Source organism: Mirounga leonina, unplaced genomic scaffold (genome assembly GCF_011800145.1).
Source record: "Mirounga leonina isolate KUSES-001 unplaced genomic scaffold, KU_Mleo_1.0 Mir_93, whole genome shotgun sequence".
Classification (NCBI taxonomy): domain Eukaryota; kingdom Metazoa; phylum Chordata; class Mammalia; order Carnivora; family Phocidae; genus Mirounga; species Mirounga leonina.
In genome coordinates, this window is record NW_023270854.1 from 46,767,070 (window position 1) to 46,882,775 (window position 115,706).

A 115,706-nucleotide genomic window follows, 5' to 3' on the forward strand; every position below is an offset into this window, starting at 1 on the left:
CTTCAGAGTATAGGGATAGAGGGTACATACCTCAATATCATAAAAGCCATCTATGAAAAACCTACAGCAAATATCATTCTCAATGGGGAAAATCTGAGAGCTTTCCCCCTAAGGTCAGGAACGCGGCAAGGATGTCCACTATCACCACTGCTATTCAACATAGTATTAGAAGTCCTAGCCACAGCAATCAGACAACAAAAAGAAATAAAAGGCATCCAAATTGGCAAAGAAGAAGTCAAACTCTCACTCTTTGCAGATGATATGATACTTTATGTGGAAAACCCCAAAGACTCCACCCCAAAACTGCTAGAACTCATACAGGAATTCAGTAAAGTGGCAGGATATAAAATCAATGCACAGAATTCAGTGGCATTCCTATACACCAACAACAAGACAGAAGAAAGAGAAATTAAGGAGTCGATCTCATTTACAATTGCACCCAAAACCGTAAGATACCTAGGAATAAATCTAACCAAAGAGGCAAAGGATCTGTACTCAGAAAACTATAAAATACTCATGAAAGAAATTGAGGAAGACACAAAGAAATGGAAAAGCGTTCCATGCTCATGGATTGGAAGAACAAATATTGTGAAGATGTTAATGCTACCTAGAGCAATCTACACATTCAATGCAATCCCCATCAAAATACCATCCACTTTTTTCAAAGAAATGGAACAAATAATCCTAAAATTTGTATGGAACCAGAAAAGACCCCGCATAGTCAGAGGAATGTTGAAAAAGAAAAGCAAAGCTGGCGGCATCACAATTCCAGACTTCCAGTTCTATTACAAAGCTGTCATCATCAAGACAGTATGGTACTGGCACAAAAACAGGCACATAGATCAATGGAACAGAATAGAGAGCCCAGAAATGGACCCTCAACTCTATGGTCAACTCATCTTTGACAAAGCAGGAAAGACAGTCTCTTCAACAAATGGTGTTGGGAAAATTGGATAGCCACATGCAGAAGAATGAAACTGGACCATTTCCTTACACCACACACAAAAATAGACTCAAAATGGTTGAAAGACCTCAATGTGAGACAGGAGTCCATCAAATTCCTAAAGGAGAACACAGGCAGCAACCTCTTCCACCTCAGCCGCAGCAACTTCTTCCTAGAAACATCCCCAAAGACAAGGGAAGCAAAGGCAAAAATGAACTATTGGGACTTCATCAAGATAAAAAGCTTCTGCACAGCAAAGGAAAGAGTCAACAAAACCAAAAGACAACCGACGGAATGGGAGAAGATATTTACAAATGACATAACAGATAAAGGGCTAGTATCCAAAATCTATAAAGAACTTATCAAACTCAACACCCAAAGAACAAAGAATCCAATCAAGAAATGGGCAGAAGACATGAACACACATTTCTCCAAAGAAGACATCCAAACGGCCAACAGACACATGAAAAAGTGCTCAACATCACTCGGCATCAGGGAAATATAAATCAAAACCTCAATGAGATACCACCTCACACCAGTCAGAATGGCTAAAATTAACAAGTCAGGAAACAACAGATGTTGGCGGGGATGCGGAGAAAGGGGAACCCTCCTACACTGTTGGTGGGAATGCAAGCTGGTGCAGCCACTCTGGAAAACAGTATGGAGGTTCCTCAAAAAGTTGAAAATAGAGCTACCATATGATCCAGCAATTGCACTACTGGGTATTTACCCCAAAGATACAAAAGTAGGGATCCGAAAAGGTACGTGCACCCCGATGTTTATAGCAGCAATGTCCACAATAGCCAAACTGTGGAAAGAGCCAAGATGTCCATCGACAGATGACTGGATAAAGAAGATGTGGTATATATATACAATGGAATATTATGCAGCCATCAAAAGGAATGAGATCTTGCCATTTGCAATGACGTGGATGGAACTGGAGGGTATACGCTGAGCGAAATAAGTCAAACAGAGAAAGACATGTATCATATGACCTCACTGATATGAAGAATTCTTAATCTCAGGAAACAAACTGAGGGTTGCTGGAGTCGGGGGTGGGGTGGGAGGGATGGGGTGACTGGGTGATAGACACTGGGGAGGGTATGTGCTCTGGTAAGCGCTGTGAATTGTGCAAGACTGTTGAATCTCAGATCTGTACCTCTGAAACAAATAATGCAATATATGTTAAGAAAAAAAAAAAAGAAGGTAGCAGGAGGGGAAAAATAAGGTGGGGAAATCGGAGGGGTAGACGAACCATGAGAGATGATGGACTCTGAAAAACAAACTGAGGGTTCTAGAGGGGAGGGTGGTGGGAGGATGGGTTAGCCTGTTGATGGGTATTGAGGAGGGCACGTTCTACATGGAGCACTGGGTGTTATGCACAAACAATGAATCATAGAATACTACATCTAAAACTAATGATGTAATGTATGGGGATTAACATAACAATAAAAAAATTAAAAAAAAAAAAAAAGAAAGAACCCAAGAAATTCCTTCCGGAAGTCTTTAAACTCATATTTTAATGGTCTCCATACATTCCTCTTCTTTCTACTTCTCCCTCTATCCTCTTGTTCTCTCTACACTGTGTTGGCATTTCACTGGCAAGAAGGGGTCCCTCGGTACCTGTACTTGCATGTAAGTGGCCTGCTCTAACACAAGTTCAGGTTTACAAAGTAGGCCAGGTCACATTTACGCCTGCCCCCTCGAGCCCCCAAACCCAAAGTACTTCCTCCTGAGAGTTTCATGCCAAAGCCTAGATTTATGAGAACACGTCTGCGCTAATAGTGTATTCATTCAACCACCAACTACTGACCTGCTAAGAGCCAGACACTGCCCTTGGGGGACACAGTCTGACCCTGACCTGATTCATTCCTCAAGCCAAGCTTTTCCCTTTCAATTCCCTTTCAGTTATTAATCTTCTTCTGAAGTAATTATACTCTTCATGGCTTTATTTTCCCATTGTCCCATTCCCTCCACTCTTTTGTTCAAAGTTTTTAAATTTCATCAGTCCCCTCAATTCTTTTGAGGACTGGAAAGGGTATAAATACACACAAAAATAAAACGAAGCATTTATAAATTCTGGAAGGGCTACAGAGATCTCACTCGGGCATAACATTCAAAATACGTAACAACGAGGGCAGCACGGCTTTCTGAATTCTTAGAACACGCCATGCATTTTCCCACCTCATAGTCCCTGTACCTGTTGGTCCCTCTAAATGGAACACATTTTCCCACCCTCTTCATGGGGCTGATTTCTTCTCAACCCCCAGATGCTGTATCAATAACACATCCTTAGAAAAGCTTCTCCATCTACCGAACCTAGAGAAGCTTGCCTTCATCAATCACTTTAACAAAATCCTGCTTATTCTCTCCAAGATACAACCACAATCCATAATTATTGTGTATATTTATTCACTGGTTGCAGTCTCCCCATAGAATGTCACCTCCATGTAGGCAGAGCCCTTTCTTGCCTTGTTCAGATTTGTATTCCCAGTCTCCTCTGTGCCTGGCACATACATGTCAATAATATTTGTTCAATACAGGAGTGGATGAATATCACACACAAGTGTGTGTACACACACATCCCCAGGTAGCAGTTCTTGCCTTCGTTGATAAGAATCTACATTAAGAATCATCCAGGGGTGCCTGGGTGGCTCAGTCGGTGAAGCATCTGACTCTTGATTTTGGCTCAGGTCGTGATCTCAGGGTCATGGGATCGAGCCCTGCATCACGCTCCGTGCTCAGTGGGGAGTCGGCTTGAGGATTCTCTCTCCCTCTCCCTCTCCCTCTGCTCCTCCCCAACCCTGCACTTGCTCCCTCTCTCTCTTTCCCTCTCTCAAATAAATAAATAAACCTTTTAAAAATATCATCCACAAAAGTTCTACCAACTCCAGTTGAGCTTCCAGGTGCTGAGATGGTCAATGAGGACAACAAGCCAATCTGAAAGTAACACTCGAGACCTTATTCATTCACTGCAACAGTGAAGGCAAGAGGCAAAGATGCCAGCATCCCAGTGTTCTGTTTTTCCCCCATGAAACAGCACCAGGCAGGGGTCAGATGACAGGAGAAGTATCCCACTACCCAAACAAAAGGCTCCTGCCTTTTTATGAGCCCAGAGGATTGAGGGTAAGGAGGAGAGAGCGGGAGTAGAAAAATACCCAGTCAGCATGGGGAAAAGGGCCTCAGCCAGAGCAGCCCATAAGTCTCAGGGCAGGCACCTGGGAAGTACCAGGTACCTCCACTGGAGGCCTCGGATTCAAGGCTCCTGGGCTGGGAATGCAGAGACGCGTACGAGCATGGCTGGTCCAGGGGGACCTGAACCCTTGGTTCTAACTCCCTGCAGAAAAGTGCAACGTACTCACTGTGTACAGGTCCGGTGTGGGGAGGGCAGCTTCCACCAGGAGGCCTGCCAGTCAAAGCCTTCTAATTATCTGCAGATGGGCCTACAAGATGACACACGGGATTTTGACCTAGTAAAGGACTCTCATCCCCTCTTCTTTAAAAGCCCTTTCAGTGATGCAGTGCACTCTGCATAGGCAGTTCTGCTCACAGCTGATCCCAATCCTTTGTGATGCAACATTACACATCCCCTTCTATTTGTCTTCAGTGAAGATGGAGAGCCACCGGTTGCAAACATCTCTGTCATGATTCTGAAAGCCGCCGGCCTCATCTTCCTTGTGGTTGGTCGAGCAGTTCTAAATGTAATTTATTTCAGCTCCAATCCTCCTAAGCTAGAGTGACAATCATTGTACGTAATAGCCAGAGAGAACAACACCCAGAACCGAGGCAGGCAAGTGATCAAAGAAAATGGAGGCTGCAGGTGACACCAAGTGTATGGGAGGTACGAAGAGTTACATGGCGCTCAGAGAGAGGGAACGAAGATTTTATTACTGTTAGAAAGAGTAACCTCAATATTTTTATATTTTTACTCAGATAAAAGACTACTAAGTTAACCTAAAAGATAATGAAAGAAAACGAAAGAAAAAAAAAAACTTCAACTAGTTTATGGCACTCTTACTAAGAGATTTTCCTAATGGGGTCTCCCACCATTTTCTAATTTTTCTGGTTCATTAAAAACATTCAGGATCACATTAAAGATACATTAAGTGATCAGTTGTCACCATGAAATAGGAAAGCCACCTGGAAACAGAGAAGACAACAGGAAAATTTGAAAGTCTGAAATTTTTGTACTCTTCACATCACTATGCAAACGACCTTGATTAGAATCTTGGCCACCGATGTCTTCTGGTGCACACAAATCCTCAGCAATATTTAGTCTCCGCAGAGCAAATCCCAGGACATGGGGAACTGGGCCTTTCATTTCACAATCCCACCCCATCCTTCCCCTGACGCAGCCCCTCAGCCCTCACTAGTGGTGAAGGAATCATCCAACCACCAGGCTCTGTGCAAAAGGGATCCAAGGCTCACGGTATCCATGTATCCATTGTTCCCAAACTCCCAGAGTCTCACCTGCATTAGTCAATCCTTACTTTATGCCCTTCTGATACGTTCTTCATACTTAAAGATGCCTCAGGGCGCCTGGGTGGCTCAGTCGTTAAGCATCTGCCTTCGGCTCAGGTCATGATCCCAGGGTCCTGGGATCAAGCCCTGCATAGGGCTCCCTGCTCTGCAGGAAACCTGCTTCTCCCTCTCCCACTCCCCCTGCTTGTGTTCCCTCTCTAGCTGTGTCTCTTTCTGCCAAATAAATAAAATCTTTAAATAAATAAATAAATATGCCTCAAGGTGGGTGATCCCTAAATATTTGTTCAGCCAAGAGCAATCCTCATTCTATTTCGAGACTACACTTTGAGTTGCCAGATTGCGAAGTCTCAAGAACAGAGAGCCTAGAACTACCCCGGGGGCCTCATACAGTGCCCTTCATCCTCACTCTCCCACACACAGATAACTCACACACTGAATAGTCAGTAAGTACAGCTGACTGATTAAGAGACTGGTTATCTGATTTAAAGTTAAATGACTGCAATGGACTGCATATTTGTGTGTCCCCCTTCCCGCAATTCCATATGTTAAGTCCTAACCCCCAAGATGATGGTATGAGGATGAGCTGAATAGGATGAGTGTCTTTATAAGAGAGGACCCAGAGAGATCGCTCACCTCTCCTACCATGTGAGGACACAGCGAAAAAACATGAACTAGAAGTGGGTCTTCACCAGACACTGAACCTGCCCACACCTTGACCTTGGATTTCCCAGCCTCCAGAACTGTGAGAAATAAATTTCTGTTGTTTATAAGTGACCCAATCTATACTACTTTGTTATGGCAGCCCAAAAGACAAACAGTTACTGTATTAGCCTCCCAGGGCTGCCATAGCAAAGTACCATAAACTGGGTGGCTGAGAACAACAGAAATGTCTTGTCTCGATTCTGGAAGCTAAAAGACTGAAATCAAGGTGTTGGCAGGGCCCTGCTTCCTCTGAAATCTGTAGAGGAAGGAACCTTTCTTGTCTCTTGTAGCTTCTTGGTCTTGGCCGCTGTTATCAGATACCTCTACTTTGAAATTTAACACATCAGGGCCACACCTGCCTTCCAAAGGCAGGTTGTTGAAATTCAGGTATTTTTTTTGTCAAACAGCACTTCTATCCAGGTGTTGCTCCAATGGGAAAATTCTATGATGGTGTTGTCCTTTGAAAGTTTCTTCAAAAATCATCTATGGAGTATCCGTGACATGCTGCTACAGGGAAGACAGACACGAGCAGGAAACTGTGGCCCCACCCTCAGAGAGCTCAAGATCTAGCTAATAAGGACACCAGACATGAAGATAAATGGCTCCAAGATAATGAATGGAATTAGCAAGATGGTGCACTGTTTGGCTGCAACTCTGAGGAAGGAATAGTTAGTAGATGGGTATGAGCATGAACTCTGCAGCTGGAGTCCCTGGCCATACCACGTAGTAGCATTCTGATCTTAAACAAATCACTTAACCTCTCTGTGCTTCAGTTTTCTCATCTGTAAAATGAGCACACTAAGAGTAGCCCCTTCATAAGTGGTTATGAGGATGAAGAATTCAGTACATGTAAGGTGCTTTAGAACAGTGCCAAGCATCAGTAAGTGTTATATAAGTGTGTGTTAAACTAATACCTTGCACTGAGCAGGGGAGTAAGTCCCCTGATCACTAGGCTGTTCTCCCTGCTCACCCTTCTGCCTCTTTATTTGTATCATTTCTGTACACAGTATATGCAGTAAATGGCATAACTTGAAAGTAGTGGAGAATTCTTTTTCCCACTTCTCACAGTTAAGCTCTGCATAAATAATCTCATTAAAACCCATATTTCTCTCTAGCTAATGTTCATTTATTAATTTCACATGTGTTTTCTGAGCATCTAGGATGGGAAAACCACTAAGAAAATACAGTAACATTGAAAAAATGGCAGGACACATGAGATTCAATGAGTTGGCTTTCCCCAGGGCATTTTCCACCCTGTTGGCATGAGGGATCTAATCAACGCCCTGCTAGCTCATGCAAAAAGCTCTTTTTTTTTTATGAAGCAGAAAAAAGTCTCACTGCCTCTGAGCAGATAGAGCCTTGCCCAGGCTGGATTTCAGCCCCCACATGTCCCTTGGCCAGAAGCCCATGTATACAGTCAATTCCACTGACTAAGACCACTGAGGCACCATTTAATGAAACTTTTTCCTCACTAGGCAAATGGTTCCAGAATGGAATGGAATGGTTACTTTTTTTGGAATGCTAAAAAGTTGTTTAGTGTTTGATAGACAAATTCAAGTTCATAAAGAGTTTCCTTGAATTTAATAAAGATGCTAAAAATGTTCTTTGCATTTTTTAAAATATTTACAGTTTCTTTTTTCCAAAGTTCTGTACATAACAATAAATATGTAGAAACAACCCCATCATCTGTCTGCATCAGAAATCCTCACTGGTGGGCTCACCATTTACAAGAAAGACATCATTCAGCACAACCTGTCACAGAGACTCTCATACCAGCTGGGGCTTCTAACTTGAAGAACCATTACTAGATCTCTTTTATCAAGACTGTTAATCACCCAGAGGCCTTTATCTACCAACTAGCAATTACCTATGAAATCAGTGAATGCAGTCACTGGCTTTAGTGAAGTGTGACCAACTGCCCCTACTGCTGGTGCTGATGTCTATGTCCTATGCTGACATCAACCATTAAAGGTACAGGTGTAGTAAAGAAAAGAAATAAACCTCCCCCCCATGGCTAGTCACTGTGAAAAACGTGCATCAGGCAACCGAATTGAGGGTTAAGGATTCATCCTGCTAACGTCAAAGGCATCACTAACAAGATTCTCAGCCTCATCTACCTCATGATGTGCCTCTGCCCAGGTCTCCAGGAGTAGGTTCCACCTCCTTCACCAGACAAAGGGTGGTAACCACCTCCCCGCAAAGGCTTTCTGTCAGATTTTCATTTCACAATGACCGATGAGATTGAAAGCCCAGCACTCTCTTCTTCTGGGGGCTTTCTTACATTTCCATTGTACATTTTTCCTTCTTGCATGCTGTCCCACATTCCAATCTTCTGTCTCCTTTTTTTGTTCTTTGAACTGTCTTAGTTTTTCCTTATACTTTTCACCCTGTGCCTTTAATTCCTCTTGCATTTTCAAACAAGCAGCTGCTACAGCCTCTTGTCCTTTAATGACATCAGGTTCCACAGCCATCCAGCTGCCTCTGCCTCAAGGCCCTCAGCTGGGTGGAAAGCTTCTGAAACACCACACAGAGAAGGATGCAGCTGAACACCTTCAGCGGGTGATGTGCCAGCCATAGGGACTAGCAGGGGGCTCACTGTGACCTGCAGGAAGTGCAACCCCTCGGTCTCCAAGGCTGGCTGTGTGGACAGCTGTTCCTCGTCCAATTCCATGGCTGCCCTCCCCCCAAAATAACTCTTTAATTGCCATAAAAATGTGTCCCTGTGTAAACAAATAATATCTAAATTAGTTATCAACACAGTACCAAAACAATTTAACATTGTTATCCTAGAAGAGTCACTTTGCCTGTGGATAATTTAGCATGCCAAATATGTTCAGTATATAATGCACTGTACACTTCATTATCAAAATAATATTTTAGGGGTGCCTGGATGGCTCGCTCAGTTAAGTGTCTGATTCTTGATTTTGGCTCAGGTCATGATCTCAGGGTCCTGAGATTGAGCCCTGTGTAGGGCTCCATGCTCAGTGAGGAGTCTGCTTGGGATTCTCCCTCCCTCTCCCTTTGCTCCTCCCACCACTCATTCACATTCTCTCTCCAAATAAATAAGATCTTAAAAAATTAAAAAAAGGGCGCCTGGGTGGCTCAGTCGTTAAGCATCTGCCTTCAGGTCAGGTCATGATCCCAGGGTTCTGGGATCGAATCCCACGTCAGGATCCCTGCTCAGCAGGAAGCCTGCGTCTCCCTCTCCCACTCCCCCACTTGTGTTCCTGCTCTCGCTATCTCTGTCTCTGTGAAATAAATAAATAAAATCTTAAAAAAAAAAAAAAAAAGAATTTTTTACTCAAAAATTTTAAATGACTATTGTGGAAAATCATTGTTGTAGTTCACCACTTTAGAAATCTTACCTAACAATTTTTTCATACCATGAAAAAACACATTTACTGAGCACTATGTGCCACAATATATGCTGAGTGCTTTTTATCCTCCCAATACATGTGTGAGATAGACACTATTATTAATTCTGTTTTATATATGCGGAAACTGAGATTATGCAATTTTCCAAGGTCAAAGAGCTTTAGAGTTAAAATTCAAACTTGGGTCTACATGATTGTAGAGCCAGAGTTAGTCACCTCTAAATGAGAGTAATTTGAAGATATATACAATAAGATGATATCCTATTTTCCCTCATAGGAGTTTCTCTGGTCTTTTAAGAAAATTAGGCCATAAAAACACTAGTAATCTACAGAAAGATCATGTCTGGATCATTTTTGCATCCTCAGCATCAAACATGATGCCTGGCATGTAAGACCCACTTAATAAGTGTTTGTGATGAATGAATGAGTTAAAAAAAAAAAAAAGAAAGAAATTAAAGGCATACAGATTGGAAATGAAAAAATAAAACACATGTAATTCTGTATGTAGAAAATACTGAAGAGTCTACAAAAGAACTACAGCAAGGTCATAGGATACAAGACCTATATGCAAAAATCAATTGCATCTCCAGTGTAGATGTGTGTGCATATATAAATTAGTAGATATTCATATATTTCCTAGCTCTGCCCACTGAAAGGGTCTAAAAGCAATGATACACTAGTAACAATGAGCATTTACCTGATACCCACATCTTGGTTTCCAAATACCACACCCATAATAAATAAACAATAATAATAATAATAAATAAATAAACAATGCTCCTTGAAAGACCAGTTGGTTCCAAGTCAGGAGCAAAAAAAATTAAAAATGGCCCTGGAACATGTTATAGTACCAGAAAGCAAGGATGCACTCAAAAAGAAGATGTAAGGATGTCAACAAAAATGGCAGAGGAGAGAGCTTCAAGGATCTGTTCCTCCACTAAAGCAACAATTAATTTCACAAAAAAAGCTGTCAAAATGAACATTTTCAGAACTCTGCAATCTATTCAAAAACCTACAACAACTTATAATCAGTGAGCTTAAAGATAAGTTGGTTGAAAATATCTAGCCTGAGAATAAGAAAGAAAAAAGAATGAACAAAAATAAAAAAGCTCAAAGCACCTGTAGGACCTTGACCTATGGACCAATATACACATTATGGGAGTCTCACAGAAGAACGAGAAAGAGGCAGAAAGGATACTGGAAGAAATAATGGTTGAAACGTCCCAAATCTGATTAAAGACATGAATCTACACATCCAAGAAACTTAACAAACTCCAAGAAGGACAAACTCAAAGAGATCCACACCAAGACACATTACAATGAAACTGTCAAAAGACAAAGAGAAAATCTTGAAAACAGAAAAAGAGAAGCAATTTATCACATACAAGGGATCCTCAATAAGATTAACAGCCTATTTTTCATCAGAAACCATGGAAGCCAGAAGGCATTGAGATGATATATTTAAAATGTTGAAAGGAAAAAACTGCCGTCTAGAATGCCATACCTGGTAAAATTATCCTTCAAAAATGAGGGAGAAATTAGGACATTCCCAAATAAACAAAAGCTGAAGGAGTTTGTTGCTGGTAGACCTGCCCTATTGAAGGCTAAAAGGCTAGAGATGCTAAAGGAGTCCTTTAGCTGAGATGAAAGGATACTAGACAATAACTAAAAGCCATACAAAGAAATAAAAAACACCAGTATAGTTAACTACATAAATAAATACAAAAGCCAGAATTATTGGATTTTTGGTTTTTCCCATATGATTTACAAAACAAATGCACAGAACAATAATTATATATTTATGTCAATGGGCAACAGTGTGTAAAGATCTAATTTGTGACAATAACATCATAAAGAGGGGGGACAGACCTGTATAGAAGCAGAGTTTTAGATGCTACTGAAGCTAATCTGATATCAACTCAAACTGGACTGTTACAAACTTAGGGTGTTAATTCTAATCCCCAGAGTAACCACTATGAAAATAATTTTAAAATATATAGAAAAGTAAATGAGGAGGAAATGAAAATCGTTCATTAGAAAAAGAAATTGGGGGTGCCTAGGTGGCTCAGTCGTTAAGTGTCTGCCTTTGGCTCAGGTCATGATCTCAGGGCCCTGGGATCAAGCCCCGCATCAGGCTCCCTGCTCAGCGGAAAGCCTGCTTCTCCCCCTCTTACTCCCCTTGCTTGTGTTCCTTCTCTTGCTGTGTCTCTGTCAAATAAATAAATAAAATCTTTAAAAAAAGAAAAAGAAATTAAACACAAAAGAAGGTAGTAACAGAGGAATTGAGGAACCAAAAAATATAAGACATATAGAAAACAAATAGCAAAATAGCAGAAATAAGGTCCTCCTTATAGTAATCACTTTAAATGTAAATGGATTAGACTTAGCAACGGAAAGGCAAAAATTTGCAGAATGGATTTAAAAAAAAAAAAAAGCCACAATGCAGATCTACAAAAGATTCACTTTAGATCCAAAGACACAAATAAATTGAAAATTGAAGGACAAAAAAAGATATTCTATGCAAATGATAATCCAGAGAGATGGGGTGGTTATACTAATATCAGACAAAATAAACTTTAAGTCAAAAATTGTTACAAAAGATAAAGACACACATGACACATTGATAGAAGGGCCAATCCTTCAAGAAGATATAACAGTGTAAATATATCTATACCAAACAAAAAAAGCCTCAAATATACATGAAGCAAAAATTGACAGAACTGAAGGGACAAATAGTTCCATAACATTAATTGGAGACATCAGTACTCCATTTCAATAATTGGTAGTTTCTCAAAAACTTAAACATAAATTTACTATGTGATCCAGCAATTCCACCCCTAGGAATCAACCCAAGAAAACTGAAAACTTATGTCCACACAAAGATTTGTTTGTGAATGTTCATAGCAGCATTACTTATAGTAGCCAAAACCTAAAAACAGTCCAAATGTCCATGATTTGGATATAGAAAATGAGGTATAGCTATACAATGGCATACTATTTTCTGCAATAAAAAGAAGCAAACTACTAAATCATACAGCAATATTAACAACCTCAAGGGCGCCTGGGTGGCTCAGTTGGTTAAGCGACTGCCTTCGGCTCAGGTCATGGTCCCGGAGTCCTGGGATCGAGTCCCACATCGGGCTCCTGGCTCAGCGGGGAGCCTGCTTCTCCCTCTGACCCTCTCCCCTCTCATGCTGTTTCTCTCTCTCAAATAAATAAATAAATAAAATCTTAAAAAAAAAAAAAAAAAAAAAAAACCAACCTCAAAATTATTATGCCTAGTGAAAGAAGTCAGACACAAAAGGGGCGCTCAGGTGGCTCAGTCAGTTAAGCATTCAACTCTTGATTTCGGCTCAGGTCTTGGTCTCAGGGTCGTGAGATCAAGCCCCGTGTCCAGCTCCTCGCTGGGTGTGGAGTCAGCTTAAGACTCTCTACCTCTCCCTCTGCCCCTACCACCCTCCTCCCCCTCTTAAAAAAAAGTTAGACACAAAAGACCGCATATTGTATAATTCCATTTATATGAAATTTACAGAAATGAAAAATTTTTAGAGACAGAAATCATAGTAGTGGAAATAGATGCAGAAATTGAGTGTGTAGACACAGAGAAAATTTGGAGCTGATGGAAATGTTCTAAAACTAGATTCTAGTGATAGTTGTACAACTCTATAAATTTATTTTAAAATATTTAAGTCACACCTACAATGGACGCATGTTATAGTATTTAAATTATGCCTCAATAAAACTGTTAAAAATGACTCACATACTTCAAACTAGTTTTGGTAAAAAAAAAAAAAAAAAATGGGGCGCCTGGGTGGCTCAGTTGGTTAAGTGACTGCCTTCAGCTCAGGTCATGATCCCAGGGTCCTGGGATCGAGTCCCGTATCAGGCTCCCTGCTCCGCGGGGAGCCTGCTTCTCCCTCTCCCACTCCCCCTGCTTGTGTTCCCTCTCTCGCTGTGTCTCTCTCTGTCAAATAAATAAATAAAATCTTTAAAAAAAAAAAATGAAGAAAATGTGTAGTTTTCACATTCATATATGCATTAAAGAGGTAAAATGAACACAGCTAACTTTCTGTAATGGGTTAAGTAAGTATAGTTTTCTCATAAGTGAGGGGCTGAAATTAATAACCTTTTGTCTTTCTCTTTCCTTATACTATTTACTTCTTTTTCTCAGGTTAAATTATCCATGTTCTCAATGGCATAGGTAATTCAGAGCATGAAGTAAAATCCTGCCATTCAAGGACTGAACATCCCCATTTCCAATTATTCACCTTCCACAACCCTGAAGATCCATGAGCTCCAGTAATCTGTGATTTGTTGAAGCAAAAATTTAAATTGCTGACATTCTGGTGTGTGGAACCATGTTCCTTTGCTGGTGAGTGAACATGGCTCTCCAAAGGAAAACATTTATGTTTGTCTTTGAATGATTCGCACATAAACTTTCATTGCTAAACTTCAGCTAATGTTCACACGGAACTATGGGGAAAATCATTTTTAAAAAGGATCATTCAGGGCGCCTGGGTGGCTCAGTTGGTTAAGCGACTGCCTTCAGCTCGGGTCGTGATCCTGGAGTCCCAGGATCGAGTCCCACATCGGGCTCCCCACTCAGTGGGGAGTCTGCTTCTCCCTCTGACCCTCTTCCTCTCTCACTCTCTCTCTCAAATAAATAAAATCTTTAAAAAAAATAAAAAAATTAAAAAAAAATAAAAAGGATCATTCATCTTTAAATTGCTGACTGTAGTCATTTGTCTGAAGTCTCAAAATAACTCTTATCGCTAAGAATTGTTACAAATATATCAACAGAATAGTAAATGTCTTTGATTTCTCAGCCTTTGCTCAAGACTTTCCTATCAGTTTCACAAAGGAAAAGGCCCTTGTTGAAGCTAACAAATGGTTTCTCTTTCACAATGGTTCTATAAACAGCCTTAGTGAAATTGAGTTTCCTGTTTATGGCCATTAGTCCAAGTTACACAAACACACAACCTAGACCACTTTGTGGCAAGCATTCTTGCTCTTGGCTGTAATTCACATGTGTGCACTCCTCTACCATTTTCATTCAGACTAGATACACATTCCTGTGCATAAATTATAATGCAACGAAGGAACGTAATGGAAGATGTGTTGAACAAAATCGATATCGTATGTTTGGTAAATATGTTCACGCCACTCCTTTTGAGTGTAGTGTTTCTGCCAAGCTAAACCAAACACAAGGTTATATTTTCAATACCGCCTTCCACTTACATTTTACCATCATCTTTATCAGATGTCAGTAAATAATAATAATCATACCTATGATTCCATAGATAAGGAAACATTTAAAATTGAAGCATAAAGTGTGATAGATTTCAGTCATACTTAACTTCTTAGCAGAATAGAATTAATTTATGCATTTTTCTTATCTATTCTTTATATTAACTTCTTTACAGTCCTCAGCTGTGTCTTCATTACACTATCTTTTCCTTCAGTATTTTCTAAGCACATATACTGTTCCAGGCTTTGTGCTAAGCATAGGATACAGCTATGAACCAGACAGACAAAATCCCTGAATCAAAGAACTCTCAAACACCAAAAACTTAATGTCTGAGCAGTAACAAGTATATAAAATCTTATTTAATGAATTTGAAATCCAGAGAAACCACAGTGAACATTTTTCACACAATAAACAAAATTCAGACTTTTAAAATGCCCTACCTATTGACAGATGCTACCATTCAAGAATCAGCATTATTATTATAGAGTCAGGACCATAAACCCAGGCTTTATTCTAAGATGCGATTTTTACTCATTTTTTTTACATCTTTTTGCAAAATCCTTCCGGCCTGAAATTCTGAATCCTGGCTAGCCCTAAAGATTTTTTTTTAGAAAGCTCAAAGAAACAGAACTGTTTTAGTTAACTCTTCTCCATTTCCCAACTTGAGCATAAACAGATTCAAGATAATCATCATTCGGGTACAACCAACTGATCAGTCATAACCTCCCACCCTTCTCCTATCACCCCTCAGTTTCCTGAAAGGTGGGTCTGCACCAGCGGCTGCCAACACTGGCCTAGAGTGAGCATCTAATAGCCCAGCTTCTAGAACTCCCTTTCCCCGTCTCTTCTCCAACACACTTCTGTCCTCATGAGGTAAGAGCCTCTCACATCAGCAATCAGTACATCTTTTCAAGCCCTCAGCTGTGAAAGCAGAAAGCACTATTCAGCAGAGCTCTTGTTCACCCTTTATTTTTAGGGAAGAATAAGGTATAACACCAGATGGCATCCTTTTTCCACAGGCTATAGCTTGGCCTAGAAATACAGTCTGCTGAACGACCTCAGGAAAGCCACTTCCTACTCTATCTAGGACTGTGAACCAAGGTTTGAGGACCTATCCTGGAAACTCAATCAGAACAGAAAATATGACTTTTCTGCACCTCCAAGATGGTAGTACCAACCTATGAGCTCTCAAAAGAAAATGGAAGTTGCAGAGAATGAAGGTTGGCCCATTCCCAGGCAAATCTAGGGGAGAGGAGACAGTTGAAAATTTCCTCCCCTTGCATTTACTCTTCCCATAGTCAGAACAGCTCTCTCCAAAGTTGGATGTGCCAGGTAATCCAATGCAGTGGCCAGAAGGGACTATCAAAACGTGTATATTTTACTTAAAAATGAAGAAATTCAGTTTGACTAGTATTTAATGTGCAGACTGCTTAGGGCCTTTACCCCGTCCACAAGTCAGCTGGTCACAATGGTCCTGAGTGTCTGTCTGCCCAAGGGAAGAGGAGGAGGGGTTCCATCAGGCTCTCATCTGACCATGACACAGCGAAGCTTACGTGGGCCTGGTTAAGTGGACATGGGGATTCTATTCCCCTAGACAGCAGAACAGTTCCAATCTTGTACTAAAATGAGGAGTAACAAAGAAATTCTTTTGATGACACAGATCTACTGCTTATCTCATGGTAAAGTACTTAAAAGACTTTGAAATTTAAAGATGAGTCACAATTTTTTTTCACAAAAAATTCCAAATTTGCTTTTTCTGGGATGACAAGTAGCTGCCAGTAATACACCACCTGATAAATATTTACCAAAAAATAGAGGTACCTACCAAAGTAAAGGTGTTGTTTCAGCAATGTGTGAAAAAGCAAATACTATTCTAAAGAAATGTACGCTTTTGAAAAGAGTGTTTTGGAAAATAGATGTTTGGAAATGTTTCATTTTTTGTTGCTGAAAAGACGGAACTGGGTTACTCTAAAAGTTCTCCTATTTGCACAGTTTAAAAACCTGGACACATAATTTTGTAATGTATTTTAATATTTTCCAGAAAACTACTTGCAGTGAGTTTTGAATCTATTTTTTTAAACCATTAAAACATAATACCTTCCCACCAGGAAGTACTAAATGCCACCTGAAAAGCAAACATTGACTGGTCAAGGGTCTACTCTAAAATTTTTTTAGAATGATTGAAGGATGGGGCAGAAATATGAGTACCATGATTTAGTGAATTCAGACAGTATCAGACCTGTGCAGTTACACAGAACCCCATGCTCTGAAAGGCCCCTCACTTAATTTGATGCTCTGCTATCACCATCTTGAAATTCATAATCTGTGAACAAGGGGCTCAGATTTTCATTTTGCACTGGGCTCTGTGAATTATGTAGCTGGTTCTGGAGCTCACTGGTCAATGCAGTGGTCCTTCTCCTTGAATCTACAGATTTTTGAGGTATCTTTTCAGCTATGACAACTACTAATTTCGACTATTAATGTAAAACCAACCTTGAATTGCCAGATCGTAAGTGCTAAGCTAAACTTGTCAAAAATAATGATATACATAATTACATTTGTATATTTATAAATAGTTACAATCAGAAATTAAATATTTAGAGAAAGCAAAATTATTTGGCGCTGTTAATAAAGAAAATTTAAAAGTATTTTCATCATTGTTATTTTATCTTTTTATTTCTATTCTTGCCTGTCTTCTAGTACACACAATATATTAATAAAGCAATACATGCATATAATTTATAAGTAAATAAGCACTTACTGGCATTGCATGTTCAACAATTTGTCGTTTATGAAGTGCGCAACCAAGAGTTTCTAAACCATGACCTAGATTCTCAATGACAATCTTTTGCCTTTGGGGCCCAAGCTCCAAAATTACTCCCTCTTCCGGCAGCACTTTCCCATTCCTCAGCAATAGTTCCCAGTAGAACAAGGGAGGCAATTATGAATCACGGCTCAGTGTAAAGAGGATTTCCAGTCAGGACTGGGTTCAAATCCCGCTGCCCTACGTTAAGACTCTGGCACGTTTCCTAACCTGCTCACCCGCTCCGGTTCCCAGCGCTGTTGTGAGGGGCCCTGTGTAAAGACCTGGCACACCTCCAGATGCTGATTAAGCACCAGCAACACTATCATTTACACCAGGTGTTCGCGGGATGAGTCTGATGGCCCCTGAGCGCCGTGCCCATCTCTGCCCATTTCAAGTCTCATTCGCCCCAGTGACCCTGAGCGGTGGCGCTTCGGGCAGTGCCGTGAGGGGCACCATCGGAGTGATGCTGCAGATATAACCTAAAAGTTCTCTCCCAACACGCCACGGAAACCCACTGCTACCAACTTCTCCGAATAAGGTCGGGGAGACAGAAGGGCCTGGAAGGAGGCGCGCCAGTGAAGCTGGGGGGGGGGAGGGAGGGGCACTCATGGCCTGGCGGGGCGCTACCTGAGTGACGGAGGCAGGATGGGGAGACGGTTTCAGGCACCCCGGAGCGCACCTCGGGACTTTCTCTGCTGCGCCCGCAAACTTAACCTCAGCCTTCACTTAGCTCGCGCACTCTACTGGTCCCGGCCTCGGCGGCGAATTGGCAAGAGAGGAGCTCCCGCAGGATCGCTCCGGGGCACCGAGCCCACCTCCCAGGGTCGCCGGTCCGCGCGGGGCCTGGGGGAGCCCTTCCCGGTCGCCTGGGATCCCTAGCGCTCGCGGGGAAAGGGCCCCCTCCTTCTGCTCCGGGTCGCTGGCCAGCGCGGGGAGGGGGCCCGCCCCTCGCCCCCCGCCCCCTTCGCTCGCTCCCAGGACCGTACCTGAATGGTGTGGCCGCTGCCCGGGGCGGTGGGGCCCCCCACCAACTTGCAGTAGAGCTCGGGCCGGGGCCGCGCGCCGCCCGGTTCCCGCTCTCCGCAGGTGGCGGTGGCCCAAATCCTCGCCGCCTCGGCCAGGTTGAAGTAGGGCGGGTGCAGGCTGAGCCGGGCCGCGGCACGGGGCTCCCGAGCGGGGCTCACGGCGGGCGGCGGCAGCAGCAGCAGGAGCAGCGGGACTAGCCTGGATGCCCAGCCTGGAGCCCGCGCGGCCGCCGCCATCCTGCAGCGCGCGATCCTCCCGGGAGGGGCGAGCTCAGCCCCCGCGCGTGGGCGGCGGCCGATGCGCGCCCCCGCCCCACGCGCCGGGAGCCCGCGGCGTGCGGGCGGCTCCTCTGGTGTGGAACCTGCCGCGGCCGGAGCAGGAACTGACAGCGCCCAGCCTCGGGCCGGCAGGCCAGCTCTCTGCAGCGCGCTGCGCCCTGCAGACTTCGCGGGCGGGGAGAGCGAAAGGCGTTCCCGGGCTCTCACCCGGGCGGCTGAGGCGGGGGCCGCGACCGCCCCACCTTCCCACGCCCCGCTCAGCAATCAGAGTTCTCCTCTCCAGCGACTCACGGTCTCAGACCAGTCATGAAGGCCAGCTCTGGACCTCGGACAAGGGGGAAGGCTTGGGTGAGAGAGACGTCAGAGCACATTGGCACTGCCTGCAGAGCTTACATCAAAGGCATTGTGGTTTCCCGGACGTCTCAATTGTCAAAAGACAGGTCGCGTCAATTTCTCCAACTGTGTGCGCCAATAATATCTGCGGCACTACAACCACATTCGGAGTCTGGGGTCGAAGGAGCTCACGGGGAATGGGGAGTGGCGGAACGTGCACATTTAAAAGACAACCGCTAGCTCAGGTTGTAGTTTGCCAAGCTGCGAAAACACCTTGGGGGAATGTCTTTAGATGCCCGATCTGCTAAATTTTACAGATAAACTGAGAGATGTTGAGCGAATTACTGGAGCTGTCGCGCTGGCGTCTGAGCAGAGGACACACCCATCCCGGGGCCGAGATTTGGTCTTCTTTGCAGGATGTCTCCCCAAAACCGAGCCCTCTTAAGGGGCTCTAAGCAATTCAGGGAGAGTGTCCCTTCTGCCCCGGCCAGGACTGACCAGAGTGCCTCTGAGAAGTAGGGTTGGAGCTGTCGAGGAAGGAGAAGGGGAAAAGAGGGAGGGTGTGAGAACATTGCTTGAGCAAAGATTGAGATAGCCATAAAAGACGGTACAGTTGAAAGGAGTGAGAAGTGACCAGCATATTTATTAAATACTGGGATATGTGCTAGGAAGAAGGCTTAATCTTGTTTGTTCTTCAAAAATAAAAAGAGGGGGAAAGAAATTTGTGAGTATAACACCAAAAGGAGAAACCACAAGGACTGATAAGTTGACAGAGAAACTGAAAGTTTTGTATATCCAAAAGCACCATAACTAAACAAAAATGGCAAACACATGAGGAGAGAATGTTTACCAGAAAGGACATAGGATTTATAACTTTAATATACAAATTGCTTTCACAAAACTATAAACAGTGGAATACTCAAGGCTAGGAAACCTAAGATAGTTAGCAGGGGGAATAAACATATGAAAATTTTTTTGACCTTCCTAGGAATTGAAATGCAAGCAAAGCACCAATGAGACTCATCTTTCACCTATCAAACTAGGAAAGCCTTTTTAAAAATAAATAAATAAATTAATTAATTAATTAATTTAAAAAACAGAATTAAGGGAATCAAATATCACAGCCTTGGTTGAAAACAAAAACAAAAACAAAACGTATAGCTTTTCAGGTGGGCAATGTTTGCAGCACTTAGCAAATGACTTCAATGTGCATATATTTTGCCCTAACAACTCCACTTGTGGACATTTATATCCAGGAAATAATTAAGAAAGTTTGCAAAAATTTAGTGGCAAGTATGTATCAGAGTTATTTTAGTTTGTTTTTTAATTTAAAATAACCTAAATGTCTAATAGTAAAGAGCTGGTTAGATAAAATATTACAGTGGATTTCTATTAAATATTTTTATTAAATAAGATATTAAAGTGAAATATTACAGGGTCACCAAAATGATGTTATAGAACTATATTTTCTGACATAGAAAGATGTTCACAATATTTTAACAGAAAAAAATGGATATAAAATAATACATGTACAAGAATCAATTGTAGTTCTAAACACTAGCAATGAGCAATCCAAAAATTAAATTAAGAGCAATTCCATTTACTATAGAATCAGAAAGAATAGTATCTTAGGAATTAATTTAACAAAAGAAGTGCAAGACCTATACAATGAAAACTAAAAAAATCTTGGGAAGAAATTAAAGAAGATCTAAAGAAATGGAAAGACATCCCATGTTTATGGATTGAGAGACAATATTGTTAAGATGGCAGTATTCCCTAAAGCAGTCTATAGATTCAACAGAATCCTTACCAAAATCCCAGGCAATATTTTTGCAGATCACACTGACAAGGTGATCTTAAAACTCATGTGGAAATGTGAAGAATCCTGAACAGCGAAAACAATCCTGAAAAAGATGAACGAAATTGGAGGACTCACACTTTCCCAATTTCAAAACTTAACAGAAACTTACAGTAATCAAGAGAGTGTGGTACTAGCCTAAGGATAAACATATAGATCAATGGAATGGAAGTGGGAGTCCAGAAATAAACCTTTACATTTATGGTCACTCAATTTTCACCATTTTTATAGTGCCAAGACCACTCAATGGGGAAAGAGTAATCTTTTCAATAAACGGTGCTAGGACAGCTGGCTATCCACATGCAAATGAATCAAGTTGGATGCCTACCTCACACCATATACAAAAATTAACTCAAAATGGATCAAAGACCTAAATGTAAGAGCTAACACTATAAAACTCTTAGACAAAAACATAAGAGTAAATCTTTGTGGTTTTGGATTAGATAATGGTTTCTTAGATATGAAATCAAAAGCACATGCAACAAAAGAAAAAATAATTGAAACTCATCAAATTTTAAAACTTTTGTACTTCAAAGGACACCATCAAAAGAAGTGTAGAGACAACCCAAAGGTGGAAGAAAATATTTGCAAATAATATATCTGATAAGAAAGTCATATCCAGAATAAAGTACTCTACTAAGCCATTAAAAAAAAAATTAGATGACTGAAAAAAATTTTTTGAATAGACAGTTCTTCAAAGAAGATATAAAAATTGACCAATAAGCACATGGAAAGATGCTCAACATCATTAGTCATCAAAGAAATGCAAATCAAACCCACAATGAGGTACCACTTCACACCCACTAGGATGGCTGTAATCAAAAAGACAAATAATAACAAGTGTTGGTGAGGGTATGGAGAAATTGGAACCCTCATACATTGCTGAGGGGATGTAATATGGTGCAGACACTTTAGAAAACACTTGGGCAGTTTCTCAAAAATTTAAACATAGGGGCACCTAGGTGGCTCAGTCATTAAGCCTCTGCCTTCGGCTCAGGTCATGATCCCAGAGTCCTGGGATCGAGCCCTGCATCGGGCTCCCTGCTCAGCTGGAAGCCTGCTTCTCCCTCTCCCACTCCCCCTGCTTGTGTTCCTGCTCTCGCTATCTCTCTCTCTGTCAAATAAATAAACAAAATCTTTTTTAAAAAATCTAAACATAATGTTACCATGTGACCCAGCAAGTCCAATCCTAAGTATTACTCGAGAACTGAACATCCACACAAAAACTTTTGCATTAATGTTCATAGCAGTGTTTATAATAGCCAAAAAGTGAAAACAACACAATGTTCACCAGCTGATGAATGAATTAACAAATGTGGTATATCCATACAATGGAATATCATTCTGTCATAAAAATGAATGAAGTTCTGATATATGCTGTAATGTAGGTGAACCTTGAAAACATTACACTAGGTGAAAGAAGCCAGACACGAATGGCTACATACTGTATGGGGAGTAACTGCTAAGGGATCTGGGATTTCCTTTTGCAATGATAAAAATGTTCTGGAATTAGGGGCGCCTGGGTGGCCCAGTCGGTTAAGCGTCTGCCTTCGGCTCAAGTCATGATCCCGGAGTCCCCGGATCAAGCCCCTCGTGGGGCTCCCAGCTCAGCAGGGAGTCTGCCTCTCCCTCTCCATCTGCCTCTTCCCCTGCTCATGCTCTCTTTCACTCTCTCTCTCTCAAATAAATAAATAAAACCTTAAAAACAGCAACAACAACATTTTAAAAAAAAGTTCTGGAATTTGATAATGCTGATGGATGTACAACCCTGTGAATATGCTAAAAACCACTGAATTGTGCACTTTAAAAGTGAATTTATGGTATGTGAATTATATCTTAATGCAGCTGTTATTTAAAAAGAATTTTGCAGAACTGAAATATATCTTAAATATAAAAAGTACATATGAACGTATGCCTACATGTGCACATGCACTTGTGTGTATGAAAGCAGACTCAAAGAGATTTTGAAAATTATACAACGGAATGTTCAAGAGTGGATAGATGGGATGGAGAGAAGGGAATTTTTGTTTATATTCTTCTTTTTGCTTGTCTGTATTTTTTTTCCATTTTTCCAATAATAAGCTTGTATTGCTTTGCCCTAATAAGAACTTTCATATTTTAATAAATCAACCGAATAAATGCCCAGTACTACCTGGAGCGGTCCAGCCCAAGGTAGTATGGTCCTACCTTAGTTGACAAAAGAAGACAGAAAGCGAGAGAGTTTGCATCCTTTTATGAAGTCCTTCCAGACACAAGATTATTTGAAGGAAAATATCCAACAAATGACTAAGATTCTAAAATTATTTTATTAACATGCAAATGTAAAGCAAAATTTAAACTAAAGGAGCTGTTCTCCACCCAGCCAGGAACTCTTCCACAATGCCAGCCCATTTCACTGAGATGTTCTGCCATCAGAATCCTCAGCATCAGAACTGACCAACTGTGGATTCAAATCAAGGCTTCTTCCTCACAGAATTTCACATTTTGCTGTAAAAGCCAACAATGAAGAACATGACTTGCAAATTTTCTTTATTGTACAGGGACAGCAGTTCTCCTTGATGTTTTATTACACGCCTTAGTCAAAAGATACATATCATTGACTTTACATTGTCAGTCACACTGTTTAAAAATAACTTTGTAACATCAGAGTACAAGTGCCTTTGCCCCCTGAGAAGAGCTTTGAGTATGACCAAATAAAAACTGCATATCTGAAGTTCGTATTTGTTAGTTATCTTTCTAAAGATTATGTATCCGGGGTGCCTGGGAGGCCCAGTTGATTAAGTGTCTGCCTTCGGCTCAGGTCATGATCTTAGGGTCCTGGGATGAGTCCCACCTGGGGATCCCTGCTCAGAGGGGAGTCTCCTTCTCCCCCTGCTTGTGCGCGTGCTCGCTCTCTCTCTCTCCCTGTCAAATAAATTTTAAAAATCTTAAAAAAAAAGATTATGTATCCAAAATGAACATCTCAGGAGCACCTACCCTCACAGTCCCAGATATCAGAGATATGATGAGATTAATGACACTTTGGTTGGGGGATGGAAGAGAGGGTGCTCTGGAGTTTAAATGAAGGCGTATACGAGCAAAGGGCTTGTAAACACGAAAGCAGCAGATTTAAGGCACACTTGTGTTTTTACGGCAAGATGGGGCTGTTCTGTTCTAATGGGGAAAGATGATGCTTGAGGAAATTAAAAGTCTTGTTCATGTTTTAAGAAAAGTAGGACTAGGATGCCTGGGTGGCTCAGTTGGTTACGCGTCTGCCTTCGGCTCAGGTCATGATCCCAGGGTCCTGGGATCAAGCCCCGTGTCGGGTTCCCTGCTCAGTGGGGCGTCTGCTTCTCCCTCTCCCTCTCTCCCCTCTCATGCTCTCTCTCCCTCATTTACTCTCTCTCTCAAATAAATAAATAAAATCAGAAAGAAAGGAAGGAAGGAAAGAAAGAAAGAAAGTAGGAATAATGAGCAGGACATAGGACTGCTGATGCCCAGTTCCAGCTCCCAGGAGGACTCTGGGAGGACAGAGGAAAAAGCTCCCAGGGGAGGCCCATGTGAGGTGTGAAGGCTACAGAAGGCTGGTACACAAGGGGAGCCGCTGGGTTACTTAGTCCTACAGGGGTGGGTGTGACAGACATGCATAGTTGGTTATGAACAAACCCAAACGAACACAAGTGAATTTGGGGTTTGGCTGGCCTCCCAATACTTCAGAAGTGATTCATGCATAGTTACGTCCTTCAGATTTTAAGATGGAAATGCAACTCACCATACCACTGTTGAAAAGAATTTCCCCAGAGTCAAGAACCTAAACATGCAAGGGTGATAAACTCACCGTGTCTTGCAAGGACGTAATCAAACTCAGTCATGTCCCTTTAGCACAGGGATGAGCCTAACATCAGATTCAGGCTGATGCTCCCATAAGCAAAGCATAGGTTTTCTCCTTCTCCTTCCTTTTACCCGCCTCCCCGCCCAATGTGGCAACTTTGTCCTTCTGTCCTCCCAAGCCCTTCTGAGAATATGAACTGGGATCAGAAATCTTGGATCGTCCTTATTATTGCCATTCTTCTTTGAACTGTATTGTTAAATACAACAACTTGCCTTTGGCTCGGCTTAAGGAGCAGGTTGCAGTTTTCCCTTTCATCATCACTTCATAGGGAAAACAGTGTTGTTGTTCTAGGCCAAGAGTGGTGTATGTATTGCCAATAGCAATGAAAAGAATACAAACAAAGCAGAAAAACAAAGGCATTTCTTACTTCTTGTACTACACACACCTGGTGAGGCCTCCCCCTTAAAAGCCGGAGGCAACTAGATAATGAAGAAAGTTCTGCCATCCAATTGGTTAGCTTCATTGCAAACCCTAAGATAGAAAGTATCTTTTGGAACCCAACTATCCCATCATTAAAAAAAAAAAAAAAAAAAATTACAGGGCGCCTGGGTGGCTCAGTTGGTTAGGCGACTGCCTTCGGCTCAGGTCCTGATCCTGGAGTCCCTGGATCGAGTCCCGCATCGGGCTCCCTGCTCGGCAGGGAGCCTGCTTCTCCCTCTGACCCTCCCCCCTCTCATGTGCTCTCTCTCTCTCATTCTCTCTCTCAGATAAATAAAATCTTTTTTAAAAAATTACATATATATGTAGATGTGTCTGTGTGCATGCACGTGCATGTGTGTGTGCCCTTCTATTGTGCTTCTCTCATGACCTCCTGCTTTGAAAGAATTTCACTAACTGTATTTCTGTTATTTTTACTTCTCTTTGTATTTTTATTTTTAATTGAAGTACCGTTGACATACAACATTATATAGTTTCAGGTGTACAAAATACTGATTTGACAACTACATACATTATGAAATGCTCACCACAGTAAGTATTGTTGGGGCACCTGGGTGGCTCAGTCTGTTAAGCGTCTGCCTTCGGCTCAGATCATGATCCCAGGGTCCTGGGATTGAGCCCCGCATCAGGCTCCCTGCTCAGCAGGAAGCCTGCTTCTCCCTCTCCCACCCCCCTGCTTGTGTTCCCTCTCTCGCTGTGTCTCTCTCTGTCAAAATAAATATATAAAATCTTTAAAAAAATAAGTATTGTTACCATCTGTCACCATATAAAATTATTAATATATCATTGACAGCATTTCCTATGCTGTACCGCTGCCCATTTTTATTTGTAGATAAGAACCCAAGGTTAAGGGAGTGGCCCACGTCTCCATTACCATGAAATGATCTCCAGAACCCAGCTGTCTGCCTGCATAGGATTCCAGCACATCTCACCCCCACTTCCCTTCACTGTGGGCCTGCCCGCTCCAGGCCTGTAGATCTAAGAGCTCCTTGGAAAACAGTCATGCTCCCTTGGCACATGGCTGGTGTCTGGCTCATCTTCTGAGCTCAGAATCCCCAGTGTTAAGCAAACCAGAGTAGAAATCTCAGTATCCAGTTTTTCTGCTCACTGCAGGCAGATTCCAGCTTTGGTTGGAGCCCTAACACTGGTACCTCCCATTAGGGCACTCCCTGGTAGTTAGTTCTGCCAAAGACCCTATGAAGAATTCACATTCCAATCGCATGAATTTCCTCTCCAGCCCTTGCTTCACACACTCCAGTTTGGCCTTTATGTGAAATATGCAGTTGGGCAGAGCCAGTAATTTTATACATTTGTTATTAAGGAAGATGCCTTCTTTCCACCCCAGGTGTATGTTATTATAAGCAAAGAACTAGTACCTCCTCTTTATAATGAAATTTGTTCCTACCAGCCCAGAGCTAACCCTGAGAGGTAAGCAGGAAACCATCATTCATATTTGATGATGAATAAAAATAAGCTAGTGGGTAATTAAACCATCTTACTCAGACTTAGTGAAGATTTAAGGAATGGAAACTTCATTCTCTTGACATGAAGTTTAGCAATTTATCTGGCAGAGATTTTGAGTGAAAATCAGAAAGTATACTCTACATACTCTCTTGGATCATTTTTACGTTGGTCACCCTATGTTTTAGGATTTGAATAGTCTCTATGATGGCAAGAAATATCACTACTGGCAAGTTTAAAATATGTCACCAGCTAGTGTTTGACCTCACTACACTTTGCTTCTGTGTTCAAAATACATCATTTCAGAGACGTGCATTTGGTTAGAATTTGCCTAATAGACCCAGTGAATGAGCTATTTAACAATACAGAAGGAAAATGCTTAAGGACAAAGGTTAATCCAAGGATTTTTCTTTTTCTTTGTGTCTTTTTTTTTTTTAAGATTTTATTTATTTATTTGACAGAAAGAGACACAGCGAGAGCAGGAACACAAGCAGGGGGAGTGGGACAGGGAGAAGCAGGCTCCCCGCTGAGCAGGGAGCCCGATGTGGGGCTCTATCCCAGGACCCCGGGATCATGACCTGAGCCGAAGGCAGATGCTTAACGACTGAGCCACCCAGGTGCCCCTCTTTGTGTCTTTTAAGATCTCTATAGAAGTGCCTTATATAGAGCAGCAGGTTGATAAATATTTGTCACAATTTTAATTGAATTCATTTCACGTGAGCCCTAGAACATAGGTCTAATAAACAATTTTTAAACCAAATCTCTGGTCACTTAATACTTCTTTAAAAAGATTTATTTATTGATTTTAGTGAGAGAGAGGGCACAAGTGGGAAGGGCAGAGGGAGAGAGAATCTCAAGCAGACTCCTGCTGAGTGCAGAGCCAGATGCGGGGCTCGATCTCATGACCCTGAGGTCACAACCTGAGCTGAAACCAAGAGTCGGTCACTTAACCGACTGCCACCCAGGTGCCCCATCTGATCACTTAATTCTTTTTTTTTAATGTTTTATTTATTTATTCATGAGAGTCAGAGAGAGAGAGAGAGGCAGAGGCAGAGGGAGAAGCAGGCTCCCCGCCCAGCAGGGAGCCCGATGCGGGACTCGATCCCAGGGCCCTGGGATCATGACCTGAGCCGAAGGCAGATGCTTAACCATCTGAGCCACCCAGGCGCCCCTGATCACTTAATTCTTTTTAGCAATCCTCTTAATGCTGGGCATTTCACAGAACAAATGGAGTGTGAACTTCAATACTTACTTCTTAAGAAGGCAATGTGAATCCAACCTGCTCATTTCTGTAAAGGTTTACTGTAGATTTGTACAGTATCTAGTTTTGTTTATGGGACTTACCAGTTACTTCCTTATCTCATGCACTGTTTTTCATAGAAGTAAATTCCAAAGAGGATTCCAAGAATGGCTAGATAGCCAGGCCTATAAAACAACTGGAAAATATGAGTAAACTACATGTATAGCCCTGAGGAGGTAGGAGGAGATGCGAGAGGGACAGAGTCAGTGGTATGTAAATAATATGAAGAGATGGAGACAAGAAATATCAAAGAGTCATGAGGACTATCAACATAATCTAGCCTGTTGTGATGGAAACGACTAGCTTCCTACCAAGGATTGGTGCTCCCCTTCCATAGTGTAGAGTCATTCTGAGAAGGGGCCCCTGCTCTAGGAATACATTTCTCATGCTACATGCATCTAAGTGGGGTCATATGGTGGATTCTGAGCCAATGAAAAGTGAGGATAAATGGCCCATCAAAACCTCTTGTGTGATTTTTTTATGTTTTATCTCTTCCTGCCTAGAGGCAAAGGACTCCAAGGCCCTAGAAGATGGAAATCCACAACATGGAAAGAGCCTGTGTCCCCTCTGGAAGGTTGCACTCCACACACCTGCACTGGATTGTTATGTAAATAAGAAATAGACTTTCATTAGACTAAGCCACCAAGGTTGGGGGGATTATCTGTTAAAGTAGTTAGTATTATCTTAACTAGTATCTTTCATTGAATTATTATTGTTTTAATATTTTTACTATATAAGGGAGCAAAAAGAACACCCTCATGATCAAGTGTTCAATGAGAAATTAGAAGCTAGCCCAAGCCCTAAAAGCTATTACTTGAGCCATGCATCTTGACAAACCTCCAGTTTTCTCGCCTCACAACCTAAGAAAGACTATTGTTTTATTTTAAAGTTATGTTGGGATATTGAAGTGGGTTTATTTGGGTTTAGCTGGACTAATAATATTAGGCACTTGTTTTGCTGAGCTGTTGTTTGCTGCTTGTGCTTTTCTATGCTTAACGTTCTTTAAAGTATTTTCCTATTGGCTTTGAAGGACAAAGTCCTTTTAGCTATTAAAATAATAGCTAAGGGCGCCTGGGTGGTTCAGTCGTTAAGCGTCTGCCTTCGGCTCAGGTCATGGTCTCAGGGTCCTGGGATCAAGCCCCACGTCGGGCTCCCTGCTCAGTGGGAAGCCTGCTTCTCCCTCTCCCACTCCCCCTGCTTGTGTTCCTTCTCTCTCTGTCTCTCTCTCTGTGTGTCAAATAAATAAATAAAATCTTTTAAAAAATAAAATAAAATAATAGCTAAAAAAATAATATCAGATCCTGAGAGGACAAAGCATCAGGCCAAAGAGGATCATTCTAAAGCCTTAAAACTGAATAGAATTTGCCCTGCTAGGTTTCAGATATGCTTGGGACCCATGACCCTTTTTCTCCCATCCAATTTCTCCCTTTTAGAATAGGAATGTCTATCCTATGTTTGTTCTATCACTGTACTTTAGAAGCAGATAACTTGTTGTCTGAGTTCACAGATGGAAAAGAGTTTACCCCAGGATGAATTATATGCCCCATCTCATCCATTCCTAATATAGATGAGATTTTGTGTTTACAGTTGATGCTGGAATGAGATAAGACTTTGGGGAGTATTGGGATGGGGTGACTATATTTTCACGTGAGAGGACAAAAGGGAAGACTGTTATTGGTTAAACTGTGTCCTCCCCCAAAATTCATAGGTTGAAGTCTTAACCCCCAGCACCTCAGAATGTGGAAATGGGGTCATTGCAGACATAATTAGCTAAGATGATGTCCTACTGGGGTAAAATGACCCCTTAATCCAATATTACTCATATCCTCATAAAAGAGAGAAAGTTGGACACAGACACACATGGGAAGAATACCCTATGAACATGAAATTAGAGATCAGAATGATGTATCTTTCAGCCAACGTATGCCAAAGTTGGCCGGCAAACCACCAGAAACAGACAAAGGCATGGAACAGATTCTTTCTCCCATCCTTCAGACAGAAGCAACCCTGCTGACCCCTTGATTTCAGTGTCTAGTCTCCAGAACTCTAAGGCAATGTCCTTTGTTTAAGCCAAGAGAATAATAATATCAGGTCTACTACCATGAAACTACCCATTAACAAAATTTCTTAAAAATGTTTATTAATCAAATAAACTATGTGAGTAGGTAGTAGGTGTATTTTTTAAAATCCCACTGCCTATACATCCTTAATTCTCTTTTCTCACCTCCTCAACACAAATACATATAGAAAAGTAGATCTTCCACTTAAGATACAAGTCACATTCAAAATCTATGCAGTGGAACAATACGAACTATGCCCTTTTCTTGGCCAGTGCATTTCCATCAGTGACAACACCAGTTTGTCTAGCATCCCACAGAGAAGGTTTTTGTGAAATTATCTAGCATAGGGTTTAATCCATAGGTGCTTAAGAATCATGAATTCACTTTTCCCTTTCCTTTCCCCTGTCAGACTGGAAAACATGGATTTCTCACTGACTGTTCTCTTTCCGTTATGGTCAAATGATGCTGGGGCATCTGGGTGGCTCAGTGGGTTAAGCGTCTGCCTTCAGCTCAGGTCATGATCCCAGGGTCCTGGGGTCAAGCCCCGCATCAGGCTACTTGCTCAGCAGGGAGCCTGCTTCTCCCTCCCCCTCTGCAGCTCCCCCTGCTTGTGCGCTCTCTCTCTTTCTCTCTCTGTCAAATAAATAAGTAAAATCTTAAAACTAAATAAATAAATAAATGACGCTGGTTATCATTAGCCTGAGTTCACCTATTCATCCACCCTCTAGCTATCTCCACCTTGTCCAGACCACTCTCAACCACAGCAAGGTCAACTTCCCAGCTGTTCTCTCTGCCTGCAGTCTCTCTCACTTACAACCTATCTTGCATAGTAATGGAAGACCAGCATTATATGCCAGATCAAGGCGTTATCACAACTTCCTACCATATCAATCCCAGTTCTGCTGCTCCACAGCCTCTGGACTTGGCTTTATCCTCTTAAGTATACTTATTTGTCCCTACTCCTTGGTACCCATCTTGTTCTCATGATCAGGGCTGCTCCCTCATGTCAGATAAGATCCCAAATTCTACCCATTTCATTTCCTAAGTAGTTCTCAGGTTGGTCACCTTCATCCATTCCCATGGCCCCAGCCTTAATTTGGGATCACATTATTTCACACCTGAATTTGCAGAATCTTCCAAGTCCCTCCAGTCATGCCCTCATCCAATCCATCCTCCACACCACTGCTCTGGGGATTTTTCTAGAGCTGAGCCGTCCAATATGGTAGCCAAGAGCCACATGTGGCTATCTAAATTTAAATTTAAAAATTAAAAATTTAGTTCTCAGTCACACTGGCTGCCATTTCAAGTGCTCAGCAGCCGCATCTGGTTAGCAGTTATCACACTGAATGGAGGAGATTATAGAACACTTTCGTCATCTGGGCAGTGCCATTTCTAAGATGTGAATGTGATCATGTGTCTACTCTGCTCAACATCACTTAATATTTCTTAGTGCTTAGGATAAAAATCTGAACTCCTTAGTAGGGCAGTTTATAAGTTGGCCTTAGCTTTCTTTTCTGCCCTATCTCCTTCCCCTGCCTGCACGGTACCTTATTCTCCAGGCTACTCAAACGATTTCCTATTCCTGAGTGTGTCTCCACGCCTTTGCTCATGGCTATATCTTCTGTCAGGACTGCCCTTTCCCATCTTAACAACCTAACTCCAATTAACTTTTCAAAATTCACCTCGGGCATCACCTTATTTGGCAGGCTTTCCCTACTGCGAACTCTTCTGTTCCTCTCCCAGCCAGCCACGCCTGTCCCTGCGCTTGCACGCTGTATTATTCATGCCCCTATTGTAGCATTTAGACCTGCCTACTTATTAGACTGTGGGATTTGGGGAGGCAGGCACCAGGTTTAGTTCATTTTTATCCCCAGAGTCTAAGCAGAGTGTCTGGAATACAAGTTGGTGCTAGAATCGAATCTCTGTTTTTTCTTCTGGTTCTTTGGTATCTCACATCTGGGATAATTTGCGGCTCCCGATGCCATCACATTCCTTACCATTCAGCACAACTACTCAACTGCCATCCCTTCCCAAAGTAGCTGAATGTAGCACCATGGACAGATTGTAGATTACTAACGAAAGGAGAACCAGGCAGATGCTGACAAATTGTCTTGCGAGGCATCTGCTTTCTCAAAAGAAGGGCAAAGACTCAAGTTCAAGAAAGTTTAATCACCTTTCTTTAAGTGGCTGATTTCCCGTGTTCTCTGCATTCACGAAGCCAGGTTCTTCGACCCCTGAGAGGAGGATCAGTAGAATCAGACAGTATAGTCAAGTCTACATGCGCAGACTTGGATTATTATGACTCTTAGACCATGTCTCTGTCTTGAAAGCCTCATCAGAACAAGGCATAACTAAAAGTTTGAAATTCTTAACTTCTTAATATTCTATATGGCACAATTTGGCACTTCGTTGTATTCTGTCTTACATTGTTTGCAACATTGTTACATTACTATTACTATTTGTATTCTCCAACTCTGTTACAAGGACCCCGAATGCAAGAAAAATGTATCTTCCATACCACTTTGCATAGTGATAATGGTTTGATAGGTGCTTGATAGATATTTATGAATTGATCAGCTGGCTTGGGTGATCTAATCTGGTCAGGTTTTATAGCCCTACAAGTCATTAAGAGCATCCCCAAACACCAGTGCCATCTTACAAAGCTCTAGAATGTGAGCTGGATTTTCCAAGTAACTTAATTCTGTCTTATTAAGAGAAACAGATTTTACATTTATATAATTTCAAAAAAATTTTTTAATTTTATGATGGACCATTACATTAGTGGCCCTCAATGAACCATGTCTCTGAGAATTCCTGCCCTTGTGTTGCTCCTTCCCACACTGAGTCTGAGTTTGGCCATGTGACTTGCTTTGGCAAATGAGACATTAGCAAGCGTGATGCAAACAGAGATTTGAAAAGCACTTGTCATCTCAGAATTCTCCCTCTTGGAACCCAGATTCCATGCCACAAGGAAGTCCAACTGCCCTGCTGGAGAAAGAAGGGATGTAGAAAGAGATCCTGTGAGACCATGCAAGGCACGTTGTGAAGCTAGCTTAGTTATTACAGCCCATCAGATAACAGCACCTGCGTAAGAGACCCCAGGCAAGACCAGCAGAACTGCCCAGCTGATCCCAGCCCAGACTGCTGAATCATGAATAAAGCAATACAGATCCTCCTTGACTTACAACGTGACTGCATCCCAATAAACCCATCATAAGTTGAAAGTATCATAAGTCTAAAAGGCATTTAATATACTTAAACTACTGAACACCACAGCTTAGCCTAGCCTACCTCAAACGTGCTCAGAACACTTACATTAGCCAATAGTTGGGCAAAATCAGCTGACACAGAGCCTGTTTTATAATAAAGCATTGAATAGCTCATGTAATTTATTGAATGCTGTACTGAAAGTAAGAAACAGAATGGTTGTCCATAACGGTTGCGAGTGTATCAGTTGTTTACCCACACGATGGTGTGGCTGACTGGGCGGATGCAGCTGTCACTGCCCAGCATCACGTGGGAGGATGGTACCTGCACATTGCTAGCCCTGGAAAAGATCAAAATTCAAAATTCCACGTGCAGGTCCTACTGAATGCATATCACTTTCACACCATAATAAAGTCAAAAAATCGCAAGTCAAAACATTTTAAGTCAGGGACCGTCTGCAGTTGTTCTAAGCCACTGGATTTTAAGGTGATCTATTAGGCATCAACAAACAACAACAATACCCAGAATCTTGTCTCTTCTTATTCATCAATATGACTGATAAATATCACCTACTATTTGCATGTTCCATTCTTAAATGCCTTGAGTGAGCGTTAGAAGTGAAATACAGAAAACACTCTTCCCAATTAGGGTGAGGAAGTTTTTACTTCAAGACACTTCTCAGAAATTGAGATTTTAGAAAGTGACTTTTGTATTTCGAGTATTTTTCTATGAAGTTAATGTCTTTAAGATAAATTAAGTCAATCTCTTCTTACTTTTTCTTTTCTGGCTCTTGCTCATGGGTAAGTATCTAGGGAAAAGAAAAATTTGATCTCGTGAGTTTCATGCCCTGTTTTTCACTCTTGCCAAAATTCTCTGTCAACTTCATTCCAAGTCAAAAAAAGAAAAAAAAGTTCTTGTGAATATGCCTTCTGCCACGGCACCAAGAACAGTGCCAGAAAGAACAATTCTATAAAAATAGATTTCTGCATTCTGTATCTATGTGGATCCACACAGTTAGATACTCTTTTTGTAGCTATCTTATGAGTCATAGTTTTCCTCTGAAAGCAACTTTTTGACCATTTGTGATCCTCCTTTGCAAGCATAGCCTTAGCCTCATTTTTTTCCCCCTCAGCTTGGTGTTATATTTTATATTTCTTTCTTTCATTCTTTATGTACTTTTTATAGGTCGGTCTTTGAAGGAAGCTTTCCCCCTTATCTCTCGGGTGGGGAAAGTGTGGTTTACCTTGAAACAAAGAGTTTCTTTAAAAATTATCATCAAGCATTGGAAATTCCACTAACATGATAAGCAAAAAGAAAAAAAAATGGAAAGAAACAGCAACAAAAACTAGTTTTTCAGTTGTTGAGATGGCTGCAGAGTAGTCAAGCCTTGTTTAAATCAGTGCTGCTCAAACTGTGGTCTGTGGATCAGTGCCATTCCACGAACTGTTTGTAATGAAAAAGTACAAAAATTGAGAGTGTTTATAAACTTTTTAGCAATTTGATATTGCCATGACATCCAACTATGCGATCATTTTTCTTATAACACAGTTTTATTGTACATTATGAAATATTGGTCAACAATGGATTAAAAAATTTTTTAATGGTCTTTCTTCACAGATAGCTAAAGATGCACTAGTCTAAATGACCTCTCCAAATGACCTTACAACCTAATGCCTAAAACAGTGCAGGACCCAGAGTGGGCAGTCAAAAAACATTTGTTGATTGGTTGTTACTTGATGGATAATTTCTAAGATTCTCCAATATTATGTTGTCTTTACCCTTCTCTCAACTGTACATACAACAAATATAAAGAGTCAAATTTTCACAATCTTTTTTAAAAGGGCATGAAACAACCTGCCTAATTCTCTTCGCTTAGTATGAGTAATAATTGCACCCAGGTTTAGAGAACTCAAAAGAAATGACACATAGCTGAAGTTAAAATTAGCTTTCACTTATTCTATAATAGCACCTACCCGATTTAGCCGCCTTTGAGCAGAGAGATGAGTGTAAGGTGTTGAACTCAATGTAAGGACTAAATCCATGACTCATTCATTCTGGAGACGAACTGCATCATTGGGTTATATCAGATGAAACCCACTGCTTACACTTAGAACAGGAAGGCAGACTCCTTGAAGTTAGGTAGGTTCGCAATTGCTCTCTACCCTAGAGAACATTTAGGAGCTCAGCCTTCGGATTAAGGAGGCCTGGATGTGTAGCAGGTATTACATCCTGAATTCCTTTCCTGTGGCCGGTCAGCCTCAGGGCAGTCTTGCTGCTGGCTTTGCAGTCCCATTAATTGGGCTATTGCCTTTTTCCTGTGTGGTTTTAGGCCAGCCAGTTTGTCTTTATGTGTTTGGATCCCTCATCTGGAAAACAAAAACGAAACGAGGACAAGGACATCATAAAGGTTAAAGGACACAATGTATGTGAACACGTCTGCTGCAGGGTTGGAATGAGCCCCAGCTGGTGCTCATTATCATTGCCCTTCACCTTGTCCCTGCTCCCTGACCAAGCTTCTACCATGCAGTGTACTAGCATTAAACCCGTAGGCGGTAGAGTTACAGACATGGGGTTAAGTCCCAGGTCCCCCATCTACTACCTTCTGTGACCTTGTGACTTTGGGAAAATTAAATAACCTCTCTCGGTCTCAGTTTCTTCATCTGAAAAATTTTACCCTTGGTGTGAGCTTTGTGAATGTTGAATGAAGTCATCATTATAAAGGGTCCAATGCAATGCCAGCTCATAGTATGCCTCCAATTATCTAGCTATTATTATTTTTATGCCCTGTTTTAGAAATAGTCTTGATGCATTGTGTCTGAATTTCTGTCCAGGGTCCTTCCTGGGATCTTGGTTTCTCAGAACCTGGAAACCTTCCTTGCTCTTGCCATCAAATGCCAGTCCTGAGCAATTGCATTTCTGCTTCTACCTGCTGCCCACTTTTTACCTTGCCAGAGCCCCAGGGTCTTAGAGGGCCTTTTCAGGACTTCTGTAGAAGCTCTCACTGCCCTAAGATCCTCTAGTTAGCTGGTCTACCTTGCCCACCACCTACTCTCTTCCCCCAGCCCTGCAGGACACTGTACCAGCCTCCAGGCTTCTTTGCTTTCTGTAGAGAGCTTGATGGATCCCAATCCCTCAGTGAGCCTGACTAGCCCCAGGAATGAGCCAAAGTAGATTCTGGACCACCTGCTGAGCCCCAGCTCTGACAGGACTTACTATGGAAAAACTCAGGGCATTGATCCCATCCTGGGCTGGGCATATCACTGTGGTATTATAATGCTGGTACCAGATGAAAGGCAGATGTTCTAAGAACAATTTTGTCTAGAAATTGTGTTTGATTGTGACTCTTCCCAGTGCTTTTGCTTACATTTCTCTTTCTAATGAAATCACTTGGACTTCTCCCCCATATCCTTCCACTTTCTGCTTGTGGTTCCTTCTTCAGCCCCATTTCATTTGTTGTGGGAACTGAGAATCCTACACCTACACAAAATGCCCCAAACCTGGAAGTGTTTGAATGAAGGGCTGTGATCTAAGCTTAGCTTGATCTGCACCTCTTGGGGAGTGGGGAATGGGAGGGGACATTGTGTGTACAAGGACAAGGTCCCTCATTCAACGTCATAATTCCAGAGCACCCCCCCACACACACACACATTCACACATATACATACATGGAGCACCAGCTAATTTAAAATACATACAAACACACACAAAGATGGAGTCACAGACACTTAGCAGTAATTTTCAGGACCCTCAGGTTTTTTCCAGCCCCATGTTGGGACCAGTGATGATAGGTCTTTGGGGGGTGGGTGGGGAGGCTCTGTTTTCAGTGAAGCCCTGATGGTGGCCCTCATGGGACAATAGGATAATGTCCTTTATTGTTGCCGGTTCAGTGGCCTCCCTTACAAACTAGTAGCACGTGCCTTAGATTGCTGAATAAAAGAACCACACACACATAGACTCCAAATCTCATGAAAGAAAAGAGCAGCAGAAGCTTTGGTTCTATATCTGAGAAGCTTGTGGATCCTCAGATAATCTGTGACCATTCATTCATTCATTCATTCAAAAATATTCAGTGAGTACCTACTATGTGCTAGGCCTGGACATGACATGACTGGGAAGAGAATGAGGCAAACACGGTTTCTGATTCCATGTGCCTCCCACTGTAATGTTCAGTCTCACTGAAGTTCCTGTAAGCCATCCCACCTCTCAGTTGTAAGAAGCCCACCAGGAACCCTCGCTGAAATAATGAACCTCCTGCCACACTTGAGATTTGCACAATTTTTAAGATACAGTTGGGCACATGACATCTAATGGCCAAACAAGGGCCCCCAAAGCCAAATGTGAATAAAATCATTATATTCTGCATTTTCAACTGTGGAGGGAAGGAATCTGTTTTTCTCACAAACAAAATTAAATTTGAAGTCCATTCTCACTCCCATGTAAGGCTGTGAGAGAATGTCCATAGCATGGGAGCTTTCTAGTCCCATTTTCCCTACGGACTGAACTCAGCTTTTTTTGGCTTCTCTTAATGGCTTTGGTGCAATTAAAGATTAAGTGAAACAAGTGCCAACTTTGCAAATAATTTGGAACTAAGTCTGTGTGTATGTGTCTGCTACACTTTTGCCCTGTATGGGTTTAGCAAGTGGGTAATAAAATGTAAGGAGTCAGCGTAGGTACATTAAAAGAGAATGCTCTCACACGGCCCCTCCTCAACCCCAGTGGAATGCTAAAAGCAGCTCCAGTTAGGATGCACCTCTTCTGGGCGCATCCATAATAGAAGCTTTTATTCCCCCAGGGCCAGATCAGTGAGAGGGTACTTTCCAATCATTAACCCAACTGTCTTTAAATAAATGTTAGATGCCGAGGAAGCTGGGAGAGACACAATCATGCTAAGCTTCCAAATGAAAATCCAACACTTCAGGCAAAAATCTAGGCATCTGGCTAGGAGGTGAAAGCTGCGGGGCTGGCTTTTCTACCACAGTGCTTGGTCCACTGAGTCACAGATGAGGCTCCCAGAAATCCTGCCATGTAGAGCTCACGGTTCACCACAAATTTTAACTCATGCAACTGCAAGTATTTGATGGAACTGTGCCAAAGGCAACTGGCCCCCAAGAAAGCATCGTCAAACCCTATCGTGGAAGTGAGGGAAACCTAACATTTTGTTACATCACTACAATGAATAATAAATGCAAAATTACTAGAGTATACCAAAAAGCAAAGTATAAAAAAGGCCTGGTGGCCCTCGGTTTCTCAGGGGAAAGTGGGGCCATTTGCAAAGTTCCTCCATGTCAGCATGGCCCTCCTCTCTCTGGGGAAAAGAAGTACAGTGGAATCTTCATACAAAGACAAGCCAGGACCAGAACTCCAAGCGCCACTTGACCTGAGGCAACATTCGGATGCCTCATGCAGAAGGAGAGAGAGCTCGCTTCAGCAAGCATGCAGAGCCAACTTTATTAATTCATCAATGAACACTAGAAAAATTTTAGCAAATGAGATCCCAAAGAACATTCTTTTCAGAAAATATGATAAAGAAAAATAGATTGTCAAAGGAGAAATCTCTTAAGAAATGGATTCAGAGGAAATATAGTTAAATCAACAGCATTATCTACAATATACTAATTACAATGAAAAGACCCTGCAAAGTAGATACAGCATACCAACAGCATCCCTGGCATCCTTTAATATCAGACTCAACATTTTTTTTTAAAGATTTATTTACTTATTTTAGAGGGAGGGAGAGAGAGAGAGAGCGAGTGAGCAGGAGGGAGGGGCAGAAGAAGGGGGAGAGAGCCCCAAGGAGACTCCGAGCTAAGCCCAGAGCCTAATGCAGGGCTTGATTTCAAGACCGAGATCACTACCTGAGCTGAAACCAAGAGTTGGTCATTTAACCAACTGAGCATCCAGGCACCCCCAGACTCAATATTTTAAAAATTATTTTCACCAGTAAGAATGGCATTAATTTTTCCCTTTTTTTATTAAGGTATAATTGACATAGCATTATATTAATTTCAGGTGTTCAATGTCATGAATCAATGTTTGTATATATTGCAAAATGATTACCACATCTGTCCAGTTAACCTTCATCACCATACATAGTTACAAATCTTCTTTCTCCTGATGAGAACTTTGAAGATCCACTTTCCTAGGTACTTTCAAATATGCAGTACAGTATTATTAACTAGAGCCATCACACGGCACATTACATCCCCATGACTTATTCATTTTATAACTGGAAATTTGTACCTTTTGACATACCTCACCCATTTTACCCACCCCCACTGCAGGCAACCACCAATCTGTTCTCTGTGTCTATGAGCTTGGGTGTTGCTTGTTTGGTTTGGTTTGGTTGGTTTTTAGATTTTGCATATAAGTGGGATCATACAGTATTTATCTTTTTCTGCCTGATTTATTTCACTTAGAACAATGCCCTCAAGCTTCATTCATGTTGTTACAAATGGCAAGATTTCATTCTTCTTTATGGATGAGTAATAGTCCAGTGTGTGTGTACGTGTGTTTGTGTGTGTGTGTGTGTGTGATATGTTCCTTATCCATTTACCCACTGATGGACATTTAGGTGGTCTCCATGTCTTGGCTATTATAAATGATGCTGCAATGAACATGGGGGTGCATGTATGTTTCCAACTTAGTGTTTTGATTTCCTTCAGATGAATACCAGAAGTGGAATTGCTGGAGCATATGGTAGTTCTATTTTTAATTTTTTGATGAACCACCATATTGTTTTTCACAGCGGCTTCTCCAATTTACATTCCCACCAACAGTGAGCAAGGGTTATCTTTTTTCCACATCCTTGCTAACACTTATTATTTCTTGTCTTTTTGATCATAGCCATTCTAAGAGGTGTGAAGTGATATCTCATTGTGGTTTTCACTTGCATTTCCCTGATGATTAGTGATGTTGAGTATCTTCTCATGTACTTGTTGGCCATCTCTATGTCTTTGGAAAAATGTCTATTCAGATGTTCAGCCCATTTTTTAACCAGATTATTTGGTTTTTGCTTTGAGTTGCATGAGTTCTTTATATATTTTGGATATTAATGGATTAATGGATAATTCTTTCTGTTTATTCTCTCTTCTCCTAGTCTCCATGTCAAATAAGACAAGCTAATGGGTTCTGTTATAATCATCATTCAATTTAGAGTAACAGTGCACCACAATGTTCAAAAGTCACTTTGTTTTTTTGCAGTTTGGTTTTTATTGTTGTCACTACTGATGGTGTCGTTCTAATTTCCCTTGGTCTTCTCCGAAACACACCCAGCTCAATCCCAGGACAAGCACCATGGTCTTAGGCACATCCCACCTGGATGTGTTGGGACAAAAATTGTGTACTTATGTCTTGGAGTAATTGTGCTTTTCCCTTCCCAGGGTTCATAAGCAAAAAGTTCAAGAACATAAAATTCATAAAGCCAACTATGGGCAGTACTTGTGGTCCACAAATACTTCCTCTGCCCCACTGTGTAACAATGTCTCCCTCCTCCTGATGACCAAGGTCAATGACCTTGATCACTGCCAAGATGGTGACTCATCTTTTCACCTGCTGCCCCTATACACATGTGCCCATCATGCCAGCACTGGGGAGGCCAATGGTAGAGGATGGTTGATGTCAACTGGTCAAGTCATTTTGTCTTTGGTCATTTAGCACCTCTCTTGTGGTGAACGCTCTTCACTGAGAATTAGGATGCAATGCAAAACTCTTCACATTTTCTGCCTACTCCAATACGTTCACCCACAGGCCTCTACCCCAGAGCTTCTTCTCCCCCATCTTCCAATCTAACTCCTTCCTAGGACCTGAGCACAGGTCAAGCCGTTCCCCTCTGCCCATGAGTCATATATAGTCTAACCTTTTGCCACTTCTCTCCATACAAAGTGGATGACCACATCTTCCAGCTGAAGTTCTGTTTTTCCAACCACCGTCAAGTCTTAAGTGGGACTGTTGTGCAGCCACCATCCATTTTCAGCTTACACCCATATCCATCCCCCCATTGTAACAGGAAAGCCACTAACCAAGCCCCAGCTCTTCCCTTCTCCATCGGGTTGTCTAAGGGCTTGCCACAAAGAGCAAGTGCGAACTGGAAGAGAGGTGCTGGTGACCTGCTCATGCAGGCTTGCTTGTGCCCTCTGACCCTGCTCAGACTTGACCCCAGAGAGGCCACTCCCTTCTCATGGTGGATTGTTTCTGGGTCCACAAACCTTATGACAGAACCTAGTTCAGAATGGGAAGTTCTGGCCATGTGGCCACTTGATGTCCACGGTCAAGCACTCTGTCTATCAGGGCTCCAGAGCATCCTGCCATGGGTTCTTCCTGGGCTCTGTCTACCCCCTGGCTGTGTGGGTAGTCTCCCATTTAAGTTCATGTCAGGCTTCCGAACTATTATAAGAGGAGAGTTCTAATTCCTAGTTCTACTGTTGTTTACATGATTTAACCTCACACTTAAGCTAACTCTGCTCCAGGTACCCGCTGGAGAATAAACCTCAAACTAAGCCACTTGATGACTCAAGGAGAACGGTACTTAGACAGGACCACCCAAGGGTCAGGAATCCACCTATTCTCCTGAAAGCCAGCCCAGCAGATGTTGTCCATAAACTGCACTATTTTGAGTTTTCCTGAAGTCCTTTCATGTTAGATTGTCAGTTTACATAAAGGAATGTCCCCAAAACAGCTCCATGAAATTCACCGATGCATTTGCCATTAAGATGTTATTGAGGAACAGAAAGTTAAAAATAGAACTACCCTATGATCCAGTAATTGCACTACTAGGTATTTACCCAAAGGATACAAAAATACAGATTCAAAGGGGTTTATGCACCCTTATGTTTGTAGCAGCAATGTCCATAATAGCCAAACTGTGGAAAGAGCCAGGTGTCCATCAACTGATGAACAGATAAAGAAGATGTGGTATGTATACACAATGGAATATTACTCAGCCATCAAAAAAATGAAATCTTGCCATTTGCAATGAGGTGGATGGAGTTAGAGTATATTATGCTAAGCAAAACAAGTCAGTCAAAGAAAGACAAATACCATACGATTTCACTCACATATGGAATTTAAGAAACAAAACAGATGAACATAGGGGGAGGGGGAAAGAGAGAGAGAGAAGGAGGGAAACAAACCATAAGAGGCTCTTAGAGAACAAACTGAAGGTTGCTAGAGGATGGTGGGTGGGGGGATGGACTAGATGGGGGATGGGCATTAACGAGGGCACTTGTTATGATGAGCACTGGGTGTTATATGTAAGTGACAAATCACTGAATTCTACTCCTGGAACCAATATTGCACTATGTTAACTAACTAGAATTTAAATAAAAATTTGAAGGAAAAAAAAAGATTATTGAGGAAACTGTGCATTGTTCTATATGGTTTCATTTTTCTCTACTATAGCGGGCCTTCTGTCATGCAACCGGAGAGTTTTGGATCTTAGGGACACTGGTGATCCTGTCCCTCTCCTGCATTGGTTGCTAAAAAGCTTAGAGCCAAGTGTGTGTCCTTCCTGCTTCCATTTTTATGTTTTCCTTCATTCATGGCTTTCTGTTATCTTTCCTATTTTCAATTTTCTCCATCCCATTTTTAAATTTTTTATTTTATTTTTACCATTCTATTCTATATATTTATTTAAGAGAATTTGAATATTGTCTGGCAGGAGTATAAAAAAAGCAAACAGATACATAGAAAGCTTAGTGCATATAAAGTCTGCTTACACAGAATCATTGGGAGCTTTGAGAAAAATCTCAAATAATAATTTAACCAGCCTGAATGGAAGTATAAAATTGGCATAGCATTTCTGAAAAGGAATTTGTACTTAGGTATTAGCAGCTTTCACAATTATTTCATATGTTATGGCTCTGGAATTCCAGAAATGTGTCCTAAGGAAATAATAAGAAATGTGGATAAAACTTAGGTACAAAATAATTATTAGCACTATTTTTAATAACAAAAACTAAAAGGAATTTATACCAAGAGAAAGGTCACAACAGGAGAAAAGACTTAAAGGTGTTATAATAGGAGAAAGACTAAATAAACCACAGTATAGCCAATTTTAAATGCAGGATTTTCAAAGACTTTTTAATGCCAGAGGATAATGCCCACATGATCATGTTTAATAATTTTTTAAAAAGCAGAGTACACATAATTCCAGTTATGTTACTACATGCTTAAGAAAAGATCAGGGGTGTATTTAACCCCGATGACTCTGGGAAATTGTATTACAGGTCATTGTTGTCTTTTGCTTTTTTCTCTTCTTTTTGTATTCTGGATTGATAATCAGAAAAAAAATTCATCTGACTAGGCTAAAATTTCCACCTCAAGAAATTTATTGAGTAGACAGGCAAGGATATTGTCTATCAATGGCAAAAATCAAAATCTATGTCTATCACTTGGATTTAGTTATAGGTTGGGATATTGCCTATCAACAGCAGGGAAAATGCCTATCAAAAGTAATCAAAACCTATGTGTATCACTTGGATACATTGCTCCAGCCCCTTCTCACAACTCCCTGTCAGCAATTCATATACTTTGAGGGATATTATCTGTAACCTTAAGGTTGTAAAATGCAGAACCAGAAACTTCATTCCGACATTTACTCAAATATTTGCGTACAAACCCAGTAAGACAGCATGGTGGAAAGAGGAGTTCTATTCCCTTTGCCTGGGTTCAAATACCACTTTCCTACTTCCAGTCCTTGTGATCATGAATAAGTTTTGCATCCACCCTGAGTCTCAATTTCATCATCAATAATAGCTTTCACAGGAGGTTGGAATAAGAATAAATCAGTGACACATTCAAAATGCTAGCACATAATGAGCATTAATCAATGTGGGTGAAGTTCCTGACCCCCTGTCCCCCACCCCTTGTCTCCATTCTCACCCTGTATCAGAATACTTGCAACAGAAAGTGGCTTACAATCCTAAAAACAAACAAACAACAAAACAATATATAGGCACACAGGCATGTCTATACTACATGACATAATGATGTAATCAGATGCTTGCATCTACTTATAATGGTTTTACAGAATATAATAATGTTTTTCTCATTTACATTTGGCATTTCAAAATAAGGACTAAGTGTATATATATATATTTTTAAAGATTTTATTTATTTATTTGAGACAGAGAGAATGAGAGAGACAGAGAGCACATGAGAGGGGGGAGGGTCAGAGGGAGGAGCAGACTCCCTGCAGAGCAGGGAGCCCGATGCGGGACTCGATCCCGGGACTCCAGGATCATGACCTGAGCCGAAGGCAGTCGCTTAACCAACTGAGCCACCCAGGCGCCCAAGGACTAAGTATATTGGGCATAAATATATATCACGAAGGCATATATATGATAAATGCACATACCTAATATGATATATATGCCATGGGTGGAGACTAATAAAAATGTATTGATGACTCAAAAAAAAAAAAAAAAACCCAAACCAAACCAAAACAACAACAACAAAAGAAAGTGTCTTACACAGCAAGAAGTCCAGGGGTAGGGCAGCCCCTTTTTGTCAACATAGACCTTAGTGACACCATCTGTTTGCCCTGCTACCCTCAGGGAATAGCTTCCCTCATGGTCACAAGGTGGCTGCAGCATTCCAGGCATCATATCCATACAGGACAGTGCCCCCAGGAAGAGAGGACCTTCTCCAGGGTATCTCTCTTGGAAGTAAGGAAATCTTTCTTAGCAGCCCCCAGCACACCTCCTCTCATGTCTCAGAGGTCAGGATTTGTCACATGCCCACACCTAACCCAGGCACTACCACCAGCTTAGATCAGAGAGCTTTGGACAGAAAAGGGGGCTGGGCTCCCCTGAAGCATATCGTAAGGTGGAGTCTGGTATATGCCTGAGCAAAATTAGTGTTCTGATAGGGAAAAGGAAAGGGGTCATGGATGCTGGGGCACATTATTCAACGCTCTGCTACACTCTGCACTGCATGAAGCCTCGTCTAGTGTAAATTCCAAGAGATGAGACTGAGCTAACCAGCTGGGAGATGGAGGAGGGGGGGAACACAGGGAATGTAGAAAGCAAGTTGTCCAGAGCAGACTCCATCGGGGTGAAGAGGCCTGATCACAAAAGAAAGGAGGGAGAGGGCTCAGGAGACCTGTCTAACCTACTTCACGGTTCTGTCTAGAGCAAGTTCTGCAGGCGCATAAACTGGGACAGGTGCCACATCAAGAGCAAATGCAGGATAGTCTGCACTGGCGTGAATAGAAGGTGACAACAAATATGGCCTCACTGGAGATGAACACTGATGTCTGGGCGTGTGAATCATGGAGGCCTGTGGAGAGGAGTGGTGCGACTTCTGAGCGTGGAGATATGGAGAACACAATCCCTTGAATCTTCTATTGAACAATTCCTAAACGTTGGCCACCTACTGTGAACTAGCCCCTGAAGAAAATAAAAGATATAGTAGAAGACCCCGGCACGGGGAGGGGTCTGGCTTCGAAGAATTTAAACTCTGCTGGAGGAGTCAAAAGGAACCAAAGTGGAGTCTAGAGCAACATCGGACGCTACGGGAGCTCAGCAAAGCTGGAAGAGAGATGGCTGAGGGGCCAGGCGCCGGAGGGGGGCTTGAGCTGGGAGCAACCCCGGGAGGGTCAGGGTCTGAGTTAGGGCAGACAGAAGTGGAGGGAGAGAAAAGAGCCATAGGGATGGGAGGGAGGGTGATAACAAGGAGAATCTCTGACAAGTATGGAGACACTCTAGTGGGTTATGAGAAATTATTTGGATAGAGAGAGTAGGGCCATGGAGATTTAATTTCACGTATTAGGCCTGTTAAGTTTTGGAGGGGGCCTCTTTCGATGGAGTCGCCTGGTGGTGATTACGAGGGTATTGTTCTGCTTGGGGGCTTTATTGTGAAAATGAACTTAGCGAGGCGTGTGAGCTGATCTACAGGCACATTCTTTCCTGTGACTTCGACAAGAATCCCATCAGCAGCCTGGCCAGGGACTCACTGCCAAAACCAGCTTCGAGCAGCAAGTGTGGTAGTGGAAAGGAAACAGGCTTTGGACCCAGACAGACTTCATGAAAGGTCTAGCGCTGTCATTCATTAGCAAATTACTTCATCGCTCAGAACCTTAGTTTTTCCAGCTGTGCAATGGGCATAATACCTACCCCACAGACAGGACTCAAAATACATTCTCTTCCCTCCTTTTGCTTAACAAAACTATTAAAGCAAAACCTCCTGTGCTCAATCTTACATAATAGTGTTGCATGGCAACTTCAAAACTGTCTCATCCATAAACACCTAAGGCGGGGAAAAGTTTCGAGTCTTTCTTGATTTAAAAACTTGAAATTTTCTATCAAATTTTGGAATGTTTTTATTTTAAAATTAAGCAGAAAGTGGGGCACCTGGGTGGCTCAGTCAGTTAAGCGGCCAACTCTTGGTTTCAGCTCAGGTCATGATCTCAGGGTGGTGAGATGGAGCCCCACGTTGGGCTCCGTTATCAGTGCAGAGTCTGCTTGAGATTCTCTGCCTCTACTTCTCCCTCTGCCCCTACCCCTGCTTGTGCGCTCTTTCTCTCTTTCTCAAATAAATAAATAAATAAAGTATTTAAAACAAATTAAGCACAAAGTAATATGATTTATCTATAACAGGTAAACATTTTTATTTCATCCTGAACTTTTGTTTTATTTTTCTACTTTTGAATTAAATATTCATTACCAATTGAACTGAGAAGAGAGAAAGAGGCACAGAGGTGAGGGGAGAATGAGTAGATTCTTACAGTGTGAGCATGTGAGACATCTACTTTTACTTTAGCATTTGAATTTTCTAAAAAGGCTATTATTGCCTTTTATACTTTAAAAACAATATTTTTAAAGGTTTTATTTATTTATTGGACAGACAGAAACACAGCTAAAGAGGGAAAACAAGCAGGGGGAGTGGGAGAGGGAGAAGCAGGCCTCCCACTGAGCAGGGAGCCCCATGTGGGGCTTGATCCCAGGACCCTGGGATCATGACCTGAGCTGAAGGCAGACGCTTAACGACTGAACCACCCAGGCACCCCTAAAAATAATATATTTTTAACTTAAAAAAATGTGATTCTCCCACTTTTACTTCCCCCAAACCAACCCTGGGCAAGCAGCAAGGCAGTATGCATGAGGGAGTGAACAGCTCCTGAGATACTCCAGCTGTTCAGCAAAAGGCCCAAAAGGAATGGCGACTGGTGTAACCAAAAGGAGGGGGCCATGAGTAACATTCCCAATTTTGCCCTTCACCTTCAAAAAGGAAAATACCACATATCACTCATTCAATCAAAAGGCTTGTTTCCCAGCTCTTTCCCAGGAGGAAAACAAAACAAAAAATACATTATTAGAAAAGAAAAGGAAGAGAAAGAAAAGAAAACCTAAAACGACAGAAATAAAAATGAAAACTATTTGGAAGGGTGGTGTGAGGATGGGTGAATTTTTTTTCTCCTGTTTCATCTACACCATCAATGTCTGCTGTAATGAAGGTTGGGAGTCCTCTGATGCAGACCATGCTCTTTTGGAAGATGTGTGAGGTGTGGGATGGGGGTAGGCGTGTAGTGTGTATACGGGGATGTGAGTGTGGGAGTATTACGTGTGAATCTGTGTGTGTGTATGTGTAACAGGAATGCGGATGTGCATGGAATGTGTGTACGAGAGAGCGTGGGCGCGTGCTGGGGAGTGTGGACCGCTTGTGTGTGGAACGTGAAGAATGTGCGCAGTGTGGCGTGTACCCCGGTGTGTGTGAGACTGCGGATGTGGACGTGCGAGCAGTGCGGAGGGTTGGTGTGTGCGTGCAGAGCGCGCGCGGTGCCAGCGGAGTAGAGCGTGTGCGGGCTGGGGGCGGGGCGGGCGCGGGCAGGTGCGTGCGCCCCGCGCAGCCGGCCCTCGCCCCGGCGCCCCCGGCGGCCCCGCCTCCGCCCCGCGCCCGCCCCGCCCCGGTGGTCCCGCCCCCGCCTTCCCCGCGTGGCCCCGTCTGAGGCTGGAGCGCGCGGCGCCGGAGGCCTCCCCACTGCGGAACCCGGCGGGGAGGGGAGGGCGGCCTGGGGCGGGCGCCCCGCGCCGGAAGCGTGCCGGTCGCGCTGGGGTGGCCGCGGACATGTGGAAGATGTCCTTCAAGGTGAGCGCCCCGGGCTCCGGGAGGGAATGCCGGGCCGGGCGGCAGACGTGCGGCGGCGGGCCCGCACCTGCGGAACTCCCGGGGTCGCCGCCGCCGGCGCCGCGGGGCCCGCAGGGTGGAGTGAGCGCTGCCCTGGGTGCTGGCGGGGGACGGGAGGAAGCGACCGGGCTGGGATGGCTGCTGTGGTTTGTGGTTTGGTTGTGTGGGCTTTGCTTGAAAGGCTTTCGGTACTTACGGCCGCAGGTCCGGGGAGCCCGCCGCGGGGCGAAGGGGCGGCTGGGACTGTCGCCAGGGTAACGGGCGGGGGCGGGGCGGGGAAGAAGCCCGCGGTCTGCGCTGTCCTGCGGCCGTGCTCCGGGAGAGACCCGGGCTGCGGCACCGATTCCCCATTCTGCGTCCTCGTTTCGGAATGCTAGCGGCACCACTGTCGCCTCCTCTCCAGAGCACTTTTCGGACGCCGAAGCTGAGTGCCCAGCAGAGTGCAGCTGCAGCTGATGACCAGGCTGCAGGGTCCAAAGGAGTCTTGTCTTAAAAGAGTTTAAAGTCATCCCATTGAATCTTCACATTTCAGTATGAAAGTGATGATCCTTGATTTGCCTCTATTGGAAGGTCTTAATACAAATAATTAAAATGTATTGAGCACGTAAAATGTGCCTGACTCTGAGCCAAGGGCATCTGGGCGCATCTTCTGAATCCTCAGGAAGATCCATGAAATGGTACGTTCGTGTATGTCTCTCATTTTTTTTTTTATTTTTTATTTTTTTAAAGCAAGAAGACTAAAACATGGTGGAGTTAAGTAATTTATCACTATCTTGCAGCCAGTACGTGAATGGTGTTAACATTGAAACCTTAATGTGTCTGGCTTCCGTCTCTTACAGTAGCTCATGTAAACAGAGGGATGATATGTTGAGATTTGCATGTTAGAAAGATCTCTGGCCACAGTTTGGAGAAGGCAGTGGAACTGGGGTCATCTTGTTAAGTGGTAGGGACTAGGGAACAGGGGTCTGGAATGGAAGGAAGTAAACAAATGTGAGTGACTTAAAAAAATTTTGATCTATGGAATTCTGTAACTGATGTTATTCCCTGAGTTAGAGAAGGCTAGAGAGGTAAAGATGTAATGTTTGTTTGGGACATGTAAAGTTTAAGGATGGATGGAAGTCCAGGTAGAGATGTTGATTAGACAGATCTACAAACTGGGAACCCCGGGAGTATAGTCTAGGCGGGAGATAGAGATGAGATGTAGGAGTGAGCAGTGTTAAGTGGTAATTAAACCCATGAGAATGAATGCAGTTGCCCTGTGACACTATGTACAAGTGGAAAACAGAGGACTGAAGACAAAATCTTGAGAATGAACAGAATAAGAGAAGCCCATTGAGAAAACTGAAGAGCAGCCAGCGATGTATGAGAACAATCTGAAGCGTGTGCTGATATTTAAGCCAAGGATCTCTAATCCTTTGATAAAGATGGGGAGGAACTCAAAGATAAATACTACAGAGAAATCAAGCTGGGAATTGAGAAGTGTCCATTGTATTTAGTAACAAACGGCCACTGCTGACCTTGCTCAGAGCAGTTTCAGTGAAGCGCTGGCTTCAGAAGCCTGATTGCAACAGCTTCAAAAGAGAGTGGGTGGCAACCACCAGTGTCCAGAGCTGTTTCAAGAAATTCTGCAAGAAACAGTGGCCGCAGCAAGGATTTGGAGCAGGCCAACGGTTTGTTTGCTTTAAAATGGTAGAGACTCGGGTGCCTGGGTGGCTCAGTTGGTTAAGCGACTGCCTTTGGCTCAGGTCATGATCCTGGAGTCCCGGGATCGAGTCCCGCATCGGGCTCCCTGCTCATCGGGGGGTCCACTTCTCCCTCTGACCCTCTTCCCTCTCGTGCTCTCTGTCTCTCATTCTCTCTCTCAAAAAAAAAAAAAAAATCTTTAAAATGGTAGAGACTTGACCATCTTTAAATGATGACAAATATCTCAGCAATAAAAAGACAAATAACCCAATTTAAAAATGGGCAAAGGAGATGAATAGACATTTCTCCCAAGAAAATATACAAATGGCCAATAAGCACCTGAAAATATGCTCAACACCTTTAGTCATCAGGGAAAGGCAAATCAAAACCCTAATGAGACACCACTTCACACCCACTAGGATGACTATAATCAACAAGACAGACGGTGTCAGGTGTTGGCAAGGATGTGAAGAAATTCAAGTCTTCATACCTTGCTGTTTAGGAATGTAAAATAATGCAGTCATACTAGGAAACAGTCTGGTGGTTACCATATGACCCAGCAATTCCACTCCTACATATATACCCAAAAGAAATGAAAACACCTGTTTACACAAAAACTTGTACACAAATGTTCATTTTGTTATTCATAATAGCCAAAAAGTGGAAACAACCCAAGTGTCCATCATTTGTTTATCATTGATAATAAACAAAATGTATGTATTAGCTTGAGCTGCCATAACAAAATACTATAGACTGGGCAGCTTAAACAGCAGGCATTTAATTTCTCACAGTTCTAGAGGTTGGGAAGTCCAAGGTCAAGGTGCCAGCAGATTCAGTCTGGTGAGAGCTCTCTTCCTGGCTTGTAAACAGCCACATTCTTACTGGATCCTCATAAGGAGAAAGGAATCTCTGGTGTCTCTTCCTTTTCTTGTAAGAACACCGATCCCATCATGGGGATTGTACCCTCTTGATCTCATCTAACCTAATTACCTGCCAAAGACCTCACCTCCAAATACTGTCACATTGGGAATTAGGGCTTCAACATGAGTTTGGGGGGGGGACACAAATCTTCAGTCCATACCATGGTGTATCCACACAATGGAATATCATTCAAAAGAAGGAAGCCCTGAAACATGCTACAATGTGGATGAACCTTGATAGTATTATGTTGAGTAAAAGAAGCCAGACCCAAATGATGCCATTTACATGAAATGTTCAGAATAGGCAAATCCATAGAGATAGAAAGCAGATTCTTGGTTGCCTAGAGCTAGGGAAGAATCGGGGGGTGGGGAGCAATTGTTAATAGGTATGAGATGATGAAAATGTTTTGGAATTGTGACAGTTATGCAGCCTTAGGAATACACTAAAAACCACTGAATTATATGCTTTAAAAGGGTGAACTTTATATGTAAATCAGAATCTCAATAAATAAGTATTTGAAATGATAGGGAGACCTGATAGAGGGGATGACTGAGCTGAGTGAGGAAGCATGGAGGAGGTGGGCGAGGCAGAGCGTGTGAGCGGGGTTTCATTAGTTGTAGGGGTTCCCACTAGACAGGTGGGGAGGAAACCCTCTTTCATTGGGGTTAGGGGAAAGGAGGTGCAGTTGAGCAATGGTATCTACATTTTATAAAAGTAAAGACCAGGATGAGATCAGAATTTGGGGTGGGTAGGAAAGAAGGTGTCAGAATTTGCCATCAAGAAAGGAGAATAACCAGGAGATGACAGCTAGTAGGTGAGGTGAGGCACAGGACAAGCTGGTGGGATGGCCTGAGTCGTGTATACTTGACCGGAAGGGCAGCGTCTCAAAGACAAGTGAGGAGAGCCTAACCGTATTTTCCACTCCAGGGCTGATGTGGGAGAAGGTCCAGCCCCCACCAGCTGGGAGGTGCCGGGGAGCTCACAGCAGGGAGACAGAAGAAGTGCTCTGAGCCAGGTTAAGGACGGCAAGTTGATTTTCCATGAAGCAGACTTCCAAACAGCACACAGGGAAGGCCTGAGGACAAAGGGAGCAGAGACGCAGGCCCGTTGACTGAGCCTCCACTAACCCTAGCTAGCATACTATCAAACATATCAAAAGGTGCCCACAGCCCAAGATAATAGACTTTTTATTGTATATTTTTGGAAAGGTTTTTACTATATTGCTATTAAAACGATTTAGCCATGAATACCATTTAATTTATATTGGCCCATGATTTTTCTGCAACTTTCATATATAGTAATTCTTGTGCAGGGAGAAAATCAGACCTACAAATTATTTTCATGTGCCATCAATATTTTATGAATATCAAATTCAGCGGTGAATAGAGTTGACAAAGATGATACATTTTGTAACTATTTTATTCATTCACTTTGATTTTAGAGCCATAGATTAACTTTATTTTCACAGGCCTCTGAAAGTCTCATAGGCCCTCTTACCTGGTACCAAAGCCGCTTTTAAAAAGCCCTGGCATTGTTGGCTGAGTCTGTGGGAGAATAAACAGCCTCTTATTGATGACAGAGAGTCACCGCATGTAGGGCTGTTTGCTTCTGAGCCACACGGACCCCTTTGTAGCTACTTCTCCTTGCTCCATTAAGCAATCAGCAATCACTGGTATGCCTCCAGTAAACCAGGAAACTTCCTCTTCCAAAATTGGCAAGTCCTCATTTGTTCTGGTTGGGAAAACAGACACGTTTGTTAGAATTATTTTTAAAGTAAAAGCAAACTCAGTAAAAGCAGACGCAGGTCTGAGCCTTTTTGTGGAATAAAGGTCACGCATTTCAGTACACTGACTTGTGACTCTCAACAGCTGTTTCAGGACTTACTCTTCAGGCCTGAGGTTGCCAAAAGCCTAACACAATGAGGAAGGAGACTCTTAACGTGGTGAAGGAGGTCACCACAGTAGAGGAAACATTGCTAGAGGAAGAACAATGCCTGTATCTTTCTTGAGCACATTTTCCCTAAGAGGACAAAGGGCTCAATACCATGTTTCACCTTGGTGATAGAAACTGCTCATGGCTGGGCTAAAAGTAGGGGAACTTGTATTTTCCAACCTTGCTCTGAAAGTGCATAAATTATCTCATAATAGGCTTCAATTCACCAGTCAGCTAAAATTATTTGAATTACAGGAAAATAAATTTACAAAGCCACATATGTTTTTCAACAGCTTTATTGAAATACAGATCACATACCATATAACTCACCCATGGAAAATGTTCATTTCAGTGGTTTTTGGTATATTCAGAGTTGTGCAACCATCAGCACAATCAATTTTAGGATATTTTAATCATCCCCCCAAATAAATCACATTGCCATTAGCAGTCACTCTCTATCCCCCACCCAGCTTTAGATAACTGCTACTGTACTTTCTATCTCTATAAAATGCCTATTTTTTTTGAGAGAGAGAGAGAGAGAATGAGTGAGAGAGAGAGCACCAGAGTGGGGAGGGTCAGAGGGAGAAGCAGACTCCCCGCCAAGCAGGGAACCCAATGCAGGACTCGATCCCAGGACTCCAGGACCAAGACCCAAGCCGAAGGCAGTCGTCCAACCAACTGAGCCACCCTGGCGCCCCTAGATATGCCTATTCTTGACATATATGTCTTAAACAGACTTTCCAGATGGTCTCGAGTTCTGAGTTTGGAAATGCTGGTGTTAAATGATCCTACCTCTAAGGCAGAATGCTTGGGGTAAATCATTCACTTTTTCTCTTTCAGTCTCCTATCACCTTCAGAAGTGTAACAATACTGACAACATAGGGATTAGGCTTCTCTAATGTTTATCAAGCATTCTGAAATTTTCAAGTACTTAGCATGAAGGGGACAATGGATTAGAATAGCCAGTGACAGGGCTCCTGGATGGCTCAAGTGGTTAAGCATCTGACTCTTAGTTTCGGCTCATGCCATGGTCTCAAGGTCCTGAGATCAAGCCCCATGTCGGGCTCCGCACTCAGCACAGAGTCTGCTTGTTCTTCTCTCTCTGCTCCTACCCCTGCTCTCACTCTCTCAAATAAATAAATTTAAAAATCTTAAAAAAAAAAAGAATAGCCAGTGACATCTCAAAAGTGTCCTTCTGCACATGGCTTCTCAGTCCTGCATTCTATCCTTATTTAATGTGGCCTCTAACATAAAAAATTCATTACTCATGTTCTCTTGATTGAATTAGTAAGTACACAATCAAAACCCACAGTATTCTAAACCCTTTTAAAACTAATGGTTTAGGGCGCCTGGGTGGCTCAGTCGGTTAAGCGTCTGCCTTTGGCTCAGGTCATGATCCCAGGATCCTGGGATCGAGTCCCGCATTGGGCTCCCTGCTCTGTGGGCTCCCTCTCCTCCCCACTTGTGCTCTCTCTCTCACTATCTCTGTCTCTCTCTCTCAAATAAATAAAATCTAAAAAACAACAAAAAAAACCTAATGGTTTAGGGCGCCTGGCTGGCTCAGATGGTTAAGCGTCTGCCTTCGGCTCAGGTCATGATCCCGGGGTCCTGGGATCGAGTCCCACATCGGGCTCCCAGCTCAGCGGGGAGTCTGCTTCTCCCTCTGACCCTCTCCCCTCTCATGCTGTTTCTCTCTCGCTCGCTCTCTAAAAAATAAATAAAATCTTTTAAAAAATAAAAATAAAAAAAAAAACAAAAAAAAACTAATGGTTTAAATCTCTCCCCCTCTTAGCTTTTAATCAGAATTCCAGTTCTGTACAAGTAACAGTTTCCCTTCTGTGTTTCCTCTCCCCTTCCTTCCTGTAACGAATTGCTGGTAGTGTAATAATGAGCAGTGTATGAGCCAAAATCCTGGCAGTAAAGGGGAGAAAAAGAGAAGAAAATATGGCATATGTAGAAGTTTACACTGTTTTTCTCCCAAGAAATGAGATATAAGACCTCAGACTCTGGACTCGGAGTTGGGTTTGAATGCTGGTTCTATTACTTCCTAACTCTATGACCTTGAGTGATTCATTCGTGCCTCAGTTAACTCATCTTAAGAATGGGAATAATATGGGTGCTTGGGTGGCTCAGTCGGTTAAGCATCTGCCTTCAGCTCAGGTCATGAAACCAGGGTCCTGGGATCGAGCCCCACGTCAGGCTCCCTGCTCCGCGGGAAGCCTGCTTCTTCTCCCTCTCCCTCTAACCCTTCCCCTGCTTGTGCTCTTGAGCGCTCTCTCTCAAATAAATAAAGCTTAAAAAAAAAAAAGAATGGGAATAATAAAAACACCTATGTCGTGAGGCTGTTCTGGGAATTAATGCATCAGAGCAATGAAAGTGCTTAGCACGCCCGATACAGAGCGAGATCTCAGCGTTGGCTGGTGTTGCTGTTTCTCATAATATCGTGACTAACAAGCCTACCTGAGGGAGGCTCACTGGCCTCATTGTAGAGATCAGAAAAATCAAGAAAGAAGTTCAAGAGTAAAGCATTTCCACGTGCATCATCTTCAAAGGCTAAAGGGCTTGCCCCTGTTTCACTCTTAGCACTTACGATGATGTGCAAATTGTACCCGGAAGAGGATTGGAAGTTATCCAGGCAACATGGGGTGTATCAACCCCAAAGAGAAGGAAGGTCAGGGGCCTTTCCGTCTTGGCAGGAGACGAGCTTGGAATGAGGATAGGAAGGAGGCCATCGGGGTCAGTGCTGCCTTATTCCTTGGTGTCTACAGAATTCCTCGAGGCCGAACAGTGGGATGGCTACGAGGGCAGCCCCGAGCACCAGACTGCCTGGGTCTGAAGCCTGCCTGTCCTCTGTCCCTTACCTCACCTGCGCAGCGGCATAGTGACAGTGCCCACCTCACTGAGCTCTGATGGGGATTCAGTGAGTTGGTATGCGGAGCAGATACCAAGGTACAGAACAAGCACTTAGTATTAGCGCAAGATACCTGCCCTGCCTTGTGTCTGCCGCAGTGTGATAGAGCAATTACCCACGTTTAATGATAGTCGTTTCCCCCTGGAAGCCCCTTAGGCACTGAAAGTCCGTGCGTTCACAGCCGAACTCATCCCTTCTTCCCAAAGCCTGCCCCTCTTAAAGAGTTTCCCACTCTCGGGAATGGCACCACCTCAACCAGGCACTCAAACCAGAAACCCGGGAGTCAGACCAGGCTCCTTCTCCCACCTTCTCCTGCATATACAGTTGCAGACCAAAACTGTTTAGTTTGGTTCCTTGAAATTTCTCCAGTCTGTCTCATCCTTCAGCCCCACAATTGTTGCTTGAGCTCGGGCCCTCATCTTCTCTTGCCCTGTCTATACGATAGTCCCCTAACCCTTGTAGACACCGACCTCAGTCCGGCTCCAGGCATCAATCCATTCTCCCTGAGGCTGCCACAGGGACCTTTCTAAAACACAAAACCAATAGTATCTCCCCACCTTATAACCCTTCCTTGGCTCCCCAGTGCCCAGGCAAACCCCATAGCATGGCACAGCAGATCCTTTGGGATCTGGCCCTGCCTGCTTTCAGCCCCACAGTGTCCCTTGACCTCTCTCCACTCCCATCCTTCAATCCAGCCCTTCCGAGCTCATGACAGTTCCCAGAATGCTGTGACGAGCCTCCATGTCTTTGCTTCACTGCCCCGTCTGCCTGGGATGCTCCTTACCCAGTTTCCTGCTCATCTTTTGAGACTCTTCTCGAGAATTCCTTATCTTTGAAGCCATTCCTGGCTACACCCCCCTCCCCCAATATAGGCTTGGCCATTCTCTGCTCTCACAAGTAATCCGCATTCCTGTTCTAGCACGTGTAATTAACTTCTGATGCCTATTGGCATGACTTACTTTCCTCCTGGGCCATAAAGCCATTAGAGCAGAAATCAAGGTTGACTCATACTTCTTGTCCTAGGCCCTGGCCAGTACCACTGTCCCTATTACAGGCCAGTGACCAGGCAAATGAATTTCCAAGAGCTGTGAGGACTGCGCATTTATAGCTAGCATTTCTTTCTTTTTTTTTTTTTTTAAGATTTTATTTATTTATTTGACAGAGAGAGACAGCCAGAGAGAGAACACAAGCAGGATAAGTGGGAGAGAAGCAGGCTTCCCGCTGAGCAGGGAGCCCGATGCGGGGCTCGATCCCAGGACCCTGGGATCATGACCTGAGCCGAAGGCAGACACTTAACGACTGAGCCACCCAGGCGCCCCTATAGCTAGCATTTCTTGAGTGTTCACCATCAAACTGAGTTGACATGTATCCTTTAATTCTCTAACAACACATGGCAGAGGTACTACTCCTGGCATTATTTATTTATTTATTTATTTTTTAAAGATTTTATTTATTTGACAGAGAAACACAGTGAGAGAGGGAACACAAGCAGAGGGAGTCGGAGAGGGAGAAGCAGGCTCCCCACTGAGCAGGAAGCCCGATGCGGGGCTCGATCCCAGGACCCTGAGATCATGACCCGAGCCGAAGGCAGACACTTAACAACTGAGCCACCCAGGCGCCCCTACCCCTGGCATTATTATGCCCATTTTACTGGGACAGAGAGCAGTTAACCTGCCAGAGTAAAGAGCTGAGAAGTAGCAGGCTTAGGACTGGAACTCAGCTCTTTCTTACCCCAAATCAACTCTCTTGCCTCCACCTCCCAGTAAATCAGGCACTTGAGGGAGAATGAAATCTGTACGTCTTTTCACAAAGTTCAGTTTCTAAAACCTTGTGGGAAACCAGGAAATCTAGCCCTGACAGGAGAGAAAGCCCCGAAGCCATCCTCAAGGCAGGAGAGCTTATTATGACAATACAAGTTTGTGGTTTCCAGATGGTTTTTTGAAAATAATTTGGGGTTAAAGAGAAACAACAAAATCACTAAAAATGATTTACAATTTATTACTCTCAAGTCTTCATGTTTCAGGAAAAGCCAACAGAGCTGTTCCGTGGTGATAACTAAATTCTCTTCCTAATTCACCCTTCAGACTTCATTTTGGCCTTGTGCAATCTCCCTACTGAAAGGGTATTGTTTCGTGATTTCTGATACAAGTCAGACCTGCCTGGCCGTCGCTTCAGCCAGTCACCCGACCGCTGTAATAGGGGACCCAGCCCGGTACAAACCCGCCAACCCTGGGTGTGAACATCACCATTGCCTTTTGGCCTGAAAACTCCTGGGACCATAATATTTACGCCTTTGGGGAAAGCAAATTGTTCATCTGGAATTTGAGGGGATTTTTGTTTTCCTCCTACTGGAGCCAGGAAACTATTCAAAGTATGTTTGCAACCTGCTTAGCACTCCCCACTTGGCCATGCTCTCCTCCGAGAACACACGAGAGCACTAAGCCGTGGGTGAGCTGAAGGGCAGCAGAAAAGAAATCCTCGTACCAACAGATGCCCCCTTCACTCTCACTGAGCTTTCACTTTAGATGGCTCTGTGGACAGGCGCCTGGCTGGCTCAGGGAGTAGAGCATGAGACTCTTGATCTCGGGGTTGTGAGTTTGAGCCCTGCACTGGGTGTGGACATTACTTAAAAATTAAAAAAAAAAAAATGTTAATCTTTAGATGGCTCCTTGTTGTGGGTGACATTGTTTTGTTTTCTTTTTAACTTTGCATAGGTAGGTAAGACATTGAATTTAATGCCTTATCAGTATACTTAAAAGACATATCGTTTAAAAGGGCCTTGGGGTCAGATAGGTGTTTTAAGCCCACCCAAAACATGCTTTTGTTAAACAATTTGAATGCTAGAAATTTCCTGAGACCAGCAAAATTCTTTATAGTACCAATACTCGATTTAATTTTGCCTACTGATTCTAACTTTGTAAAGAAAAGTGGACAGAGGGTGAGAAGCTAGCATCTGTAAGCATTTATGATGTGTTGGGTACCGTATTTGCCAATTAACTTACATCATTTAATCCTTACCAAAAACTTCAAGGCAGGTAGTATAAGACTCACCAAAGCCAAGTCATTTGCCCAGGGCTGGGGTTGAAACCCAGAGCTGTCTGGTTCCAGAGCCTCCCCGTCACCCTCACCCTCCCCTGTCACGGACTGTTGTCTATAGATCCAAATTGATGTGTTTTAGGAAAGGCAGCTGTACTGCAGTCAATTCTGCCACTCTGATTCTTGAAGAACTGTTTGCCAGCTCTATTCCTTCCATAGGATGGTTTCCACATTAACTTTGCAACTTTAAAATGACGCAGCCGTGGAAAGAAGGATCCATATGAGGACACGTTAACAGTGTTTTCTGCCCAGAGTTCCTCATTTTTAACTGAATCCTCTGGCAAGTTTCCAGCAAAGGAAATTAGGTGGAGGGGAGGGGAGGCCTTGACCCGAAAGCTGGAATCAGGTAGAAAGTTGAGGGCATAGAAAAAATGTGTGTTGGGGAGGTCAGAATCGGGAGAGATTTCTCTCTGCTTAGAGGTGAAGAGGGATTTGGGAACGTTTCAGGGAGGAAATAGCATTTAAGCAGAGCCTTGGCCTTGAAGGATGGGGGAGCACTCCTTTCAAGCAAAAAGGAAACTGTGAACAAAGACACAGAGGCAGGAAAGGGAGAACATTGGTGGAAAATAAGGTATTAATAGTGCTATATTATCAACAGCACTGCTTTTCATAACGGCACTCCGGTATCTGGTATAAAACAGAATGTGTTCCATGACCAAGTATATCACAATCATCTGTTGCTGGAGGAGCATCTGTCCATGCTCCGACACATCTGGAAATTCTGCTTTTTGAGTGGCATATATTTGCGTAGAGGCGGTCACATTAACTGATGTCAAGTTTAAGATCCTGTCTCATTTTGCTTCTGCAGAAGGAAACTCCACTTGCCAACGCCGCATTCTGGGCAGCAAGAAGAGGCAACCTGGCTCTGCTCAGGCTGTTGTTGAACAGCGGTCGGGTGGATGTGGACTGCAGGGACAGTGTACGGATGGATTCTTTCGGTATATGCATGCCAAGGGCACGCCATTTCCCCTGCCGGCATGAGAACAGCTCCTGAATACATTTCCCTGTACAGTGCTTATCTACTCTTTCTGTATGCCTGCTTTATCCTTTTAAAAAGTCCAAGGTACCCTGGTGAATGTAAAAACTTTTGGGGGGCTGAAGGGGTGCCTGGGTGGCTCAGTTGGTTAAGGGTCCAACTCTTGATTTCTGCTCAGGTCGTGATTTCACTGTGTGAGATCGACCCCCGAGTTAGACTCTGTGCTCAGTGGGGAGTCTGCTCGGGATTCTTTCCCTCTGCCTCTCCCCCTCCACTCACACACACTTGTACACACATGCACGCTGTCTCCTTTCTCAAATAAACATTTAAAAAAATTAAAAACATATTAGGGAAACCATTACATGCATAAAACGGAAGGCAGCCACAATAAGGAAAGAGGCACTTCACTGGGAATTACAATTAGCAAATTCCAAGAAGGAAAGTGTTTTTAGTCAGAGAATTCAAACCAACTGCTTCCATGGAAAGTGGAGATAATTCAGAGCAGAAGAGGACTGCCATGAATGTGTAAGTTGGGTTTTTCTATAAGGATACGAGAACTGAGAATGGAAGCCACCACCCAGCCTCTTACCTTTCACTATCGTTGCAAACATCAGTACACGCACTGGCAAGTGAGGGGTCTAAAAATAAATACTCCTGCCCACTGGCAGGCATCCTTTGGGGAGCCCTCCCCCTGCAGAGAGAATCAGTGATTTGTCTGTACTCAGCAGGATGATGCATCTCTGGGGATCAGGAAGACCTCAAATGAGAGAGAGACAACAGAAATACTTTGATTTTAGGAATAAAAATGTTTTCAAGGGAGCCTTATTCTTTTCCAAAAAGCGGGATGTGCCATTTCCAGCTTTTATTGCACAAATTTGGTAGTGAGATCAGCCGCCCGCCTGAGGTATCCAGGTTTGTTCGCTTTGCCCACTGGGGGCATCGGTGAGCGGTGTCTTGGGTTTGCACCTCCAGATCCACCCAGACCCTTCTTCAGTTTGCTCTGTGTCACAGAGCGCTGCTGCTGCCAACTCCCAGTCCAACATTGCTCTTGTAATGGCACAGTTTTATACATCACCACACTTTCTTCCAGCCAGCCAGTGTGACTGTGCTCCTTTCGCTGGGGCCCAGGCTGATAGGAGGTCAGGCATCTATGAACTGGCCATCCCAGTCTTACGTGGGTCTCCTCGGCAGCTATGGGCCACACTGGAGTAGGAGTGCTGGTTTTCCCTGTGGCCTCACCCCCTGATTGCACTGATGACCATTTTTCCTCTTTCTCTTGAAGTCACCCTTTCTCAGCCACCCCTATAAATCTTTCCTGACTTTCAGTTTCCTAGGGGCCGCCTCACAGTGCCACACACATCTGCCCCCCAGATAGTAAGCACCCCGTACGCTCAGCCTTCCCAGCGCCCTTTCCTCCTCAATGTGACCTGCTACCTTCTTTCCACTCAGAGCTCATCCTCTGTCTCTCTTGGTCTGCTCTCTCAACCAGAAATTTTGCTTCTATGAACAGATACTAATATGTTTACTTCTCCTCGCTTAAACTAAAAACTCATTTTATTAACAGCTCTCTGGAGAAATGGTTCCTTAAGCCAAAGAAGGGAGTCTAATTGCTGGGTGGTAGGGTAGCTCTATTTTTAATTTTTTGAGGAACCTCCATACTGTTCTCCAGAGTGGCTGCACCAGCTTGCATTCCCACCAACACTGGAGGAGGGTTCCCCTTTCTTCGCATCCTTGCCAACATCTGTTTCCTGTGTTGTTAATTTTAGCCATTCTGACAGGTGTGAGGTGTTATCTCCACCATGGTTTTGATTTGTATTTCCCTGATGATGAGTGGTGTTGAGCATTTTCTTATGCACTACTAGGATTTACCCAAAGGATACAAAAATACAGATTCAAAGGGACACATGCATCCCGATGGTGATAGCAGCATTATCAACAATAGCCAAACTGTGGAGAGAGCTCAAATGTCCATCGGCTGATGAATGGATAAAGAAGATGTGGGGTGTGTGTGTGTGTGTGTGTGTAATGGAATATTACTCAGCCATCAAAAAAACGAAGTCTTGCCATATGCAACAACATGGATGGAGCTAGAGTGTATTTTGCTAAGTGAAATAAGTCAGAGAAAGACAAATACCATCCTGATCTCACTCATATCTGGAATTCAAGAAAGAAAACTGATGAACATATGGGAAGGGGAAAAAGAGAAAAAGGAGAGAGGGAAACAAGCCATAAGATGCTCTTTTTTAAAAGATTTTATTTATTTATTTGAAAAAGAGCACAAGTGGAGAGGAGGGGCAGAGGGAGAGGGAGAAGCAGGCTCCACGCTGATCAGGGAGCCTGATGCGGGACTCGATCACAGGACCCTAGGATCATGACCTGAGCTGAAGGCAGACACTTAACCAACTGAACCACCCCGGCACCCGAAGAGACTCTTAGCAGTAGAGAACAAACAGGGTTGATGGAGGGAGGTGGGGTGGGGGATGGACTAGCTGGGTGATGGGTATTAAGGAGGGCACTTGTTATGATGAGCACTGGGTGTTGTATGTAATGATGAATCACTGAATTCTACTCCAGAAACCAATATTGCACTATATGTTAACTACCTAAAATTTAAATTAAAAAATCAATTAAAAATTTAAAAAATAAAGGAGAAAGTCTAAATGATGGTAAGACAGCTTGTTGATTTTGAAAGCATCTTTAAGATTGGTGGTAACAGAGAACAGAAAGATGTTTGGGAATAGTACAGGTCTTAGTTCCCCTAAAAATTTCACTGGGAGGATTTCCACCTCCTTCAGGTGCCACCTGAATATGGAGTCTGGGTTCCAGGATGACCCTGGTGGTGAATGACCTCTGACCAGTCCTACCCTGGCCAATGGTGCCCGGCCTCTGGTTCACCTGGAACTCCTAGGAGAGCTGATGGAATGCAAGGAGAGGCCCTGGGGCTCTCTTGGGAACTGCTCCCAACCTCGGGTTCATGACCATGTTCTAACTTCCAACAAATAGCATTTAAAGAATGAATACATTATCTCTAGGCTACCCACCACACAGCAAAGCTTTGATTTGCTAACATTCACCTTCTTTCCTAGATTAATGTTGTCTTCACATGATATTTACATTTTTTGCTTTCTTCATCTCTCTGATGCACATTTACCACCTCATCCCCCCACACCCACCTCCCCTCTGGTAACCATCAGTTTGTTCTCTATAGTTAAGAGTCTGTTTCTTGCTTTATCTCTTTTTGCCCCCTTTGTTTTGTTTCTTTAATTCCACATATGAGTGAAATCATATTGTACTTGTCTTTCTCTGACTGCCTTATTTCGCTTAACGTTATACTCTCTAGATCCATCCATGTTGTTGCAAATGGCAAGATTTCATTTTTTATGGCTGAATAATATTCCTGTGTGTGTGTGTGTGTAGATAGATGAACAGACAGATAGATATCTTCTTTATCCATTCATCTGTTGATGGACACTTGGGCTGCTTGCATATCTTGGCTATTGGAAATAATGCTGCAATAAACATAGAGGTGCATGTATCCCTTCAAATTAGTGTTTTCGTATTCTTAGGGCAAATACACTATAGTGCAATTACTGGATCATAGGGTCCTTCTAATTTCTTGAGGAACCTCCATACTGTCTTCCACAGTGGCTGCACCAATTTGCATTCCCACCAACTGTGCACGAGGGTTCCTTTTTCTCCACATCCTCACCAGTATTTGTTGTTTCTTGTGGTTTTGATTTTAGCCATTCTGACAGGAGTGAGATGATATCTCATTGTGGTTTTCATTTGCATTTCCCTGAGGATGAATGATGTTGAGCATCTTTTCATGTGTCTGTTGGCCATCTGGATGTCTTCTTTGGAAAAATATCTGCTCATGTCTTCTGCCTATTTTCAAATTGGATTATTTGGTTTTTTGGTGTTGAGTTGTATAACTTCTTTATATATTTGGATACTAACTCTTTATCAGATTTGTCATTTGCAAATATCTTCTCCAATTCAGTAGGCTTTTAGTTTTGTTGGTTGTTTCCTTTGCTGTGCAGAAACTTTTTATTTTGATGTAGTCCCACTACTTTATTTTTGTTTTTGTTTCCCTTGCCTTGGGAGACATATGTAGAAAGATGTTATGGCTGATGTCACAGAAATTACTGTCTGTGCTCTCTTCTAGAACTTTTATGGTTTGAAGTCTCAATTTAGGTTCTTAATCCATTTTGAGTTTATTTCTGTGTATGATGTAAGAAGGTGGTCCAGTTTCATTCTTTTGCTTGTAGCTGTCTGGTTTTCCCAACATCATTCATTGAAGAGACTGCCTTTTTCCCATTGCATATTCTTGATTCCTTTGTCAAAGATTAATTGACCATAACACCATGGGTTTATTTCTGGACTCTCTATTCTGTTCCATTGACCTATGTGTCTATTTTTGTGCCAGTACCATTACTGTTTTGATTCCTACAGCTTTGTAATATAACTTAAAATCGGGAATTGTGTTACCTCCAGCTTTGTTTTTCTTTTTTAAGATTTCTTGGGCTATTCTGGGTCTTTTGAGATTCCATACAAATTTTAGGATTATTTGTTCTAGTTCTATGAAAAATGCTCTTGATGTTTTGATAGGGATTACATTCAATCTGTAAATTGTTTTGGGAAGTATGGGCATTTTAACAATATTTTTTCTTCCAATTCATGAGCATGGAATGTCTTTCTATTTGTTTGTGTCCTCTTCAATATCTTTCATCAGTGCTTTATAGTTTTCAGAGTACAGGTCTTTCACCTCCTTGGTTAAGTTTATTCCTAGGTATTTTATTATTTTTGGTGCAATTGTAAATGGGACTGTTTTCTTAATTTCTCCTTCTGCTACTTCGTTATTAGTGTATAGAAATGCAAGGGAGTTCTGTACATTGATTTTGTATCCTGCAAATTTACTGAATTCATTTATCAGTTCTAGTAGTTTTTCACTGGAGTCTTTAGGGTTTTCTATGCATAGTAGTATGTCATCTGCAAATAGTGAAAGTTTTATTGCTTCCTTACCAATTTGATGCCTTTTATTTCCTTTTCTTGTCTGATTGCTGTGGCTAAGATTTCTAGTACTATGTTGAATAAAAGTTATGAGAGTGGACATCCTTGTGTTGTTCCTGATCTTAGGGGAAAAGCTTGTCAGTTTTCCCCATTGAGTATGATGTGCACTGTGGGTTTTTCATATATGGCCTTGATTATGTTGAATATGTTCCCCCTGTTCTACTTTGCAGAAGGTTTTTATCATGAATGGATGTTGTACTCATCAAATGCTTTTTCTGCATCTATTAAAATGATCATATGGTTTTTATTCTTTCTCTTATTGATATGACATGTCACATTGATTGATTTGCAAATATTGAACCACCCTTGCATCTAGGAATAAAGCCCACTTGATTGTAGTGAACGATTGTTTTACTGTATTATTGAGTTCTGTTTGCTAATATTTTGTTGAAGATTTTTGCATCTATGTTCATCAGACATTTTGGCCTGTAGTTCTCTTTTTCTATAGTGTCTTTATCTGGTTTTGGTACCAGGGTAATGCTGGCCTCACAGAATGAATTTGAAAGTTTTCCTTCCTCTTATATTTTTTTGGAATAATTTGAGAATAGGTATTAATATGTCTTGAAATGTTTAGTAGAATTCACCTGTGAAGCCATCTGGTCTTGGATTTTTATTTGTTGGGAGTTTTTTGATTACCAATTTAATTTCATTCCTAGTAACTGGTCTGTTCAAATTTTCTATTTCTTCCTGATTCAGTTTTGGTAAGGTTATATATTTCTAGGAATTTAAAGACTTATTTGTATTTCAGTGGTGTTCATTGTTATTGCTCCTCTTTCATTTCTGATTTTGTTTACTTGAATCCTCTCTTTTCTTTTTGATGAGTCTGGCTGGAAGTTTATCGATTTTGTTGATCTTTTCAAAGAACCAGCTCATTGATCTGTTCTGTTGTTTTTTTAGTTTCTATATCATCTATTTTTGCTCTAATCGTTATTATTTTCTTCCTTCTACTGGTTTTGTTGTTGTTGTTGTTGTTTCCTAGCTCCTTTAAATGTTAGGTTAGGTTGTTTATTTGAGATTTTTCTTCTCAGGATAGGCCTATATTGCTGTGTACTCACTTCTTAGAACCACTTTTGCTGCATCCCAAAGATTTTGGACCTTTGTGTTTTCATTTTCATTTGTCTCCATGTATTTTTTTAATTTCTTCTTTGATTTCTTCATTGACCCATTCATTTGTAAGTAGCATGTTATTAACTTCCATGTATTTGTGCTCTTTCCAGATTTTTTTTCTTATGGTTGATTTCTAGTTTCATAGCATTTTGGTCAGAAAAGACGCATAATATGACTACAATCTTTTTCAATTTGTTGATACTTGTTTTGTGGTGTAATAAGTGATCTATTCTGGAGAATGTTCCATGTGCGCTTGAAAAGAATGTGTATTCTGTTTTAGGATGGAATATTCAGACTATATCTGTTAAACCCAACTGGCCCAATGTTTCATTCAAAGCCATCATTTCTTTGTTGATTTTCTGTTTTTATAAATCTGTCCATGATGTAAGTGGGCTGTTAAAGTCCCCTACTCTTATTGTATTACTCTCAGTTAGTTCCTTTATGTTTGTTATTAACCATCTTACATATTTGGGTGCTCCCATGTTGGGTGCATAAATATTTACAATTATTATATCTTCTTGTTCGATTGTCTCTTTTTTATTATATGGTATCCTTCTTTGTTTCTTGTTATAGTCTTTTTTTTAAAGTCTACTTTGTCTGATATAAGAATTGCTCCCCAGGCTTTCTTTTGACATCCATTTGCATGATAAATGTTTCTCCATCCATCTCCATTTCAATCTGCAGTTGTCTTTTGGTCTGAAATGAGTCTTGTAGGCACTAGATAGATGGGTCTTGTTGTTTGGGTTTTTGTTTTTGTTTTTAAGATTTATTCATTCATTTGAGAGAGAGAAAGAGAGCGAGCACAAGTGGGAGGGGTAGAGGGAGAGAGAGAATTTTAAATAAGTTCCATGCCCAGTGCAGAGCCTGACACAGGGCCCGATCTCATGATCCTGAGATTCTCAAGTCCAGTGAGTATCTTTATGACCATTACTTTAAATTCTCTATCAGGCATATGACTTATATCATTTTGCTTAGATCTGTTGCTCTGGTTTTGTCCCATTCTTCTATTTGGGACATTTTCCTCTGTCTCCTCATTTTGTCTAATTCTCTGTGTCTGTTTCTGTGTTAGGTAGGAAAGTCAGCTACGTCTCCCACTCTTGAAAGTAGTGGCCTTGTGAAGAAGAGGTCCTGTAGTGCCCTGTGTTGCAGTGTCCCCTGTTCCCCAGAACCTGGCACTTTAGGGGGTCTCCCATGTGTGTTGTGTGCCCTGCTGTTGTGGCTGAGCCACTTTTCCCTTCAGTTCAGGCACCTGCAGTGGCTCTCCTTGCTGTTTTGGGCAGTGTTTGGTCCTGGTGGTGTTAGTGGGCCAGTCTGGGGCCACCCTGGGCTTGAGTTGAGTCAGACCAGGTGTTTGCCAGAGATGCAGGAGCACCAAACTGCAGGGTGCTTTCCCTGTGTTGCCCTTTGAGAAGCTTTCATTGGCAGGCGGGGCCTACAATCAGACCAGCTGTCTGCACCCAGCCCACTGCTGGGGCCACAGTATGATTGCTTGTGTGGTTATCTTCCCTTCTCCCCAAGGCAGGAGTCACTTTGGAGTGGTGCTGACCCTTGTTGGGGCTGCCTGCACACTACCAGGCTTATGGCCCTGGTTTGAATGGGCTCCAGCCAAGAGCACATTGGAGGGGGCAGAGCCGCAACATGCCCAGGTGTTAGGTAAGCGGGGAGTGGTGTTAGCCAGTTAGGTAGGGAATATCCGTGCTGTGCTGGTTCCTGCAGGTGGTCGTGTGTTTCTGCTGGGGGGCAGGGGAAGGAAATGGTGCCTACCGGCTCCTTTGTTCCTAGAGAAGTCTTCCAATGATCGCTGCCCCTCCAGCACATCTCCGAGACTAGTAAACAAATGTCCCTCCCATACACGCCAGGCATTTTTTAAACTGCTGCTTTTTTTTTTTTTTTTTTACTACCAGAACATCACATAAGTTTATTTCAGATGTAACAGCAATGTTAAAATCAACAAGTTTAATTTTTAACTACACCAAGTAAACTTAGCCATTTAAGTATTTTTAAGTCATTCCCTCCAAAAAACTGAGGGAGCTTTTCTTTTCCACCCCACAAACCACGGTTTCCCAATAGTTCTATTTTTGGAGGACTTTCAATTGATGAGTAAACTGCTTTGGGGATATTTTAGAACTTCTTTCCCCAAATGAAAACTAGTCTGGACAAATTATATATTGCATAGATTTCTCTGGAGATTCTTTTCTTTAGAACCTAAATGCAATTACCATAAGGATAATTTTTACCTATTTGCCCTATAGTAAAAACTATCTGTCCTAAAAAATACGATGGATATATCCTCTGATCTTCCAGTTAATTGTTTTACCTCAACAATTTTTATGTTCCAAAATAACCAACTCAACATGGGACATTACTTGAGTCTTTACTGACTCACAGGCATGTGAACTAGTGCCCAGCTTCTACATCCTCCTCCTCCTTAAATGGATGGAATTACTTAATACAAGTTTGATGTAGGACAATTAACCCTTTCCAAACAAGTCTGATGTACGACAAGCCTTTTCAAACATACAATTTAGGTAAAGTCATTGTCTACTGTGGAAAAAGAAACTATAATGATAGGGAGCCTACATACGCAATTCAAAATTTATTTTTTTTCCCCTCCTTAAATAACATGTACTTAATTGTCATGAGGCAGCTATTCAGTTTTCAATAACCACACTTAGGGATACATTCATAGGACTGATTAGATAGTCCTGGTGAAATGGTTATAGAAATAGAGGCAGTGTCATCTCAGAAAACTCACTTATATACCAAAATCTATTCTGATATCTGGAAGTTTACAAAAAGGCTGAATTCCTCAAACTAGGTATGCCTTCTGTAACTCAAGCACTCTTCTCTTGGCAAGAGCAAGCTGAAGCTTATCCATGAAGGTAAAGGTGCTTAATGCTAACTTTTTTTCTAAGCTTATATTTGGACTGCTGAAGAAACTGATGCCCAAGAAACCATTTTTACTATCTTAAGATTCAAATCCTATAAACTCATTCAACTATCTTCCTTTTCCTGTATTACTCTTGGCACTCAATTAAGACTGCTGAAGTCTATTGTACTTTGTACTTTCACATTCTCAAAAAAGATTATAAAATGTGCATAAACATTGTGTAAAATAATTTTGTCATTTAACATATTTGGAGAGATGAGATTTCTATTACCAGAATTTACATAAGGATAAATATTATGAGTCAAACTTCCTTTTAAAGTCAAATGACAAGAAAATTCAAGCCCCGTGCATTGTTTTAAAGTCTAATGAGAACATTTCATGGGCCACCAGTATTGGCAATCTAGAAAATTTTAAATATTGGATAAGGGGCTATGGAGGAAAACATGAAAATTTCAGATGTCTCCTATCTTACAGAAAGTTATCAACCTGTCCAAAGTTATCAACTCCCTATGTGCCAGAAAATGATCTGGCATAAACCAGTCCCATCAGTAGAGGAGGTCACAGTGACATTTACATTATTAACACTTCTGAACTTCTACTTTTCCAAGAACGGAAGCAATATGTTTAACAATTCCCCCTCCCCCAAATCCTTAAACTCATTATCACAGGCACAGAAAATAAGCAAATCTGGGATGTTCTCCAACAGATAAGCAGTAGCACAGCTATGTTATTCTCAAAAATACTGTCTAGATATTCTTTCTTATATAATCAAATGCTCCGTGGCCACGCTTTTAACAGTCTACATTAGCTGACATTAAATGCACTTATTGTGCCACGAGTCCATCTAAGCTTCCTTTTAGGTTTTTTTTAATATGTCCAAGAGACAATACCTGCTTCAGGTTTATCTTTAGGGGTATTGACCTATAAGGACATCAACTCCCATTTTTAAGGTTAGACTAACTATTGTGGGTTTACTGAAGAAAAAGGACAGGAAAAAAAAAGTAAATCACAACAAACCTCTTTAGGTCAGTTAAAGGCCATATCTCTAGCTGGGATATTAAAAAAAATTAATCTCACCAGCCACACTCTAAAAGTTAATGCCACTAATAACAATCAACAGGAGGAAAAATAAACCTGCTAACAACCAGTCCACTCATTAGCAAAAAGCAGTTTAACTCAAATACTGAGACCAAAGTAAAACACTACCTACCCAAACTGTCCCAACCACCCTCAGCGAGGAAGAAAAGAAATAACTGCTTAAAAAAACAAAATAAGCTTAGTACTTCTTACAAGGATAACAATGGTCCAACTCCTGAGACAACACTCAGAAGGACAAAAGGTGGAGTGAAGGCAATGTCTAGGGATTAGTATCCCACAGTCTTGAAAAACCCAAAGTACCACAAACACACTACACTTGTCTTTGAATTAGAGAACAAGATATTGCTGCTGTTTCTTTCTGTCTTCTGGTATATACAACATTTTGTAGGCTCTGCCCTTCAATGTGAAAGCAGGACGTTAAAAAAAAAAAAAATTGACACTGACACCCAAATTTTTGGGACCATATATATCTTAACTGTGAAACCAAACAGATCTATACCTCCTCCTTCCTACAATCAAACCACCTCACAAAAATAAGAAAACTAAAACAATCCAAACATGATTAATTTTAAAGTCCTTGGAAATATTAAACCTTTTTTAGAGGAAAGAAAAAGAAAGAAAGGAGGACAAACAAGAACAAGAAGGGAGGGGGAAAAGAAAGAGGGGGGAAAAAATCAATGGGCCTCTCTTTTATTTGGCGACAAGCAAGTGCAAGAAAGTTCATTTCTAATTTGTTCAGTTGTCTGTCTTTTGCACATCTGCATTCTGGCCAGAAGGGACTTTGAGGTTTTTCTGCAACACATGAGCATCTGCTGGCTCTATCCTCTTAGAGTAGTTCTTCTTTGTCTCAATAATCTCAAAGCCAAACTTCCTGTAGAAGTCAATTGCCGACTCATTGCTGATCTGGACATGCAGATAGATGTTGTCAAAAGTGCCATCTTTTTCACAGATGTTTAAGACATGATTTAACATTTTAGTTCCTATTCCTAGCCTTCGGTACGGTGCCAGACATCCTAGTGTCATGATGTAAAGTCTCTTCTGATTCTGTGAATGATCCACCCTACAGCATACTGCACCTACTGCAATATCATTGAAATAGGCAAGTTTTGCTAGCTCGCCAACCTCCAGCACATCCTTGTAGAACTTGTCATCGTAGCTGACTGGAAAGACGACCTGGTTTAATCTCTTCAACTGTTTAATATTGTGTGGTGTCACATCTCCCCGCTCGATCCGGCTACCTTTCATCTTCCCCGCCTGCTGAGGCCGTTGTTACCAGCCATATCAACGCCGTTGTCGTCGCCGCCCTGAGCTCTCCGCGCCCTCAGCTCGGGCCACTCAACCCCCACAAGCCGGCCTCCCCGCCTAGGGCAGGGAGCTGAGCGGGTGACCGAGGCTGTGAGAGTCAAGCGCAGCCCTGCGTCTCCGAAGGGGGCGGGGGTGTCTCCCGCCACCGCGCTGTGCCCCCGCTTCTCCCTAAACTGCTGCTTCTGTGCTGTATCTGTGGGCTCTTTGTGGTGCTATCTCTTTAAGGATAAGGACTCAGTTTCCTCTTGTCCTCCATCCTCTCCCAGAGCTGAGCCACTGATTTTTTAAAATTCCAGGGGCACCTGTCTGGGTCAGTCAATAGAGCATGTTTAACTCTTGATCTCGGTGTTGTGAGTTCGAGCCCCACGCTGGGTGTAGAGATTACTTAAAATAAAAATCTTAGGGCCTCCTGGGTGGCTCAGTCAGTTAACCATCAAACTCTTGATTTCAGCTCAGATCATGATCTCAGGATCATAAGAGGGAGAAGCAGACTCCCTGCTGAGCAGGGAACCCAATGTTGGGCTCAATCCCAGGACCCTGAGAACATGACCTGAGCTAAGGCAGAGGCTTTACTGACTGAGCCACCCAGGCGTCCCTCTCTCCCTATCCCTCTGCTCCTCCTCCCCTGTCCCCCCCCCCCCACACTCTCTCTCTCTCTCAAAATAATAATAATAATAAAATTTAAAAATAAAATAAAAATCTTAAAAAATAAATAAAAATAAAATTCCAGGCTTTAAGTCCTGCTGGTTGTAAGAACTCATGAAATTTGGCTCCTCTAGTTTTCAGAACCAAATATTATGGGGATTCATCTGCCCCCATGTGGGCTCTCCGGTGTAATTATCTGTTTCCCTCCCTTCTCCACAGCTCCCTCCCCACCCAACCCCCCTCTCCCTGCATACAGCAGTGGTCCGTTCACCTCCCCACTGCATCTCTGCCCTTGCTACCCTCTTCAGTGTGACCTCTTCTCTACCTTTAGTTATGGACTTTGTTCTTCCAGTCTTCAGGTCGTTTCCTGGGTTACTTAACACTGATGAGAGTGTCATCTGTTGTAACTCCCATTGTATATCTATTGATACTCCCATTGTATCTATCAGACAAGGTGAGCTTAGGGTCCTCCTACTTCGCTATCTTCCCAGCAATCTTCCAGATGGGTTTTTAAATCAAAGATTCTTCTATCTGCAATCTAAATAAAAATTGTTCACATTCAGGAGGAAGTTAGTAATACCAGCTTCCACATGCCATTCTAATCCTGGAAAATACAGAGGAAGGTGTTCAACTCAATAATGGATGGTACAGCCTAATGAATGTCTAACATTCAAATACCAAATGCGGTCACATGGAAGTAGAGAAAATGTCATAGAACACTTCTATGAAGCCATTAGTTTTGTTTTTTTTTTTTACTCTACCTGTACTTTTCATACATAGCAAACAAGACTTTTCCAAAATTAGTATTTTTTTTTTTAAAGATTTATTTATTTATTTATTTGAAAGAGAGAGAATGAGAGAGAGCACATGAGAGGGGAGAGGGTCAGAGGGAGAAACAGACCCCCGCTGAGCAGGGAGCCCGATGCGGGACTCGATCCCGGGACTCCAGGATCATGACCTGAGCCGAAGGCAGTCGCTTAACCAACTGAGCCACCCAGGCGCCCCCCAAAATTAGTATTGAGATTCACAAAAATCAACAAAAGCCAGATGAAAACCTAACATTTACTGAAGTATCATAATATTTCCATATCTAACACTTACTGAATTAATATCTAACATTACTATGTTAAGCACGTTGCCTGCATTATCTCGTTTACCCATTTGATTTAATCCAGCAGATGCTTTTATTATTCCCTGTTTTGCAGATGAGGAGGGTGAGCCTTGGAAAGGTTCCATAACTAGCCCAAGATCATAGTGTCAGTGACCACTCAATTCTACTGCCTTCCTACAGAATGCCACCAATGAAATTAAAATGAGGCTTGTAAGAGTCACTTATTACCCTGTACCTAGCAAGCCTTCCTCCTATGCAGAACCATCTCTCTCCCTCTGGTCCACCCTAGAAAGGCAGGCTGCTGCATATGCAGGGGTAGTGGTCAAGATCACAATTCCAAGCCCTCGAAAACAACTGTAAATTAAACTCTAAGCCCCAGGAATTATAAGCAACCTGCCCCCAGGTGACACAGTTAATTGATGATAGAGGCCGACGTGAACCCCTGGGCTCCTGGCTGACTACTATGATTTCCCATTTCATTGAGGTACCTTGCATCTTTACCTGAATCAGTTTTAAGATAAAGACTTCTAAACTCAGAAAACCAACAGCTACCACTTAACCCATTTTTTACATGAAAAGCAGTGTGTTTGGGCTCAGGAATCATTTAATATGAATCATAAAATGAGACCATTATATCCCTACTGCTTTAAAATGCAGTAATCATAGTTCACTTGGACTGCATTTCTGAAGGTAATGGAATTAAGTGAGTTTTTAAGTTGAAAACTCCACCCTCAGCAATCTGTTGCTTTGCCTTTTCCTTGTCTACTCTGCGTTATAAGGTTATTCATGAGACACTTATTACTGTGGGAAATTTTGCACTTAGACGTGTCTTGAGTGGACCTGAGATCCCTTCAGCCTCTTCTCCAGGACCCTCTCTGACATATGATGGCCTAACCGTTATCTGTCTGTCCTCCATCTAGCATGGCACCACGCTCCTCATGGTCGCCTCCTATGCTGGTCACATAGACTGTGTGAGGGAACTGGTTCTGCAAGGAGCAGACATCAATCTCCAGAGAGAGGTAGGTGAGGTTTACACTTGAATAAGAATGACCCAGGTGACAGAGAGTCGAAATTTTTACAGTAGTGAATTGGTAAGGAAGACAAGAGTAATCATTGCTTTTTTCCTACATGATGATGAAGCCCAGATTGCAGACTTTACTGTGCCTAAAATAAGGCCCAGGAATGGACCATTGGTTCTACTTCAATTGAATGAATGTTCTCAAGCATGTGTTGTAGTCTGAGGTAACCAAACCTCTAACCACATTCCCTAAGCACTCCTACATTTCCTCCCAAGCTTAAATCAGGTCTTCCTTCTTCCCTTGGGATGAGGTACTATAGAAGTTATAGGATTTTCACAGAGATCATTGTATTTTTAGAAGGATTGGGTCACCAACCTATTCTGAATGAGGCTCACTTGCTAGACTCTCTCAGCCTTCTTCGTCAAACCATGATTTCAAAGGACTTCTCTGATTGGCCACATATTAAATAAGCTCTCCCCAAAAAGGCCATGTGGTGAACATTGAACTAAAATGTGAGCCTGTCCCTATGCTTCATTCAAAAGCCATCTTGGGAGTTCAGTCTGGCTAGAGGATCCATTCTTGGTCCAATGAAGAAGAGTGGTGGGAGGCTGGGCCTTTTAACATACTTTGGGAGTCTGATCTGAGGGGAGTCCATTTATTTCCAAGCTGATCTAGGGCCTCTAGGTCATCCCTAAAGTGAATTTGACCTCTCAGTCCACACTAACTCAGACCCAAGATGGCATCCTGGGGCAAGCTCCAAACCAAACTGGAGCTCTTGATTTTCCTTGATCCAGTCTTATTCGGGGGCCTGCCCTACAATTGTTTCAGAAAAGATGAGTCATCAACCAAACTTTCATCAATCAGTACACCCCATCTTCCAGGCTGGACTGCTCCCTCTGAGTGGAACAAATTTGGAAACCCCAGATGTGAGGGCTGGATATTCCGTGGGGCATGTAAAGTCCCTCCCCTTTCCCCTCTGGGTGTCACCTTGGCTGTGGACCATGGAAGAGTGACACTTGATGGATAGAATCTGGAGTCTGGTTCTCCATAGCCCTGGACCAGCAAGTCTGATCTATCAAGAGGAGCCATACAGACTATAGCAAATCCAATCTCACAGACAGATTCTTCTGAGCAATTTTCACAACACTGGAGCATTGTTTTAGGCCCTTTTTCACATCAGCAGCTAATTTCCTTCTGGGAGGAAAATGTTTGGGCCCATTTAGAATTATAGTTTGAAATTACCCTAATCTTTTTGTTTTTCCTTTATGCTTCACAGTCTTGGTTTATTATAACTTTAAAGAATAGACAGATTTTTCTCTAATAAAAACAATATGATTTAGATCTGCTTACTCAAAAAACTTTATCCTGAAGGGCAAGTTCAACACACACAAAAATATCTTCAGAACAATTGTGAAAAGCTGAGAGAAAAGGAACATTTGTTTGCTTTCCAGCCAATGTATGGTTTATATGGTTTTATATTTATCTGTTTGGTTCCAACTGCTCGACTAATATTCTTGGATATGAAAACTATTGTGCATTGAACAAAATGGCCCTCAAGGACTTACCAAAGTGTACCCAATTTAGAGGTAACCGTGTGGCTCAAATAATGATGCTATGTGAGTTCCCAGTGGTCTCCTGAATTTCCCGAGGCCATGTCAGCCTCCAGTGATAGAGCTGCCAAAGAGAGGCCCCAGCCTCACCTCATCTGTTTTGCAATCAGAGAGTACCTAGCCGTGCTATGGAAGTTACTCATATAGCAGGCTTCTACCTGGGTTCATTCTTAATCCACTTTTCCAATTAACCCATATCAAAATACTTTGTTTCCTAAAAAAAAACAACAAACAAACAAACAAAAAACTTTGTTTCCTGAAAAAGTACCTGTCATTGTTTTCTTTGGGTGGCTATCTAGGTACACAGAGCTTGCAAGAACAGGAGGCTAATGATCCAGAGAGACCATTGCTCTAAAGAACCAGCAATATTGGCTAAAATTCTCAGGGATAGGAACTATGTGTGCAGTTGTCATGAAGCCCTGGGTTACAATAGTAAAGCACATGCTTTTAAGACTTTTATTCACATTCCAGACTGAAGTCTGGTTCTTTTGTCCACAGATTGCCACATTCATGTGCACAATGATTAATGGTACGTGTATGTTCCAAAATTGACTCAAACTGCTATGATATGATTTTTTAATTAATATATCACAAAATCTTAGTGAAAAATCCTTTTTCTTAGTGAAGAAACAATTTCTAGAAATTATCTCTGGTAGTGTCTAAAATTTAATGTCTATTAAGATGAGAGTTTTCCTATGCTAGCCAAGTTTCTTCATCCAGACCTGTTTACATCTTCAGGTTTCTGGATCTCAACGTTCTCCACCGTAAGAAAGCAATAAGAGGATACTTCCCACTTGTTTCTGTGGGAACCAAGGAGAAAATCACTCCTGAAAGGCTCCGGGAATGGTCACATGCCCTGTGCCTCCCCTGGGCAGCGTCTGGTTGGGGGCATAACCTGAGATAGAAGGTCATGACTGGGAAGGTATCGGCTTGTGTTCTGCCACAATGGTTGGGCTAATTGTTCCCTGTCTCATACACATGCACACATGCACACACATGTATACACACACTTAAGAACAAGCTTCAGAGTCATCAGTAATCCTTAGGGCCTGCTCCTCCTGGCTTCTCCCACCTGGGTGAGAACCTACCACTTTAAGACTTCTGGGTAAGTCATGGAAGGTGTTTCTCCTCACTGTGCCTGGCAAAGCGTAATGTTAGCTTCATCCTTGCTCAAAGCACTGGAGTGATGAGCATCTTTATATGAAAAATATATATTGCCCACAAGAGCAGTATGATGAATTTGCTCCTATCACACAACGATTTGGCTACCAATCTTTGAGTAGGCTTGTAAAAATGGCTGGGAAGAGAGGATGCTAAAACTTGTGTCTCCGAGTAACACTGATCCGGTTTAAAATTTGGAACCAGGCTGTTTCTTGTTCCTGTGTCCTCTTTTGAGAAATATTTTGAATCCATTTGAGTGAATTACTTCGATTCATTCTACTCTGGGGTGCTTAACTTTGTAACCAGAACTCTGCTGGAATTCTTTCCTCTATGAATGAATGCCCATGTTAGCAAGCATGGTGGTTAGTTCCCTGTGGCCACTGTAACAAATTACCACCAACTAGGTGGCTTCGAAGATCAGAAATTTATACTTTTAGGATTCTGGAGGCCAGAAGATTCAAGGTGTGTCCCTCTGGAGGCCCCAGGGGAGAACCCATTCTTTACCTCTTTCAACTTCTGGTAGCTGCAGGCATTCCTTGACTTATGGCCGCAACTCCCTAATGTCCACCTCTGTGGTCACATTGCTTCTTCCTCTCTTCTGTGTTAAATGGGTCTCTACCTCACTGTTATAAAGACAGTTGTCACTGATTTAGGGCTCACCAGGATAAGCCAGGATAAGTGCCTCTTCTCAAAATCCTTAATCACGTCACATGCCACAGAAGGTAATATTCACAAGCTCCAAAAATTAGGACAAGGAATACCTTTTAGGTCCACCATTCATCCCATTATACCAACAATAAAGTTCTCCTTTCATATTCTCACTTCTCTGAACAAGGAATATAATCAGTTCAAATGTAGCCCCCTCCTATGTTAGAAGGCTTACATACAAGGATATTTTGTTTAGTTTGCAAATGTATAAATCAAATGTAATGTAACTAAATGTCTTAAAACCAGCTGCTTATTCTCTCCTAGTCAGGTACAACTGCCCTGTTCTTTGCTGCCCAGCAAGGACATAATGACGTCGTGAGATTTCTCTTTGAATTTGGAGCATCCAGTGAATTTAGGACCAAAGTAAGAGAACTTTCTTGATTTCATACCCTGTTGAAGAATGTTAGCAATCATGAGTATTCATGTCTCTCCATCCATAGTGTGAATTTGTGCTTCTCTTTTTTTTTCTAAAGATTTTATTTACTTATTAGAGAGAAAGAAAGAGAGAGAGAGCACAAGCAGGGGGAGGGGCAGAGGGAGAGGGAGAAGCAGGTTCCCCGCTGAGCAGGGAACCTGACATGGGGCTCAATCCCAGGACCCTGGGATCATGATCTGAGCCAAAGGCAGATGCTTAACTGACTGAGCCACCCAGGTGCCCCACTCTTTTTATAAGATTTTCAAGCCTAAGAAGGTGGGTTTCACAAAGTTACTTGTAATGGCTCAGAGGTAGTCCTAGGGAATCAATTCAAAACATGACATTTTTTGATGAATCACAGACCTGTACCCATGAAACAAATAATACATCATATGTTAATTTAAAAAAGTAAAAAAAAAATGATATTTTTACTCTGGGTTTGTAATTTTATGGGGAATTATTTAGATTCTGTCTTGCACTGGTAGCTTTCTACTTTGGGACACTAATTTTTGTTATCAGGATGGATACAGTAGCAGGTGTTTTGTAACCCCCTGTTTTCATGGGCTTTTTTTTACTTCAAGGTTAATCCCAGTGCTCTCATAGGAACTGTCAAAGTATTTAAGCCACTCTTAGTGAATCTGAGAGATTTCTAAGGAGGGCGATTTGACAGGCAGTTTACTTTCTGAGATGTCCTCACTGAACTATGTAATACATGATCACACTTTATATAGTTGGGCAAGGAAATATGATTCTTCCTTTAAAGAAGTCATTGATTCTTCATGTTCAACACACAGATAGGAAAACTTAGGTTGCAGAAAGATCAATTATGTGTTCATGATATCATTTTACATGATAATGGTTTATAGTAGGAGAATTTGAACTGCTTTAACATTTTTGGAATTATCAACTTATTTAGAGCCTAATCATAACCAAAAAAATTCCTGGAAATTTGCCTTACTTGGAATCTTTTAGGCTTTCTTAATCCTTTGTATGTGATATTTGCATATCAGGGGAGTTTCCAGTGGTTTTTTTTTTCTTTTCCTGTTAAGATGCTATTAAGTAGATTTGAATTTCAGATAGGATCAGTCTGTTCTGAATGTGCCATTGGATGGTACACATGCCTCCATACATGCTGAATATAATATACAATAATCCAAAATATATGTGTGTGTATATTTTTATATTATCATTTTATTTGTCATTATAAAAGTAATACAACTAAAAATAGAAAGTTCGACAAATGTAAATCTCAACTCTTTTAACTAAGTCAGAATGATCATGCAGCACCATATGGCTGCTTCAGTCTTCTTGGTTAACAAGTTAATGCTGGCTTAAAGCCTTTGTCCCTGCACCACAGGGCCCAGAGTGCAATTCCAAATGTTTCCATTAGGTCAACTGCAGGTGTCCGAGAACTTTCCATGGGAAGAAGAGAATGTCGAGAGGCGTTGAGTTTTTATATGATCCTGTCATCAAAACTGCCTTTGTTTCAACAATTGTTCTCAACGTTATTAAAGTTATATCCCACAAAATGTGTTTTTAAAAATAAAAAGGTACAAAGATACCTGGGTGGCTCAGTTGTAAAGCGTCTGCCTTCGGCTCAGATCATGATCTCAGGGTCCTGAGATCGAGCCCCACATCGGGCTCTCTGCTCAGTGGGGAGTCTGCTTCTCCCTCTGCCTGCCACTCCCCCTGCTTGTACACATACACACACACATGCATGCAGGCGCGCGCACTCTCTCTCAAATAAGTAAAATCTTTAAAAATAAGTAAATAAGTAAAAGGTACAGGGGCACCTGAGTGGCTCGGTTGGTTAAGTGTCTGACTCTGGACCTCTGCTCAGGTCATGATCTCAGTGTCATGAGTTCAAGCCCCACATTGGGCTCCATGCTGGGTATGGAGCCTACTTAAAAAATAAATAAATAAAACAATAAAAATAAAAGGTACCAGCTCTTCTATGACAATCACCATATTTTATCTACTCTCTTACCTCATTAGGCAAAGAGAAAAATCAACAGAACGAAAGTTGGAAATGTTGGTGCTCATTGCTACTATTGCAATTTTTGTTGCCCCACACCCCACCCATACTGGCCCCCACCACCAGCCTCAGCCCTCACAGCTCAAGTGCCCCCCTGCCACAGCCTGTGAACAAGGGAGCTCTTACGACAGTGTTTCTCCAAGTGAGGCCCACCTGACACCTTCACACCACAGTCCCCTCACGTGACTGGTCAGAAAGCCTGTTTCTGGGCCTCATCAGAATCAGACCCTGTGAGGGTGGGAGACGGAGGGCAGGCATTTTGGATAAACACTCTATGCCCCAAATTTAGACACCACACTATCTTAGAGTTATGATTTGTATTTCAGAACCAGATGACATGTTCCTGCATTATTTACAATTAGGACAGATATCCACAGACCAATTCACAGAGCCAAACAAACAGCTCCCTAGCTGTAGATGGGAAAAGATAATGCCTTGGCTGCAGTACCTGAGAAAAACCATCAAGGGTTTCAGTTGACCACAGACTCAGTGAGTCAGTAGTGTGATGTGGTTGACATAAAAGCTAATTCTCATTTAGGCTGTCGAAATAAAAGTAGAGTAGTAGACGGAACAAAGGAATGTCCCATTCCCCGTCAGACCACATCTACTGTTCTGGGCTCCGATCCGTTCTAGGGCCCACATTTTAAAAGAGATCTGGACAAACTGGCACATGTTCAAAGGAAAACGCTAAGCAGGATGGTGAGAGGCTCACAGTGCAGCAGTTATCCACTCTTAATGGACGCACACCTTGTTCCTTGAAGACTATGGCCCCAGATGGTTAATCCATAAATCACCTTAATCTCAGAGGCCCGCAGCTGGAGGGGAAACCACAGGGAGAAGCCAGCCTTTGTCAAGCGGGTCTCTAGCCAGAAGACACAGGAGACTATTCGGGTAATTCCAAGACAAAACTGACTGGCACAGACTTTCTATGCTTCATTTCCTTTATTGAGAGGCAAATAGATGATTCTGCATTTGACCTGGGGAATTACTCACAATAACATTGTCCAGTAACTGTAATGTATCCCAAGCGAGTCATCCACCTGTACAACGTGATGCCTTTAGGAGGAACCTTGTCATGAATATAAAGAGAACAAGATGAAAAAGGAAAAGTGAGTTTGTTGTTATCTATGGGGTAAGTCTTTTCCAAAGCTCTCCCTCTGTAAGGAGCATCTGCTTGGTAAACATGTGCCTGCACCCTTTCTAACGTGTTGCCACTTTGCAGGATGGGGGCACAGCCCTGTTGGCTGCCAGTCAGTACGGGCACATGCGGGTGGTGGAGACGTTGCTGAAGCATGGAGCCAACATCCACGACCAACTCTACGTGAGTGCATTTTCAAGGGCATGTTAGGTGGACCCTTGCCTATCCCCTCCTCACACACAGCACTGCAGTCTAAATTCAGAGGTCGGAAATGCCACCTTCAAAAATGTTTTTTTTTTTAAGATTTTATTTATTTATTTGACAGAGAGAGACATATGAGAGAGAGAGCACAAGCAGGGGGAGTGGGAGGGGGAGAAGCAGGCTTCCCGCTAAGCAGGGAGCCTGATGCGGGGCTCGATCCCAGGACCCTGGGATCATGACCTGAGCCGAAGGCAGACGCTTAACAACTGAGCCACCCAGGCGCCACTCAAAGATGTTTTTAATGAACAGTAGGACTTTAATCTGAGACATCAAAGAAAAAGATTTAACCAGATGAGCTTTTTCTGTGGAGAAACACATAATCTTGTTTACCCATCTTTGTTCTACCCTCTTAAATCTCTTGTACATATGAAATATTCATATAATGTATGTACTTAGGATCTTCAAAAATCATGTGACACGTACTTACCCATAAGATAACCAGCCCAGCATATGGACTTGCTGAAAAGCAAAATAATGCTCCTGTTGTAGAGTTACCCAGGAGGAAGAGCACACATGAAGGAGAAATCAAGTTATTTGGAAGAGAAGTGAGGTTGGGGTGGTGGAAGAACTGTAAAGTACATGCACACCATCGGCCTTCAAGAGGCATCTACCGTGAGTGTGGGTCTGTTCCAGCTAATTAACAATTAGCTCATTGCCTAAAGGCTCTTTTAATTGTCACTGTCATTCCAAAGGACTTATGGCAAATGTTATCCTGGTTTTGGACAACAACAACAACAAAAATAAAACATGAGGAGATGAAGTGACTTGATAGAGTATCTTCATGAGGAGTGAAAGAACCTACTGCCAGTTACGTAGGAATCGTATTTTAGGCTATCCCACCGCCAGATATTTAGCACTATGGCACCATACTTTCACAGACAAGTAGTGAGATGTGTCCATGTGAACTTTACCATTTGCACACCTTTCCTGAGTTTACACAATTGACTGCCACATCAGAGACCTCTTTGAAGTACATAGCAACGAGCATTACCCTTTTGCACTTCAAAATCTGTAACACCATTTGAACGTGTGGCTTTCCCGTTTGAATGACTGAATTACTTGATTCAGGTCTGAAAGAGTGATTCTCAGCTCTGGCTGCCATTAGAATCATGTAGGGAACTGGAAAAAAAAAGGGGGGGTCTTCCAGGCCCATTCCAGACTAATCCGGAATCTCTGAGGGCACAGCTGGGCAGCAGATGGTTCTGATGGGTGGCCAAGTCTAAGGAACCTGGGTCTACAGCTTTGGCTATTTCTTTGGCTGCATATAATGAAGTATATCTGAGAGCATGAATGAGTCTCTGTGTGTGTGTGTGTGTATGTGTGTGGTTGAACAGGAAGAGCCCAAGTCTTTGGAAAAGGAAAATGAGTTGTGATTTTCATCCCATTACCACTGATAGTCAGCAATCCAGATTGACTGGCATAGTTGTACTGTTAGATAACATTCCATCCAAAAGGCTCACCCAGGGTGGCACATCATCCTAGAAATGCAGAGTTTGGGGAGAGCCCATTCCTGTACTAAATTCCTCTCTGTTATGAAGTGACTCAAGAAATTTCATGCACTGAAACTTCCATTTTATGTAAGATGTTTACTCTTACCCAAACCATCCAAATATAATTGTTTCCACTAAAAACAATTGAAACATGGAGGATCCCCGGTCAATGACTCCTGAAAGCTTCTAGGAACAGAAGAAATGTGTCGGGTGCTGTAAAAACTGCAATGCTTGGATATCCGTTTTAGAAAATTTCTAAGAGTTACCAGCTGCTAAGAGCACCATGGATTTTCTGTGACAACACAGTAAGGAGCAGCTGAACATTTCATCCCCATATCAAACATCTGCTTAAAGATCTATACAGGCTGAGTAATTTTTTAATGATTGCCTTAAGAGGAGTCTGGCAGCTCAGCTGACACCCACCAGAAATCCAGCACCCTCCACCTGGTTGGACTTGCAGGGAAAAGCGCTTTGTATTTTAACTTGTGGTTAATGTTCCTGATGGGAGGGGTGGTAATTAACTGGGTTAGTGAGGTGTTTTCCCCTAGGATGTGCTCGGGTTTTCCACTGTGGTCTAAAAATAATGAAGCTCAGCACGCTCTGTGAATGCTGTCTATGTGAAGTGAGCATCTGGGGAGGATGCATGCTCTGAGCTAATTGCTGTCTTTGCTGCCATTACCAATGACATGTCTTTAAGAAAAAAATGCCCAGAAGACATAGACACTCATTTAAAAAGAAAAAAAAAAAAAAACACTAAAGAAAAATGGAAGCAAGCGCTTGCTTTGAGCTTTTCTGCAGGACTGCTTCGTTGTTTGTAGGTGTAGTTGCTGTGTCCTGGCTGTCAGGGAGCAAGCTCATGGATAGTCTCACCAGGGCAGTTTTTCTAGAAGCATCTTTTGTTTCAAAGCTTGGAAAAACGGTGTGTTGGGGGAACGTGGATAAAGGGGCAATAAAGAGAAAGGGGTAGGAAAGATCTAATTAAAAGGACACCTTTATTTCTGATTCATAAAACATACCAAACAGGGGCGCCTGGGTGGCTCAGTTGGTTAAGCGACTGCCTTCGGCTCAGGTCATGATCCTGGAGTCCCGGGATCGAGTCCCGCATCAGGCTCCCTGCTCGGTGGGGAGTCTGCTTCTCCCTCTCCCACTCCCCGTTTGTGTTCCTCTCTCGCTGTGTCTTTCTCTGTCAAATAAATAAATAAAATCTTAAAAAAAAATAAAATAAAATAAAAAAAAAACAACAACATACCAAACAGGTTTGGGGGACTTGTTTGTTGTTCTTATTAATAGATTTTATTCTGTGTTTGTTTTTAAACTAACACTGAGCCCTTACTTGACAAAAGAATTGAAGTGGAAAACAATATTAAATGTATGTATTTGTTAAACTAATCAAAAGGGGGTTAACCCCAAGATCCCACAATGAAAGCAGGTGGCCGCTAACGAGAAGTCTGTGCAGACAAGAGAAAAATGATGACTGGCTATTTGGACAAGCCTGGAGGCTGCTGCCAAGGGGGTGGATCATAAGCTCCATGATCAAGATTGTGTAGAGTGAACAGTCATTACATTTATTATAACTTATCTTTATAAGACTCTTTGAAGTGTTACCTTTCCACCTGACTTACTATGATATTTTAGACTATTCTTCAAAGAATAAAACACTAACCATGAATATGAAAACAAAGTGGGGGACAGAAATGGAAAGTTGTATTAAATGGATGCATTTTTAATTGGATTTCTTTTAAAATAAACGTGAAAGATGATTCAAACCCTTTCATTTTGACCTCTCTCAGGATGGAGCCACTTCTCTCTTCCTCGCTGCCCAAGGTGGCTACTTGGATGTGATTCGATTATTGTTGTCTTCAGGAGCAAAAGTCAACCAGCCAAGGCAGGTAATGTCCGTGTGCGCAGAGCGGTGGGGCAGGGAGGGCCTGCCATCCTGCAGCAGCTCCTGAGATAACTGGTCAACTCTGGGCATCATTCAACTCTTTCACCTCGGTGATGAAGCTAATCTTGGATTAGGGCTTCTCTTGTCCTTAGCTTTGGGCTCACCTGCAAGCCTGTGATACCAGGCTGACTTCACCATTTACTGTTTTGGAAACTTGGGTGTTTGGTGTCTGAGGTCAAGTACATACTCAGCCACCTCCTGTTCAAATAAATTATGGCTGCACTGAGGTTAAGAGAGTGGGCTGGCCTGGAACATAGGTAAATAGAGGTGAGTCAGGTAGCCTTGCCCCTGCCCCGTCTCTCCACTGATATGCTGCCTCATCTCTTACCCCCTTTTCTTCTTCGACCACACCAAAGAGGAGCCCGTTACCCACTGGGAATCATTAGTAGGTTCCACACCTTCATCTCTCACAGTTATAACACCACTGAGAATTAATTTACCAACAGCCAGCTAACACCTAGCAAATCAGTTGATACTTAAAGGAACAGAACTACCAGGTAATATAGGTCACACTTTATGAATAGTAAAGAACCATCCAAATCTAAGGCATTATAATTAGCTTCTCTTATATTGGAATGATTTCTGCACTAATTAATTTGTTTTTAACAAAACATTTCAGATTAAAGTAACATTACTTTAAAGGTAGTTTTCTCGGGAAAAGTCAAGCTGATTTCTTCCCAGTAAATGAAACCCAGGCAGATCCCCACTGTAATGTAACCTAATACATAATGTAACATATGCCTATATGTTCACATAGGGAAGGTTGGTCTGAGCTCTTGGCCCCAGGCTTCTTCAGTCTTTAGAAATCCAAGCACATAGGAAGCTGAGAAAGGGCCTTTGGGCAAAGTGGGTTTGAGGTCAGGAATCCTGAGTTCTAGATCCAGCTCTGCCAATAACTAGCTGTGTGGCTTGGAACTAGTGAATCAACCTCTCTGGACTTCTCTTCCTTCATCTGAAAATTAGGAGGTTGGACAGGATGATCCTGACAATCTCTTCAAGATCCCCGTTTTTAATAACTGTTTTATTCAGTATTCAGATTTCTTAGGCACTTAGCATATGCCAGATACTGCTATGAACGTGAGATTAAATTTTTAGAATTTTAAAGATATTCTTAGATTTAGATGGCCCCAGGAATACTCTTGGGAAAGGAAAGCTTTTAGAAAAAGTTGCACTTCTATACCTGCCAGAGTTAACATTTGGGGATTGGAGCTTAATATTTTCTTGTTGGTCCTTCTTATTTTGAAAGTATTGATTGGTTCTGAATCAGACGCTTCATTTTGCCAAAGTTAATAAACAGAGCTGGTCATTTTTAGATTGCAGAACTTTGACTTGGAGGCCATTATTGAGGGTACCACCGTAAATTTAGAAATGAAAGATTGTCAAGATTATTAGGCCTCTCTGTCTGTACATCTTTCTGAAATAAACTCTGGCACTTTGACAAATCTATTCGTAAAATAAATTGTATTAACCATATGCCTAAGGTACTATTCATAAAAAAGACAAGTTGATAGAAGAGATTATATTTCAGGAGGGGGGAAAGATGGTGGAGGAGTAGGGGACCCTATTTCAACTGGTCCCCAGAATTGAGCTGGATATCTACCAGACCACTCTGAGCACCCACAAAACCAGCCTGAGATGTAAGAAGATCTGGATCTCTACAAACAGAATATCTCAGGCGGTTGGTTTTGAGGTATGAAGTGGGGAGCCCTGATTCTGCGGGCAGATATCGGAGGATAAACGGCAGCGGGAGGGTGCCCGGCCGTGGGGATCCTACATCGCTGGTGAGTGACAGCTTCGTGCGCGGGGGACGGGGTAGACTCACAGGCCGGTAGTGGCGGGGAAAGGACTTTAGGGCAGCCCCCGGGGCGGGAACCCGGAGTGGCGGGGTCTCGCGCTCACGAACTGGGAGCGGCTGGTGGTTTTAGAAGCACAAAGGGCAGAGACTTGCTCTGACCTGGAGGCATGACTGGGAGCACTGCGGAGGGGCGCACAACCCAGGACGCTGCAGTTTATAGCAGCATGGACAGAAACGGAGACAGTGTGGCCTGGAGAGCTCACTGAAGAACAGACTGCAATCTCTCTGCTCTGAGGCAGAGGGTTGGAAACAGTCTCTTCTGCTCTGACTCACAGAAGAGACGCAGAAAGCCGCCAGGGAAAGCCGCCAGAGAATAAAAGCCCCAAAAACTGATTCCCGCTGAGCCCATCCCCCACCACAGGGGGGCAGGGCAACTCCACCCAAACAGGGTTGCCTGAGTAACAGCGCGGCAGGCCCCTCCCACAGAAGACAGGCTGGGAACACAAGAGGCCAGCAACTCTAAGGTCCCAAGAAAACAGGTGCATCTTGCTTGGGTTCTGGTCAATAATTTGGACTCTATACATTCCCTCAAACACCCATCAACAGAATGACTAGGAGGAGGAGCCCCCAAAATAGAAAAGACTCAGAGATGGTGACTTATGCTGCAGATTTACAAATGGATGCAGATATAACCAAGATGTCGGAGATGGAATTCAGGCTAGCAATTTTGAGGACAATGGCTAGAATGGAGAAATCAATTAATGGCAACATAGAATCTCTAAGGGCAGAAATAAAAGGTGAATTGGCAGAACTTAAAAATGCTATCAGTGAGATCCAATCCAATCTAGATAATCTAACAGCTAGGGTAAATGAGGCAGAAGAGCGAATAAGCGACCTAGAAGACAATATAATAGATAAAAAGGAAAAGAGGAGGCCAGGGAAAAACAACTCAGAATCCATGAAAATAGAATCAGAGAAATAAGTGACACCATGAAGCATTCCAATGTCAGAATAATTGGAATCCCGGAGGGAGTGGAGAGAGACAGAGGACTAGAAGATGTATTTGAGCAAATTGTAGCTGAGAACTTCCCTAATCTGGGGAATGAAACAAACATTCAGGGGCTCCTGGGTGGCTCAGTTGGTTAAGCGACTGCCTTCAGCTCAGGTCATGATCCTGGAGTCCTGGGATCGAGTCCTGCATCGGGCTCCCTGCTCGGCAGGGAGCCTGCTTCTCCCTCTGACCCTCCCCCCTCTCATGTGCTCTCTGTCTCTCTCATTCTCTCTGTCTCAAATAAATAAAATCTTAAAAAAAAAAAAAAAAGAAAGAAACAAACATTCGAGTCCTAGAGGCAGAGAGGACCCCTCCTAAGATCAAGGAAAACAGGCCAACACCCCGGCATGTAATAGTAAAACTTGCAAATCTTAGAACCAAGGAAACCATCTTAAAGGCAGTTAGGGGGAAGAGATTCCTTATGTACAGAGGGAGGAACATCAGAATAACGTCAGACCTATCCACAGAGACCTGGCAAGCCAGAAAGGCCTGGCAAGACATATTCAGGGTACTAAATGAGAAGAACATGCAGCCAAGAATACTTTATCCGGCAAGGCTTTCATTTAGAATGGATGAGAGATGCAGAACTTCCACGACCGGCAGAAACTGAAAGAATATGTGACCACTAAGCCGGCCCTGCAAGAAATATTAAGGGGGGGGTTCTATAAAAGGAGAAAGACCCCAAGAATGATCTACAACAGAAATTTACAGGAACAATCTATAAAAACAACGTCTTCACAGACAACATGATGACAATTAATTCATATCTTTCAATAATCACTCTCAACATGAATGGCCTAAACACTCCCATAAAATGGCACAGGGTTGCAGATTGGATAAAAAGACAGGACCCATTCATATGCTATCTACAAGAGACTCATTTTGAACCTAAAGATACCTCCAGATTGAAAGTGAAGGGATGGAGATCCATCTTCCATGCCAGTAGACCTCAAAAGAAAGCTGGGGTAGCAATTCTTATATCAGACAAATTAGATTTTAAACTAAAATCTGTAATTAGAGACACAGAAGGACACTATATCATTCTTAAAGGGTCTATCCAACAAAAAGATATAACAATTGTAAATATCTATGCCCCCAACATGGGAGCAGCCATCTATATAAGCCAACTGTTAACCAAAATAAAGAGTCATATTGATAACAATATGTTAATTGTAGGAGACCTCAATACTCCACTCTCAGCAATGGACAGATCATCTAAGCAGAAAATCAACAAGGAAACAAGAGCTTTGAATGATACCTTGGACCAGATGGACCTCATAGATATTTTACAGAACATTCTACCCTAAAACAACAGAATACTCATTCTTCTCGAGTGCACATGGAACTTTCTCCAGAATAGACCATATACTGGGTCACAAATCAGGTCTCAACCGATACCAAAAGATTGAGATTATTCCCTGTATATTCTCAGACCACAATGCTCTAAAACTGGAACTCAATCACAGGAAAAAATTTGGCAGAAATTCAAACACTTGGAAGCTAAAGACCACTCTGCTCAAGAATGTTTGGGTCAACCAGGAAATCAAAGAAGAACTTAAACAATTCATGGAAATCAATGAGAACGAAAACACATCGGTCCAAAACCTATGGGATACTGCAAAGGCCGTCCTAAGGGGGAAATAAATAGCCATCTAAGCCTCACTCAAAAAAATAGAAAGATCCCGAATTCACCAACTAACTCTACACCTTAAAGAACTAGAGAAAAAGCAACAAACGATGCCTAAGCCACGCATTAGAAGAGAAATAATTAAAATTAGAGCAGAAATCAATGAATTAGAAACCAGAAACACAGTAGATCAGATCAACGAAACTAGAAGTTGGTTCTTTGAAAGAATTAATAAGATCGATAAACCACTGGCCAGACTTATCCAAAAGAAAAGAGAAAGGACCCAAATTAATAAAATTATGAATGAAAGGGGAGAGATCACGACTAACACCAAGGAAATAGAAACAATTATTAGAAATTATTATCAACAACTATATGCCAATAAACTGAGCAATCTGGATGAAATGGAGGCCTTCCTGGAAACCTATAAGCTGCCAAGACTGAAACAGGAAGAAATTGACAACCTGAATAGGTCAATAACCAGTAATGAGATTGAAGCAGTGATCAAAAACCTCCCAAAAAACAGGAGTCCAGGGCCTGATGGATTCCCTGGGGAATTCTACCAAACACTCAAAGAAGAACTAATACCTATTCTACTGAAGCTGTTTCAAAAAAATAGAAACAGAAGGAAAACTTCCAAACTCATTCTATGAGGCCAGCATTACCTTAATCCCCAAACCAGGCAAAGACCCCATCAAAAAGGAGAATCTCAGACCGATATCCCTGATGAATATGGATTCCAAAATCCTCAACAAAATCCTAGCTAGTAAGATCCAACAATACATTAAAAGGATCATCCACCACGACCAAGTGGGATTTATCCCCGGGATGCAAGGGTGGTTCAACATTCGCAAATCAATCAGTGTGATAGAACACGTTAAGAGGAGGGAGAAGAACCATATGGTCCTCTCAATTGATGCAGAAAAAGCATTTGACAAAATACAACATCCTTTCCTGATTAAAACTCTTCAGAGTATAGGGATAGAGGGAACATTCCTCAAGTTCATAAAATCCATCTATGAAAAACCCACAGCGAATATCATCCTCAATGGGGAAAAGCTGAGAGCCTTTCCCTTAAGATCAGGAACACGTCAAGGATGCCCACTCTCACCACTATTGTTCAACATAGTACTAGAAGTCCTAGCAACAGCAATCAGATAACAAAAAGAAATAAAAGGTATTCAAATTGGCAAAGAAGAAGTCAAACTCTCTTTTTTCGCAGATGACATGATACTTTATGTGGAAAACCCAAAAGACTCCACCCCCAAATTACTAGAACTCATCCAGCAATTCAGTAATGTGGCAGGATACAGAATCAATGCACAGAAATCAGTTGCTTTCTTATACACTAACAACGCAACTATAGAAAGAGAAATTAGAGAAATGATTCCATTTACAGTAGCACCAAAAACCATAAGATACCTCGGAATAAACCTAACCAAAGAGGTAAAGGATCTATACTCTAGGAACTACAAAACACTCATGAAAGAAATTGAAGAAGACACAAAAAGATGGAAAAATATTCCATGCTCATGGATCGGAAGAATAAACATTGCTAAAATGTCTCTGCTACCCAGAGCAATCTATACCTTCAGTGCCATCCCGATCAAAATTCCAATGACATTTTTCAAAGTGCTGGAACAAACAATCCTAAAATTTGTATGGAATCAGAAAAGACCCCGAATCGCCAAGGAGATGTTGAAAAAGAAAAACAAAGCTGGGGCATCACGTTGCCCAATTTCAAGCTATATTACAAAGCAGTGATCACCAAGACAGCATGGTACTGGCACAAAAACAGACATACAGACCAATGGAACAGAATAGAGAACCCAGATATGGACCCTCAACTCTATGGTCAAATAATCTTTGACAAAGCAGGAAAAAACATGCAATGGAAAAAAGACAGTCTCTTCAATAAATGGTGCTGGGAAAATTGGACAGCCACATGCAGAAGAATGAAACTTGACCATTCTCTAACACCATTCACAAAAATAAACTCAAAGTGGATGAAAGACCTCAATGTGAGACAGGAATCCATCAAAATCCTAGAGGAGAACATAGGCAGTAACCTCTTTGACATCACCCACAGCAACTTCTTTCAAGATACATCTCCAAAAGCTAGTGAAACAAAAGCAAAAATGAACTTTTGGGACTTCATCAAGGTAAAAAGCTTCTGCACAGCAAAGGAAACAGTCAACAAAACAAAGAGGCAACCCACAGAATGGGAGAAGATATTTGCAAATGAAACAACAGATAAAGGGCTGGTATCCAAGATCTATAAAGAACTTCTCAAACTCAACACTCAAAAAACAAATAATCAAGTCAAAAAGTGGGCAGAAGATATGAACAGACACTTCTCTGAAGAAGACATACAAATGGCTAACAGACACATGAAAAAATGTTCATCATCATTAACCATCAGGGAAATCCAAATCAAAACCAAATTGAGATACCACCTTACACCAGTTAGAATGGCAAAAATGGACAGGGAAAGAAACAACAAATGTTGGAGAGGTTGTGGAGAAAGGGGAACACTCTTACACTGTTGGTGGGAATGCAAGTTGGTATAGCCACTTTGGAAAACAGTGTGGAGGTTCCTCAAAAATTTAAAAATAGAGCTACCCTATGACCCAGCAATTGCACTCCTGGGTATTTACCCCAAAGACACAGATGTAGTGAAAAGAAGGGCCATATGCACCCCAATGTTCATAGCAGCAATGTCTGCAATAGCCAAACTGTGGAAAGAGCCAAAATGCCCTTCAACAGATGGATGGATAAAGAAGATGTGGTCCATATATACAATGGAATATTACTCAGCCATCAGAAAGGATGAATACCCAACTTTTACATCAACATGGATGGGACTGGAGGAGATTATGCTAAGTGAAATAAGTCAAGCAGAGAAAATCAATTATCATATGGTTTCACTTATTTGTGGAACATAAGGAATAGCATGGAGGACATTAGGAGAAGGAAGGGAAAAATGGGGGGTGGGGAATTGGAGGGAGAGATGAACCATGAGAGACTATGGACTCTGAGAAACAAACAGGGTTTTAGAGGGGAGGGGGGAGGGGGAATTGGTTAGCCCGGTGATGGGTATTAAGGAGAGCACGTACTGCATGGAGCACTGGGTGTTATATGAAAACAATGGATCGTGGATCACCACATCAAAAACCAATGATGTATTGTATGGTGACTAACATAACATAATAAAATTAAAAAAAAAGAGAGATTATATTTCAAATAGTGCATGGATTGTGACCACTTGAACCCAAGTTGAGTCATAGGATGACGCCGAAACCAAGAAATTAAAGAGTATGCTAACAGTACCATGGTGGCCCCACCCCACAGCTGTTTTCATTTGTCACAGTGAGGATGACCTGGTCAAAGCAAACGACCTAGTCCGGCTGTGGGAGGACCCCTCCCTCGGATCAAAGAGCAAGTGACATGCCTTTCAAAGACTGCATCTAATGCAATTGTTTGGAATTATGAATCCAACTCTGAAAAGATGGTTATTCAGGAAAACAGTGTTTTATAAAATAAGAATAGCTTTGAAGGAAAAAAAGCAATGGAATTTTTCCTTTTTATAGGGTACATTCACCCCACTCTACCTTCAAGCCATAATCTTTTTATTACCTGCCATGAGCTAATAATGAAAGGTTGTCTAGTCAGGTCAGACTAGCCCAAGTTCTGTCTTCTTTGAAACTGTAAACTCTGCAAAAAAAAAAACAACAAAAAAGTAAACTCTGCATATTTAATTCCCTTCCTAGAAAACAAGCAGTGTCATAAATATGGCAAAAGTGATAGCAGTCCTGGCTGACTTTGTCAAAAGTTATGAGGAGGTTAAAAAAAAGTATAATTAAAAGTTTCCATTAAAATGGCCGTGAATGGTAGAATATGACATCGGCAGGGCATTTGGACACCAGTGTATTCTGAAATCTCAGCTGACACACGGAGTCCCTGTCAGAAAATTCTTGAATTTATAAAACAAAGACAAGGATGTTTGCCCGATTTCATTTCTTAATGTTTTTAGAAAAATCTGATTTATGATTTTTTTTTCCTTGCCATTCTCTGGGGTCCCTATATTTTATGGTACCCTGGGCAACATGTTAACGGAGTTGCACTGAAATTATTCAGCTGACCTTTGATCTGAGCTGCAGGGAATCTGAACAGTAGTAGGAATGGTCTTCCTTGTAACTATCATGGATGAACTAACTGAAAACCTCTCTAGGGCTTTTGTGAGAAGGAATCAGAATCTCAAATCCATAGGCAGACTTTGGAAAGACTAAGCTCTTGATTTGAAACTTGAAAAATATTTCCTCTTCGTTCATCCTAAAGAGGTCAAGAGTCACTGAGATCATTGTACTCTATAGTCAAGCTAAAAACTCATCTTCAGTTCTTTCTATGTGACTGCAGCATGTAGAGTTGATACACACGTCAAGCCTTTTTAATCACGAGCTAAGATGGCTAGTTTGTTTTTCTATCAACAAAATTCTTTGATATATGCTTTTCCCAACGCAATTCATCCACCTTATTAAACAGTACTTTCATAGAGTGGCAGAGGTCTGAGTGTTTACCCAGGGCTGAGTCTGGCCTGTCATCGCTCATCTCTAACTTGTCCTCTCAGTGTGCTAATCAGGCTCTCTTTGAAGCCTGACAGAAAGGGCATGTCATAAAATGTCTTCTTTAGCCTTGGTTTGCACTGTATGCAGAGATGCTGGGGTCCGGATAGTGCTGGTCGTCCCAGGTTGCAAGCTTGGAGGGGCAGACCCAGTGGTGGGCAATGGGAGAAAGTAGGGCTAACTGATTGATGCAGTGTCCTGAGGGCTTGGGGTGGAAGCAGACAGCAACAGGGAGGCCCCATTGCTTGCATGCCCTCTGCACATGGTAGGACCTCTGAAAAGGTATATTGACTCCAGAAGATACCCCATGGTTTGAGCAGAGCTCCAGTGAGGCCTAGAAGGCCAAAGACATAGTGATCGGTGGCTGCAAACTAGAACAAGGCTCAGATGCAGGGCCTGGACTCATGGCCAGGACACCAGTCCCAGGAAGACTATAAGAGCCAGCTGGGGAACCACAGCCACGTCTCTGGGTGGGGAGCAGCTTGTGAGTTATGGGGATATGGATAACTTAAGGAAATGAAACACAGTCCATTTTGCTTATTAAGTGCATGACCTTGAGCAAGTCACTTACACTCCCTGAACTCCAGGGGTTCTTTGGGGGGTTCTGTTATTATTACTTTAATTCCAGTATGGTTAACATACAGTGTTATATTAGTTTCAGGTATATAATATAGTGATTCAACAGTTCTATATGTGTGTTTCATATAGGACTAGAAGCAGCAGAAACAAAGAACTAGTGCCACTAAATATATTCATTCCCGTGGAACAAAATGGTTTTAATACTTTTTCTAAATAATCTTTAGGACCCTAACTGAAATGATCCAACATTTAGTTTCTAATACAAATCATGTCATAAGCTCCGTCTCATGATATGACCTATCTATAAAAATGTATTAGAGCATACTTGAAAATATTATCTCAGATGGAAGGAGGGGATATAACCCAGTCAGAAGCAACTGTACAAGTCACCTGTGTAACCATCTATCAGATACATAAATCCTCTAACAATCCTGCTGAGTGGTAATCAGCCACTGCTGAACCCCTCCAGGCGTGGGGGACTCATTACTACTATTGAGTCTTTAACCAGCCTTCATCACCACCTCTGTCTTACACTGAGCCAAAGTCTTGCATAGCTTTTACCCATCAGCCCTCTTTGTGCCACTTGGTATGCGAAATCGGTCTAAATCCTTTTCTGCTTGGTTTGCACACAAATAGTAAATGACAGCGGTCATAACCCTGTGAATCTCATGTTCTTCAAGCTAAGTGTCCTATTTCCTTTTTTTAAAAAGGTACCAGAGAGGTCCTAACTTCCTGTAATTTATTTCACTGTGATTTATTTGTTTTAACATATTTTAAAACTATATATTTTTGTCAGGAAGTATTCAAAAGCATAAATTTTTAAATGTTTTTCCTACTCCAATTCTCTCAAAACTAAACAAAAAGGAGCCAAGTTGACTTAATTTCTATCATTTTCATAGGAAAAAACAAGAGAAAACAGGAACTGAGGTGTACAGAAGAAGGGAAAAACCTCTCTCCACAAACCAGATAATCAAATAATAAGTACTTTGATTTGACAGTAACGCTCCAACTCACATTCAAGTTCCTGGGTTTAACCACAAATCTCATTTTACCAATCATTCCCACCTGTTCAGTCAGTTATCTCACAGGAAAATTAGGAAAATCAAATAAAGCATGTGGAGTGTTTTCTAAACAAAAGTACAAATTAAGGTGCTTATTGTTTTTCATGATAAATACGCAGATTCAGTGACTGTATTTTCTAAGCATGCGCTCGCCAGTCCTGTGCTCAGCACCTTCCTACATGTTTCCATGAGTATCTCTGGGGGGCTGACATTTTTGCAGAAGAGAACAGAGGCTCAGGGTGATTTGCCTAAGGTCTCATAACCCGAAAATGGCAGCTTCTTTTTCCACCTACCATGACTATTGCAGTTAAAGTGATAAAAGTTCAGTGTTGGCATTACTGTTATGAATTGATGCTATTAATATTTGTTCCCAATATACCACCTCTCAACACTTTTCCACATATTAGTATCAATTAAGATCATTTTACTAACAAGCAAGCCCTTGGAAGGCACACTGAACAAGCCACGGGCTGGCCTCTTTGCGGCCAGCTGCCTTTCCTTGCCTGCCCTCTAGTGGAGATAGTGACAAAGAACAAGTGAGCCCAGAGCAGGCAAGGAGGGAGAAGAGCTTCCAGCACCCTGCCTCCGCCCCGCCCCGCCCCTTTTCCAGCGCACACCCCTTGGGCCGCAATCTGCTGGATTTCCCACCCTGCCTGAACCAACCACATCTGTCCAAGCCGCTGCGACTGCAAATCTCTTCCTTCTGCATGGAATGTCCTCCCCCACCCCCCACCTAGCAAAATTCTAGTCCTCCTTTAAGGCCCAGCTCAGATATCACCCCAACTGACTGCCATAACCCCCACACAGTAAGCAGGCCCCTCTCCTGGCTCATCTTGGGCACTTTTGTCCATACTTTATTATAGCACTGTAGTCATCCTGAAATGTCCATGTCTTTTCTCCACTAGACTGAGTTCCTTTGAGACCAGAGACCATACCATTCCTTAGTATTCTGCCGGAGACTTAGAAGATACTTAATAATTGTTGGTTGGTTGAAGGAATGAAGGAATGAATGATTCTAAATTGGGAGAATCAAATTAAGTAATGAATGTAGACATGCTTTGTAAATGAAAGTACAAAGTAAGGTATTATTTCTATTGCTAATAATAAATAACCAGATACAAAGCCCTTGTAAAAGTGTGAAGTGGCTCCAGCTGTTTGTCCTTCTTCCACCCTGTTTCATTCAGCACCTCTTCCCCATCTCTCCCAAGACACAGGGGTGCCAGTGTCCTCCTACCATCCCTCAGCACCCCTGGATCCTTCTAGGCTCCTGATTTGCCATCCCCCACCACCCCACTCAGTCCTCTTTGTCCTCTTTCCCTTTGCCAGGACAGCAATGGGCAAGAATCCTGTGTCTGCTGTGGCTAGTAGACTGGAGTTGAAATTATATACTACAGCAGAAAATGAAACTTTATGTTCTCTAATGAATCATCCTGCTCTTCAGCCCCCATTCCCACTGATGAGTAATTCAGTCTTATCTGACCAAAACAGTCCCAGGGGGCCATATTAACTTCATTACCTCAGAGCCCAAGTTTAGTGAGTTATGGTTCCTCTGCCCTCCTCCTTGCCCTTCCCTCCAAAGTGGCCTAAGTCCTCAGAGGTCAGACTACCACCCAGGCATTAAGGTGGGGTGGGGACACTCATGTCTGGCCCTTGGGCTGGTTTGTCCAGCCTTTCCTGTCTGTGAGCATCCTGCACTGGTATCTTGTTGGCCTGTCCTGTGAAATCATGACCTTCTATGGCCTTATCTTCCCATCCCCAGGCTGACTCCAGGCCACTGTTTACCCAGCACTTCCAGTTTCTCCTGGGTGCACAGATGTCTCATTGATGAAGACCAGGGGTACTGGGGGATGTCTCGGGCCCATTGGCCCAGACTCCTTCACCCATTTCTGTTCTCTCTCTCAGGCACCAGCCAGGAGCAGAGCTTCTCTAAGAGGCTTGCAGTTTTCTTGGGTTTCATCCCAAGAACAGGAGAAAATCCTTTTCCATCTGGAATTCACCATAATTTACCTGGTTGCTTACCTAACCCAGATTCAAGCCAGGAGGAAAACGCAGACGCACACGTCTGACCTCCATCTCCCTCACGCCCTCTCTAGAGCTTCCTTCTAGCACTAGAAGGGTTTTCTGTTTTCCTTTCTGTCTGGCAGGAGCCACCCTCCTATTAAATCCTTCTCCCTCCCTTGGATGTTTCACCTTTTCTTCTCTGGAGCAACACCTCTCTGCTTCATGGCCTCATTCTCACAGAACAGGCTCTTTGGGGGCACAATACTCAGGAAATATTACCAATAAATGTCACCCTCCTATAACTCGCTAGTGTGCATCCCCTCCCAGAAGAAATCGTATCACATCCTGCATAAAACTAAAGTCCCTAAAAATGACTGGCTGTGGGGAATTCTAGACACCAGACTAGAAGAGTGGGAGAAATGTCTTTAGTTCTGTGACCCTCACACATCTCCAAGAAAACTGCCCTCTCTCCTGTGGGAACGAGGGCCCACACTAAGCAGAGTGTGTTGTGTGAACCCACCAGTAAAGCAAACAAACTGACAGAATCTGGGGGAAATAAACACATGCTGGCCTCTCCTCGCTGGGTTTGTAAAATCTGGTTCTGCCTTGGTGAGCAACTCAACCGCTTTCCCACTCCGTGTTCCCTGAAGTCCCGCACCATACTATGAGCCCAAAGATCCTGCCATAAAATGGCTGTTATAAGCCCAAACCCAAATATTGGCAATCACGCAAGTGTTCCAGGCACTACCAAATGCTCGTCTGTGTAAATGCGTTAAAATCTCCGTCCTCATGTGCCGTCGGGAGGTTGTTTGTGGGTGCTACCTTGCTGCTCGGCGGCTGGTGGGTGGCACGGTGGGAGCAAGCGTGTCCCCTCGCCGGCAGGACGGGACGGCGCCACTGTGGATCGCGTCGCAGATGGGCCACAGCGAGGTGGTGAGGGTGATGCTGCTGCGCGGAGCCGACCGGGATGCCGCCCGCAACGTGAGTCTGAGCCTCAGCTGCGGCGCATGGGGGCTGGGGCGGGACGGGGGGCGGGGGGGGGGGGGGTTGTAGGGCGCGGGTAGTGCATGTACCGACGGAGCTCCAAAATTCAACCCTGACGTGCGGAGAAAACGCGCCTTTATTTGATCTGTATCTCCCCTGGGTTTTCTCCCAACGTCCACCGGCTCTTCAGCAGGAAAACAAAGTAAATGTTCGAGTCAGCTGAAACTTAGCAAGTGCTACCCAGTCTCCCTAAGGGAAAGATGTTTCATCCTCGGAGATCCTCCTCCACCTGAGCTGACTCCTGGATGAAACCGGGAGGATGCGGGAGGTAGGAGCCCCGGCCTCGGGCTGTCCTTGGGGTTGTCCCTAGCGGCTGCGGGTACGCCTGAGCTGCGCCTCCTGCTGGCCCTGGACCGCAGTGCAGGTCGGGGCGCAACCTCTGTGTTTTGGGGTCCAGCAGTGCTCCTGGGGCTCCACCTCATCCGGCTTCCCCAGCTGCAGACCCCTGCACCACATCCGCCACTGGCCTCCACCTAATAATGCTAATGTCACCTAAGTCTGCCTCGATGGGCGCCACAGAAGGCCCTGTGGCCCATAGAAACTAAGGGCAGCTTGGAAGACCCTGCTGCCTGACCGCACTATGCCATCTGCTTTTTGGGTTTGGTTTGGTTTGGTTCTTGCAGTGTCTGTAAGTATTACCCTTGCGTATGTGACCCACCTCCCTTCTTCATGTCTGAGCCCAGAAAGGGGTAAAGACACATTCCTGCCTACTTCACTGTCCTCTCTCCCACTCTATCTCTTCTTCCCACATCTCTGAAACCAGAAAAGAAAAACCCTCTAATCTCATTTTCTTTCTTCCTGATTCCAGCTAAACATTTAGAGCAGGCTGGGATATTTCCTTTACTACAGAATTCTGTGAGCTGAATCCTCCAAATACAGCAATTGATATGTAAAAGCAGGGGGAAAAAACGGAATTTGGAAAATCTCTTCCCAGGCCAAAAAGTGATGACAGAAGCTGAATATAAATTTTTGCGTTTTTGCATTTTTTTTTTAAACAGATTTCAATCTATCCCTTTCCTACTCACCACCTACCCACCCCCAACCCCCACAGACAGATACCTAGGGCACAGTAGAGCAAGGTTGTGTATAAGACAAAGCAAAAAGATAAGCAGATTCAAAATGTAAAACAGTAAATACAGTTCGGTAATTATTTAAGTCATTAAAAATAGTTTAACATTAATTTCCACTAAGTCACGAACTGCAGACAATGCCTCTTTGGTCCATCTGTGTCCTAAAATATACTCTTGATATTCCCCTCGCCCCTTACCCAGTGTCCTAAGGGACTGGAAGAGTCTGAATTCCCAAATGGCAGGGTTCTAAGATAATAAGTCACATATTTCGTCTAGCATTCTTTCAGGCAGAACTGAATATGCTCTAAAATGCTCCTAGATTAAGAGACGTGGCCCGCTCATACTTTGGTTTACTCCTTTCACCTGTTCTGACAAGCATATTCCCGGTTCTCAACTAACATTTAGTTCTTAGCCAACACACGTTAATAGGCAACTTTTCTTTTCCTCTCTGTTAAGGATGGTACAACAGCATTACTCAAAGCAGCCAACAAAGGCTATAACGATGTTATAGAAGAGTTGCTGAAATTCTCACCCACCCTTGGTATTTTGAAGGTAAGACTTAAAGAGAAATTTTACCAATCTGTAAAAGAGAGGCTAAAAATTAAGAAGCCCATACCTGAGCACTGCAGAAGCTGAGTGTAATTCACATGGTTAGTTGCATTCTTGAAAGAACTTACCTACAACTTCTTAATGTTGGAGATTCATTAGCACTGGTTGAAATGGCAGGGTGGTAAGAAGAGTGAACCAGAGTCTGTTGCTACTTAGTTTCCCAGAAAAAAAAAAAAAAAAATTGGTAGTAATTAAATCACTACCTTGGAAAGTAAACTATCTTGATATATATATCATTGGACTAAAATCTTCCACCACTCATGAAACACATGATTTGTGTCCCAGGAAACATGGGGGACAGGTGCTCATGTTTCTTCCCTTCGTTATCTGCAGCAAAGAACCACATTGTTATCTTAGGTGAAAGAAAATAAGCCTCACGTATCTGGACACCTCAAAGAATGTGTCATTCTGGAAAGCTGGGTCTGCCAGGAAACAGAGCCCCAAAACCCTTTTTTAAATTTTAACCCTTTCAGACTAAGATATTTCTCAGTTACAGTGTATACCAGGGGTTGGCAATCTTTTTCAATAAAGGGCCAGGGAGTAAATATTTTAGGCTTCATGGGCCATAGAGTCTCTGTTGGAACTGTTCAACTCTACTGTTGTAGCATGAAAGCAGCCATGGGGGCAAAGGATGGCTGCATTCCACTAACACACTATTTAAGGACATTGGATTTCTGGAATTTCATATTTTCATGTAGTATTCTTTTATTTATTTTTTTTTTTAAATCTTAACTTGTTAGGACGTAGAAAAACAGGCGGCAGGCTCGATTTGGCCCACAGGCTGTAGTTTGCTTAGCATTTTGGGGGATGTTTCCTCGGGCTTTATTGATGTATAAAAAGTCAACCTGTCCTTGAATGATCCCAGAGGCTTTTTGGACACTCTGTATCGGATCTTTATATATTTAGGCTCTAGTCTCGTGATCAGCTGATACAGGACTGCTGTTGTCAGAATGCTGGCCCCTCTCTCTGTCCCACTGAGCGACTTCTAATCTTCCATGAGCTTGGAAGCGGGAAACCTACATTCATTAACACTGTATGTAAAGTAAGAATAAATGGTCTATGAAAGGGAACTCTCTATGAATAAAAGAAATGAGCTTCAGAAATGGACTTTGTAATACCTATCTCGTTTCAAAGAGCTCTTTTTCGGCTTGGTATTTTATTCTTAGCCATGTTGCAAATAGATGAAGTTGACAAGTTGGTGAAAATTTAGATGGGTGAAATGTTACCAGACAAGTGAGTTGCCATACATGTTAAAAAGCAAACATGCTGCTTTGGAAAGGAAAATGCTACTTTGCTGGAATTTTTTTATGGGCATTGTATTTTAGTCTTTTATAAAATAAAGTAGCTTATTGTTATTATTATAAGTAGCTAATGTGGAAAATAAGCTTGCATTTAGATGCTTTTGTAGACATATGCATGTCTACAGAACAGTTGTCATGTGACTGCCCATCATTCTTATATCAGGCTTGTTACATTCTCTTCCTCTCCCCTCCCAGAATCTGGCTACGTGCTGCACATAGATGCTTCCTTAGTTCAATAAATATTTGCAGTACATTTCATAAAATGTCAGCAACCCACCCAGCAGACCCTTCTATGCTCAAAAATTCTCCACCTCAGGGCTTGGGGGTTTCCTTACCCCGCACGCTCATGCTCTGTAACCCCACAGTGGTGCTCCCACCCACCTGAGTGAGTGGAGTGCAGGTAGCTGGGCTGACAGGTCGGCCTGTTGGCTTGCCAGCCTCGCTGGAAGCATGAAAACTATATAAGTTGTCCTTGAAGAAAAAGGCAAAATGTTTGACATAGCATCACTGCTTTTGCTGCGGCAAATTCTAATATATTTAAAACTGATGGACTGATCCGGAAGTCACGTGCACCCCGGGCCAGATTTCCGGCTTCACTTGCCAAAGGACGTTGGCAGTATGTGTACTGACCATATGCTGTGGACCTGAGGACACTATTAGATGCCGATGTGCCTTGGAAAGGGACTGTGAGGAAGAGCAAAGCTCCAACCTGGGTCTCCTCACTCAGGCTAGTTCATGATGAAAGCCAGGCTCGGTGCTGATGGCTGTGAGCCCACTCCTGACACACACTGTCGTTTTCTCTTAGAATGGGACATCGGCCCTCCACGCGGCAGTCCTCAGTGGGAATACTAAAACAGTCGCGCTGCTCCTGGAAGCAGGGGCGGACCCAGCCCTGAGAAACAAGGTACCAACCTTTCCTTCCCTATGTTTTAACTCCTCTGGGCACCTGTGCAAAGAGATAGGCAGTTTCTACCTAAGCCAAGATAACCCGTCCCGTGCACCCTGGGCCAGATTTCTCGTTTCACTTGGAAAAAAAACATTGGCAGTACTTAGACTGAGTGCTGTGTGCTGTGGACCTGAGGACACTCTATTAGATGCTGACGTGCCTTTGAAAGGGACTGGGAGGAAGAGCAAAGCTCCGACAGGAGTCTCATCCCTCAGGCTGGCCCCAGCCCCTCTCTTCATACCTCAGCATAGTGAGGGCATACAGGCTGTCAGTAGTAGGATGAGCGGTGCATCTGGATCCAGAGAATTATGCTAAAAACCCTGTGTCTATCATCCGTGGTTGTGAGCTAACAATGGTGCAGCCTCCCAAGACGGGGTGGGGAGTAGTAATTGCGGGGAGTAGAGTTATGGGGTTCCATCATCAGAGAAGTGTCCTAAAAAAGTCAAAGCCCTGGTAGTTTATTGCTATCCTAAATACGTCAGATGTGCATATCTTGACAACTGCTTGAACTTTCTTTGGAGAGTAGAAGAGAAAGGGGGAAATGTTGCTCTTACACTGTTAACAGGACTTTGCGCCGCTGTTCTGAACCAACCCATATTTTTATAGGCCAAAATCCTTAGTTTACAGTTAGGTCAAACGTGGAGGTGGGAAGATGCCCAATACCCATTTTTTCCTATTCGACATCTGCATTAGCAGTCAAGTGTAGAACCTTGGAGGAGGAGGGCAGCATCTCTGGGGGAGGGAAGGTCTTGAGAGAACACTAAAATATGAACTTTTAAAGGAAGAAGTAGGGGCACCTGGGTGGCTTGATCGGTTAAGTGTCTGCCTTCGGCTCAGGTCATGATCCCAGGGTCCTGGGATCGAGCCCCGGGTCGGGCTCCCTGCTCAGCGGGAAGCCTGCTTCTTCCTCTCCCACTCCCTCTGCTTGTGTTCCCTCTCTCTCTGTGTCTCTCTCTGTCAAATAAATAAATAAAATCTTAAAAAAAAAAAAATAAAGGAGGAAGTAGGGGCGCCTGGGTGGCTCAGTCGTTAAGTGTCTGCCTTCGGCTCAGGTCATGATCCCAGGGTCCTGGGATCGAGCCCCGTGTCGGGCTCCCTGCTCCACAAGAGGCCTGCTTCTCCCTCTCCCACTCCCTCTGCTTGTGTTCCTTCTCTCTCTGTGTCTCTCTCTGTCAAATAAATAAATAAAATCTTGAAAAAAAAATAAAGGAGGAAGTAGGAGTGGTGCTTATCAATAAAGGAAGGTATGAAAAGCAATTTTCACTTTATACGTATATGCTATTTGAGCTTTTGTAAGTATCTATTGCTGTGTTAATTTCTTTAATAATAAAAGCAAACACATAGAACCTTTTTCATGACATTTTGAAAAGGAGCCATTAAGAGGTGCAATTAGACAACATGCCAAGAGTCTTTTATTTTCATTTTCTTAGCATGTGGAGTTATTATTTCCTTGTTCTTACCATTAGAGTGCTTGATCTGCTTATCTCTTCCTGAGATACTCCGATTTGTTTTCCATTAGCTGGCCTGGCTGTGTGATAAGGCAGCTGAAAGCAGCTATGCTCTTATCTTTAGACCCTGGTCACAGACTTCTTAAAGAGATTGATCTTTCTTGCTAAGCCATCCAGTAGCTATGGAAACTGAAACAACATGCAATTCTTTGTTTGTCTCCTGGGATTTCAGCAATAAGGTTTATGGGGAATTTCCAGTGACCAAAATGCTGGACTTTGGATTGTCCCTAAAGTTACTTGAATATATAGAGCTATATAGAGAGACTGCTCACGCCGGAGTTTCATACACCAGCAGCCCTTAGAGAGCTGGGAGTTGTTGCCAGGGAACCCCACCCCCATCCCACCCATCCACCGGCCACCCCAAAGAAGCCAGCCTCTTAGAGGCAGCTCTAGAAGCAAGGGTGCTGGGATTCAGGCAGCCACCCAGGACTCTTGAAGGCGGTATTCTTCGCCTTCATTCATTCAACACATACTGAGTACCTACTAGATAACACACACGGTGCTGTGTACTGGGGAGACAGTGGTGAATGGAGTTCCCATTTGTCTCTGCCTTCAAAGAGCTCAGAGTTTACTGCGGAATGAAGACAATTAAACAAGAATTTGCAATACAGGGCGCCTGGGTGGCTCAGTCGGTTAAGCGTCTGCCTTCAGCTCAGGTCCTGATCTCAGGGTCCTGGGATCGAGTCCCACATCAGGCTCCCTGCTCAGCGGAGAGCCTGCTTCTCCCTCTCCCTCTGCTGCTCCCCCTGCTTGTGCTCTCTGGCTCTCTCCATCTCTCTCTATCAAATAAATAAAATCTTAAAAAAAAAAAAATTGCAATACAGTCACGAGCTATCAGTAGGGAGTAATGGATGCTACGGGAGGCTTCCCAGAGGAAATGACTTCTAAGCTAATACAGAAGCAATCTTCTACTCCAGGGGTGGAGTTCTGCTCTGGGACTGTGACACTGATGCCTCAGGAGAGGGTAACCAACGGCCCCAATGGCCACTCCCCACACTGTAGCTGTCCCCATGGGTGCCAGCCCGTGTTCCCAATACTCCCAACTGAGGACTCAGAACACAGGTTCTCCCAGGAGCAGTGGGGAAAGAGAGTGTTTTGATGCTGTGGTATCATGAACAAGGGCCTGTGGTCCTGCTCCATAATGAATAAGATGGCCTTTGGGGGCTAGCCTAGGGCACTAGCCATCATAATAGTCCATACAACCTCAGCAACCTGAGAAGTCAGTGGGGACCAACCTGGAGAGAGGAGGCATGAGACCAGGTTTTTAGAACTATATGGATGACACATGGAGCAGCAATGCGATTGACCAAACCGTGACAACAGGGTTTGAGGATATAAAGCCTTTTTCAGTGGTAAAGATTACACACGGGAGCTGTAACTCAGCAAGCTTGTAGATAAAGTACAGCTTCTTAGATCTCCTCTTCCTCCTGACCATAGAGGATCCTCTGGCTACCTGCCAACCTGCTCACCAAGGACCAATAACCCACATGAAACAGCTCCGTTATTCCTGAATATACTCCAAGACTAGATGGAGCTTACGTCTATCTACCAGGGGCATTTCTGTGCAGACCCAGGCATGAGGCCTGTACAATGTCTGTTCCTGCAGGAACCAATAATAGAATCTGAAGCCTCTAGAGAGGCCTCTGGTGTATAGCAACATAGCATAGTCATTTCCTGCTCAATTCAATCCAGCATCAGCATCAAGGGTCCCTTGTGGGGGCTGGGGTGTAGCCACAGGACATGCTGTGCAGCAGACCACCTTTTGTGGCAAACATAATTCCCAGCAACTCCGTGCATAATGCCCAACAAGTGAGGGCCCAGCTAGCAGGTGGGGGTCAAAGAGCAGGACCCAACCTAGAAGGTAGGGAATTCAGGAGTTTCACCTAGGATCGGGGTCCCAGATAAAGCAGGGGGGTTCCAGGTGTGGCCATGGGAGGAAAAAATATGTGAGACAGGTAACATCTGCATCCAAGCCCTCTCCCCTATTCAGGGTGCCTTTCTACCCTTTTAACTGCCTCCCCTGAAATCCCAAGAACATCCCGTGATTCATCTGTAACGACAGTTCTCAAAGTATGGTCTGTGGACCCCTGAGGGTCTGCAAGACCCTTTCAAGAGGTTTAAGAAGTCAAAACAGCACACTTAATAATACAAAGATGTTATTTGCCCTTTTCACCGCGCTGGCGTTTGCTTTAATGGTGTAAAAGCAATGGTGGGTGAAACTATTGGCACCTTGCACATCAAAGCAGGGGTAGGAACCAAACCAGCAAATGATCCTACAAAACTCTGTGGGTCATTGTACAGATTTTGTAAATTATTTTACACAAATACCAGACTTACTTAAGAACATCTTTGATGAAGCAGTAAACAGCTTCAACTTTATTAAATCTGGACCCTTGTTACACATCTTTTTAATACTCTACATAACGAAATGGAAGTATGCATCCAGCCCTTCTGCCGTATACTGAGGCGCAATGGTTGTCTCAGGGAAAAGCACTCACGCCATTGTCTGAATAGCAAAGTGGGCCAGTTGCTTTTTCATAGAGCGCCATTTTTTCTTCAAAGAACAACTGGTATCCACCACGTGAGTCTGACAGCTTCTTAATACAGGCTTTTCTGATGAATCAGCACTAATATTAATGAAGGTGATCTTTTGAGATTGTATAATGCAATGTGTCAACATTTGGCATATCTCATTGAACTAACATTTTCCAAATGGCCAGTGTGTGAGGTTATAAATCATACATGGGGAAAGATCCTAGCTGTAGATAATTAGATCTATGGATTTTTAATGTAAAAACCTCATTGATATGGTTTCAGATTCCGCACTGTGGTTACCTTTAAGAAACTACCCCTTGTTTAGTGTGGGTGTATCAAAGGAGGATATCTACATCGATCTGAAGAGGCTGTTAAAATGTTTCTCCCTTTTCCAACTACCTATCTGTGCAAAGCTGAATTTTCTTCATATGCTTTAACCAAAACAACGTATCACAATAGATTGGATACAGAAGCAGATAAGAAAATCCAAATGTCTTCAGTTAAGCTCCACACTCAGGAAATATGCAAATCTATTAAACAATGCTACTCTTGTCACTAGCTTTTTTGTTTTTGAAAATTTGGTTGTTTTTCGTAAGTATTATTTATGTTACCCTAGTGCATTTACAATTTTTAATGAATTATGGTATTTTTAAATGTTCTTCTTTTCATCTCTAAGAAGTTAAAAGCAAAAGCTCATTGGGATCCTCAATAATTTTTAAGAGTGTAAAAAGGTCCTGAAAACAAAAAGTTTGAGAACCACTGCCCCATAACGTCGATTGCATGGGGTAAGGACCCACTCATGAAATAAATGCATAAAGAATGTGTCTCAGCAGCATGATGAGAAGAAAGGACATTCAGTGAAACCCAGGGATGGGGGGAAGTGGTGACCACAGAAGCTGCTCTTAACCAGGTATCTCTTATTCTCTGAATGCCTCCTAACTCTGTTTTCTCAACAGATACCTGTCCTGAATCTCAGGTCCCTAGCGGACACGCTGCCCCATACTAATTAAATATAAAGTATCAAATTTAACATTACCAGGCGTCTGGGTGGCTCAGTTGGTTGAGCGACTGCCTTCGGCTCAGGTCATGATCCCAGGGTCCTGGGATCGAGCCCCGCATCGGGCTCCCTGCTCTGCGGGGAGCCTGCTTCTCCCTCTCCCACTCCCCCTGCTTGTGTTCCCTCTCTCGCTGTGTCTCTCTCTGTCAAATAAATAAATAAAATCTTTAAAAAAAAAAAAATTTAACATTACCAGTATTTATTGAGGACATACTAGATGCACCAGGCATTGTGCTGGAAATGAGGATACGACGATTAATCATACATGGATCCTGGCCTCCAGGGGATCACAATGTACTAGAGATATGGCTTAGAAAAATAACTCTAACGATGAGATAAGAAAATAGCAGATGATATTTATATGATTAAAGGAGACCTTTAAGGCCTTAAAACAAGAGTGAGTCCAGTGGGGTTTTTCACCAGCAGAGGAGCAAGTTTGGGTGAGGGGCCCCTCTTTGGAGTCCCTAAAACCATCCCAACTGTGAGAATTCACCAATGCCTGTCTTGTCTTCTTTCAGGCCAATGAACTTCCGGCAGAACTAACCAAAAATGAACGTATACTGCGTCTCCTCCGAAGTAAAGAAGGACACAGGAAGAGCTAACTTAGTTCCATATTTCACTGAAAGATAGAAACCCCATTGCCCAAAAAGAAATTGCTTTTCAAATAGTGTTGGAAATTCCTTTAAGCAAGGAAATGCCCAGAATGCCCACCCTGGGTCCCTGACCAAGGAGAGCTGGGCTCTGTGCCCCGAGTCAAGAACAGAAAGGCTCAGGGACCCCTTGCCCTCACTTTCATGGGCTTCTCATGCTGGCCAGTAACCCCAATGCTGTGGGACCTGCCAGATTCGTGGAGTCCACAGAAACTCATTTTAAACCACACTAAGTTGGGTCTCTCTGTTAAACTCTAAGAGTTAAACCCTGGAAGAGGTTTAAGCAAGATGATGAAAGCCTTTAAAAGACTGAAAGTGTGATCTTCAGTGAATCAAAGCACTTCTGCTTTTGTGTTAATTGTAAGTGTGCTAAGAGATATAGCTTCCTCATATTTTACACATAGATGTATGTCCTTCCAGCGTAAAATGTTTTCTTCTACCCAAAGATCATAACCACGATTCTGAAGCAATGATGTGTAAATTTACATTACAGAGCCACTTCTGACATTCCACCATGTGATTTTCCAAGATGGACTGTTGAACTATAAAAAAGAGAAATTGTTTAGTTGCGAGGTGATCCTCATCTCATTCCTAACACATAAAAAATCATTTTTACCTAGGATCAATATGGTAGGTACGGTAGGATGTGAGTGGCAAATTTGGAAACTCAGAAAATTACAAACCACAGGAAATGTAGGCTTGTCTCTTTGAACTTTTATTTTGGTTCTATTGTTGGGAATCCGCTTCCCATGCCATAACTAAGTAACTTAATATGCTGTGTAATCCTATTGCTTGACCCAATGACTTTGAGGTCCTTGGATAAAATGTGACATATACAAGTACAGTATGTTGCTATTCTATTGCAGGAGTATAAGTAATAAAAGACTGTTATTAGTATTTAATAAGTGTTCATCTATGCATGTTCTTGAGCTGATTGATTCCAAGAAAGAAACCTGAGTTTTATTGAATTATTCCTTGGAGGGGAGTCAAAATTTACGTTCAATGCACTTTATAATCAATGGTGTCTAAATGCCTCAGGCAGTGCCTAATTGCACACTCACAGATTAGACCATCTTTTTATAATCTACCATAATAAACGCTGATGGTATTTCTGTTATTTAAATATTCTTTAGTTTTCTTTTCATGTTCTGTTCTGGTTTCCAGCCAATGTTCTGTGTAAAGACATGTTAAGATGGAAAGAAGTGCAGTCGCCAAAGTTGTTTTTTTTTTAACCAACTTGCAGTGGTACTAAAAGCATTATCTTTAAGTCAATAAGCGATGGAATATAATTTTTGAAATTAGAATATATTCTCTTAAAGTTTGTTATGATCAATAAAATAATCAATCAACAAAAATCAGCTTATTTTAGTCAATAAAGGCAGTAATGAGCAAGCCACAGAGCCCCCAGAGATGTCTACAGCCTAACTATGCAACAAGTCTGCAATCTAATTTCTGGATAAAAAATTAAAGAAAGTTCTGTCTGTATTGCTAAAATACCCGGATATAAACCTTTTAGTAGCTAAAAAGCAGTGCCAGTTTCTTCACTGACTTTCCTTTACTTAGCGAAGTAGTACAAATACACTTCCCCCACGGGAATTTCATAAAACTATGTTCATTTTGAAAAGGAAATAGTGTGGTCTTAAATGTTTTCCATTTTTTCCCCCTTTGTTAGCCCTTAGGCCAAAACTGGTTGCTCATCACTGATATAAATCAAAACAGTATGATGGACAGTAATAACAAAGTTCTAAAAGACAAAATGGGATGAAATCACAAACTTAGTGTTTTCCCTAAGATATGTTGTCCTTGGCCCATTGTTTTAAGCAGAAAATGTTGAGCAATCCTAGGACCATAAAAATGGATCCAGTAGCTTTAACAATACTTAATGGAGGTTTTCCTACTATAGGTAAGAGGTCTCTAGCTTAGAAGGATCACATTCGGTCTGGTGAGATTATGACATTATCCATAGCAGGGAAGATGATTATATTAACCACTCACCAAAGACTGAACAAAAATCTGCTATTTGAAGTAAAATTGCATTTATTTGGCATACAGGTAAATGGTTATTTTTTTATTCTTGTTTTATGTTAATCTAATTCACAATTCAATGAGCTCTGCATCCTAAGACAGAACTAGCAATTCCTATGCAAATCATTTGTTAATTGAGCTAAAAAAGTTGTCAATACATCCATTTGTTTGATGACATATTCCATGTTTTAATTCAAAATAATGTACTACCCAACTTGCCTTTGGTCTTTTTTCCTGTTTGTTTTTAATCAGAAGTGGGTTATTTCTATGTGATTTTTAATAGCATGGAATTTTAGAGTGAGCAATTCAGCTTTGTTGGTAAATATATTGATACTTGGAAGCCTGAGTAGATCTTTAAGCTTTATGATTTCATTATTTCAACTATGGAGAACTTTTGTAATGATCCCACAAGGTTTCTCATTCAGACAAAAATTCCTGGGAGAGTCATGGAAGATACTTAAAACAGAAACTTTGAAAACAGAAATGTACACTGTGATGATTCGCTATCCATAGACATTGTGGAAGGATTCCCCCCTTCTAGTTAACACATCCATCACCATATACTGATCTGTGTGTGTCTTAATTTCTATTTTTATTACCCGTGGTGCTGCTGGCTCTTCAGTCCCATGCAGTAGCTTTGTTGTCTGCAATAACTGATGGTTTTGCACAACTGTAAATATTTGCATCGATAACATCAGGTATCTGGAGAACTCCATGGCCATTCTGGCTTCCCCCCTCCCCTGCTGCCCCCACCCTTGGCAACCACAAGAAAGTTTTGTCTCATCATTCTCCCACACAGGAGACCTAGTCAGAGGACAAGAGCACTCCCCCAAATGGCAGGCTACTTGGAATCCCACAGAGATACACTTTGGGGTGGGCCTGCACTGCAGATTAGAGGGTAAGAAATTGAGGCCCTAATTGCACAAAGTGGTTTCAATGCTAGAACTGGCTGAGCCTCAGGGGTAGTGACCGGTGCGGTCTGCGGATCATGAATAACATCAATAGAAATAGAAGGATTGTGGGGCGCCTGGGTGGCTCAGTCGTTAAGTGTCTGCCTCCGGCTCAGGTCATGATCCCGGAGTCCTGGAATCGAGCCCCATGTCGGGCTCCCTGCTCCGCGGGAAGCCTGCTTCTCCCTCCCCCATTCCCTCTGCTTGTGTTCCCTCTGTCGCTGTGTCTCTCTCTGTCAAATAAATAAATAAAATCTTTAAAAAAAAGAAATAGAAGGATTGTTATGTGCTAAGCACTTTACATAGAGAGTCTCATAAAAGTTCATACGCATTTTCTCATTTTCCCCTGACAGCCACGCTATGAAATAGGCATTATCATTATCCACATCTTGCACCTGAGGAAACTGGCTTTGAGAGAGAACCTCCTCATAGCGTTGGCCTGGTGCTGTTCTCCAATCTTGGGGTTTTGCTTTCTGTAGTGGAGGAAAGCAAGGGGAGTAATGCCCAGATGCAGTCACAGTTGTAGCCTCAAGGCAATGAGGGTGGTGAACACAGGATATATTTTAAATATTTAGAGGTAGAGGGATGCCTGGCTGGCTCAGTCCATAGAGCATGTGACTCTTGACCTCGGGGTTGAGTTTGAGCCCCACGCTGGGCGTAGAGATTACTTTAAAAACAAAAAAAATTTTGGGGGGGTGCCTGGGCGGCTCAGTCGTTAAGCGGCTGCCTTCGGCTCAGGTCATGATCCCAGGGTCCTGGGATCGAGCCCCGCATCGGGCTCCCCGCTCCGCGGGAAGCCTGTGTCTCCCTCTCCCACTCCGCCTGCTTGTGTTCCCTCTCTCACTGTGTCTCTCTCTGTCAAATAAATAAAATCTTTAAAAAAAAAAATTAAAAATAAATTTTAAAAAATGTTTAAAATTTAAAATTAGGGGTAGATCTAATGATAATTGGTGATTAATTGAACATAGAGAGCAAGGAAAAGAGGGTTAGGATTATACTAAGATGTGCCGGGGACCCTAGGACCTCCCCCAGGTTGGGTGATTTGCTAGAAAGACTCCCAGGGCTCATCATGTGGTCAAAACCATGGTTAAGTTTACAACAAAAGGATCGATAGCAAAATCAGCAAAGGGAAAGAGAAATGGAGAGAAGATGGAGGAACCAAGCTTCCAGTGGATTCACACAGGAGGAGCGCAATTCCTCTTGCAACGAGATGTGGCAACATCGACAAGTTATTGTCTACTGAGGGAAGCTCATTAGAGACTTGCCCAGGCTTTCAACTGGGAGCTGGTCACATAGGTACCCTCTGCCTAGCATTTACCAAAATTCCAGACTTCCAGAAGGAAAACAGGCATTCAGCATAAACCACATTGTTGTGTACAAACAGGTCAGACACAGTGAGCCATTGTCATTTCAGGAAGGCTTTAGATCAGTGTAGGGAACGGTTTACTAGCCAAGTCCCTAGATGCCAGCCAATGGTTAATCTCGTAAGCAAAACTTTCTAACGTTAGCGGTCTCTGGTCTGCTAGGTTAATTCTTTTCCACACCCAAGGTTTACATGGTGGATGGTGACAATAACTGTGTTAGAAAGAAGGAAGCAGAACTGGAGTGGGGACAGAGAGAGAGGGCACATCTGGACAGGTGCAGTTTAAAGAATGTGTGAAATAGATTCCAGAAGGCAGTTGGAAGCTGCAGCTTGATGTTTAGGACAAGACTGTTGCTACTGATTCAGGCATCACGTATGTAGAAGTGATGGTCAAAGTCATGGGTGAATGAAGTCCCAAGGGAGACTCTGGGGAGAGAGGAAAAAACTGAGAAGTGATTTTGAAGGATAAAGTGAAATCAGCCAAGGAGGTGAGATGACAGGGACAGGAGCAGGAAGTGAAACACATATCAAGGGAGGAGAAAGTCAAGGGAGGCGAGGAGGGTGGGCAGCAAACCCCATGAAGCGTGACCACGTAACGCAAGGGCTGACAAATTCCAGACTTCTGCTCCACAGCTTTGCCCTTGGTGAGCTTGTTCAGCCATCAAAGAACTCTAGCCCTGAGTTGGAAAGGACAAGGATGGTGACTGGTCAGGACCCGGAGCTAATGTTAAATGAAAATAAATGGTTGTCTAGAAATGATTCTAGTTGTCATCGGTAGAATTGTATTTGTGACGCCAATCCTAACATTTTCTAGGAACTGCTGGCATCAGAAAGCACTGTCTCTGCTTTGTCACCGAGAAAGAAAGTACAGGCAGCATCAGAGATACTCAGATCTGGTTCCAGACTGCGGCAAAAAAGTGCATATCACAATTAAGTGAGTCACCGAATTGTTTTATTTCCCAATGCATATCAAAGCTATGTTTACATTATACGGTGGTCTATTAAGTGTGCAATAGCATTCTATCCTTAAAAACAATGTACATGCCTTAAATTAAAAATACTCTTGCTGGGGTGCCTGGGTGGCTCAGTGGGTTAGAGTTGGCCTTCGGCTGAGGTCGTGATTCCAGGGCCCTGGGATCGAGCCCCGCATTGGGCTCCCTGCTCCGCGGGAAGCCTGCTTCTCCCTCTCCCACTCCCACTACTTGTGTTCTCTCTCTCACTGTGTCTCTCTCTGTCAAATGAGTAAATAAAATCTTAAAAAAAAAATAAAATAAAAATACTCTTGCTAAAAAAAAATGTTAAGCAGCATCTGAGCTTTTGCTGGGGTCTTGCCTCCATGTTTCTGGCTGCTGACTGATCAGGGTGGTGGTTGGTTGCTGAAGTTTGGGGTGTCTGTGGTGATTTCTTAAATAAGACAACAGTGAAGTTTGCTGCACCAGTTGACTCTTCCTTTCACGAACGATTTCTCTGTAGCATGTGATGCCGTTTTACAGCATTTTACCAACGGAACTTCTTTCAAAATTGGATTCAATCTTCTCAAACCCTGCTGGTGCTTGTCATCTTTATTTTAATGTTAAGTTCATGTAATATTCTAAATCCTTTGTTGTCATTTCAACAATCATCCCAGCATCTCCACCAGGATTGTAGATTCCATCTCAAGAAAGGACTTTCCTTGCTCATCCATAAGAAGCAACTCCTCATCCGTTCAGGTTTGATCATGAGCTTGCAGCAGTGCAGTCCCATCCTCAGGCTCCGCTCCCAATTCTAGTTCTCTTGCTGTTTCCACCACATCTGCAGGGACTTCCTCCACTGAAGTCTGGAACCCCCCCCAAAGTCATGCATGAGGCTGGAATCAACTTCTTACATTAATTCCTGTTAATGTTGATATTTTGACCTCTTCCCATGAATCACAAATGTTCTTAATGCCATCTAAAATGGTGAATCCTTTCCAGAAGATTTTCAATATACTTTGCCCAGATCCATCAGAATCACTATCTTGGCAGCTACGGCCTTATGAAATGTATTTCGTCAACAATAAGACTTAAAAGTCAAAATGACTCCTTGATCCATGGGCTGCAGAATGGATGTTGTGTTAGCAGGCATGAAAACCACATTCATCGTGTTACAGAACCAATGTGCGTCTACTCTTTGGTGAGTTATAGACAGAAACTGCACCCGGTGGGGTTCCCTCACAAAGTCATCTTTATTTGTACAAATGAGGAGATCATGTGGAATGACTCTCCAAACAGGGGTGAGCAGACTCGTTTTATGAGGGTGGGGAGGGGGGTGGGGTGGAATACTCAGAGGAGATTTTAACATTAAAATAAAGATGACAAAGCTGAGGTAACTTGGTAGGGCAGTTTCTGACTCATCTGAGCAGGCACGGTCCTGAGATCTATTCAAGTGTTTCTCTTCCTGTTCCAGCCATTTGTTGGTTAGTTTCTAAAAGATGAAATTGATAGTTAGAAGCTTCTAGGAGTTTCCTGAGTCCAGGGGGGTTAGGAGTCACACTGGTGACAACCTCATAGTCCATCAGAGCTCTTGGCTGACCAGGTGCATTGCCGATGAACAGTAATATTTTTAAAGGTATCTTTTTTTATTGTTCCCCCTGGAGCAGTAGGTCTCAACATCAGGCTTAAAATATACAGTAAACTATGTTGTAAACAAACAGGCTGTCGGGGCGCCTGGGTGGCTCAGTTGGTTAAGCGGCTGCCTTCGGCTCAGGTCATGATCCCAGAGTCCTGGGATCGAGCCCCGCATCAGGCTCCCTGCTCGGCAGAGAGCCTGCTTCTCCCTCTCCCTCTGTCTGCCGCTCTGCCTACTTATGCTCTCTCTCTATCTCTGTTAAATAAATAAATCTTAAAAAAAAAAAAAA

The 115,706-nt window shown here is 42.6% G+C and overlaps 3 protein-coding genes across 7 annotated transcripts in view; 1 reads left to right on the top strand and 2 right to left on the bottom strand.

Annotated features, from left to right (window-relative positions):
- Positions 1 to 19,191, bottom strand: part of LAMA3 (laminin subunit alpha 3) — a 268,035-nt gene extending 248,844 nt beyond the window's left edge. The window contains exon 1 of the mRNA XM_034996262.1: positions 18,542 to 19,191. Within this exon, the coding sequence (XP_034852153.1) occupies positions 18,542 to 18,817 (276 nt within the window). The 5' untranslated portion in view covers positions 18,818 to 19,191. The remainder of the gene's footprint in view (positions 1 to 18,541) is intronic.
- A 29,137-nt stretch (positions 19,192 to 48,328) lies between these two features.
- On the top strand, positions 48,329 to 115,075 carry ANKRD29 (ankyrin repeat domain 29). Of its 5 annotated transcripts, none has more exons than XM_034995906.1 (11): positions 48,329 to 48,471; positions 59,862 to 59,972; positions 74,176 to 74,274; positions 78,018 to 78,116; positions 81,426 to 81,524; positions 84,883 to 84,981; positions 98,656 to 98,754; positions 100,344 to 100,439; positions 102,603 to 102,701; positions 113,646 to 113,748; positions 114,305 to 115,074. In XM_034995906.1, the coding sequence occupies exons 1-11, from the start codon at positions 48,451 to 48,453 to the stop codon at positions 114,400 to 114,402; spliced, it is 1,023 nt and encodes a 340-aa protein (XP_034851797.1). In that variant the 5' UTR covers positions 48,329 to 48,450; the 3' UTR covers positions 114,403 to 115,074. The 5 variants fall into 5 exon arrangements, with proteins under 5 accessions (XP_034851797.1, XP_034851798.1, XP_034851799.1 ...); XM_034995907.1 differs by lacking the exon at positions 48,329 to 48,471 and adding an exon at positions 48,785 to 49,187 and having other exon boundaries at positions 114,305 to 115,075; XM_034995908.1 differs by lacking the exon at positions 48,329 to 48,471 and having other exon boundaries at positions 58,840 to 59,991; positions 114,305 to 115,075.
- Positions 70,869 to 71,517, bottom strand: LOC118004533 (N-alpha-acetyltransferase 50-like). Its single transcript, XM_034995910.1, has one exon. The coding sequence runs from the start codon at positions 71,437 to 71,439 to the stop codon at positions 70,930 to 70,932; it is 510 nt and encodes a 169-aa protein (XP_034851801.1). The 5' UTR covers positions 71,440 to 71,517; the 3' UTR covers positions 70,869 to 70,929.
- Positions 115,076 to 115,706: the final 631 nt, after the last annotated feature.

Coding starts and splice junctions, on each gene's coding strand:
- ANKRD29 (XM_034995905.1), top strand. CDS start 59,823: ATGTCAAGTTTAAGATCCTGTCTCATTTTGCTTCTGCAGAAGGAAACT. Junction 84,982..98,655: donor AAGTCAACCAGCCAAGGCAG/GTAATGTCCGTG, acceptor CCTCGCCGGCAG/GACGGGACGGCGCCACTGTG. Junction 113,749..114,304: donor TTCCAGACTGCGGCAAAAAA/GTGCATATCACA, acceptor ATTTCTCTGTAG/CATGTGATGCCGTTTTACAG.
- LOC118004533 (XM_034995910.1), bottom strand. CDS start 71,439: ATGAAAGGTAGCCGGATCGAGCGGGGAGATGTGACACCACACAATATT.